Raw genomic sequence first — 121,363 nt, 5'->3', positions numbered from 1 at the left:
CCTTGGGGAGGAAACCCCAGTTGTCGTCTCCAGGGAGCCCCTTCCACGGGACTTGCGGTCCCTCTTTTTCAGGTGAGGAAGCTGTGGCTGGGGGTTTATGTAGGTTTCGTCTGGCTCCCTAGGGTGTTGGAGGTATCGGGCTGGGGGCAGCCCAGGCAGGGCTCTGGGACTGGTAGGGGTTCAGATTGAATTGATGCTCAGAGCGTGGACTCCAGAGTTGGATTGACTGTGGTTTCTCTGCTCACTCCAGATGTGACCCTGGGCAGTGCTTAAATGTCTGAGCCTCAATTTCCTCATCCACAGCATGTGGAGAAGCTGCTGGTGGTCGGGTTCCTTAGCGGGGAGGATTTAGCCTGGCGGTGGGGCTTCTGGCCTCTCCCAGGGGCTTTGCCTGCGCTCCATCCCTGTGGCGCGCCTCATGCACACCGGCTCTGGGGCTCCCCTGGGTGGTCTGGAGGGGTCCACAGTCTGTGCAGATGTTGGCCCTCAAGCCTTGTCCTTGAACACGAGGTGGTGATGCTGTGCGGGACACCCCTCCCTCTGCCTCTCCCTCCAGCCTGTCCCGTGACCATGAGAGCCGCACAGACCAGGGACAGTGCTCTAGGCTTCAGGGACTTGGTGGCGAGGTTGGAAGGTGGCACTCACAGGGCTCGGGCAGCGGCACTGCTAGACACAGAGGGCAGCCTGATGTGCCAGGTGATGGCAGCCTGGCTGGGCGGGTGGACGCCTGGGGCCCTCTGCCTCCCAACCCGCCCTCACAGGGCCTGCTCCTCAGGGCTGCCTCTGTGGCTCACAGATGCGGTCACTGTGGCCTGGGAGGTGAGTGGGGCAGCCCAGGCTGCCAGGCTCTGGACCTTCCCCGTGGCAAATGCCCTCCACCCCCCTTGAGAACAGGGTGGCTCCACCTGGCAGGGCCCGACTCCTTGAGGAAAGGGTCTTACCTCAGGGCCGTCTGGGGGCTCCGGCTTCGGTGCTGCCTGGTCTCGGTTCCCGTGATGGGCTAAGGAACGGTCCATCCCTGGGCCGCCTGGCCTGTGAGCCGACTGGAGAGAGGAGCCGGGCAGGGCGGGGCTCGCACACGCGGTCATTCTGGGAGTGCTCTGACTGATCATGTCACCAGGGCGCTGCCGTCTCTCTGTCCCGTTTCCCCGGGATCCCGGGGACAGGCTCCAAGCTTTGCAGGGCCAGAGCGTGACCCTTCCTTGCTCCTGGAGTGTCTGTTCATGTTGGTGGGAACCGAGGCTCAGAGAGGTTGAGACTTGCCCTTGGTCACACGTAGCGTGGCGCCTGAGCAGCGGTGGGGGTTGGACTATGCCTTGGGCCACTCAGGGGCAGCGCCTCTGGCAGGAAGGGCACCCCAACAGGGCCTGTGGCCCAGAGACGGCCTCTCTCAGCAGCGCCTCCTTCGCTGGCCCTCACCTTCCGTGGAGTGTGGAGAGGCCCGGGTTGGGATTCTGGCACATTCTCGCTGGAGGATGCCCTCTGTGGTCCTCCACCAGCACGGGTGGTAGACCTCTGCCTGCTGATTCCTAAGCGCGTCAGCTGCTGGCCCCCAGCGGTAATGATGAGCCCAGACCTGGCTCTCGGCCACTGTGCCCCTCCTGACCCTCCATGGCCTGTCGTCTGCAGCAGCTTCACAGTGCTGGGATTCCTGCTCCGTGCCCACACCAGGATGGAGGTGGAGAGTTAAATCTAGTCCTTCCTGAGGGACCCCGGCCCCATGTGGGGAGGAGACTGGTTGAATTTAAATCGGAATTTTTATTGTTCATCTCCTTGCAAACCTTGGGGTCTCTGAGCCTCCTTGACATTCCTGGTGTATCCGTACTACCTGGAGGCCATCCAGGAACTTCCGTCCTGTCTGACGGGCCCACAGAGCCGGCTGGTATCACTGGTGATGGGAAGACTGGCAGATTGAGAGAGGAGGTCACTGGGGACTCTACTCTTCCGACCTTGGGGTGGATGAGGTCACTCCTGCCTTCCCTTCCTACTTCAGACCCCTCTGAGGAGCTCAAAGGACTGTGGGGGACAGAACTTCAACCCCCCTGGAGACGGGAGGCTTTCCTGGCCCTGCTTCCCTGGTCAGACGGGTCCTGGAGGCCCAGGTGGCGGCCCAGGCTGGGATCTGAGCCATGGACGAAGCACTACCTCCTTTGTGCCTGTAGGGGGCAGCAGCATCCAGGCGTCTGCAGACCAGAAGGCTGTGGGGAGCTGGGGCTCCCGGGTCTAGGTCACCTGAGCTTCCCACAAGCCCTGGGACCTATGGTCAGGAAGAGGGGTGATGGGGGTCTTTGGGTCTAGACTCCCTGGTGGTGTCCATAACAGGTGGTGACCAGCAGCCTCAGTCACCCCCACCCCCAGGGCTGGCATCCTGAGCCCTCTGGGGGACAGAGACCTGGAAAACCATTGCTGGGCCTTCCCACTGACCCGGGTGCGCAGGGCTCAGACCGAGGTTTGATTTGGAGAAACAGTGCGGCACCCCTCAGCTCGGGCACGAAGCAGGCCACACCCCCAAGTTGACGGGGCTCTCATGCTGGGCAGGGAGCGGGTGAAAACTAGCACCTCCTTGTGCCGATGGGGAAACCGAGGCTCCGACGGTGACCCCCAAGGTGACGCTGTGGAGCAGCACAGGCAGGGAGGGAACACAGGGCCGTCACTGGGGCCATCGCCTGCTGTCTGTCCAGGGATTTCTGGGTCTTGGAGAAAGAAGCAGGGCCCTCTCTACCTGTTCCAGCTGAGCTGACCTGGCTCCAGCGATTACCGGATTAGCGACATCCTGGGGCTTGAGCTGGGTTTATCGGAGGCGCCACTCTGGGGCCTTGCGGGCGGCTTGGCACTCTCTACCTCCGGTTCTGACCGGGTGGCGGGAGAGCCGACTCCGTCCTGGCCCGCAGCCCACTCCTCTGCCGTGGGCCAGCCTGGGGTGGTCTGAGTGGCAGACAAGTGGCCAGCCTGTTCCCTGTGGACCTGGAGTCAGGTGGTGGGGGTGCCCAGGACTCACATCTGTGTGGACAAAGCCCTCCTTGGCAGGGCAGGCCCCCGGCCCCTGCAGGGCTGGGCAGGGCTCACTAAGGGACTTGGGGAGGGCGGGCCCTTGGGGCCTCTCCACCTTGTCTGCCCAGAGGGGCTTTCCAAGGGCATTGTGGACTGTATTGCTCCATCCAGAGACTGGGCCTTGCAGGGTGGGAGGGCTTGAGGGTGGAGGTGAAGGGACCGTGGTGACTGGAGGGAGCCCCATGGTCTGGGCAGGGCCTGAAGGCACCCAGCGGGCTTTCTTCACGTGAATCAAAAGACTTCTATTTACAGAGCACCTGCTGGACTCTGCGGCCATCTGTATGTGGTCATTGTGGGCTGTCTCGGCCACCCTGGGGAGGGGGGACACTTGTCCCCGGTCCAGCTATCAGTCACTCTCCTGCCCTCCAGCAGCCACTCCACGCTGGGTGTACTGGGATCTGCTGGGATCTGTCCTGGCTGTGGGAGGCCTGGGGGTCCAGGCTGGTCCCAGCTGCACCACGGTTTGCTGTGTGACCCTAGGACCCTGCTGCGTCTCCCCTGCCTGGTGTCTGTGGGGAAGCTCCCTCCCCACAGTGAGGCAGCAGTGGCTGGTGGGCACAGCAGGATCAGGTAATGTTTGTGGACCACGTGCCTGTCCACCCTAAGCATGAATGTGAGCCCTCAGGAGGGCAGGGGATGTGGACGGGTGAGCATGTGAGCGTCAAACTAGAACTCCCCTCGCAGAAAATGTCATCGAGGGTAACAACCCCATTTATAATCTCCCTAAAGTGCTAAAATATCCAGGCTCCAATCTGGCAAGAAAAGTGTGGAATTCATATGAAATAAGCAATGATTACTCTGCTGAAGAACATCAGAAACCTGAAGAAATAGATTCTAGTTTCAGGAAAAGAAGTGCCGATGTGGTTTAGAGATTTACCCTCCATCCTGAACTCATAAACCCAGTATAAGTACAGTGTTTTAAAAATAAAACCTGAGCTGGGCACAGTGGTGCATGCCTGTAGTTCCAGTGACTCTGGAGGTCAGCACAGGAGGATTGCAAATTTGAGGCCAGCCTCAGCAACTTAGTGAGGTCCTAAGCAACTTAGTGAGACCCTGTGTCAAAATGAAAAACAAAATGGGCTGGGGATGTTGCTCACATCTGAGTATCAAAAAACAAAACAAAAAACCTGACAAGTCAATTTTACATTTTGCCTGAAAAAGAGTGTATGAGAATCTCCAAGCAAGTGTTGGAAATGGGGTGCTTGCTAACATGCATACCAAGCCCATTGTAAGAACAGAGTGTCTGAAAGACAGTGGTGACAACACAGGACGAGGGCTCAATGAAGTGGGAGAAACTGGAGACATCATCACGCTGTTCCCAAGTAATGGGGAACGGAGGCGCTATTCCATAATGGTACCTTATTGTGGTCTCTGGAGAGTAATCAAGCAAAAAACTGAATTTGATCCCTACCTCACACCAGACACTAAAATATATTCCAGGAGCTTCAGTATTCATGTACCTTGTATGTTTATGCATGAAAGCAAATGATTGTGTAATAAAATTAGTGGAAGAAAATACAGGGGTATGTTTTTATGAACTGGAGGCTGGGAATGTCCTCCCTGATCATGCACTTAGAAGCTGTAAAGGAAAAGACCGATTGGATAATATTTTCCAAAATACCTGTTGAACAAAAGACATTCTAAACAAAGAGTAGCGGGGGAGGGAAGCTGGCGGTGATTTGGGGAAATGGGTGTCCACGGGTTTTCTTTTTATCAAATCTCAGTGTGATCTGGCTTCTCCAAAACAAGAATGGTTCACATAACTATCAACACGATGCCAGGCTGGACGTGTGTGGCGTCCAGGTCCACTGAGGTGACCTCCTGGAACTCCCTGGAGGGCTGGTCTGGGGGTCCCGGGGCTGGAGTGAGGCCTGGCAGATGGTCAGAGGGCCGGCTTCTGCAGCAGGGTGGCCTGTCATAGTCCCTCCCTGGAGACGCGTGTCTCTTGATACCGCTGCCTCTTTAATGCCCGGCTGGGCCCTTGCCAGTCTCTGCCTGCCTGGAATCCCCTCCCCTCCAGACCCCCATACTTGGTCCCATTCTGGTGTGGCTATCTCGCCCCACTCCGAGGCCCTGCTTAGGGGCCCCCCTGTGGACTGGACCTCCTGTTTCCTGCCTGGGTCAGAGGTTGGCCGTAACCTCTGCGTTCACCTCGGCGTTCTTTATCTAACACCTACTCTGCGTCATGCTGCGTGCTGGGAATTTCAGGAGAATCATGTAGACGCTGGCAGTAGACACCCTTTCTAGCGCTCATGCTCTTGAGGGAATACTAGAACAGGCGGCCTCAGCTCTGGCCAAGATTAGACAAATAGGAGGGGCCTAAGTTTGGGGACTAGGAACTTTTATACCTGGAAAATCGAAGGCCCAGAGAGGGTGTGTGTCTTGCTCAGTATCACACAGAAAATCATTCACAGGATGTTGAAACACTTGGCGAGGGGTGGGACCTCTCCTCTGCCACCTTACCTAACAGGCGTCCTCCTGTCTTTATTGCACAGACGGGGAGACTCAGGGTGGGATCCCGCTGAGGTCACGCAGAGGTCAGGGGCAGAGCTGGATTGCAACCAGGGAGATAAAGACAGAGACTGCCTGGGTTTGAATTCTGGCCGACAGAGACCTCCAGCAAGTCGCTTGGTTGCTCAGAGGCGTCCCTGTCCGGGGCTGTTGTGAATGTGCTGGGCGCCGGCGCGTGACCATGGACATTAAGAGCGAGGCCGCTCTGCCTCCGCAGGACCCAAGGACACGCAGTCTGGGGCTCGGGCTCAAGAATAAACTTTACTCTCTTGGGGCAGCAGTCCTAGGTGCTGGGCGGCTCTTTGGGCAGGGTCACAGAGCCGTGCACGCGTACTCGGTACAGGCAGGTGAAGCGCGGGTTCCCCCAGTTGCTTGAGATCTTCACCTTGACGGCACCAAAAGCCCGAGGCGGCTGGTTCTGGAAAACAGGATCAGACATGGGGCAGTTGCCCTCCCTGGCAGAGGGGCACTTGGGAGTGGAAAGAGACCCTCCCATATCTCAGGTGGTGAAAGCTAAGACCCAGAGAGGGGAAGGATCTATCCCAAGGCCACACAGCAAGTCAGTACTCAGGGGCCGGCACAGAAGGTGCTGAGACCAGAGCCACCGACCTATCTGCTCAGAACCCGACCTGTTTCCCTTCTGGAGATGGGAGCGGCGCTCGCTGTGCGCAGGATTGCTGGGCGCTGCGGTCTCGGGCTGCGGGCGCTCAGCAGCGCCCACACGGTGCTCTGGCAGAGGGGGAGCGTGCTTATCATGCTTCCTGCCCAGGCCAAGAGGGTTCAGTCTCAGGGAATTGTGGGGGGCGGAACGGAGGCCCAGGAGAGCCGGGGCGTCCTAAGACCACACAGCATTTGCGTCTGGGCTGAGATCTGGGCGGGTAGGCCCGCCGAGCCCCCTCCTGTTCTGCCCCCGTCCCCACACCCCTCCCCCCAGGCCTTCGTTTCCGGCCTGTGCTGGGGACAGGTGCTGATGGGGGGCTCCCAGGATGAGGACCCTAACGTTCGGAGCCAGCGACCCCCATCTGATGGGTCTGGGGGCCCTGGGAGGAGAGGCAGCGAGAGGGTCTGGGCGGGCCTGGCCTGCTGAGTGGGTCAGGAGGGATGGCAGACTTCAGGGGCTGTGGGGGTGCAGGCGGGGCCGGCGAAGCGCGGGGCACACAGCCGGTGCCCATGGGCGGCTCTCAGGCACCTGGAGGGGGAACATCTGGATGGTGTTTTCTGGCTGGAACTGGAAGGCGCCCAGGAACACCTCCTCCCGGGGCGAGCTCTCCATGCCCTGGGGACGAAGCCAGGTGTCAGGCCGGCAGGGCCCTCGGGTGCCTCCCACCCGCCCGAGGTGCACCCCTCCCGGGGTGACCGGGACCAGGCAGCCTGGGTGGCCTGGGGGCTCCCTGGCCCTTCGCTGGACCTCATTTGACTGAGAAGTTCCTGATAATTCTCTGGACCTTCTCAACAAAATGGGGGCACAGTGGTCTCAAGACGCTGGGGTCCTGAAGGCCCGGGGGACGAGGAGCCGGTCCCCCGCTCGGCCGGCTCCCTGCGGGGCACGCTCACGTAGATGACGAAGTCCTTGGGGGCCGTGTCCAGGCAGCCCGACAGCGAGATGGTTTTGGGGATGTGCTGCAGGGTGAGGTTGGACAGGTAGACCTTCTGGGCCAGCCGGATGGTCACCTGGCCACGGTCGCCTGCAAAGGCCCAGCAGTTGCCAGGTGTCATGTTGGGCTGGAAGAGGCAGGTGCAACGGCGGTGAGGCTGAGGGGGCGGCGGGGGCTCCCTGCGCTCCCCGGTCCTCCCGCAGGAGCCAGGCCCTCCTGTCACAAAGCTTGGCCGGAACAGTACCCCTTCCAGAGGCCCCTGCCCACTGGTGGCAAGGATGAGCCCGGGAAGGGAGGACTGGACCGGCTAGGGACCCCCGGCCTCCAGCCTGTGAGGAGGAGAATGTTAACTAAGCCACTCACTCCTCGGTCCTTCCCATCGGTCTTCCCGTGGTCTCACGGTCCCTCTTTAACTCAGGCCCCCTTACTGTCCTATTTTACAGACAAGGAAACCAAGCAACAGAGCAGGGACATGACCAGCCTAGAGCCCCGCAGAGCTGGAAGTGCCGCCTGGGCAATTTGACCCTGAACCACTTGCTTTTAACCTCTACAGTCTCCTGCCCAATAAAACGGAAACAGGCTCAGAGAGGGGGAGAGTTTCAGCCAAAATCACACAGCAAAGGCATTCATTCAGTGGCTTTTGAGCTTCTTGGTGACAGTGTGACCAACTCTGAGGTGGAGCAGCAGGTGCTGAGACGGGGGAGGACCAGGGGCTGGGGAGTCAGGGAAGGCCTCCTGGAGGAGCTGGGACCAAGGGGCACTGGGAGCGATCAGGGACAGCGAGTTGAGGGACAGCGGGAGAAAGACCCAAAGGCAAGTGGGCATCCCCGCTGGCCACAGACACGGACCGCAGTGAGCGGTCAGGCTGCAGAGGGAAGAGGGCCTTTCTCTAGCTCCCGGCCTGGTCTGCCCCCGCTGCCCTCCCCGGCAGGCCCTTGACCCCGGCTCTGCCTAGTGAACGCTGCTCCTCCTTGGTCACATCCTCCAGGGCGCCTCACTGTCCCCAGGCCCTGCCCCAGCCTGGCCTCAAGTGCTGACTCCTCTGGGCTCCTGGAGGGACCTGTGGACGAGTCGCCTGTGGCCTTGGCACCACCCAGGGCTGGCCACGGGGACGGGATGTCCAGCCGGGCGTTGCTAAGTGGAGGGGCACTTGCTCTGGGACCCAGCAAGGCCCCGTCCCCTCCCTGGCCCGAGCCTCCTCATCCAGGAGGGTGAGGGCCCCGTGTGGGTGCTGCCTCTGCCGCACTCAGTGACCGGCTGGGGCCCGGCAGCCTCGTGACTGGCTCCTGGAGCCTCGTGGCCTGCTTGGCTGCCCCCCGCTGTCCTTGGGGGTTCCCAGACCCTGCAGTCTCAAGGGCGGGCTGGGGGCCCCTCCAGTGCAAAGCAAGCCGTCCGGTCCCTGCTCCTACGCAGCCCCAGGCCCTGTTCTCTGCTCCTGCCTCCTGCCCAGCCTCACCACGCTGTCTCCTGCTCCTACCTCTAACCCCCGGTCCACTGCCCTGGCTGTCCCAGCCTCTGCTGCCAGCCTCTATCTGGGGACCCTGCCTCTGACCAAACCCGTCCCTCTCCGTGGTGGCCTGCCTCCAGAATCACGTCGGGGGGCTGCGCGTAGTTCCACAGCCGGATCCAGTTCCAGTAGGAGCGAGCCTTGTCGTAGTTGTAGGTGGCTGACGTTTGCTCGAAGTCAATGCTGGACCCTGTCGGACATGGGGGATCAGATTCTGCCTGGGGAGGGAACTCGCGCTGACTGGGCACTCCTGTGTGCCAGCAGCCCTTGGGCGGCCTCACAGCGCCCTCTCTGGACCTCCTCTGGGCAGTGTCTGACGGTAGCCATGACAGCAGTGAAGAGGCACCCACCCTAGGGCCGCTGTTACCGTTAATGTGCCAGGGTGGTTCCCCACCAGCGGTGGGGAGTGGGGCTCGCTGTGTCTGGCAGCCCTTTTGTGCTATTGTGGCTGGTTTTACACCCGTGGTATGGAGTAAAGAGAGGAAGTTCCAGCCCTGAGAGGGTGAGGGACCCAGGGTTGCTCAGGGGTCAGAGCAAATGCCTTTTGACCTCCACATTTCACCTGGAGGTGGCCCTTTGGCCTCTCGGACTCCTCACCGCCTCCCAGGAGACCCCTGGCTCGCTCTCACCAACCTCCCTCTTGGGGGCATCTTGGGAACATTTGTCCCCTTGGTCTGGAATGCTTTTCCGTCCTCACAGGTCACTGTACCCACCGGGGTCCCCGCTATCCCCGCTCCCTGCTGCGTCGCCCCTGAAGTCCTGACTCCTCACGGCCCACGCTGGTTTATTTCTGGTCCGTGTGCCCCCACCCCAGGGATGACTCTGTCCTGCAGACGCTGGGGCTGAGGGCGGGGCAGGAGTGGGGGCAGTGGCGTGGGAGGCCAGTGTCAAGGGCCGTGGACCCCAGCCCCACCCCTGCTCCTGGCTCCACTGGAGAAAATGGCATTCTAGCAAGAAAACCAGCTGGGAACAGAGGTCAGCTCTGAGGAGGACTGTCCGCAGGCAGAGGTGCGCCACACCAGAACTGGACTCCAGCCTCGGAAGCGCTCGGCGGCCCCTGAGGCGGGAGGAGGAGGCCACTCACCTATGGACTTGAGGGCGAAGTCGGGCTTCTCGATGTAATCGCCTTGGATCATCTTCATTATCTTCTGGGTCATTTTTTGCTGAGAAGGCAGAGAACACAGCTGGGCCCTGATGTTCCTTACAGATCACGAGCCCCAGGGACAAGTCCTCAGCAGGTCAGGGGAGCAGGAGACCCTCTCGTGGAGGCTCCGCTGGCCAGCACAGGACTGCCCGGTGGCCCCGCTGGCAGCTGTCCCAGCGCCACGGAGCCCCGCCCAGGGGTTGACGGGAGAGCCTGATTCTGCGTGACTCGTCTCACGGGCCGGAGTCTGAAGGAGGCCACGGCGCGGCTCGGGAATCGGCAGAACCTAGGTGCTGCGGGCCCTGGGCAACAGCGCACCCGAGTCTTGACTTCCACCTGTGAGAGGGGGGTGACGGCGACTCCTGCTCGGAGGGTCCGAGAGGTCTAGAGGGCCCCAGGGTGCGCCGGACGGGCCGGCCTCCTGTGCCTCCGTCACCCCCTGCAGCACTCTTGCCATTTCAAAGAGGAGAACGTGGAGGCAAAAGGGGTCGGTGTCCAGGCCACACCGCTGCCAAGGCAGAGCCCCTCTGGGTTCAGGAGTTCAGACTTTCACTGTCCCGGCACGAGGTCCTCGGGAAGGCCAGCTGTCCTGCCCGGCGGCTCCCACAGGTGTGGCCCCTCCTATTTTCCAACAGCCAGGTCTCCCTTGCCACACTCTTTTTCCATGGGACTTCTCCCGGTGAGAGGCACACAAGCTCCCTCGCCATCAGTCTGGGCTGGGGACCATGGCAGAATCGACGCTCAGTCCTAGGAGGTGCTAGGACACTGTCTGGCTGTCCCCAGTGCCCACTCTTGGAAGCTGCTGCCATGTTGTGAGGAAGCCCAGGCCACCCGAGGAGGCGCTTCAGTCAACACCTAACTTAGTTCCCAGCTGCCGGCCAGCATCAGCCTCCAGGCCCTCACCAGAGCCCCTGGGCTGAGTCACCCCAGCCTTCCAGGCTTCCCAGCTGAGGCCCCAGGTGTCGTGGAGCAGAAACCAACCGTCCTTGACCCATCCTGACCCGCAGACTCTCTGAGCATGAGACAGGGTTTACGCTGCTGTTCGTGGGATGCCTTGTGTCTGCCGCAGTGACTAGAGAATAGCCAGGGCGTACAGGGCAGGGGTTGTGAGTCTATCTTGTTGATGTGGAAACTGAGGCTGAGAGAGGTTGACCTGCCTTAGGTTGCACAACTCCAAAAAATAAAGTATCCCTCACTCTCGCCTTGTTTGCTGGGTAAATGCTCATTTATTCCTTCTCCAAACTGGGTCACCGACTTCAAGCAATTTTTCTGATGGTCCCTACCCTCTTCCTGCTCCAAGTCTGGTTAGGGGCTTCTCTGGGCTCCACAGGTTCTTGAAGGGAGGGATGGGATTTAGTTTATTACTATCCTTGAATCCCAAGCATAGGGCCAGGCACACAGTAGGTGCTTAATGATTATGTATCGATTGGTGTATGCTTTGGGCTTCTACCTTTGTTCAAAAGAAAGAAACATTTAAGGAGCACTTACCACATGACAGACATGATTCTAAGGATTACATGAATTACCATGTTTAATCCATACAACAACAATTTTTCTAGATGAGGAAACTGAGGCACAGAGAAGTTAAGTGAGGAGGGCAGAGTCACACAGCTTATAGATGGTAAACATGGGATTCAAATCCAAGTACTTGACTCCAGAGTCAGTGCTCCTAACCACTATGCTTACTGTCTGTCTGAGTCAGTGGTCTCTCTTCTAAAACCCCCCAGGTCACCCAACTCAGCCTCCACCCACAATGCAGAGGAAGCACCTGCAGAGGGCCTCATTCCTGAGAGAGGAAGAAGTGACTCATGGAGACACTCTCCCCTCTGGTTCCTGACCGAGGCTTAGGGGGAGAGGAGGGAACCCTGGAAACTGGGACTTTGAAACAACAAGAATAAAGACAAGTTTCAGAGAGCTTTGCTTAATTTCACACAACAAAATCCCCATCTCTGAGTTCTTGAAAACTCAGTTTCTAAAGGGAATGAGAACTCACTAGATGTTTTGGTAGATACAGCTCAGAATATTTTTTTTAGCTGTACAACAGAGAGGCAAAGGAGAACAGAGAATAGGAAAAAGCAGTAGAGGATTTGTTCAGGAGTTGACATCCAAATAATATAGAATAGAGCCGGGCATGGTGGCGTGTGCCTGTAATCCCAGCAGTTTGGGAGGCTGAGGCAGGAGAGTTGCAAATTCAAAGCCAGCCTCAGCAATTCAGTGAGCACCAAGCAACTTAGCAAGACCCTATTTCTAAATAAAATAAGATATTAAGAAAGGGCTGGGGTTGTGGCTCAGTGGCTGAGCACCCCTGGGTTTGATCCCCAATACCAAAGAAAAAGAAAGAGCAAACAAGAACAGGAAGGAGGTCACCAGTTTGCTCACATGATTAAAGAACATTTTGCAGGATAGAGGGAGGATGTGTGTTTGCAGCTGGAAGGTTCCTCAGGGTGTGTCAGGTAAGACACAGAGAGGTGCCGAGGACCAATGCTCACAACAGCAACAACAGAAAAAGTCAGACAGTTGAACAAATCATATTTTAAAGCCATCGTGAGCCAGGGAAGCAGCAAGGACCAGATGGACCAAGATTCTGGAGAGGGGAGAACCAGCCCAGTTTGGCTGACAATTTCATGTTAATCCCTGGGCTCGTTGGGTGATTCTGATCATGGACTGAGGATCAGGGCTTAGTCCAGACTATGAACTACCACCAACAAAAGAGAACAGCAAAGTTACAATGGTCACACGGGGCTAAGGTGATAAAATCGGGGACCCAAGGAAATGCACACTGGGCCAGTCCTCCCCACGAAGTGCTTCCTGGGGTCAAAGACCATAGGAGACTAGGAGCTTCTCCCAAGTCTCTGAAAGGCAATAAAACTCCATGTCCTCTAAAGCTTAGGAAGGAAAGTCTATCTGGAGCGAGGGAGCCACAAACAAAACAAGCAAGAGATTCAAGGCTTAGGACAATGGGGTTCTCAGGGGCACGCGCCCGAGTCCCCTGGGTTGGCTCCCAGCCTCAGACATCAGCTTCTGCAGGACCAGGTGGCACCTGTTCACCCGAATGTCTAACATTCCCCAGGTAACGCTGCAGGCTCGGGTGCCATCCTGTGAGATCCACGGGTCAACTCGGAGTGCCTGCTGCTAACTGCTCTTCACCTGGGCACCTAACTCTCCTAGGCACAATTAGAAGGTGAGGATTCAAGTACGCTCCTGGAAGAGGAGGTGCCATGGGGGCCAGAGATATTATATTGATTCAGGGCTAGAAGATAAAAGGAGAATTGAGAGCCCTCAAATATATGGTCAGTCTTTCCCATTAAACATTTGCCAAATTTTTGAAACTGCAGGGGCAGATTCCAAAGAGTTAACCTGAAAACATCCAAATAAGTTTATAAAATATGCCATTTGGGTCCATCTGAACCAGCTCAATCATGTCTAGAAAGAAAGTATCAGATCTTCCAAAGGAAAGGGGACTATTGGTAGAAGTTATAATTACTCGAAGTAATACTGTTCTTTTGTATACAATGTCCAGAAAACACTAAAAATATAAAAATGTATAAAAATTTTCACATATAAAAATAAATATTAAGAGGTTAGTCCTCTTAATGAGGTTATGGTCTTAAGAGGTTATGGTCTTACCTCTTAATATTTATTTTTATATATGAAAATTTTTATACATTTTTATATTTTTAGTGTTTTCTGGACATTGTATACAAAAGAACAGTATTACTTTGAGTAATTATAACTTCTTCAGAAAACAGAAGGAGGCCAAAGATAATTCAAGACATTGGAGTTAGCAAAGATATTAAAGATAACCATCACTAAAGCGTTAGATGAAATAAAGGAAAAGATGAACAACACAGATGGAACAATGGAGAATTTTACCATAGAATTAAAGTCTATAAAAAAGAATTACATGTGCACACTATAACTAAATAATGCAATATCCGAAATAATAATAGATTGCACAGGCAGAATACAGAATTATTAGTGAACCTGAAGAAAGTTCAAAAAACAATATCAAGGAGCTGGGGTTGTAGCTCAGTGGTAGAGAGCTTGTCTAGCACGTATGAGGCTCTGGGTTTGAACCTCAGCACTACATAAATAAATAAAGGGATTGTGTCCATCTACAACTAAATATATTTTTTAAAAAAATATCAAAACATGGAGAAAAATAATTTTAAAAAAGTGAAACAGGTAATAGTATAGGAATTGCACAAAACACACTCTAAAGGTCTAGCATAGTAATTAGAATTCAAGAGAGGAGAGATGAGGGGGAAGATCAATATTTTAAGAGATAAAGGCTACAAGTTTTCAAAAACTATTGAAAAAATCAATATAGATTCAGAAAGTACAGGAAACCTCCAAGCAGGTTATCTATAGAATATTAGACACAAAAAGAATATCTTATAAACTCCCAGAAGTAAAAAGCAGATTAGACCCAAAGGATCTATAATCAGAGTGGCATTATAATTCTCAATAGCAACAATATAAACTAGAATACAGTGGTAGAATTCCTTCAGGATTCTCAGGAGAAACTTTCCTTTCTAGAATTCTATACCCAGCCAAACTATCAATCAAGTGCAAGGTTAGAATAAAGATGTTTTTAAACATTCAAGTTCTAAGTTCTTTCACTCTTTTCTCAGTAGTTACTTGGGGATGTACTCCATTAAAATGAGGGACAAAGCCAAGAAAGGAGAAAAACTTAGGATATAAGAAACATGGCATCAAATAAAAAAGTTAGGTGCTCAGAGGCAGAATGAACAGCATCTCACCTCATCGGACATGGCCTGCATCTCTTGGAGTTTGGCAAGGAGCTGGTTCATGCTACCTCGGAGGTCCTGGATTTCCCCAGTGTGATGTCGAACCTTCTCCTGGTACATCCTTATCAGGAAGGAGTGAAACAAGAAGTGACTGCCTTGTAATGCTGCTATTGTGACCTCAAGTTCTACCTTTGTCAGTTAGCCCTCAAAGAACTAGTTTCACATTCTTCTACTCTCTTAGGCCCATTCCTGAGTCCGCCCAGAGGAATTTCTAAAACATTACTCATTCTCTTCTTTCTGCTTGGAATATGCTTAAGACCAGCTCATTCTTTCCAAATATTTCTGAATATTTTGTTTGCAATTAAGAATGCTGTTACCTGGTGGTGACTTGTTTGTTAAAATCTCTTAACTACCATTTACTGATCACTGACTGTGGACTAGGAACTGTTCACATTTTCCTTAATACCCATAATTACCCAGGATAAGGTGGAAAACTTGCCTCATCTCACAAATGAGGGGTTAAAAACTCAGAGAGAAGAAGTTTCTTTTGTATAAGGCCAGACAAATAGAATTTATGGGAGATAGGACTTCAGTCCAGATTTCTCTGACTGTGGAGCTTATATTTCCAGCCAATATACCCCAGATTCTTCTTATACCTGTATATTTTAGGTGATAGAACTTATCAGCAGACTCCTCTTACCTCAAGCTCTGCAGTGGACTGTTGATGCTGTCATCCTGGTGGAATTGAGGAAAGCAGAAATTCTCTTCAGATGGCCTAGTCTGACAGAGCTCCATCTATCCATTCTCCAAAACCATAGATCCATCCACTCATCCACATTCTCATTTACGCTTCCTTCCATTCACCCACCTACCATCTATCCAAAATCTAAATTCCAATTCACTCTTCTTTTTATCCATCACTCTCACCCAACCACCATTTCTCACCCATCTACTCTCCCATCTCCCAAGCTCCCTATCCATTCCCCTCCCATCCATCCACCCTACCCCATATATCCTCCTCTCAGCTATTCAGCCACCCATTCACCTATCTATCTGCCCTCTCAACCAACCATTCTCCCATTTATATATTCCTCTGTCACATCTCCTTTTCCCATCTCTACACCTCCATTACATCCAACATCCATCCATCCATCCCTCCTCGACCTTCCTATCCATTCTCCCTCTACTCAGACTCCCATCCGGTCATCCAGTCATTCAACATTGATAGTGGCAGCCCTTTGGCCTGGCACTGAGATGGAATTGCTTGGAGGTATCAGCCCTTTCTCCTTCCTTCAAGTTGCTGCCAGTAGAGTTGGGGAGACAGTCATGATTATAGAACATTGCGGGAGGAAAGAGGGCACTGGGACCACCTCTGGCTGGTTGCGTCTGGAGGAAATGACATTTTGGTGAAATCTTGGAGAATATGAAGGGGTTCATAAGGGAGAGGGGAGAAGAGAGGCCTCTTCAATCCCCATTCCCTGCAGACTTTGTAAGACTTGCTTGAAAAGGGAGTCCTAGTCATTTCCCCCTCTGCTTCCCTCCCCAGAAACCACAAAGCAAACGAGTCTCATCTCATTTAAGCAGAAAAGGACAAACTGTTGAGAAGAGAGAGAGATTTCTTCCCATCCCACTACCTCACTTTATTTGGGGACCTTGAGAAAGGAGAGATAGGTCATTAGGGGGTGAGCAACAGGAGAGCCATCCTGGTGGAAGGACTGTTGTGTATGGTCTTTGAAAGTCACATTTAGCAGGAGAGATGGGTCCTAGATGGGTGGCATGACCAAGGCAGATATTTGGTTCTGGAATAAATCAGGAACTTGACAGGGTCCAGATTTGGTAATAGCAAGAGGAGCCACGGCGGGACAATTTGCTGGTTGAGGTGAATCTAGTCAGCCATGAGTCCGAGAGGGTACACACTTACCTGCCAGACTTCCATTTTTGATGGTAAATGCATAGAAAACATCCAGAATCCTGTGGGGCCATAAGAACAAGAATGAGCCACTTAACACAGAAAGTTAAGAGCCTATGCTCTGGAGTTGAGGTATCCAGATTCAGATCCCAGCCCTGCCACTTGCTAGCATTGCCAATTTGGGGAGAAATGACTTAATTCTTCTATACCTCAGTTTCCTCCTCTGCAGAATGGGAATAATGTAATATCCCCTTCATGTTTAAATGATATCATATGCAATGTATGTCACATAAACTATATGATACTTGTCTCCTTCCACACTCCCATCCCATTATTAGTGCTGGAGATTAAACTTGGGGCCTCACAAACTTGGGGCCTCACACATACTAGGCAAATGCTCTACCTCTTGGTTACATTCCCAATCCCTAGAACTAATAATTGAGTTCAGCAGGGTTGTAGGATACAAGATCCACATAGACCATCAATGAACAATGAACAATATACCTGGAAATGAAACTGAGATAATAATTCCATTTACAGGGGCATCATAAAGAGCAAAGTACTTAGAAATAAAATTAACAAAAGAAGCGCAACACATATTGTAAAAACATTGTTGAAAGAAATTAAGAAAGACAGAGAGATTCAAAAGTACTGAAAAGAAAGCCCATGTTCATGGATAGGAAGACGATATTGGTAAGGTAATACCACTCCCTAAATTCATCTACAGATCAATACAATTCTTATCAAAATCTATTTGATATGTCTTGCAGAAATGAAAAGTTTGATTCTAAAATTCACAGGGAGATGTAAAGGATCCATAATAGAAAAAAAAAAAAAAACCTTGAAAGAGGACAAAGTTGAAGGACTTAACTTTCTGGATTACAAAATTTTCTACAAAGCAGTAGTCAGGGTCACAATGGCATACAGGTAGACACATAGATAAGTGTAATAGAATTGGATATTCAAAAATAAAGCCCTCACATTTATGGTCAATTGATTTTCAACAAGGGTGCCAAGACAATTCAGTGAGGCAAAAAAAATAGTCTTTTCAATACATGGTTCTAGAACAACTACATATCTGTATTCAAAAAGGATGACCCTGGACTACTACTTCACACAACATGCAAAAATAAACTAAAAAATGGATTGTGGGCTAAATGTAAGATCTAAAATTATAAAACTCTTAGAAGAAAACACAGGAGTGACTCTTCATGACCTTGAGTTAAACAATGGTTTCACATATAATATACCAAAAGCACAAAGAATGAAAGAAAACATAGATTACTTGGGCTTCATCCAAACTTAAAAATCTTGTGCTCTAGGGAACACTACCAAGAAAGTGAAGAGTTGATCCATCAAATGAGAGAAAATATTTGCAAGTCCTTTCTGATGAGGGACTCGTACCAGACTCTATAAAGGATTCTTACAATTCAACAATAGAAACCACCTGATTAAAAAAAGATCAAATACTATGAGTAGACCTTTCCCCAAATACACACACACACACACACACACACACCACACAAACGGCCACTGAACCCATGAAATGCTGTCCAACATCATTAGTCATTAGGAAAGCATGAACCAGGCCTCAGTGAGATACCACTTCAGGCCCCTTAGGATGGTCATTAAAAAAAAAAGAGACAATGACAAGTATTTGTGAGAATGTGGAGAAATTCAAACCCTCACAAATTGCTGGTGAAAAGGTAAGATGGCGTTGCCACTTTGTAAGCAGGTTAGGCAGATCCTCAAATATTTAAACCTAGTTGCCATGTGACCCAGCAATTCTGCTTCTAGGTATGAACCCAAGAGCACCGAAAAGTTAGGGCCACACAGAAACTATACATGGTCAGCAGTGGCTTAAAAGCAGAAGCAACCCTGGTATCTAACAACAGGAATGGATAAGCAACACACAGGCACACGAGCGCGCGCGCGCACACACACACACACACACACACATAAGCACACTGGAATATTTTTGTCCATAAAAGGGAATTAAGACCTGATCCATGCTACAACATGGAAGAATTTTGAAAGCCATTATGTTAAGAAAAAGAAGTAACAAAGATCACCCACTATTTCATGAATTTATATGAAATGTCCAGAAGAGGCAAATCTGAACACAGATTCTGTCTGTTCCATAGTCAGAACTAAGACATCACTGGTTTCCGAGGAGGAAGCTGGAAATGCTCACCAAGGGCTGCGGGGTTTCTTTTGGGATGGGAGAAATATTCTGGAATTCGATAGTGGTGACGGATGCTCAACCGCGTACATACACTAAGCCACGCAGTCTACGCTTTAAAAGGACGCACTCTGCAGGACACGAACCATATCTCCATAAGGCTGTTTTTTTTTTTAAGTCCTATGGTTGGTCTGAAGCAGGAGTGGTCGCGTGGCCCGTTTGTCTTCCCATGGGAAGAGTCTCACTCTGTCCCTGCTGCCACCCTCCCCGCGAGGCGGGGACACCTAAGTGGGGAGGCGGGGACGCCTCCGCTCAGGACCACCGCACAGGGCGCCAGGCGGCGGCCACCAGGGCATGGTCGGGACCCGGGAGGGCCTTACAGTCCTCAGGGCTCTTCTCGGCTTTCACACGATTTTCTTGGACATGGTTTCATTTACTCCTCACAGGAACACCCATCAGGCGGATGGGGACACTGAGTCACGCGGGGGAAGGTCGTGCGGGGTGACCCAGGCAGCGCCAGCGCCCTCGCTCCCTCCTCTCCCAGGACGGGCCGAGCCCGGGGCGCTCCCCGCGCACAGGCCCGAGGACGCACCGAACACGCAGAGGACCAGCACGCCCGTCTTCTCCATGAGCTTCTGGAAGAGCAGCCGGCACCTGGAGGCCAGAGAAGCCACGTCAAGGGGCCCTCACGCCCTTCCCACCTCCTCGCCGCTTGTCCCTGGCGAGGCTGTCCTCGGGGCTCAGCCAGTGCCCCCTGCTCCTGGGACCTCCGGGGTCCTCCGGGGTCCGCCGGGGTCCTCCAGCACTCCCCGCACAGCGCTGGTCTGTTTGTCACCAGGCCGGGAGCAGAGGAGACATAACCCTTAAGTGAATGACCGAGGCGGCCCCTCGGAGAGCAAGGACTCAGGAACCCACGGGGACCCAGGGGTGAGGGCGGCCTGGGCAGCACTGCCTGAGCAAAAGCAGGAGGCGGGAGGAGAGGCCTGTCCTGGGCACCAGAGTCCGCCTGGCTGGCCCCCGGTCTGGGGCGGACCGAGGAGGGGCAGGACCCAGGGGCAGCTGAGGAGGGAGGCGTGAGGAGCCACAGGGGTCGCTGCGGGGAGCCCAGGCCCGCTGCCTGCCCAGCCCCTCACCTGCAGGTGTTGAAGAGCACTTGCTGGGCCTGAGTCCTCAGGAAGAAGGCCAGGCAGCCGAACCAGGCTGCAGAGGAGACAGACCACTGAGTCCCTGCACCCTCCTCCCGTCCCCCTGCGTCCTGGGCTGGAGGCCCTCTTGACCTGCTGCTCAAGCCCAGGACAAGCCCTGGCTTGGCCTGTGGGCACTGCCCTAGGCGCCAGATCCTAACAGTGACCCTGGGGCCCCAAACTGGAAAGCACTGACTCCCACTGCCAGGGACGGGAGCTCGGAGGGGCCGGGCCTGGCCGGGCTCATCTCGGGTGCCCGGCAGTGGAGGTAGGCAGAAGTGGGGTGCAGAGGGGTGGGAAGGGAGCATCCATGGTGGACGGAGGACGGACGGGGCGTGGCAGCCCGGCTTGGAACTCCGATGAACGGGAAAGTGCATGAGAGGACCTGCCAACCCGGTGGAGACACGCGTCAGCAAATACAGGTGAGGGCGATGGTGGGCCACTCGGCAGGCGGGTGGAAGGCTGGCAGCGTGGCCAGGCTGGTGGCTGAGCAGGGGAGGGCGGACGGGCAACTCCTTCAAACGGCAAGTCTGCTTCCTCCTCCTGCCTTCAGCCACCAGAACCCCTGGCCGGATGCTCCCTGGCGGGAGACCTCCGAGCTCAGCCTGCAGCTCCCTACAAAGCCGGGCAAGCTCCACCCTCCCCACTTAGAGGAGGACCCTCCCCAGGGCCAAGGGTCCTGCAGAAGATACGCACACAGATATCCCAGCAGGAACTGCGTCAGGCTGATGGCCGGGGCATTCATGCGGACAGGCATGGAGAAGGCATCATCTGCAGAGAGCGTTGGACCGTCAGGTCCCTGCCAGCTTTGAGACGTGGGCTTGTGGAGCCCTGGGGGGCACTCGGGGCTCAGCTGAGCATCCCTGTCCCCTGGCCTCCACCTCTTGCTGTGTGACTGAACCTCAGCCCCTCACCCGCCCCCCTCCCACTCCCCTCTGCTCACTCCTGCTTGGCGAGGGGTCCTCGGCCATCCTGCTGGTGTTCCGGACCCGCAGGTTGTTCCTGGGGATGACAAGTTCACAGTCGCCATTTACCACTTACAAGTGCGAGATGTCACCGCATTCCAGATTGAGAGACTGAGTGACAGAGAAGTTGACCAAGACCACCAGGCGTGAACCAGGCACAGGTCGAGTCTGGCCAACCCCAAATGCAGGTCTCTTCTGAGGCAAGGACTGCGGTTGGTGTGGCTATTCCAGGTGATGGTCACCCCAGAGTCACCCATGCCCCTTGCTGGCAGAAGCCTGGTTTTGTGGAAGGTTTTCTTCTTGCTGAATCGAGACCACAGGAGGCAGCGCCCACGCTCCCTCCACCCTGGGCAGCCGTGAGCCTGGTCTGGAAGGCAGCTGGGCCTGCAGAACCCTGTGCTCCGCAGCCACCCACACCTCAGGACCTCTTGATAGATGAAATACAAACATTTCATCTCCTAAGGCAATGCTCTCTGGACACTTTTATTACATCCCCTTTGTATTTATATTTATTTATTAAGAAATGACACATATACCTGTCACAGTTCGGATGTTGAATGTCCCCCAAAGGCCCATGTGCTAAAGCTTTGGCACTATTGGGAATGGCTGGACCTTAAGGAGGCAGGGCCTCTTGGGAAATTCTTAGGTGGTGGTGGGGCGTGTCCTTGGAGGGGATTGTGAGACCCTAGTCTTCCTGTCTTTCCTTCCTGGCTTCTCAGTAAATGATTTTCTGCCCCCCACCCCGTGTACTCTCAGCATGATGTGCCATCCCACAAAACAGTGGGGCCATTTGATCATGGACTAGCATCTCCAAAACGATGAAATATAACTTTTTTCTTTATAACTTAATTATCTCAGGCATTTTGCTATAGTGATAAAACACCCAATTGTGCCAACTTATACTTACTCTTCCTAAATGTACAGATTCCTTTGTACATTCCTGGGGAATATATAGCACAGTAGGGTGATAAGCTTTTCAATAATTTACTATAGATCTCAAAATAACTAGGAGAGAGGAGTTTGAAACTTCCCAACACAAAGAAAAGCTCATTACCCTGATTTGATCATTATACATGATAACATTTTCTGAATTATCACATTGTACCCCAAAAATAGAGATAATTATTATGTGTTTGTTAACAAAAGGAAGATGAACTAAAAACACACATGGAGGCTGATCATTTCTTCCTTCACTTCAATGGCTTTTTTTGTATACCTGTTGGGATACATATACACCCTGCTGGGGTCCCAGTTAGGTATCATTTCTGTCACCTGCAACTAGAGGCCTCCTGGCAGATCAAGGGCAGAGATGTGTGTTTCCTGGTTCAGCATCTGTCTCCCTCACCAGACTAGCTCCATGAGAGCAGGGAGCCCCTGTGGTTGGTACAACGCTGTGCCCCAGTCCTCTGCACAGTACCCGGCACAGAGTAGGTGCTCAATAAACACATCCTGAAAGATGGCCACCTCTTGGCCAAGAGACTCTGGGAAAGCCACTGTCAACCTCTCAGACCTGCATCAACTGTAACACGGCTGATTGTGTCAGCTTACCTCCCAGGAGAGCTGGAGGGGCCGCCTTTGGTGAACTGTAAAGGGTTAAGCAAAGGGAGGGGCTTGTGTCCTCACCTCCTGGGCCGGACATTTTGGACCACCTCTTCAGGTAGAGAACTTAAGTCCCCAGTGTTCCTCGAGGACCGCGGCATCGATTTCCTCCTGTAGGGCTAAGGGATGGTGGTGGGAATCTCTGGGAGTTGAAGAGGAAGAACTGGCTGCTGCCACCACCTCTGAGTGTCCCCTGGAAGGTGCCATGTGGAACTTGCCAGGGTCAGGTAGAATTGTTGGCACTGTGACCTCACAGAGCAGGTGGGCAGGGAGGCCACCCAGTCTCCAGCTGGGCCCCAGAACCTGCCCTCAGAGGAAGCCATTGTGACCAAATTTCCATTAAAAAAAAAAAATATATATATATATGTAATACATATATGTATATGTATATATTATAGATAGTTGTAGATGGACATAATACCTTTATTTTCTTTCTTTATTTTTTACGTGATGCTGAGGATGGAACCCAGTGCCTCACACATGCCAGGCGAGCGCTCCACCACGGAGCCATAGCCCCAGCACCTCAATTTTCCATGTTCCATATTTAAGATGGGGAAGTAAGACAGTATGGATGTGGTAGTGCACATCTATGATCCTAGTGACTCAGGAGGCTGAGGCAGGAGGATGGCAAGTTTGAGGTCAGCCTGGGCAACTAAGTGAGACCTTGTCTCAAAATAAAATGAAAAGAGCTGGGGATATAGCTCAGTGGTAAAGCAGGCCTGGGTTCAACCCCGGTACCAAAAAAGGAAGAAAAAAAATACATTAAGGGACATGCATGGGCCTCAGGGGTTGGGGAGGGGTGAGTTGAGTCTCCAAAACTGGAACAGGTTTTCCTTGTTCCCAAATTCCTACCTGCCACAAATTTTCTGGATTTACCATTTTAGGTTGCCTGCAAATGTTTTTTGTATTGCTGAGCTTCTCACCAGTGGACATTTTGCATCACACAAAATAACATTATGTGGGTTGTTTATTTAATTAAGTTCTACTATTTACTGGGAAAAATAAAAGGAAACTCCCAGCTACACGTTTTTCTGTTCATTCTGTCTGTAGAGAACCTGACCATTTGAATTGACACTAAAAATGAACTCATTTTCTTTTGCCCCCTGGTGGCAAGTACTAAAAATTGCAGGTTAAGTAGTTAAGAAGTGGACCCTAAAGAGGTCCGCCTGCTAAAATCTGAATATATGAATATGTTAAGTTACATGGCACAGGGGAGTTAAAGATAGCAGACAGAATTAAAGTTCCTACTCAGATGACCTTGAGATGGGGAGAATATCCTAGATAATCCAGGTGACTCCAGTGCAATCATAAGGGTCCTTTATTGGTGGAAGAGGGAAACAGAGATACTCTCAGCTCAACGTCGCTGGCTTTGGCAATGGAGGAAGGAGCCAGGAACCGAGGAATAAGAACAGCCTCTAGAAGTTGGAAAAAGTCAGGAAACAGTTCTTTTCTGTAGTCTCCAGTTCTGCCTCCTTGATTTTAGCCCAGTGAGACTCACTTTGGACTTTTGACCTCTAGAACTATAAGATGATAAATCTGTATTTATCACTAAATGTGTGGTCGTTTGTTATCGCAGAAGCAGGAGGTTAACATAATACCTTTGAGAACATCCAGTGAAGGGGAAACTGACATTCTGTCACCAGTTGTCACAAGGGTCTTTAAGTTGTACATTCATTCAGTAAATTCGTGTCCAGGCACTGGATACAGGGCTGAGCAACACCAGTTTCTGTCCCTGGGCTTGAGGGGACACCTTGCCTGTAGCCAACGGCCTGCCAGTGCTGTAGGGAGATGGCTGGGCTCCAGGGATGAATTGGGGAGAATCCCTCCTTTGTGTCACCTGGATGTTCCAACATGTTGTCCCCTGTGCTAGCCGTGCAGAGGAAGAGGAAGTGTTCATGTCAAACACCGGGGATGGCTTTGGTCAATATTTGCGCTTCTGTCCATGGAGTTTGCTGTTTGCCTCAGCTGTGAGGAGACGGGAAGGGCTGGCATGGGCACTGTGGACAGGCGAGGCCAGGAGTGGGTGTGAGGGAGCCCGGAGCAGGCTCCTCTCCTTCCTTTTGCTCGGGAATTGGAGCCGTGGAGCATGGACTGGGAGGCAGAGCTAATCCAGGGCAGATCTGGGTCCCCACGGGAGGACTTGATGGTGTCCAGGTCCCTACCAGCTCTGCAGGCACTAATGGGAACCCAGGACAGGGTCACCTGAGCTCTGAGCTTGGTGCCTGGGCTGGCAAGGACTCAGTGGGAGCCACAGAGGATTCTGGAATGGGGGAAACCCTCTGGGCCCCTTGTGCCTCTGTCCCAGTTGAGCACGTGGAAGGATGGAAAGACCCTCCTTGAAGCCGGGCCCTCACCTCCTGGGCACAAGTGTGGGCACACACACACACACACACACACACACACCCCAAGGCAGGAAGCAGTCCATGCTACACACTTGCATCTAACACATACACACGGACCCACGGGCACTCGGTAGACCAAGCCCCGCATACGTATGTGTACACGTGACTTCACATCTGCACACATGCAATTTTGCAAATGGGTGAGTTGACAGGTGACATCGTGAACCGAGATGTCGGTGTGCCCGTCATATGGACACCCACACACGTTCTCCTCGGATGCAGAAGTGATGACCTTGTGCCTATGTGAACACGCAGCTCTGCCCACACGCCACACACGCCATGCATGCCATGCTCACAGCATGCAGGTGCCAGCATCATGTGCACACACTGTCCTTTGGTCCCACACAACCTCCATGGACTCTGGAGTCTGCAGTGGAGGGAGGTGATGGGCTAAGCCACATGCACGGGGTGCACGCTTGGAGGGGGATGGGTGTGAAGGGTGGGGACTGGGTCATCCACACATCGTCACCTGCTCCCTTTTGAGTGAAGGCTCATTGTGTGACCAGCATCAGGGCTCCATTGGTGACAGGGGTCAGAATTCAGCGTGTCACCAGAGGCAAAACTCAGAGTGTGACCAGGATCAGGGCTCAGCCAGTGGTGGGGATTGGGGCTCAGGTAGCCTCCTTCTCCTCTGAAAGGTCGTGTTGCTAGGAGAGTGTGGAGACACTGAGCTTGAGGGGTCGCTGGGGCCATCCCCCTGCCTCTGGGCACCCCATTTGTCCTGGGCCTTGGTCAGGCCCGACTAGGATGGTGAAGGACCACTCCTGGGGACAGCCATCCTTCCAGAGACCCCCTGGCCCCTGAGACCAGAGCCGTCCCACTCCAGGGTCTCAGCAGTTGGCATCCCGGCAGGGCGACGTGGCAGCCCATCACACATGACCGAAACGAGGCACTTGGCAAAGGCCGTGTTTGCAGGGAAAACACTCGCCACCACCCGTGAACCTCCTGCTGCCTGGTCCCTCCCAGTGCGCCCCGCACACAGGGAAGCCTCATAAAGCCACCTCCACACCTGTCCACCTCAGGCAGAAGCGGACTCGTCTGGGACTGAGTGTCCACCTGCCTCAAGAACTACCTGAGGTAGGAAGGCCGGGACCGGCGCTTCCCCTGCTCCAGGGGACAGGACCTCAGCTGCCTGTGCAGAAGACCATCGGTCCCTGGCTTTGCTGTGGGACTGTGGGCAGGGGCTGCCTTGCTGGGCCTCCGCGGGCCCCTCGGAGCTGTGGTCCCGCATTCCTGCGGCTGGGAAAGAGGCTGAACCCAGGTTCCATACAGAGCTGCGGACGCAGCTGGGCCAGGTGGGGAGGGCCGGGGTCGGGGGGACCCACTTGCAGGCCAGGCCATTCCTCACCTGGCCAGGGTGAGATGAAGGCAGGAGCCAGCTGGGTCCTCCCCTGGCTGGGTCTGCTCAGCTGGGCAGGGGGGCTGCCACACCAGGCTGGACTGCTGGCGACAGCCCTGGCCTTGGGATGGTGGTCAGGGCCCTCTTCCTGGGACAGGAAGCTGCCCTCCATCTCCCCACCTAGGAGTCTCACCGCCGGCCTCTGACACCATGTGGGTTTCGCAGGGCCCGCGTCTGCTGTGTGGCCTTGGGCAAAGCCATGTCTTCTCAGGGCTGTGGGAACCATTTCCACACCAGTTTCCCTCACGGTTCCTGATGAAGCAGACAGAGGAAGACATTATTCCCAAGGCAGAACGCGCCCGCTGGCCTCTGGGGTTCGGGCAGGGCTCTGAGCTCCACATGGGACTCGCGTCCTTCAGACCAGGCTGGGTTTGAGCAGCCCAAGGGTGGGCTGTGCTGGCTGACCCTTGTCCCTATTCCAACCCACAGATCCTGGGGCAGAGGCCAGTACAGCCATGGCTGGGGTACGTGGGCTGAGCCTGCTGCTGGCACTGTGGCTGCCTGTGGTCAGCGCCTCCGAGGCGGGCACTGTGATCCGAATCAACAAGGCAATCCTGAACTACGGTAAGAGCAGGCCGCGACCTGCATGGGGAGCCTCTGTCTGTACGTGTGTGCGTACTTGTGGACGTAAAGGGATTCTTTTTTAAAAAAATTAGGGCTGGGGATATAGCTCAGTTGGTAGAGTGCTTACCTTGTAAGCACAAGGCCCTGGGTTCAATCCCCAGCACCGCAAAAAAAAAAAAAAAAAAATTTGTTAGTTTTTTGGGGGTACTGGGAATTGAAGCCAGGGTTGCTTAACCACTGAGTCACATCCCCAGTCCTTTTTCAATTTTTAAATTTTGAGACAGGGTCTCACCAAGTTGATTAGGGCCTCGTTAAGTTGCTGAGCCTGGTTTTGAACTCGCGATGGTCCTGCCTCAGTTTTCCAAGTCGCTGGAATTATAGGCATGCACTATTGCACCTAGCTACACCTGAGTTTTCAATGCTTTATTTAGAGACAGGATCTTGCTAAATTGCTGAAGGCCTAAGTTGCTGAGGCTGGCTCTGAACTCAAGATCCTCCTGCCTCAGTCTCCAGAGCCACTGGGATTATATGTGTTCCTGGTCACAAAAGGATTCTCATCTGCTGCTGTGTCCCTGGCTCCCCGATAGTGCCTGAACCAGGGCTGCTCAATGAACATTTCTTAAAGGAGTTCGTGAGCAGGAATGTGTGTCATACGGTCAACGTGCAAACGTGCACATGTCTGTGTTCATGTGCACTAGGGGTTAGTTCCAGTGGTCATTTTTACAAGTGTATGTCTACTTATGAATTTGGATTTTTCTTTTTGGTACTGGGGATTGAACCCAGGGGTGAATAACCACTGAGCCACATCCCTGGCTAACTTATTTAGAGCTTCACTAAATTGCTGAGGCTGTCCTTGAACTTGAAATCCTCCTGTCTCAGCCTCCCAAGTCCTGGGATTCCTGGTGTGCACCTCCACGCCTGGCTGCATCTGGGAGTTCATGCAGATGTGCTCATGTGGATGCTTGAGTCCCACACATACCCGACTGTGTGTGCACAGGTGTGGCTGTGCTCCCTGGGTATACCTGTGCACGTGTGGCATCTGCACGCACGCATATTCTGGGAGAGAGGCATGTCAAGCGGTGCTGTAGGGAGCATCCTGAGATTAGATCCTTGCTGGGCTCAGTGGGAGAGGGCCAGTCTTGCTCTGGGCCCCTCTTGGCCAGGCCTCTGTCCTGTGACTTTGCTGCTAAATCCTTTTGAGAGCTGCCCTATCCCCTGGGGAAGGTACGATGACGAAACCAAGGCCCTGGAGGAACCACAGTTGCCAAGGTCCAGGACTCTGGCTCAGAAATCTATTTGCTACCCGCGGCCTCCCAGGGAGCTTCTGTGTCCCACCAAAGCTGGGTGAGGGTGAGAAATGGGCAGCAGTGTCCCCTGAGGCCAGATCCAACTCAGATTGAGGCTGAGCAGCCCAGCAGACAGCAGAAGGAACTTGCAATGGTCCAGGCCAAAAAGCACCGAGTCAGCGGGGTCCCCTCCCTCCCGCCCTCAGGGCGCACACAGCTTCACACTTGTGCAGGTCTCGCCTGGGCGCTGTGGGCGGGGCCGTGAGGCTGCCCGACCCCCGGGGTTCCGCCCCCTCCACCTGGGCTGCCTCCTCTGTCCCCAGGGATCCCGCCTTGGGCTCTGTGCCTGGGTCTGTTCTCCGCCTGGCCTGGCGCCTTCCAGGCCTTCCTGGGCGTCCAGCCCACCCTGACCAGAGCCCCAGACTGCAAGCCCCCGACACAGAGCTCCGGAGATGGGAGTGCGAGGCCTGGGCACTCCCAGTGGGAGTCTGGGCTCGGAGCGGTCAGGCTGGAGGAGCATCGCCGCCACCCTCCTGCACTGGCTCTGGGGAGACGGAGGCGGCGCCTCCTCCCTTCATCCGTGTTGGGCCGGCGGAGCTGGGGCTCTCCCCACCCAAGCCGACGCTCCTTCCTGCACCACTGTCCCTCCTTTGAATTCAGCTTGCCTTTAATTAGTACCAGGGCCCAGCAGCACCCGAGGGGCCCAGAGTCCACAGACTTGAGCCCACCGCGGTGGCCCGAGCCAGGTTCCCCTGACCAGGTGTCCTCACCTCCCTGTACCCTGGCATGGTAATCAGAGGAGAGAGCCCCAAGTAGAGCCCTGCTGCGAGGGACAGCCATGGTCACTACAGAGATCTGCAGCCGCCGTCATAGCTGGCTCTCATTTTGCACTGTCTCTGCAGTGGCCCTAAGTGATCGTACCATTATAATCATTGCAAATTTACCCATGAGGAAACAGAGGCATGGAGCTGCCCCCGGGCAGTGAGGGGCTGAGCTGGGACTTGCACGCAGAATCCGAGGACTCAGGAGTGCCCAGCCTCCTTGCTAGGGCTGCCTCCTCAGCCGCCAGCATGCCGGCAACCCACAGGCGCCTTGCGGGATGGGCTGAAACACACGGGGGTTTGAGGGGCAGGGGGCCTGGCGGGAGCCGTGGACCGCCTGGGGCAGTGGTCACCCCACATGCCCAGCCTGCCCAGAATCTGAGTCCCCTCCACTCGAGGTGCAGGGCAGATGGTGGGTGGCGTGTCCTTGCTGCTTGGTGACGACCAAGGGCAGCCTGACCTTGCTCTGTCCTGGCCCTCCAGTGTCGGAATTCGGGAAAGTCCCTTTCCAAGAGGCCCTAAAGATCAATGACGAGCATTTCCTGGACCAGAGTAGTGACGTGCTTCCGTCTGTCAGGTGAGTGCTCCCATCCTTCAGAGATGTGCCTGCGACACCAGATGGGGTGCTCCTGCCAGCCAGGTGCGTGCTCCAGCCCACCAGGAGGGGACACCCTGCCTGGGCTTTGCAGCAACGCTCCCCCGCCCCCTCCAGGGGCTCCCCCTCTGGCACAACACCCCAGACCATGGGACGAACACCCTCATCTATGGTTGAGTGCTCCCCTGTCCAGGTTAGAGCGCCCGTACCCTGGGCGAATGCTTGCAAGATGTCGGAGGTGGCCCAGGTGGAGACACGAGGGCCCCCCTCTGCATTCGTGAATTTCTGCCCTAGGGGCCAAGACTGTGGCTCCAGGGACCCTCAATGCTTCCTCCAAAAGCTAGACCAGAGTTTAGACACAGTCTGAGCATAACTCCTCTGTCCTTTAATGCGTAGATGCTCACACTCAGGCACCTGCAGAGTTTGGGCAAAGTGTCCCCTTTCATGTGACAAGGACTTGCTACTGCCAGGGGTCTGGGAATCCAGGAGAATCAATCTATCTATCTATCTATCTATCTACCTATCTATCTATATCTATCTATCTATCTATCTATCATCTATCTATCTCTACCTACCAATCTCTATCTGTATCTATCTCTATCATCTATCACTATCATCTATCTCTGGCTCTATCTCTATCTCTATCTCTAGCTCTATCTCTGTCTCTATCTCTAGCTCTATCTCTGTCTCTGTCTCTATCTCTATTTCTATCTCTATCTCTGTCTCTGTCTCTATCTCTGTCTCTATCTCTATCTCTAGCTCTGTCTCTGTCTCTGTCTCTAGCTCTAGCTCTGTCTCTGTCTCTATCTCTGTCTCTATCTCTAGCTCTATCTCTATCTCTGTCTCTGACTCTGTCTCTAGCTCTATCTCTGTCTCTGTCTCTATCTCTATTTCTATCTCTATCTCTGTCTCTGTCTCTATCTCTGTCTCTATCTCTATCTCTAGCTCTGTCTCTGTCTCTGTCTCTAGCTCTAGCTCTGTCTCTGTCTCTATCTCTGTATCTCTAGCTCTATCTCTATCTCTGTCTCTGTCTCTGTCTCTAGCTCTAGCTCTGTCTCTGTCTCTAGTTCTATCTCTGTCTCTGTCTCTGTCTCTAGCTCTATCTCTAGCTCTGTCTCTGTCTCTGTCTCTGTCTCTATCTCTGTCTCTATCTCTAGCTCTATCTCTATCTCTGTCTCTGTCTCTGTCTCTAGCTCTGTCTCTGTCTCTGTCTCTAGTTCTATCTCTGTCTCTGTCTCTGTCTCTAGCTCTATCTCTAGCTCTGTCTCTGTCTCTGTCTCTGTCTCTATCTCTGTCTCTATCTCTAGCTCTATCTCTATCTCTGTCTCTGTCTCTAGCTCTATCTCTGTCTCTGTCTCTGTCTCTAGTTCTATCTCTGTCTCTGTCTCTGTCTCTAGCTCTGTCTCTGTCTCTGTCTCTGTCTCTGTCTCTATCTCTGTCTCTATCTCTAGCTCTATCTCTATCTCTGTCTCTGTCTCTGTCTCTATCTCTATCTCTGTCTCTGTCTCTGTCTCTAGTTCTATCTCTGTCTCTGTCTCTGTCTCTAGCTCTATCTCTAGCTCTGTCTCTGTCTCTGTCTCTGTCTCTGTCTATCTATCACCTATCTGTACAGCCATCTACCCTCCCAGCCACCTACTTATCATCTATTCTTTTGAACGATGGCAACTAATGAAAATCTTAACTTAAGACCCTGGAACACTCATGGGTGAATAAAGAGCTGGCTCAGGGGCCGCCAGTTTGAGACCCCCAAGGTGGCGCTGGAACGTTGTTCGCGGCCTGTCGATAGTGGTGGAGAGCCGCGGAGACGCCCGCCCGCCAAGGATTCTGCAACATCTCCTGTGTGGCAGGCCAGGCGCGTCCCTCGGAAGGGCCCGCGTCCACAGGCGTGGAGGCACACCCAGGGTGGTTGCGCTCTAGAGTGGCCCGTGTGCCACGGGCTGTGGACCACATCACCTGAAGCCAATGGCGAGGGTGTCCGGTGGGCCTGGATGTGACCTTGACACCTCCTGCCATTTTATAGGGTCCGATCACCCCCACCTATTGTGCAGGGAAAGGGACTTTCACTTGGGGAAGCCGTCACGCTGTCGCTGAGCAGAGAGCTTGGCCCTCAGAATGGGCAGCCTGGAGGGGGCGTCTCCCCTTGCCTGAGGGCGGCCAGCCAGCGGTGGGCTGGAAAGCTCTGGAGGGATTTCCACCCTTGGCGGGGCCCGGGTCTGCCTTTCCCCACCTCCCTGACTCCCAGGCTGCCATCAGGAGCCCTCAGAACCCCGCGCGGCTTGTGACTCCGGCACTGGGGCCGCCGGGCCTTGGCTTGGCTGCCCGGCTGGCCAGAGAGCTCGCCACCGCCTCACCTCACCGTTGGAAGACCCTTCTTGAGCATCGACGGTGGGAGGGTGCTCAGGCCGCCTGCTGCAGCCTGGATTCCCTTGTCGCCCTGCTTGCTGCAGGATCCAGGTTTTGGAGGCCCACGTGTCCCGCCTCGGCCTGAAATTCCTCCCCGATTTTGGCATTCGCCTGTGGGCATCGGCCAATTTCACCGTCAAGGTGTCCTGGTGAGTGACTCTCCTTGTGGGGGCAGGAGGCGTTTCAGGGACCCCCCCAAGCAGCAGAGTAAGGCAGGGGGCTGGCAGCTCCTCCGGGCCTGTCCCGCTGAGCAGGACGAGGCAGTGAGAGAGTCTGCGACCGCAGCCCCTGCTCAGCAGCGGGTGACTGTGCTTCCCACCCCTCGGTTTCCCCTTCTGTGACGTGGGCTGAGACCAGCAGGGGGCTGTGCACAGATTCATCACTGGACTTATAATTACCGTCCTCTCTCTCATGGTGCAAGGCACATAGTAGGTGCTCAATAAACGTAGCTATCAGAATCAGTTCTGAGCCCCAGGCAGCTCTTGGGTGACTGCAGTCCATCTCGGGGCTGTGAGTCGGTGTCTGCGGGAGCCTTTGCTCCGCCCCTCTGCCGGGCACTGCCCTTTCCTGGTGCTCACGGGCAGGCTCAGGGCTGGGCGCTTGCACCTGGCGAGCTCACGGGAGACTCAGCACAGCCCTGTGGAATAAGTGTCACCCGTCTCAGGTCCACGTCACCGAAGAGGAGGCTCGGCCCAGGGTCTTGCTGTGGGGTTCAGCGAGTGGCAGGCCCAGGGTCTTGCTGTGGGGTTCAGAGAGCCAGAGTTCAGCGGCTGCAGCATCTAGGCCCCCAGGGGGCCCGGGGACTCTGGGCTGTGCCGGTGGAGCCCTCTCATGCTGAGCAGGGACCCGGCCTGTGACACGTGGGGGACAGGCTGCGTGGTGCCGCGGGGACTCAGGTCTGGCCTCCCTGCAGCATCCCAGAGTCCCTGGAGCTGTCGCTGCCCGTGAAGTTGCTGTCTGACTTACGTGTGACCCAGAGTTCCATTGGGACCCCCAAGATCAGCATCTCCACCTTCTTCCCATACTTCGGCCAAGCCACCGTTCTTGATGACAATAAAAAGTAGGTGTCTGCTAACAGGTAGGGAGCACGGGCCCTGGAGTCCCTGGTGCCAGGCTGTGGTGCCATTTCTTGAACTTCCCACTCAAATCTTTGTCCAAAACCCACAATGGACCTAAGAGACCCTCATCGTCATGACTGTTTAGTGATGGAGAACACTGAAGCTCAGAGAGGGGAAGAGACTTGCCTCAGGTCACACAGCCTGTGCCCGAGCCACTGCCCTGTGCCACTGCCAATAGGCACAGCCAGTAACAGGTGCCCTGTAGAGGGACTCTGCCCATCAAATTGACTGTCAGGAACCTCAGAGGTCAACCCTCCCAGCGGAGATGGGAGTCAGAAGCCAGCTTGCACTGTGTGGGGGGGGCGGCTCATGTTTGCACCCAAGGCTAATGCAGCACCGGCCTGAAAACATACTGTGTACTCCTGTGAGTAGGTGTCAGGGTTCCCTCCATTTTACAGAAGAACAAATGGAGCACAGAGAATCTGAGTGCCTAGCCAAAGGCCCAGCAGCTGAATTCAAGCACAGGCAGCCTGCTTGATCCCACTGTTCCTGAATCCCCCATATTATGTCCCTATCTTCCCAAACACGGGCAAGGGCTCACTCCAAGGTGGTTGAGCATTTTGGAGTCTTTAAAAAACACCACGTTTGCACGAAGACTGAACTTCTTTCCTGGGGAGGGTCCACGTACATACAATCACTCATGCTGTGTCCTGGGATCAGCACGTGTAACCCAGGGTCCCTGGCGGTGTCTGCAGGCAGGGGTCACTCCCGTTTGTTGAAGGGGAGGCTGGGACCCAGATGCTGTCCCCCCTGCTCCCGGGAGGTGGTTCAGTGAGTCCGGGCTGTGACGTGCATCAATATCTCAACAAACCGAGGGAGCCCAGGTTCCGAGGGACCACCACCGAGAATCACCAGCTTAGACCCCTCTCTCATTCAGAGGGGACACTGAGGTCCAGAGCTAGGAGGGGACCTCACTAGGCGGGTCACAGAGAACTGGAGCCAAAGCGGGAGGCCGGGCCCGGGTCCTGCCCCTCCATCCCGCCTACTTTGGGCTCTCAGTGGCCACGAAGCCACTTGGCGGACAGAAGAGCAGGCTGGCCGGCCTTTGCGACGTCTTCCGTCTCCCCTGAGCCTGACCTCAGGGGTCACCTTCTTGGCCACGTTGGGACAGATGATCCTCTTCTCCAAGACTCAGCTTCCTCCTCTGCAGGCCTGGGACAGTGATCCCAGCACCATGGGGCCCCTGGTGGGGTCTCGGGCAGGAGTCACTGGGCTCCTGGCCGGGGACGGAGACTTGCTGCCCAGCCTTGAGGCTTTGCTGAGAGAGGGGCCCTGAGCTCACGGACCCCCGCCTCTCCCGCAGCCTCTCGCCCGCGCTGCTGAGCATGGTGCAGAAGGACATCAAGGCCATCTTCAACAACAAGGTACGCGGCCCCCCACAGGCGGGCCCAGACGGCGGCTGCTCGTGTCTGAAGCAATGGTGGACGGACGGCGGGGTCTCGGCCCAGGGTGGCGGGAAGCGGGGTGGAGGGAGCATGTGTGTGGGGACAGGACAGAACCGGGGCCTGGCACAGGACGGCAGGGCTCCACCACTGAGCCGCACGCCCCGGGACGCTGGAAAGGCCCTTGGTGGGACACCTCCATCTTCCCAGGAGGGCAGGAAGGCCTGCCTGCGTTCCATGCGAGAGGGTGACAGAGCTGGCACAGGAACCAGGAGTGCCTGGGTTGGGTCCTGTCCCAGCCCTGGCCCAGCCGTGTCCAGCCATGTCCAGCTTGGCTCTGGGGAAAGGAGGGCCTGTCATCTCCCTCCTGGCCTTGCTACCTGGCTTCTCCAGCAGTCACCTGGCTGGGCTCTGAGTGCCCCGGCCTTGCGGTCTCTCCTCTGGCGCGCCACTGGCTGTCCACTGTGCCTGGGAGCACCTTCGGTCTCCCTGGACTGGCATCTGAAGCCTGGTTTGCTGTGGCTTGCTGGTCACTGTGGTCACTGCCCCCTCTACAACCGCCCTCCAGACCCGGGGCGGCAGGCTCCCTGCTTTGGTCCCCCACCCGGTGTGGCCACCTCGGCAGCCTGCACAGCCCCTGGTTCCACATGCCTCTGGCTGTGCTGCCCTGACCGGCCTCTGGGCACTTCTCCTGTTTCCTTAGTGCCCAGAGGAGGAGCCAGAGGTGCCCCTGGGTGGAAGGTTGGGATTCCAGGCTTGGCGTGAGGCAAGGGGAGCCTCCGGGCAGGGACCCAGGCCCCTCCTAGCCTGTGCCTCTAGCCGGAGTGGCCCCTCACCCGCTTCCCCCCCTGTCCTGCCACAGCTGAGCCTGAACGTCGCCAACCTGGTGGACGACATCAATATCAACATGGGCACCATCATCGGTAAGACCTGGGACCTCAGGGCGAGGGGAGGCCTGGGGCTGGGGGACCCCCAAGAACCTTCAAAGACTCCCTGCCTAGACCAGGGTCCCCGTCTGGGGGCCAGTCTTAGCAGGGCTGAACTGTGGGCTCCTCAAACCGCATAGTCCACGTAATCTGGGAGCCTCAGAATTCTAGAACCAAGTCTTTGATTCTAGAATCTGCAAATTTTAGCTCAAATCATCTGAGAAAAACAGAATAAAACCAAAGCTTTAAGTTACGGGTCTTAGTATTAGAGAATCTTAGAATCCAGACTCATCCACATTCCCGGGAATGTGGAATCTCAGCAAGCGGGTTCTCCCGGCCGGAACGGCCTGGGAGCTCTTTCTTTGTTGTGGTTGTGCCTCCTCTGGGATTTGCCGTTGGTATTTGTACACGTGGCAGCAGTCCTGAGGGGAGCCACGGGAGTCCTTCCGCACCACCCGGGAGGCAGGGTGTGGCAGAGGTGCCCGGGCCGGCCTCGGGGCCTGGGGCCCAGGCCTGGGCTGTCACGGTACTTTGTGTCCAGGATGCGACTTCTTCAACTGTGTGCGTTTTGAGGCCGTGTTGGAAGGGAGGTGTAAGCACCCGTCTGGCCACGTCGTGACTGTTAGTGCTGCTTTCTGGTTCTTGACAGTGAGGGGTTTCCCTTGGCAGTAGTTTAAGCAAAGCTATCACCGCGATCCAGGAGGACACTGCGTCCAGCCTGAGAGCAGCTTGCCCTGGAGCCGTCTGGCTGGGTTCCCGGCTGTGCGGCTGGGTGGGGTCAGTCAGGCCTCAGTGTCCTCCTCTGTAAAGTGGAGAACGGCCTTCATGAGGCCGAGGCGCAGGCCCCGGGGAGCCAGCTGGGTTATGTGACGAAGGCTGGACTTCGAGACGGCTTGACACAGATGGAACTCTTGAGGCAGCTCTAGGAAGGCGACGCGTGACCCAGGGTCCCATGTGTCCTCTTCCGTGTCCTTGGAGCCTTTGGGTGCCAGACTCAGGGCCGTGCACAGCCTGTGGGACCGAAGGCAGTGGCAGGAGGGAGCAGGAGAGCCCGGGATGGGGTGCAGACGGGGCTTGACCCCTGTGACTGCCTGGAGGGCCCCTCCTGCAGGACAGGTTTGGGGGCCTCCCCCCAGGTAGGGCCCGTGGTCCAGGCGCCCCCTCCACCTGTCAGCCTCGTTCCCAGGGCTGATGGGCAGCAGGAGCGGGCACCGTTCACAGCCAGTCAGGCCAGGGCAGCGGGACAGGTGCCAAAAGACCAAAGAGCACGCCCGGAGATGGCGTGGGAGGCACGAGGCGTGTTGGAGACTTCCGGCCAGGACGGTGGCGACGGGCTGTCCCCCCGGCACTCTGCCCCGCAGTGGCTCCTGGTGCCCCGTTGGCGCTGCGTCCCCTGGCGGCCTGCGGCTGCGCGCCCTCCTCTCCACGGGGCTCTGGTCTAGGCACAGGGAGGAGGGCTTACGGGCGAGGGCACCGAAGCAGCGACATCAGTGTCCTGCTTTGTCCCACGGAGTGGCCAGCACCCCGAGGAGGCAGTCTCCACAGAGCCACTGGAGGCCTGGTGCCGTGCGTCAGGGTGGGCATTCTGGAGGCCACTTCCAGGAGGTTCCGTGTGCTTCCTCAGAGGCCTTGCTGGTCTCTTTGGTCAGCTTGGTTCTGGCTACTCAAGGTAGTCAGGTGGTTTAGTTTCGATGGTCTAAAAACGCGCTTTTTCCTTCTCCGTCCTGATTTTGCGAAGGCCTCAACAACCTGAGTCCTGAGTCCCAAATCTGCTACTATGTGATGAGCGAGCCCAACATCACCAGTGATTCCATCTCCATGAATCTCAATGCAAGTTCCTTCTCTTCAGCCCAATGCTGGGGGCCGGCTGCCTCTGGGGTCCTTGGGGTTCTGGAAGATTCTTAAAAGTGGGGAGTGACAGGCAGCGGGGCTGGTGGGGCGCTTGGGAGGAGCGAGGCGAGAGGCCAGGGCAGCATGCAGCCTCCGGGTGGAGGCTGGCCACCTCCGCTGAGGCCCTTCTCCCGCCACCGCAGGCTGTTCTCTTCCTCCTGGGCAAACCGGTCATGCTGCCCCACGACGGCCCCCACTTGGAGCTGCCAGAGCCTGAGAACAACAAGGATGCGATGGCCACGCTGACCCTGTCTCAGAACCTGTTTGACGCCATCCTGATGCTGCTGCAGAAGGCCGGAGCCTTCAACATGGACATCACGGGGCAGCTGGTGAGCGAGGCCTGCAGCCCAGCGCGTGCAGGGGAGAGGCACCCGCGGCCCGACCCAGGGGACGCTGCGGAGGCCATGTTGTGGGCGGGGGCAGCCAGCATGGTGGCCGTGGGAGGGTGGCACGGGATCCCGGGGAGGGGCTCCTGTCCGGGAGGGCGCCTGGTGGGCTCGCCTGGGGACCGGCTGCCTTAGCACTGGTCCTGGGCTGGGGTCTGATTTCAGAAATCAGAGGACAACCCACTGAACACCTCAGCACTGAGCCAGTTCATCCCTGAGGTTGGTGACGTTTCTGGTCATTCCAGGTACTGGGGGTCCCCTGGGATGTGAGGTCTCTGCTGGCTCACAGCGGGGTCCCGAGTCCGGGGACCTGCGCCCCACACCTCGGGGGGCCGCTGGCTGAGACGCAGGCTCTGCTCTCCTCCCGCCCCCAGCCCTCCACCTGTGCCTCTTCTCTTCTTCCTGTCCCTCATTCACCTTCAAGGCGCGGCTCCGGGGTCCCCTCCTAGGAGGGCCGAGCCCCTTCTCTGGTCCCAGGGCCTGGGTGGGACACGCCCCGAGGTGGCCAGCACGCAAGGGTGACTGAGTGGGAACTGCACGCGGCCCTCACCCCACACGGCCTCCTCCCTCTTGCCCTCTCTGCTTCCCAGATGGCCGAGCAGTTCCCAGAGCCCAAGCCCGTGGTGCTCAGGGTGCGGATGACTGTCACGCCCGTGGCCGTGTTCCAGAACAACAGCATCACAGTGCGGCTGCAGCCCTTAGTGGAAGTCCTGGCCACGTCCTCCAACTCGGCCTTCCAGTCCCTCTTCTCCCTGAATGTGGTAAGGAAGCCAGCTAGGTGGGACTGGCCGGGCGGGGCGTCTCTCAAGATCTTGTGCTCCTCACTGGCTTTGTCCTGTGCACACTGTCTCCTTGCTGTCTCTTGAACTTGTCGGCACATCCTGCCTCAGGACCTTTGCACACACCGAGCCCCCTGCAGAGGGCTCTTCCCTAACGCGGCATGGCTAGCTTCTCTGCGTCTTTTGGTGCTCAGATGAAATGTTGCAGCCTTCCTCAGGGCACCTTTCCCACCCTGAGTAAGGGTTCCCTCCAGCCCTTTGTACCACCACGCATCCTCCGCTCCCTAAAAGGACCCCGTCTGGTTACTTCAGCTATTGCTTGCCTTCCCTGCTGGCCTGTGGCGGATTCCCGGGCAGGGACCTGGACAGCTTTGTTCACACGGTGTTGTCCCTGGTGCTCAGCGCAGGACCAGGCACCTGTGTGGCCCGTGAACGGGGCGGGGAGGGTGGGGAGGCGGCTCCCGCCTGGCCGTGCTCTGAGCCTGCTCCCCCTGCGCCCAGGTGGTGAACCTGAGCCTTCAGCTCTCCGTGTCCAGGGCGAAGCTCTACGCGACCACATCCGTGGTGGGGTAAGCGAGGCCTTCGACCCCAGCGGGCTCCGCCTGAGCTCCGTGCGATGGGCCGCGGCCGCTGGGCCACGGTGTCGGCCGGGTGCCGCAGGGCTGGGCTCCTCTGGAACCCTCCCGTTGTCTTGCAGGGACGTCTTCCTCGTGGTGGCCTCTTCCAACGTGGGCTCGGTCAACGTGAGTGGGGCGGGTCCCCGGAGCTCCCTGCGGGTGGGGCAGGCTGGCTGTGCCCCCGTGAGCAGGCCTCCGGGGACGCGCGGGCAGTGGTCGGCCCAGGCCTCCTGTGGGCCTGTCCCTGGGTGGGTCGCCTGGTGTCTGCTGGTCCTCTGGCTGGTCCACGTGGTCCCAGTGTGAGCAGGAGCCCGTCAGGGCCCGTCCCTCAGCCTCTGCTCGGGCAGCCTCGCTCTGTGCCTATTCCAGGAGGCTGACCTGGTTTGGGGGTGTGGCCGGGCTCCACCTGGACCCCAGATGTGGGGGACCTGCCTCTCCGCCTGTCCCCTGCCATGTGTCCGTTGGTCTGTCTGCTCACCTGTGCGCCTAATCGTCCCTCCCTCTCCGCCCCTCCCCGGGCCGCCTGGGCCCACCCCCTGCAGCTGGATCACATGCAAACGCTCATGAACACCGTGTTCCAGAAATCCCTGCTGGACCACATCAACGGTGAGTCCTGCCCACCGCCACACGGGGACTCTGGCCCCCTGCTGACCCCACACCCTGTCTGTGCTCTGCCCCAGCCTCCCTCCTACCTCCCAGGTCAGACAGTAAGAGGTGGCCTCCAGAATCCAGCGGTCCCGTGGGCATCTGGGTGCACACTGCATGGTGCTGTGTGACCTCCACTAAGTTCCCTTCCCTCTCGAGCCTCACATTTTCTTTCCGTAAAATGGGGTAATAATAATGGAGTCCATGCAAGGACTTCCACTCGGCCGACTCCCGGGGATGGCCCATTGCTGCCTCCGGCTGAACTTGACTTCTTTCCCGCCTGCAGCTCTCCTGGGCCATGGCATCTCCCTGCCCACGATGGTCAACCTCCACTATGTGAACACTGACGTCCAGATCCGTGAGGTGAGCGTCTTCGGGATGCGGGTGGCGGGGGTCCCCTCTCTCCCTCCCGCCCGCTGGTGCCCACAGTGGGGTCTTGGGACCAGCCAGGCCTGGGCTGCACCCGGTTCTGGCCAAAACCACACCACGAGGCTTAACTGTGAAAAGGTGGAAGATCAGCACACAGGAGCTTCAGGGGTGAGGCCTTCACGCGCCTTTAGTCCTCACCAAGCGTCACGCCAGGGCCCTTGAGCCTTCGACTGTCCCAGGATCCTGGATCCTGGGATGGACATGACCCCTTTGGTGTCTGGGGTGGACGCCGGGCTCCTTCCAGCCTGGAAGACGGCCTCTGCAGGCTGGGCGGGTGAATCCAGGAAACGCCAGAGCCTTCTCAAGTGCTGGTCCCTAGATCGGGACTCGCGGGCCCAGGGGGAGATTCACCCCCAACCGCCCGGGGCGACGTCCTCCAACTGCTTTCTGTTTCGCTTGGGAAATAAAGGGAAATTCCCTCAGCCAGGAGCCCACAGGACAGAGGGCCGAACCCAGGCCCCTCCACATGGGCCTCCATGCCACCCCCAGGGGAGCCCGCCATGTCCTTCCAGGAGGGAGGCCCTGGATCCTTGGGAACTGTTGTCCCAAGGTAGTGGGGCCATCCTCCCCCACAGGGAGGAGCGCAGTTCACAGAGGAGCAGGGCTCTTGGGGACACCTCCCCAACCCTCCCCAGTGACCGACCCACACTAGCCCTCCAGAGCCAGCCTCCTGGGCCAGAGGCCAAAGACCAGCACTCTCGGCAGAACTTTCTGAGGGAGATGGAAACCAGCAAGGTTCAAAGCAGCAGCCACCGGCCCTTGCAGCTACCGAGCACTTTGGGATGAGGCTAGTGCGACCGGAGGGCTGGATTTTATTTATTTTATTTTAATTATTTTTATGAGGCCATGCGAGCTAATGGCCACCGTACTGGACCATGTAGGCCTAGACCGTGAGCAGCTGCTGGGCAGCGACTGGGGTTGGCTGGTTCTTTGTTGAGTCCCCAGCACCTGCCGCAGGGCTTGGTGTGTAGTAGAAGCTCAGTGAAGGTTTGTTGAGTGACTGAATGACTAGTCCTCCGGAATGTCTGTGCAGTGTCGCGCAGACCACAGGGGAGGTACGGGGCCCCTACCTCTGCTTGGACCTGGACTTGGGGAGGGTGCCCGATGGTCCTGGACTCCCGGTCATGCAGCAGCAATGGCCCTGACCATGCAGAGCACACGTCCTGACCCGGCCCCCTGCCCAGCTCCTGCGTCCTCACCGTAGCCTTGGGTACTGTTACTCCCAAGTGACAGAGCAGGCAATGGAGGCCCAGAGGAGAAGGTCTCTGCCGAAGGGAACAGCAGGAGAGACAGGCCACGATCCCGGAGCCGGGGCGATGGGGCCCGCCTGCCGCCCTCGGCCTCTGACCGGCCGCGGTTTCCTCTGCCTTCAGCACTACGTGCAGATTTCCAGTGGACTCTCATACCACCCTTGAAGCAGGCGCGCCGGGCAGACTGGAGCCAGCCAGCCTCCCCACTCGGGGCCCGCACCCCTCAAGTCACTGCGGAAACGGAGGCAAAGCCACCTGGAGTCTTTGCCAGCAAGCCGGACTGCCCAACTGGGCTGTGAAACCGTCACGGAGACCCCGGGTCTCCCCCACCCCCCGCCCCGCCCCTGCTCTGCACCCCCTTCGGGGAAACAGCTGTTCCTCTGGGCTGGACAGATTGGCCTCCTCGTGCATTAAACTTCTCTTGAGTTGCAACTTTCACCAGGCCCCGTGATGTCTCTTTGTACCTGAGGTCTGCTCCCTCCATGCCTCCCCTGGGTCCTACCTGTCCCTAGAGCCACCAAAGGCCCGGGAGTTTATCAGCTTCTTGCCGAGGGAGCTCATATTTTGAAGAGGACCCTGGAGAGCAACGGGGATGAGCTAAAAGTTAGGAGCACCAAGTGGCTTTTGAGGCACTGTGCCGTATCTGGTGGCATGCCCCATCTTGGTACCAGAAGCTCACAGGACCTCTACCAGCCAGGATGGTGGGGCCTGGAGTTTCATTGTATGAACTGTGTCCTTCCCAGAATCCAGACATCAGATGTTTGGTTCCCTCTTCCTGTCACCAGCATCCCCACCTGGACTTTGTCCCCAAGTCACAAACTTCAGGTGACGGGGACTTCACCGAGGCAGTCTTCCTTCCTGCCTCTGTATCTGGGTTCATGTTCTATTTATGTTTCCTTGGGCGGATTCAGGTGTGTGGATTTCGACCACCAGTAAGCAATGCCACGGGTGCAGCGTGGCACAGGCTGCTGTCCCTGCAAGGGCCACAGATTCATCCCTGAAGTCTCAAGTGTGACTGCAGGAGGGAACTGGACTCTGCTCTGTCTTGCCGATGGAGGTGGAGATGGTCTGAGAGCGAAAGGGACAGACTGTGAAATCCAGGACTCTGCTCAGGAACGTGTGGCTTTTATTTCCTTTGGCTTAGTTAATTCATTCATCCTACTTTTATTGGGGCTTAATATAGGCTTAGTCTTAAGCGAGGTGGTCTGCAGTATGGAAGAGACAAAAAACCTAAGATTCATCCCTAAGCCATAAGGAAGTTGATAACGTGGAGAAAGAGCTCAATATGTAGGTTCCGAACAGTCAACCATCAGTCCAGTGATCTCTCCAACCATCCATCCATCATCCATCCATCTACCCAACCATCCGTCTGTCCATCATTCCGTCCATCTATCCACCCATCATTCATTCATCCATCTATCCATCCATCATTCATTCATCCATCTATCCATCCATCCATCCATTCACCCATCCTTCCATCCATCCACCCACCCACCCACTCATTTACCCATCCTTCCACCCATCCATCCACCCACCCACTCATTTACCCATCCTTCCATCCATACATCCACCCACCCATTCAACCTGACATCCGCCCACCCATCCATTCACCCATCCGCCCACCCATCCATTCACCCACCCATCCATCCATTCTAACACCCACCCACCCATCCACCCACCCACCCACCCATCCTGACATCCACCCGCGCCTCCTGACTTCCTGACATCTCCCCACTTACTGAGTCTTTGATTCCTACCTGGCCAGGCTTTGTTTTCATCCACGAGGTGTCCTGTTCTATACTACATGATCTTTTAAGAGGGTGATAAAGACCTGAGTCAAACTCCCTGTCAGAAGAAACCCATGACCTCCCCAGAGACTGGCCCCTCCCCAAGGGATGTCCTGCGGTCAGTCAGCTAGGTGCCTGCTGGGCATGGGCTGCTGAGAGGGACAGCCGAGTGTAGCAGTTTGGGTTCCATCAGGAGCGACAGCCTGTGGGGGGCTGCCCAGCTCTGCTGATACCTGGTCTCCTGTCTCCCATCCCATCCACGGTCTGGTGGCTTCCCCACCTCGCCACCCTCTGCAATGTGGCTCTGCAGTGTGACTTGCCTGGTTGCCCCGTGAGCCCCAGAAGCCCCCAGAGCAGGAACCCCAACTGCCTGTCCACCGAGGTCACCCCAGTGTCCTGCACGGTCCAGCACACAGTAGGCACTCAATAAATGTTTGTTGAAGGATGGATGTGTGCTTGCTGTGTGTCCAGCCTTGGTGCTGGGGTTGGGAGAAGGGACAGTGGGCGCCGAGGCTCCCTTGGGCCACCGTGGCCCGTCCCCAGCGCCACCCTTGTGCAGCCACGGGCTCCCGAGCCACCGTGTCTTCGAGGCTATTTATGTTGGAACGGACTGAAGCGTCACGTGGGCGCCCGGCTCCTGCTCTTGGGCCTCTAGATAATTATCTAGCCCTTAATTATCCAAGCAGCTAATCAGGCTGCCGAATATAAGGGCTTCCTGGCCTCAGGGTCAGAGGCAGGGGTCAGTCACCAGCAGGATTTCCCGGAGCTGGGCAAGGTAAGGACAGTCCCCACCGTGACTCCCCCGAGTGCCCCATCCAGCACCATCATTTCACAAATGAGGGACAGCCCAGCGAGGGGACGGGTGGCAGGGCCGGGGCTTGGGTCTGGACACGGCGACCTCAGGTGCGTGACTCGAACCGCAGACCCGGCGCCTCCTCGGACTCCCGGGGGGACATGAGGGAGGGAAAAGCCAGGCTCTGCCTTACAGGAGCCCAGAGCCACTCGGCGGGGGCTTCGAGGAGCAGGTGGCAGGCAGAGAAGGGACGGAGGGACTCTGGGTGGGGAACCCACACGCCCAGGCAGGCGGCCGGGCAGCAGGAGGTGGGGTGGGGCCCCCGCAAGGTCAGGCTCAAACTGTGACCTCTGAGGCCGGGGGTTGAAGGGAGGCCAGGGCTGGAGTCAGACCCTGAGGGACAGCAGGGGACAGAAGATGGCTGGGTATGGGGCAGGCACTCCACACGGTGGGGATGCCGGAGGCAAAGGCTCTGGAGCGAGAACCCGGGTGAACCATCTCCCATAACACCTGCAGGACCCTGGGGCCTAAGACACTCACCCTTCACCCTGCCCCGAGGGACCAGGACACCTGGCACAGGCCGGCAGGGGACTGGGTGGTGCTCAGTGTCCCTGTCTGTCAGCGGGAGCCGGCTCTGCCACCTGGCACAGAATTCCACAGCCCCAGGGATGGCTTCAGAGAGATCTGCCCTGAGAGCAGCCCAGCGCCTGCCCGTGCCCCGCAGGGAGCTGTCCCAGGGGCTGAGAAACTCCCAGGCCGATCGCTTTCAAGCCCAGATAGATATTTAAAAATTGATCAGGGCAAGGGAGAAACAGACCACTTTCCTCTAGTGATACTGAGGGTTGGGTCTTCATACTCCAGCTCCTTTCCAGCCTTCAGTTCTCAGCCTCAGAGAGTCCTTCCTGGCCGCTTTGTCCCCTCTCCCATTCCATTCCTTCTCCTCTGCCAGACATTAAGATTCGGGAGAGGCAGAAGGTGGGTATGATGGTACGTAATCCCAGCAATCAAGGAGGCTGAGGCAGGAGGATTGCGAGTTTGAGGCCAGCCTCAGTAACTTAGTGAGGAGACCCTGCCTCAAAACAAAATAAATTTTTAAAAAGGCATGGGGGTGCAGGGGAAGAGTACCCCGGTTCAGCCCCCAGCTTGGTGTAATCTGTCTGCCTGGCACGGAACAGGCACAGGAGAGGAGAGAATTGTGGACTGGGATGGCGGCTCTCAGTGGGAGCCTCTCTCTCCACACTCGTGGGTTAGGGGAGCCCCGTACCTCAACCTGCTGCCAGCCAGACTCCAGCTGGAAGCCTCTCTCTGGGCTGACCCAGGTCCAGCGACAGTGAGCCCCTCCGTGATGCCCTCCAGCGACGGCTCAAGCCTGAACTATAGGCGTGGCCTGGTCAGGGGAATTTCAGGTCCCGGGGGCAGAGGGAGGGATACCCTGGGGCAGGGACATTTTGGGGAGCCCTCAAGGGTCTAGGAGGGGGATGTCTATTTGGTTGGCTGTTCACCGACTTGAGACCTCGTGCCTGCCTCTGTTCCCCATTGAGAAGGCCGTGCCTCAGGGGACCTTAGGGGCTAATTAAGATTTTGGGGCTCCCGGGGGAGGCGGGGCCGAGCCGGGTAGGCGGGGCCGAGCTGGAGGAGTGGCACCTCCCTGGGGACTTGGAACGCCGCCGTGCCTGGTGCTGAGCTGCACTGGCCCTTAGCGACGTTGCCCCTGACCCTTCCCCTAGCCCATTGGCTCCGAGGGCGTGGTGCCCACTGGGAGCTGAGCTGGGGGAGAGGGGTCTGCCTGGGGGGACATGGAGGCCCTGGTTTAGTCTGGGTGCCCATCCCTTGGGCAGAGGCAGCCATGACGCTGGCCGAACTGGCTGCAGCCCAGAGGCTCCTGGGCCCCCAGTTGCTCCGGGGCCTGGGACAACCCCATGAGCACCAAGGCCCGGGCCGTCCCCAACTCAGGCCCTGGAAGCAGGAGGAGCCATGCTGCGGATCCTGTGCCTGGCGCTCTGTGGCCTGCTGACTGGCGCCGGAGCCGACCCTGGCGCGCGGCTGCGGCTGGGCATGGACATCTTGAACCACGGTGAGCTTGCAGGCCTGGGCGAGGGGCCAGGAGGTGGGCCGTGGGCACCTGCTTGGTGGTGAGACTCATGTTCGCAGGTCTGTGAGCATCCCGTGAGCATCCTGTGAGCATCCCGTGATCCTGGAATCAAACTCCTACGCAGTGCATTGTCATTATTCTCCCATTCTACAGAAGGGGAAATTGAGGCCCAGGGAAAATGAGATGACTTGCTCCTCCATCTTAGAGGCAGAGCTGGGAATCCTGCGCCCTTGAAGTCCCTCCTTGGCCCTGATGGCAGGGGTTGGTGGCAGCATGTGGGCTGTGGGGTTGACAGGCGTGGGTCAAATCCCAGCTCCGCCAAACAACTTGCTGTGTTACCTCAGGCAAGTCACTTGGCCTCTCTGTTGCTGTTCGCCCATCTGTATGTGTGAAGGAATGTCACATAGGGGGAACAAGTGAAATTGACCTCAAAATCCCTTAGGAGGGATCTTAGTAAAAGTTATTTTCCACCTCCACGCCTGGCTCCATGACCACGAGGCGAAAGGATTCAAGTTCAAGTGCAAAAGGCGAAAGGCAGTCCCAGCAGCTGAGTGGCCACCCCTTCTGGAGAATCAGCCTGTGTCATAATGAGGAGTTGCTGCAGGGTGTCATCCGGGGTCGGGCCTCCTCCCTGGGCAGTCGGGATCACGTGGCCTCGGCCTGGGTCCTACATTTTGGCAGGCTCCCAGAGGAGCCCTGGACCCCCAGTTTGAGACCCCCTGGTCCTCAGGGAAAGGGGACCCCAGCTGGGCGTCCCAGGCCTCAGGTCGTGCCCCTGCCGTCAGTTTGGTGCTGGGTCTCCGCGCTCCCTGCCACAGCAGATCTGCCTCTTCCAGCGTCCGGGCCCTGCCCACTGTCTCTGCTCTGCGCCCGCTGGTGTCCTCTGCCCTTCACCTCTGTGCTTCCTGGTTATGACTTCTAATCCTCCTCGAGGATCCACTGATACGTCACCTCCTCCAGGAAGCCTTCCCAGCTCTTCCCTTCCTCTCATGGTTCCTGTAGCTGCCTGCCCTCCTTCCATGGTGGCTCTTGTCACTTGTTACTGTCAAGGCTGGTCACTTCCCATTAGGGAAGGGCAGGGCTTGGGGGCACTACCCAGCACTGGGTCCTTGGCACTGCCCAGCCTGGAGTAGGACACAGTGGCTCTAAGTGGCCTGGGGTGCCCGAGAGGTTGGCGCAGGGCAGGGAAGCAGTAGGGGACCCCCTAAATGTCCCTCTGAACCCGTCCCCTTCAGAGGTGCAGAGCGCCATGGACGAGAGTCACATCCTGGAGAAGATGGCAGCAGAAGCAGGCAAGAAACGGCCGGGGATGAAGCCCATCAAGGGTATCACCAAGTAAGCAGGGGCCCGGACCCTGTGCCGTCCTGCTGCATGACCTTGGGCCAGTCACTGCTCCTACCTGGACCTGGGCCATCTACTGGGGACAATTCCTGCCCTGGTATGAGCTGCCCTTGTGAGGAGGACGTGAGGTTGAAAAATCCAACTCTAAGGAAGTGAAAAAAATCTCAAGTGCTGGAGCTGGACAGGTGTCAGCACTCATTTGATGACAGGAGGAAATGTGAAATCGGTGGCTCGGGGCTGCTGGGGGGCGGGCCCAGATTCCTTCTGGACTTAGCGGGAAATAGGACTGTGATCAATTAGTAATGTCTGCCAAAAGCTCAGGAGAGGCAGGTGGAGGTATGTGTGCTACATCTTTGTTACCTTGGATCTTGACTGCTGATTCTCAACCAGGGTTGATTGTGCCTCCAAGGGGACATTCTGTCATGTCTGGGGACATTTTTGGTTGTCACAACCTGCAGGGGAGTGCCGGAGGTGTTACTGGCATGTAGTGGGGTGAGGTCAGAGTTACTACTACACACTCTGCCCATGCACAGGACAGCCAGCCACACCTAAGGAGCTTCCTGCTTCAATCCCACAGCACCACCATTAAGAGGCCCTGCACACCTCCCCATTTGCTCCCCACAGAAGGGAGGAGAATGGTCTAATGTCACCGTCAGTCGTGCGTCTCTCCTCGCATACACCGAGTGCCTTCTGTGTGCAACTGGGTCACGTCCTGTTCTTTTCTTTACATTTCATGGTGGCCCCACAGGACAGGCTCATCCCTGTGACATGGGAGAGAAGGTTCCCCGAGGACTCCCAGCGAGGTGGACGAGGGGTGGAGGGCCTGGTCTTGCCTGCCCAGTCCTCATGGCCACTGTTCTTTCCCAGTATGAAGGTCAAGGACGTCCAGCTGCCAGTCATCACACTGAACTTCGTACCTGAAGTGGGCATCTTCCAGTGCGTGTCCACGGGCATGACCATCACTGGCAAGAGGTGTGTGTGTCAGGGGCTGGAGGGGACAGGACAGGGGGCAGGCCTTCCTGTCTCACTCCTACATGCACACTTATTGTGCGCCTACTGTGTGCCTCCTGGGTGCTGCCATCTGAGGTGATGCGGACTTGGTTCCTACTTTGATGGGAACCAGGCTGAGTACAACCACAGACCGACAGACTGTTCTAGAAGAGAGAAAGCACTGAGCGGGAGTGAGGAGGTCAGAAAGGGCTTTGGGAACATGGGCAGTTTTGAAGGATGTGTAGGAGTTCACCAGAGCAAGAGAGGAGGGTCCCGTCACCTCTCCTGTCCTGTGCCAAGGTCCCCTGCCCTCCTCCCTCAGAGCTGCTGAGATCGTGGGCAAAGAAGGCCCAGGGACGGAGGCCCTGGAGCTGGAGAGCCCATGATGCCCACTGCCCTCTCCTCCAGCTTCATGGGAGGGAACATGGAGATCATCGTGGTCCTGAACATCACAGCCACCAACCGGCTTCTGCGGGAGGAGGCGACGGGCCTGCCCGTGTTCAGGAGCGAGGGTTGTGAGGTCATTCTGGTCAGCGTGAAGACCAACCTGCCCAGCAAGTGAGGGGCTCTGCGGCGGGGGAGGCTGGTCCCATTGTGGCTGTCCCCTGCATCCCGCTTCCTGAGCACCGAGCTTCCTTAACCTTGTCCCTCATGTCCCGTGCCATCGGCCCGCGCTCCCGTGCTCCCGTCTAGCATGCTGCCCAAGATGGTCAACAAGTTCCTGGACAGCACCCTGCACAAGGTCCTCCCTGGCCTGGTGAGCAGCCCAGAGCCGCCTCCGCCTCCATCGCTGGACTGCTTAGGCTCAGCGGGGGTGCCGTGGTCGACTAGAGATGTCTGCCCCGAGCACGGGCGGAGGAGGCGATGGCCGCCCGGCAGCCCTGCTTAGATGACCAGCCCCGGGGAGGGGCCCTCACTGACTTTGCAGCTCTGCTCAGGGATCTGCGCTCTAGCCCAGACTCTGCCACTGACTTCCTGTGTGACCGGGGGCGTCAGTTTTCCCACAAGCCCTTGTACCATCAGGGTGCTTGGGGTTCCCCACAGAACACAGTGGAGCTTGAGGGCGAGGCCCCCCTGCAGGGACCCTCCCACCCAGGGCCTCCTCTGCTTCCAGCTGTGTCCAGCCATCGACGCCGTCCTGGTGTACGTGAACAGGAAGTGGGCCAACCTGAACGGTGAGTTCCCCAGCCACACCTCCCAGCCGTGCGGACATCGGGAAGGCTAGACCTCGATGCCCACTTCCTGTTCAAGTGGCTGCTTCTACTTGAACTCAGAGGAAGTCTGAGGCCTGGTGTCCATCCCCCTGACTGTCCAGGTGGGCCTCCTGAGTCCCAAGGGCCTCTGGGATCCGCCCTGCTCATTTCTCCATCCAGTATTCCACCCGGCACCCCAAGACCCCAAGGGCAGCAGCCACGCTGCCCCGGGCCACAGCCTGTGTCCTCAGGGTGTACCTGACTCTTTTTTGCCCAAGAGTATCCACTGGGGATCCACAGGGCTCCCCAGTATGAGAGAAAGGAAATCTATTCAATGGCTGGGACTGTCCCCAGCAGCGTGCCCTGGCGAAGTCACAAAGCCCCCGAGCCTGGCTCTGCCCATCTGTGAAGCATCTGGTAGAGCTACCCTGCCTATCGGCCGTGTGGCCCTGGGTGAGCCCCCAAGCCTGCTGCTGAAGCCACTGAGGCCCAGAGATGCTACCAGTTTGACTGGGGTCACACAGAGGGACAGGTTCTGCGAGCAGCTGGCCAGTGCCAAATTTTCTGGGTGCCCTGGGACCAGCGTCTCTCTGAGTGGAACCTCTTCTGCACAGACCCCATGCCTGTGGGCCAGATGGGCACCGTCAAATATGTCCTGATGTCCACACCGGCCACCACAGCCAGCCACATCCAGGTGGACTTCAGCGTGAGTACTGGGGCCACTGGGGGTGGGCTTGGGCTCACTGGCCCTTGGTGGCCCCTGACACGAGGGTCCTCTCTCTCTTTCTCTGCTCTAAACATGAGCCTTGAGCCCCCAGCTGGCTGTGGTGGCTGCTCATGTTGCTCCCCAGGCTGATGTGCAGACGGGACCACGGAGGCCGGGCGGGGGGCAGGGCTTGGCCAGGGTCCCACAGGCGTGGGAGGCAGAGTCTGGCCCTCACCCAGGCCTCCAGAGCCCCAGGCGTCCAGGTGAGATGCATCTTCCAGGATCAGAAGAAAACTCCCAAGAGGTCATCTCCTGGGGGTCCTTGTGGTTGGTCGCCTCCCTCTTTCTTCTGAGGACACAGCAGGAATGGCATTCTGCAGAGAGGAGGCCCTGACCTGCTGAGGTCCGAAGCTCTCCTGGGAGATCTCAGGGGTCCCGTGACAGTCCTTCTCCAGCTCAGGCCTCAGACTACCCACCGTGTGCCGGGGGCTCTAACACTGATGAGCTGGGGACTCAGGGTTTGGTCTGAGCCCTGTTTGTTCAGGGGACTGAGCCTCACCCCGGCCACCGCCTCTCCTGGCTGAGTGTCCCCCTCCTGGCCTTCCACAGCCCGAGGTGCAGCAGCCGAAGGGCAAAGCCATCAAGCTGGCAGAGGATGGGGGGCCCCTGGAGATCCCGGGAGGCTATGCTGAGGGCTCCTCGCAGCTGCTGCTCTCAGCCGCCCTCCTCACCGCCGAGCTGGCCCTTCTGCAGAAGTCCTTCGACGTGGACGTCCAGGCCAAGATGGTGAGCTGCGCAGCGCCGCCCTCGCTGGTCTCTGCCCCAGGAGGCATTCTGAGTGCCATCCGGGCGGCCAGGGCTGCCTTGGCTCTTACCAGCCTCCCCAGCATCCACCACCCATCTGCCGCCTGTCCCAGACCTCAGATCCCCACGGCACCAGCCACCGTTCTTCAGCCATTGCCGGCCAGCCCCCCTCTGCTGCTCCAGTGCCCAGCTCAGCCCCAGGGAGGCCACGTTCACGTCCTGGGTTCTGTCCTTACCCCTGGGATGCGGGGAGCAGGGCCGCAAGCTGTTGAATGAGGCAATCCGCGCACCTGCCCCTTCCCCCAAGCCCCGCCTCGCACCCCGCCCCAGCTCCACGCCCCGCCCCAGCTCCACGCCCCGCCCCAGTTCCACGCCCCGCCCCCACTCGCCCTCCACCCCCCTCGGTGTGACCTGAGACCCCTGTCAGTCCAGAGCAGAGCGTGCCTGAAGACAGGGCCTGGGGCCACACTGCTGGGTGGAGGGACGGTCCGCGGGACCTGGAACCCCAACTCTGACTTTTACTTTGCAGATTGGCGAGCTGCCCCCGCAAACCACAGAGACACTGGCTGGCTTCATCCCCGAAGTGAGCGCCCCCCCCCCCCCCCCCCCCCGTCCCCGCACCCTAGCAAAGGGCGGGGGGAGTTGGGAGGCAGCTTTTCAATGCCACAGCTCCCCGGTCATCGGACATCGTGGACACAGCCTGGCTCCTCCGCGGGGTGCGCTTTGGGCCCGGCAGAGAAACCGCTCCGCTTTTGTGTCCCACCTAGGAATAGCCGGGCCGGGGGTTTTGCCTCTTTCCTGTCCTAAGGAACTTCCCGGCCCTTGCCTGCCCGGCCTCCCGTGTCCAAGGTGGAGGGCACCTCTCCTGAGGGACGCTGCTTCCACCTGGAGCCCCGGCTAAGGCCCCGGTTCTGCAGGTGGCCGAGGCCTACCCCAAGCCCAAGCCCTTAGTGACCCAGATCAGGATGAGCAAGCCCCCCAAGGTCACCATGAAGACAGGCAAGAGTCTGCTGCACTTCCACGGCACCCTGGAGATGTTCGCTGCCCGGCGGCGGGGCAAGCACCCTGTGTCTCTCTTCCTTCTGGAGACCGTGAGTGGACTCGGTCCCCATCGGGTCCCCAGCCTTGTCGACGTTCAAGGGATTTTAGCTGAAAGCCAAGAAGGAAATGGAGGCGTTCTCTGTCAGCCTCAGGCGCATGGTCCTGACTCCCTGGCCCTGCCGCCTGGTGTCCCACCCCTGGCTCCGCCACTGAACCTCGGAGTGGCAAGGCCAGCAGATGCAGCTCCGTGGTGGGGTCTCCCCAGGCCCCTTGTCCCCTCCCTCCAACATCCAGTAGCAGCCACAGGGCAGTGACCGTCCACCCAGGGGACATGAGAGCCTAGAGAGACCCAGATTCAGAGGACTGCCCATAGGAGGTGGTGGCTGAGCTAGGTTTTGAAGCAGGAGCAGGAGCTGACCAGGGCAGGGGGATGGAGGACACCCCAGCCCGAGGCGGCAGGCGCTGTCCTGGCCAGGGAAGGAGCAGCAGGAACCTGGGGAGGGGAGGGCGGCTGCTGGGTCACGTTCCGGGGGCCTCACGGGCAGGGCCGACTCTGCCTTGTCTCCGCAATGGCAACGGTGGTGCTGATGGGGACCACTGCCTCCTCTCTGCTTCCTCCCCTGACGCCAGCACTTCAACCTGGAAATCCAGTACTCGGTGCAGGAGAACCGGCTGCAGATGACCACCTCTCTGGACAGGTGGGAGCCCGCTGCCCCATGCTGGCCCTGCTTGGGCGTTGCCAGCACCACTTGGCTTCCTGCTGCAGGTTCTCCCCCCAGTCCACCCACACTGCCAGGCTGCTCTGTCACTGCCCCTGCTCTAGACTCCTCAGTGGCTCCCACCGTCTGCATGGTCTTTTCTTATTCTTAGCTTGGCACTTAGGCTTTCTTGAGTTCTCCTCCTACCCTCACTTTCCCACTGGGCTTTTGCAGAGTCTGGTTATGGGCCCATGTCCCCTTTATCATTCAAAGGTGCCCCTGCCACCCAAATGCCACCAGAGTCAGGACCTTGTGAGGCACTGGCTGCATATGTTACATTCATCATTCCCCTTCAGTTTGGAGGAGAGCGTATTGACTTCCTAGATTTACGTTCAGTCACTCATTGATTCTTATATTCACCTAAATAATTAATGACTCATACTATTTTGGGATTCTTTCAGTTGAAAGAGACAGAATTCCAACTTCAACTGCTTTAAGCCCCAGAGGGAATCTTTTGGCTCATATAACTGAAAACTCTAGGGATAGGTGTGCTTTCAGGCATGGTTGGATCCAGGCACACTAAGTCCTCAAGAATCTGACTCCCTCCTCCCCTTGGGTTTACTATCCATTCTGTGGGCTAAATTCTCAAGCAGCCTCTCCCCTCCGGGTGGCAGAGTGACCCTCACATCAAGAAAAACTTCTTGTCCAGTAGTTCCAATAAAATTACCAGGGCTTGGATCCAGTTTGGGTCACATGACCCCCTCCATGCCAATCATAGGACGGATTGCTCTGATGACTTGGTCTGGACTGTACGCTGCCCCTGGGTTCAGCCGACCTGAGGACTTGGAATAAGAATGGAGATAGAGGCTAGACAGGCAGAGTCACCAGGTGGCCTTCCCCGCGTGCTACGGGGAGCTGTGCTGGGCCAGGGCTCCTACCCTGTGTCCAGCAGGGACGTGAGCTTGACCAGCCTGGCTGTGAACCTTTGTATGGCTGGCCCTGGGCAGGAGAAAGACGTGTCTGGGGGTCCCAGCCGGCAGAGCAGGACCAGCAGGAGGACGTACAGGAGCACTTGGGGTTTGAATTGTGGGGACAGAATGAATAGTACAGACAGGAGGTCCCGTCCCGTCACCGGTGACAGGGAAGCAGAGACTCAGGGAGGGGGTGGGGGTGGCAGGGGTCCCCTTCTCCAGGGCCAGGCCCGTGGCTCCGACTTCCCCCTCCCCACAGATTGCTGAGCCTGTCCAGGGGGTCCTCATCGATTGGTGCCTTCAACGTAAGTGTCCCCAGTGCTTCTGTCTGGTCTGGTTGTGAGGGCAAGACTGAGCCATTCTCCTTTGGGACCACAGGGAAGAAGTCTCCGAACCCTGTCAGAGTCAAGAGAGCAAGGCCATTGGGAGATTTGGGACTCCTGATCTACTGTGTGACCTCAGGGCAGTTTCTTAACCTCTCTGAGTCCCTGTTTTCTCTTCTAGATAGAATCTGGATATCTCCCGGGATTGACTTTCAAAACATTGCCGCGGGCAGTGGCAGTCTGGGCTGTTTTTTGTTGACCAAGCTGTTGATTTTATCAGTTTCTGAAGCCCCAGGACCCGACACAGTTCCTGACTCTGGCAGTGCTCAGGAGAACAACAGAGGCCCATCCCCCGTCCACACTGCGCCCTGGTTTAACGCTCGCTTAGCCCAGGAGGAGGCCCGTGGCCTCTCACTTTCCTAGGCACAGCGAGGTGGTGGCCAATGGCGGGTCAGAGCTGCCATTTCTGTAGGGGCAGAAGCAGGGTCCACAGAGCCACGCTCTGTCTCCTGAATTTCCCCACTCCTGCACGGTGACTGGGCCCATGCGTCACCTGAACAGGCGCTAAGCGGAGGAGAAGGACAGAGGCCTACAGTCTCCCAGACCCAGGGCAAGGCCCAGGTGTTCTTTTTGGTACCAGAGATTGAACCAGGAGCTCAATGAGCCACACCCCCAGGCCTGTTTTGTATTTTATGTAGAGACAGGGTCTCACTGAGTTGCTCAGGGCCTCGCTAAGTTGCTGAGACTGGCTTTGAGCTTGCGATCCTCCTGCCTCAGCCTCCTGAGCTGCTGGGATCACAGGTGTGCGCCATCGTGCCTGGCGAGGCCCAGCTTTGATGCGAGCTGGACAAACTGCTTGATGTCCCTAATGCTCATGGCCGTAGTCTCCAGGCCTGGCCGGAGTGAGGCCAGGAAATGTGTTGAACTGGGTTGGGTTGGGTGGTGTTGACTGATGGTGGACGTGCTCTCTCTCCCAGGAGAAGGAGCTGACCACCTTCATCACCGATTATCTCCAGGAAGCCTACGTCCCGGTGGTCAACGGTGAGGCCAGCCACAGGCTTCCATTTTACTGGTGCCGAGAAGCCCCTAGAAGGGAGGCTGCTCACCTGATCTCAAAACCCCATCACTGGCTCCAGATGGGGAAGCTAACGGGTGGGGGATGGCCATGCTGAATCTTTGAGACCCATGTTGACTTAATACCACCTGCCTGGGGACAAAGGCCCGTCCTGCAATTTGGGAGTGACCCTTGACCTCATGTCATGAGTGAGACCTGGAGCTGAACCCCAAATACTGCGCATGGCAGACATGCCTCATCGAGCCTGGCACTATTGCCCGGACTCTGCTCCAGGCAGCCGCTCCTTCAACGCCTGCCTAGCGGCCAGGCTGAGGTGGGCTTCCTGGGTTTCTCAGGCGTGCTCCAGGGCGGGTTCCCACTCCCGGACGTTCTGGCCATCAACTACGACCTGGCGGAGCTGCACCTAGTGGAGGTGAGGGAGGGGCTGCGGAGGCCACGCCCATCGACCCTTTTAGCCAATGGGCGATAAGCGGAAGCCCGTCTCTCAGACTGGAGGGAGTGGGGCTGGGGAGGGTAGGTGGCCATCACTATGATCCTGGCAATCGCGTGAGCAAGACCTGCCCCTCGGAACCCCCAGAAGAATACTCGAGCGCTGCAGCTCTCGTCCTCTGCCACCAAATCACGTGTCCTCTCTGTGCCTGCGTCTCCTGTGCTTAAAATGGGGCTCGCAGAGCTGTTGTTAGGCTTCTCTGAGATGATTCACCTCAAGGTATACAGGAAGCGCTCAATCTATTACAAGCATCTCATTGGCGGCCAGGCTCTGGGCCTGGAAGGTGAAGTGCTTGCTTTTCTCACTTCCCTCTCTCCACTCTGCAGCTGGGGTGCTTGTGCCCATTTGGCAGTACTGAGGCCCAGAGAGGTGAGGGGGCCTCCCAGGTCACAAGGCAGGTCCACCCGACCTTTGCTTACACAGTGCCCTGCTTCCCATTTCCTGGTCAGGGGCCCAGCTCCGGCCACCCCGGGCTGTTGGCCCCCGGTCATTGCTCCCTGCTCTCTCTCCACCCTGGTCCCCTTTCTCCTGCCAGGGTGCTCTGTTGCTGGATCTGAAGTTGGACTGACGGCACCCTGACCGCCACCCGCCCTGCGGAGGTGCCCGCCTGGTCCGAATGGAGCCGGGGCAGCCCCTACCAGCGGGGGCTGCTCTCTTTGAGGAGGAGTGAGGGGAGAGCCCGGGCCTGGCAATAAACAGGAGAAAGGCCTTTACGCTCTGGTCTCTTTTTTAAAAATAGCAAATCCACGTGTGGCTTCTCCTCCCCTTGGTGGGGGCTGGGGGCTGAGATCAGCCTGGATCTGAGGACAGTGGGCCGCAGCCTTGGGGCGGGGGCTTGAGCACCTGCTGACGACCTTGATCAGGGCTTTTCTTGTGTCCATGACCACGTGGGGGAGGGCAGGCACTGTGTTCCCCACTTTACGGATGGGGACGTGGACACTCGGGCTAGCTGACTCCCCTTGTTCGAGGTCATTCTGTTCAGTGAGTGGCAAAGTTCTTCTCATCTCAACTTGGTGTCCCCAAATCTTGGTGACTCGAGGGTGGTTCTACTCATGGGGAGCCTGTGCCCCAGGAGCTTGCCTGTGTCCTACAACCACTGTCCCCATTTCACAGATGAGGAGACTGAGGCTCAGGGAGGCGGGAGAAGTGGCCCCAGACCCCCTGCTAGCTGAGGTGCAGAGCCGGGACTGGGCTCAGGCTCTGGGTTTGAATCTCAGCTCTGCCTCTTGACCGCGTGTGTCCTGAGCAAGACGTTCTGCCGACAGGTGCCTCGGTTTCTCCATCTGTTAAGTGGGATGCTGTCAGCACCAAGCAGGGGTGATGGGACTGGGCAAGCTGAATCCCAAAGTGCGTAGGGCGGTGCCCGACCTGGCGCGTCCCACAGATACCAGCCGCAGGTGGTTTCTGAGGTCAAGAGGGCTGCCAACGGCCGTCTTCAGGCTGCAGGTCGGGTGTGACCCCGCGCCAGCAAGCGCAGGGACGCGGGGACGTGCCTGTGTGTAGCCGGCTGCCGCAGGCTGCCTGCGGGTCTGTGTGCCAAAGGCTCGGGGGACCCTCTGTGTGTGCCCGTGTCCCCGCCCTGGAGACGGAGCTGAGGGTGCCTCCCTGGCTCCACTGGGTAAGGTCACTCCTGGTGCCTCCGAAGTGCCCCCAACAGTTAATTCATCTTTGTCCACCTGGGGACGGGACCAGGGCCTTGTGATGGGCACGCACTGGACCACTAAGCACAGCCCCGCCCGGTCATCCTCAGATGGCCCTTTACACCGACGACTCTTGACCTACAACTGAGCTAACATGTTTTCTCTGTAGACCCTGAAAACCAGTTTTATTTGCTAGAATGTTAAAAAAAAAAATCTGTAACACTGAAAAAGAGCGCGCCCGGGAGCCTGGCGTGGCAGGGGAGGAGCCTCCGCGGGAGTCGTCGCTGGGGCTGTCCCTGCGTCTGTGTCCACACCTCGGTGCGACTGTCGGGGTGGGCTGTGGGCGTGGTGAGTCCACCTCTGGGCACTCACGTGTCTGGGGGGTGACCAGAGGCCTGGTCGAGGCCAGTGCGCCCCAAGCGCATGAGGTCCCGGCAGGTGGACTGTGTCCCAGTTTGGCACCAATCCATGCACCGAGGAGGGCGGCCCGGATGCCAGGCCGTCCCCTGTCCCTCAGCCTCAGCCCTAATCTCATGGCCCGCCATCTCTCCAGTTCTGGGACAATGGCAGCCTTGAGACACTCTGGCAGGTACAAACGCCTGGCTAATCCACGGGTAGTTGGCACTGGGCTCTGGGAGTGCCCAGCTCTTCAATGGCAACTCAGGGCCACCTGGAGCCCTGCCGCCTCCTCCCCGGGCCCAGAGCGCAAGCCAAGCACGGGGCTGCTGAGTCGGAAGACCGGCTCCCACCCCAGCCTGCACCCGCGTGGCCACCTCCCTGGACCTCAGTTTCCCCATCTGCACAATGGGGAAGCGTTGACCGCTCTGACCTCTGATCTGATTTCTACTGCCTTCGAGGGGTCAGTGATCTGGATTCACCTGGGCAGAAGACGGTCCACACAGGGAGCCTGTGGGCAGTGTAGAGGTCCTGTCCCCAAGCACTGCTCCCGCTGGACTCCCCTTCCCCTACCTGAGGACAGGGGCTCAGAGAGATGAAGCCACCTGCCCAAGGGCACACAGCACAGGTGGGACTGGACTGGACCCCTGTTTCCTCCTGGCTCCACACCGCACTCAGGGAGGGAGGCGATGGCATCCTTGACAGAGCGCGAGGCGGGGGGTAGCTAAGTGGGTAGAGCGCCACCCTGGGTTCCATGCCCAGAACAGGGGGGAAAGAAGGAAGGAGAAAGAGAGGGACGGAGGCACAGTTCACAGGGCGAGGAGAGCCCCGCGTCTGCTCCCGAGCCCGCAGCTTCCACCCCGGGCCTGCCAGGCTGCTGCCCCGGGCCAGCCAACCCGACAGAGTGGGGAGTCGAACCCAGGACTTGAGGCTCCAGACTCCGCCAGGAGCTGATCGCTGCTGGACTGTTTCTCCTTCCTGAGGATCCCTTCTGGCTGCCCCTCACCACGCTGCACCTCGCGCTGCCCCTGCCGACTTCTCACCAGTGTGGGGCCAGAGTCTTGCCCTGGGCGGGCCCAGTCCCTGACCTGGCTCTGGTACACGAAGGGGAAGGGAGTGTCTGGGGAGCTGGTGGGGTTTGGGGTCCCCCGTGGGGTCTGGAAGGAAGAGGGAGAAGGAAGAGGCAGGCCAGAAACTCAGTAGCATTTTCTTCTTTCCAGAGGCTGGGCTGGGCGGTGGCCAGGAGGACAGAGTTCTGGCTGGACTGCTGTGCGGCCCCGGGCAAGTTGCTTTCCCTTGCTGAGCCCCCACTGTTGGAGGGCAAGACAGGAAATGAGAATAGCACCGACCTCCCGGGTCAACTAGATGTGTGCATACCCATCAGATGCGGGGTACGCGGTCTGCGCTCAGTAAACGCTAGGCATCCGCTTGCTTTCCTCCTCCTTTGAATACGTGTCTTCATGCGTTGGTGGCACCGGGTGCTGGCAAGGCCGAGGAGCCGTGGCTGCCACCCTTGCAGACCCCGGCGGGGCGAGCCATGGCTTGGCCCAGCCACCGGGAGACCCGTGGCCACATCCAGGAGAGCCAAACACACAGGTGCCGCTGTGGTCCAGCAGTCCCGCTCCAGGGTGACCCGAGAGACAGGAAAGTAAAACAGGCACCCAGAGACGTGGGGGGGACATGCCGGCACGTCCCTCACCAGAGCGGCCACGGGAAGGCCAGGCACCTCTGGACAGGAGAACACAGGGACAACCCCAGCGTCCACCCACGAGTGGCCCTCGTGGGAAGCCGTTGTCCCAGGTGGACACCAGGGTGCAGGAAGCACGGGTCATGGGGCATTGCGGGGTTAGGGGTTCAGAGGTCACAGAGGCTGACAAGGCACTGCCTTGCCACCCCCCTCCCCCGGCAGGGGCTCAGGGCCCTGCAGGGGACACCGGCTGGCCTGTCAGGGGACCCAGGGGACTCAGAGGGGCGCCTCCTCCAGCTGGGGCTCAGGGGGCTTGTGGGGCGGGAGACCCCGCAGGCCCCTGCAGAACGGCAAGCGGAAGCCCCGCACTGGGCCCCAAGCCCTCAGGGCCTGCGCTGCGTCCCTCCCGGGCACCCCCGGCCCTCGGCCTCTCCTCCTGCAGTCAGACCACCACTCTGAGCCCTGTCCCTCACCCCCGGGTCCTCCTGCTTTGTCCCGCTCTGGCGGCTACCTCCTGGCTGCTTGGTCCAGGGCTGAGTGTCCGCCGTGACGGCCACGCAAGGAGGCGGCTTGAACTGTGGCGAGTCCGACTTGGAGGGCGGTCGGCAGATCTGAAAATCTTAGGAGGAGCCGAAGGAAGGGAGCCCGCGCGAAAGATGGACGTCGCGCATGCGCGACGTGAGGGAGGCCCTCGGGTCCACCAGGTTAGAGAAGGACGCCCTCGGGGTCCAGTCCACCTTCGCCTGCGTCCTCCAGCCTTCTTTAAAAGTAACGTGGCCCTGCATTTCTCCCGGCCAGCTCCCCCCAGCCAGGGCCTTGTCTCTTGTTTACAGGGATCTCCCCCCGCATCTGGCAAACAGTAGGCGCCCCATAAATGCCTGCTGTCGAATGAGCAAATGAAGGAGGGAATCCCTCATCACTGTCATCTGGACCCACCCCAGGAGGGGACCAAGCTGCCTGCTCTGGCGTCCTGCGGATACTGGGCCTTAGGAGGGGGTAGAGCTGGTGTCCCCCCAAATCTGCCCAGAGTCCCCCCTCCAGGCCCATGGCCATCTCCACACCAGGCCCCAGCCTGGTAGAGAGGGTCAGAAGGCCCAGTGGCCTTAAGCCACCACTATCCCCCTGAGGTCTTGTGGAGGGGTGGGGGAGGCATGGAAGATTCTGGGCCCTTGGGGTGGCTTTGGGGAACCTGGAGGGCGCGCGACAGGGAGTCGTTGGTGGCAGGGCCCCCGGCCCAGCTCTGGGGAGGAGGCAGCCTCTGCAGCCCACGCCCCTCTCCCGCCCCTGGGCACCGACCCCAACCCTCTCCCCTCTCTGCAGAAGGAAGGCTTAGCCTGGGCCCTCGGGGAAAACCGCAATTTGCTCCTGACATGACGAGTTGACGGGTTTCTGGCGGCTTTGCCCCCTTTGTGTCCCCAGGGCTGCTGTGGGCATATAAGGGCTGTCCCTGGGCTCCCTGGGTGGAGGAACCCACAGGAGGCCAGGCGCCCCCACCCACCCGTGGAGCCACAGGAGCAGCGGGTAAGGCAGCCCGAGCAGCCCTGGCCCCGTCCTGATCCCCAGCCTTGGACTCCATGGTCTTCCACGGTCCCATCTGAGTAATGGGCACAGAAAGGATTCACCCCAGGGGGCCTGGGAGTGCCTGGGGTGGCAGGAGGAGAAAATCTCGTTTGAGAGATCCGGGAACCAGAGAGGCCACAGGCTTACACAGGCCCTCAGGTGCAGGCAGGCTGGGGACAGAATCGTCCTACGATCCAAAGGGTGCTCATTGCCTCTAAGTCACGGAACCTGGCTGGCTTCCCGTCATGGGGGTGTTTTCTTCTATGAGAGACCCCAGTGGTCACAGGGCCACTCTGGGATGAAGCAAGGCGCACGTAGCCAAGACTTCTGCTGGGTCACATGGCTCTACGTGGTCCCTTGGCGCCAGGGAAGGAAAGGGGCCTTCTCCGGGTAGACCCCGAACACACAGGGCTTGTGGCTGGTGAGTGACAAGCTGCTGGACTTTCACCCCTGCCCCTGGCAGGCACCCCTCCAGCACACAGCCATTCATGGTGGCCCGAGACACAGTCCTGGCCCCTGCAGGAGAACAGAGATGGCACACGAGGACACGAACACCTACTGTGTACCTGCAAATTGTGATAAATGCCTTAAAATAAATATTCTGGGTGGTGTTCAGTGACAGGCAGTTTTCTTTAGACTAAGTAAAGGGGAGAGGCCTCCCCCAGGAGATGGTGAGTGTTTAGGGCCTGAAAGATAAGGAAGGAGCTGTGCCATGACCCAGGGAAAAGCCTTCCTTGCAAAATGAAGAGCATGTGCAAAGGCCCCGAGGTGGCCAATGGCAGGAGCCTGGGTTTTATTCCAAGGGCAGTGGGGATCCACTACAGGGTTTCAGCAGGGGTGACAGGAGAGGAGAGATGGATAGATGGATGGGTGGGCAACGTGGAACTCCATGAGGAAAAGCCCATGGTGTGGAACTGGTAATTAGCCACGTTCCCACTTTCCACCCCGTTTTCCTTTTCAATACATTTGGAGTGGAGCTGGGGACAGAGAGAGGGAGGACCCATTCAGCACACCTTCTGAAAGTGGCCCATGAGCCAGGGCCCGTCCTGCTGTCCTGGAGGGGCGCCTCCGAGCCTCTCTCCAGGGCCACCAGGGCCACCCAGGGCCACCAGGATCACACAAAGGCTTCGAAGTCACACGGACTCAGGCCGCATTCTGGCCCTGCCACTGCTGAGCTCCGGGGCCTCCGTCAAGCCCCCTCCAAAGCTCCCGACCTCTGTTTTCCAATCTGTGAAATGGGGTCCCATGAGGGGAGGCTTGGGAGGGACCTCCGAGGCCAGCGGGTGGCCGGGCTGCACGGCGCGGTGCTGAGTCCTCCCCCGCGGGTGAGGCTGCCCTGGGCCGCACCAGGTGGACGGAGGCCCGGTCCGTGGTGGGAAGGGGAAGAGAGAAGGCCTGGGTGGAGGGTCGCCTGAGTCCTGCTCCACCCCGACAGGCACGTGGCGGAGGATGCTGGGTGTGTGGCCTCTGCTTCTGCTCCTGGGCCTGGTCGCTCCAGGCCACGGGCTGCTGGAGACGGTGGGCACGCTCGCCCGGATCGACAGGGATGAACTCGGCAAAGGTGAGCCCGAGGCGGGCGGTGGGGGCCCAGCGGCCTGGGGGCCGAGGATCCTCGAGGCCGTGATCCTCCCGCTGGGGGGGGTCCCCCGGGACCCAGAGGGGAGCCTGTTCCGGGGCCCAGCTTTGCTGGCAGGCTCGAGTGGGCGACCGGCCAGGTCTGGGCGTCGGGCTGAGGCCGTGGGGGCTGCCGGGGGCTGGGGCCGAGGAGTTGAGCGGGGCTCGGCCGGGCACGCCTCTGCCGTGGACCGGGAGCGAGACCTGCAGGGCCTTTGGTCCCACGGCCCGTGGTGACAGCCTCAGGGACGGAGCAGAAGAGGGGCAAACAGGACCCTCTGGGTCACCTGGCCTGTGGCACCCCCAGGGTGCCTTCCCCTTCTCAGTCTGCACAGGGCCTGGCCTGGGTTCCGGGGAGCGCCAGCGTGGCCTCCTCCGCTGGCTCCAGGCCCCTCTCCTGAGGTTCCGCCTCACCTTCGGGCAGCCAGGATCCAGAGCCCGAGTCGTACCACTGGCCCCAAAGCTGCTTTTCTGCTCGATCCTGTGCGCGTCTCTGCCTTTCTCTGGGCCTTCGTTTACCCATCTGTAAAGTGAGGCTGGTCGTGGGATTCAGTGTCCCAGGCAGAGGGTTGTCCCCAGCCCTGTGGCAGGAGTAGGAGACCGGTGGCCTCCACCCCTGGAGGGTGACCTCCAGCTCAATTCTGGTTTAAAAACAGTGTCCCTGCCTCTCGGAGGAGAGGTGGGAGTGTGGCCCTGGGGCTGGGGCGGGTTCTAGCATCTTCCTGCTCTGGCCTCTCCGCAGCCATCCAGAACTCCCTGGTGGGGGGGCCCATTCTGCAGAATGTGCTGGGGACGGTGACCTCTGTGAACCAGGGCCTCCTGGGCTCCGGAGGGCTGCTTGGAGGCGGCGGCCTGCTGAGCTACGGAGGGATTTTTGGTGTCGTGGAGGAGCTGTCCGGGTGAGTCCCTGCGGGGGCCTTGGGATGCCCACCTGCTCTGTACGGTACAGGAAGTCCCTCATCTCTGCTTCAGGAAATGGAGGGGAGATGGTCTCTTCAATCGATGTGAGAGTGGAGCAGGAAGGACAGAGCAAATAGCTACTGGACTGCGTGCCTGGCAGGACGAGAAGGGCCGCAGGCCGCTGTGATTGAGGCTCCATGCTGGGGTGGATTCTGGGCACCCGCTGTGTGACCCAGGGCAAGTTGTTGGCCTCTCTGGGCTAATCCATGTATCTGCATGGCTCCCTCATTACCCTTCGGGGATCTGCTCAAAAGATCCCTGTCCTGGCTATCCCTACCAGGACACATGTCACTTTCCCTTACACCATACATTTTATTGGTTTGGGTTTTTTTCTCTCCTGGGAGATTATAAACTCCATCTGGGGTCGGTAGGATTTTTATCTGGACAGTTCACTGCTGTGTCCCCATCTCATAAATAGGGCTTGACACATAATGCTTCCCACATACTTTCGAATGAATGATATCACATAATAGTTAATATCTGTAATTTAGTGGCCGCCCGTCCGGGGTTTCTGTGTGTCCGGCACTGTGCCAGCATTGCAAATGAATTGTCCTGCCGAATCTAGAGGCAGGGCAATTGTCAACTGCGCTTAGGACGTGAGGACACTGAAGTCCCGGCACGCTCCCCCACCTGGGGCGGAGGGGACGGTGTCCATTTGATCGCAGGCCATGCAGCCTGGCCAAGGCCTGTGGAGACCAGTCTGCCCAAGACAGGCCCCAGAAGGCCGAAGCCCAGAGCCAGGCTGTCAGGAGGACTCCGTGCGGAGGGCAGTGAGGGGAGGGAAGCCCGCCTCCCCCAACGGCCGGCGCCTCTGCGACGGGCTGGTGCGGCCGCCGTGGCTGGGCTTGGCTGCGTGACGCTCCGTGGCAGGGTCATCAGCACTGTTAGCAGCCACTGGCGGCGTCATTGCCAGGGCCCTGAGCTAACCTGTGTCGGGCACTGAGATGCCACCTGGGGCAGTGAGCCCTCAACCCACGCTCTCCTGTTAGATTAAATGTCCCCGCTGGAGAATCCCCTGCACAGGAGGCTGGGGACCGAGGCGCGAACCTGACGCTGTCCTTGCCTCAGAGAGCCACTGACAATCCCGTGGTTCAGACAGTGGTGGAGGGGCCCAGGCAGAGGGCGGAGCCACCCCGAGGGCGTCGAGTAAGGCAGGCTTCCTGGAGGAGGGGACTCAAAGCTGAAAGCTGAGCGCCAGGAGGACCAGGCCACCTGAGGGGGGCTGCAGAGTGGAGTTAGGTAATTACCTGGGCAGAGACCTGGAGGACAGAGAGGGTAATGGCCCAAGACCAGCCGGGTCTGAGGGGCCACTTGGGTTGTGTGTGTGTGTGCCTGGGGTGCAGGTGGGGACGATGTCAAGGTCAGAGGCCGAGCCAGGGCTGAGGCTGTGGGAACAGGGCGGGGAGCACCTGAATTCACTGAGCCTCGGTGGTGAGAGGGTGGTGGAGGTCTGGCACACACTGTACCGAGTCTGCACCCCCTCGTCCACCCCAGCTAGTGCCACCCCACTTTACAGATGAGGACACTGAGGCCCAGGGGGTGCCCTGTGGGTTCTGTGGCAAGGAGACCTGCCCAGGAGAGACTCTGGCCCTGCCTAGTCCAGGGCGGTCCAGGCCCCCAGTGGGGCCAGGGAGAGGGGTCGGGCCTGAGCAGTCCTTTCCTCCCCCCACCCCAGGCTGAAGATTGAGGAACTCACGCTGCCCAAGGTGTCCCTGAGGCTGCTGCCAGGTTTTGGGGTGCAGCTGAGCCTGCACACCAAAGTGGGCCTGCATGGCTCCGGGTGAGTTGCCCTGGGGTCTCCAGCCTCCTGCACTCTTGGGGTGCAGCTCCCTACCGTTCCCTGGCCTCCAGATCCACTTCCTGTCAAGGGACTCCCACCCTCCTGCCCCCATCCTACGCATCACCCCTCCCCAGAGACCTCCTCCCCATGGACCCCACACACTCCCATCTTGCTCTCTGCAGACCCCTGTGCCTGGAGCTCACCGGAGCGGGTGGGAAAAGCGAGGGAGGGACGTGTAGACCAGACATGGAGTCAGGGCAGAGACGAGGGCAGGCGACTAGACCCGCAGCCGGCCCGCTCGCCCCTTCTCAGGGCCTGTCAGTAACCGAGTGGGCGTGGCCGGGGCGTGGCCGGCGGGTGGGGTCCGGCAGCCTGGCCACGCCCCAGCGCCCTGTCTCGCAGCCCCCTGGGGGGCCTCCTGCAGCTCGGGGTCGAGGTGAACGTGTCGTCACGGGTGGCGCTGGGCGTAAGCCCGCGGGGGACGCCCATCCTCATCCTCAAGCGCTGCAGCACCCTCCTGGGCCACATCAGCTTGATGTCGGGGTGAGTCGCCCCTGCAGCCCTGTCCCCACTGCGACCCCACCGCTCTGGGGCAGCCACCTCAGACATCTGGGTCCCCCAGGACAGAGGCTGCTGCCCAACCCAAAGCTCCTGCCAACCACCCTCTCCTGGCCCTCCTCCTCCTCCAGTCCCCTGGATCCTGAGGTCCCCTCTCCCCAGACAGAGCTGGCCAGGGGGGCCGTTCTGGATCTCTCCATCTGTTCCAACCTCTGTCCCTGCTCTGGCACCTCAGAGACAGGGCTCTGCCCCTGACTTGCTGTGTGACCCCTTGTCTGGGCTCAGTGTCCCAGTCTGCATAACAGGCAGGACTGGACTCTGGAAAACACTTCCCCTCTTCCTGTGGGGCCATCAAGGATGGGTGGGCTTCCCTACCCTGTGTGAATGTCCTTCCCATGGGACACTGGAGGCCCAGTGAGGGCGAGGCACTCGCCTGAGGTCATACACACAGATGGAGGCTGAGGTGGAGAGGAGCTGGTCTCTGCCGAGGTCCAGGCTTCCGCAGTGCCCTACGCCCACGTCCAGTGGCGCCAGGCCCCGCTCCTTCTGGTGTCTCCCATTAGTTTCTGCCTTCCAGGCTCAGGGCCAGCACTGTCCGCCGGGAGTCAGCAAACGGCTTTGTGCTGGCTCCCAGGAGTGGGGTGGACCTGGTGCTCCTGGGTGCTCCTGTCTCCGGACACCTGAGCAAGGACACGCCAGGCCGGTGGAGTCTCTTAGCTTCCCCGGCTCCACCTGCTTCTCTGGGCTCTGCGGGCTTGTGGAGAGGGGTGGGAGGGGAGTTGGCGCCCTGGCCGTGGCCCTGCGGGGTGTGACCCTGCACCCCGGGCGTCCAGACAGGCCTGAGCCCGCCAAGGCACTCAGGGCCGCAGCCTGCCCACTCATTCATCAAGGACAGGTACGGAACCCCCACGCCGCCCCCAAGTGGCTCTAGGCCCACGGGTCCTTGTCTGCAAGGGGCACGGGGACAGACGTCGAACACGGTGGCAGATGAGGCGCCTCTGCTGTCATTCAGTCGGGGCAGCAGCAATGGGGTAGAGCAGGCCATGTCCAGAGGGGGGACCTAAAGCCAGTCCCCAGTCCCCTGCAATAGGGCAAGGTTGACACCCAGGTCCTCCAAGCCCCGGCCACCCCACCAAGCCAGGAGACGCTGCAGACCCGCAGTGCCCACCCGCCCTGACCCCGCGTGGCCCTGTCCCCTCCGCCAGGCTGCTGCCCGCACCACTCTTCGGGGTCGTGGAGCAAACGCTGTGCAAGGTGCTGCCGGGAATGGTGAGTGGCCCTGGGCCGCGCCCTCCCTAGCTGGGGTGAAGCCGCTCGGGCACTTCCCCACCCTCCGGCAACCCGCCCTGGCCTGCTGGCACAGCCTCCCCAGACCTCCAGGTGGGGAGCGACCCCGCCCCAAATCTGCCTCTTCTTCCACCACTCTGTCTTTGCCACCTGTATCATCGTCATTATTGTTATCACGTTGACTTGGATTTTCTTTAGAGGACCTTTACATTAAAATCCGTCACCTGTTGTAAGCCGAGCGGTGCCGGCAATCACGTCTAGAAAGTCCCTCACGTGTACATCCTTCCACACGATGATTAATCTGCCGGGGGTGTGTGTCCGTGGCCAGCCACAGCCCGGTCTCCATCAGAGGGGACAAAGGCACCTGGCTTGGCCCAGGCTCCATCTCACTGAGGTTGGGGCAGCGATGCGCCGGGGTCACACGGAGAGCAAAGGCCGGGCCTCCCGCCCGCTCAGCGGGACCAGCCCGCGCCCCCCGTGGGTCCTGGCTGGTGGTGGGAAACGGGGCCTGGGGTCGGCAACGCTGCTGCCCTGGGCTTGAAGAGGAGGCCACGCCAGGGCGAGGGTCCCCGCCAGGCCCGGCAGGGGACTTCCACAGGGCACGTGGCTGCCCTGCGGCCCCTAGGGGGTCTTGCCCTCTTCGGAGACCAGCGATTTCTCTTCACGGTCGGGTTCCAGGCTTCCCCTGCAGGCAGCACCCTGGCTGCCCGGCACTCCCGCAGGGCCACCCGGCCCTCCGGCCCTCCCGCGTCCCCTCGCGTCCGGGACTGGCCTGGCATCGGAGCAGGGCCTGCAGCAGCGCCCTCCGCGTGCAGACCGCGGGCGCCTTCCTTCTGACCCCGCTGCCGGCCGCTGGCCTCGGAAATGTCTCCCCTGGTCCCCCAGCGACCTTGGGGGCTCCTAACGGGGCTTGCGCTTGCGTAGCAGAGGGAATGGGCGGGGCCCCTCTCCGCCCCTCCCTGCCGCCCTGGTGGGTCCCCACCAGTCCCCACGTTCTGCCTTCCCCTGGGGCCAGAACCGCAGAGCAAGTCACCTAGAGAGAGCGCAGCTGTCTCCTGCACCGGGGCTCCGGCTCATGGCCCTGTAACTCCTGCCTCCACAGCTGTGCCCCGTGGTGGACAGCGTGCTGGGCGTGGTCAATGAGCTCCTGGGGGCCACGCTGGGTAAGCTGGGTCCCGCCTCCTCGCGCTGGGCTCCCTCCCGTCAGTCACCCAGGGGAGCGGGCTCGGGGAGGCACGCAGGGCCAGGGTCCTGGGACCTTGCACTTTCCCTTCCGATTGAGGAGGCTGTGGCTGGGAGGGCTGGGAGGAGCTGGGCGGAGGCCTGTCTGGCGGGGTGTGGAGGCTCACGGCCTCCACCGCAGACCAACGTCTGCTGAGCCCTGTGGTCAGACGCAGGAGGACAGTCTTCTGTCAGACAAGGAGGCGGAGGCCCAGGCCCCAGAGCCACAGCAGCCCCCAGGCTCCCTGCTCCTTGGGAGACTCGGGGCCTTTTGTGCTCACTTGGGGTCTTTGGAGAAGGTCACAGACATGGCCAGCAGGAGGAAGGAACCTGGGGCAGGCGTCTCTGCACGACTTGGGCTGGCGACCTCCTTGCCTGAGCCTCAGGCTCCTCCTCTGTGACATGGTGGTGCTGTAGACCCCAACTGAGCACTCGGGAGCCCTAGGCCTGCGGCAGGTGCTGGTGAACGCAGGCTCCGGTAAACGCAGGCACCCACCGCTGTGGGGACTAGGCTCAGGGTCCCTCTGCCTCTCCTCCCCGCACAGGCCTGGTGCCCCTGGGGGCTCTGGGGTCCGTGGAGTTCACGCTGGCCACTCTGCCGCTCATCTCCAACCAGTACATAGAGCTGGACGTCAATGTGAGTGCGGCCGGGTGCGTGGGTGGGGACACGGGTCAAGGCCAGGCGGTGAGCCGCCAGAGACCCTCCCATGCTGCTTCTTGCCCCTGCAGCCCATCGTGAGGAGCGTAGCTGGTGATGTCATAGACTTCCCCAAACCCCACGTCCCGGTCCAGGCGCCCCCCAAAGAGGACCACACGTCCCAGGTGACCGTGCCGCTGTACCTCTTCAACACTGTGTTCGGACTCCTGCAGACCAATGGCGCCCTGGACATAGACCTCGCCCCTGAGCTGGTGAGTGCCTCCCGGGGAGCCCTGGCCATGCCGGGCACACCTGTCTCACTGAGCAGCCCTTCGGACCAGGAGTCGGACAGGTTCCTGGCGTGTGCCCCGTCTTGTGCTCGGGGAGGACCTTGCTGAGCTGGAGGGAGACCTCTGAACCTTCTCAGTCAGCACTCTAGGAATCACCTTCAATTGGCCCAAACAGGTAGAGGCAATGAAGCCGACCTTCTGTCCTGGCACCATGAGTCCTTCCTGAGTCCAAGCTCATTTTATACTAAAGTGTGAGTGGCTAACATTTCCACTACTCTCTCCAGAGCAGATTGGAGATGGAGAAAAGTTAGCCTGGGTTGAGTTATGCTAGAAGTCGCTGGCACTCTTGTTCTGAAGCCTCTGGGAGTTCCCTGCTTCCATTCTGGCTCCTCATAACCCTGGGGTCGGAAGGCCCAGCCCACAGAGCCCCCACCCAGAGGCATTTCCGTGGTCCCAGCCTTGGTCAGAGGCGGTGAGCTCCGAGCTACTTGGGCTCCCCAGCTGGAGCTCAGGCCCAGGGGAAGAGGCGGGCCTCTTCGTTTCTGCAGGTGGAGTCCGGAGACAACAGCAGTGGGGAGCAGGTGTCTTCCAGCCGGGGATGGGCGCCGTGGTAGCCGGGCAGGAGTCTGAGGGTGGAGGGGGAGTCGGGCACCCTGCATGCACGGGTGTGGGCACCTGAGTTCCGTGGCAAGGGAGAGGCGCCTCAGAGGCCACGCCCCGGGCCCCTGCCCCACAGGTGTGTTGGGTGGGTCTGGGGTCCTCCTGCCCATCCCTGTCTGTGCGACCACCGGTGTGCAGAGCTCTGGTCTGAGAAGCCAGCTCAGGTAGCTGGTGGGGTCTCCGCCACCAGGGCCCAGGAGCAGGGCCACATGGACTAGCCACCCATAGGACAGCACTCAGCAGCCCCAAGGGACGGTCCAGCCTCAGTGTGACCATCTTTTCCAACTTTTCAGGCAGAAACGAAAGTTTATGTAAAACCCCCTGGTTTGTAAACGTGGGGGAAATTCATATTTTTGAGCCCACTATTTGGATCAAAGGCAACAGTGTCTGAGGCCTTCAGATCATGAGCAGTTCAAGGCCTCTGGAACCAGCCTTCCGGTTCAGTGGTGGCCCTGGGCAGGAGCCTTGGGGTCCCCATCTGGAAATGGGGCCAGTGGAGCCCCCACCCTCGGAGCCCGTGTCCCGGGGAGGCGTGAGCAGCTCTGACAGAGCGCCTGGCTGGCGGCAGGTGCCAGGAATCGCTAGCTCACAGAAGCAGCTGAGTGTTTGTCATGGTGTGTGCGTCGGCCAGGCCGTGGGGAGCGCGGACAAAGCTGGTCCGTGTGCACTGAGGATCCTCGTTCCGTTTCTGTGTTCGCCACCAACTCTCTCTCCTATTTGTCTCTGGCCCAGGTTCCCAGCAATGTCCCTCTGTCAACTACAGACCTGGCAGCTTTGGTCCCTGAGGTGAGTGGCCCTCTCATGGGCTTTGATCACAGTAGCTCTTTCCCCTAGAGGCTGAATGGACTCCAGACTCTTTCTCAATATAGCTTTCCAGGCAACGGTGATGGATGTTGAATCCAAATTCATACTGAAGTGTGAAAGACTGATACCATGTCCTTTCCTGATAGCAGATTTTGCTTAGAGAGGAAAGGACCAGGGTTTGACTGCGCCAGGAAGCCAACTGGGCATTTGTCCTGTGGCCACTGCTGCTCTACCAGGCAGAGCACAGGAGCTCCTTCCCAGGTTGCTGAGCCCCTTTCCTCCAACTTCATCTTGATCTTAGTCTCCTCTTTCCCCAGTGAGAAGATGCAGGGCACTGGTTGAGAGGGAGGAAAGGGAGGCTGGCCTAGAGGCATTAACACACGATCCCAGCCTTCCTATTCACCCAGCCGAGACTGGAGCAGCCACTTTACAACTGTGAGGATCTGAATTCATACTAAAGTAGAAATGACTACCACAGGGTCCTTATGTAAAAGCAGATTCTGACAGAAGTTGGAAAGAGGCCCAGAGAGCCTGGGCATTCACCAAGGGGATGCAGGTGGCAGCTGCGTTTGGGGGTGCAGAGAATCAACTCTGTGAGCCCTTGACAGTGGTGATCGAAAGCAGCCTTGGGGAATAAGGTTGGGGTTGCCATTTCTCAGAGTCCCCTGGCTAAAGGGCATGGGAGTCTTAAGGAAAGAGTGGGACTAGGGTTAGACATTCAGAAGAACTTCCTGAGGGCTGGAGTTGTAAGATGATGGAGAGGCCTTGGGGCAGGCAGAGGCGGCTAGGGCAGGGATCTGTGGGTGCAGCCAGCTGGGCTGGGTCCCCCTCAGGAGCAGGGAGGCTGGGCTCCTCTCTGGAGCCTGAAGCCTTGGTGACCACTCTCTGGCTGCAGCTCTGCCTCTGGTTTTATGGCTTCAGATTCCGTGGAGCCGTCAGGGTGGGATCTGGAGATTCCTTGCCTTGTTGATTCAGGTCCTCGGGGAGCCTGGGCGTGAGACTCTGCTCCCCACATTCCAGCTGGGGAGTGTCCAGGGCTGTGCCCTCTGTCCCAAGTTCCCGTGATTCCAGTGTCTGTCCCTTCCACAAGGCCACGACCACAAGACCCGAATCCCCTGACTGATGATGCAGTTAGCTGTTCAACTACTGCCTCCCGAGCCCCTCCTGGGTCCCGGGCCCTGTGCTGGTGCAGGGATGGCCTGCATTGAGGCTACGAAAGGGGAAAACGGTGAAGAGCGGGTAGAAGCCCTGGCGACCGCGAGCAGAGCTGCAAGGCGGAAGGAAACGGGGACGGGACGTGGTGTCGGGCCTGGGGTGGTACTCTTTAGGCAGGGTGCTCTGCGAAGCCGCGCTGAGGAGGCATTTAAGCAGCAGGTGAAAGTGGGGAGGGGGAATCCATACCGCCGGCTGGGAAGACATTCCCAGGCAGAGGCAGCAGCGGGTGCAAAGGCCCTGAGGCAGGAGCAGGGTGGCAGGTTGGAGGGATGACCCATGGCCAGTGAGTGGAGGGGGAGGATCTGCCAGCAGCAGGAAGGAGAAGTGAGGGGGCGGGAGGCAGGGGTGCATTCTACCAGGCCCCTGGACCTGGGGGAGGGTCTCATCTCTGCAGGAAGCACGAGTCAGCCTTGGTGGCTCCGGGTCTGTCTCCTCGCCTGCGCGTCGGCTGTAACCTCTGCTGGGCACAGTGCCGGGCCCAGCAGCTGCTCCAAGCATTTGCTGACTGGCAGGTGGGTTCTGGTCTGGGCAGCTAAACTGCCCACCCACCCCTGCACTGCTGGCCTCTCCCTAGGCCCTGGGGACGCTGCCGCCCGGCCAGCACCTCCTGCTCTTTCTGCGGGTGAAGGACGCCCCCGGCGTCACGCTCCAGAGCAAGAAGGCCACGGTCTCCATCCCAGCCAGCATCCGTGTGCTGTTCTCTGTCCCTGGAGGGACCCCCGAACCCCTCTGCCAGCTGAACGCGGTGAGTGCCTGGGCGGAGGGTCCTGGCCCCGGGGCCCTGCACGGCCCCTGCCCTCCCCTGACGGCAGGCGGGAGGCCCGACTTGGTCACCGCTGGGCCCGCAGGCCGGCCTGGACACCTGGGGCTCTCGCTGCGCCTGACCCGGCCGGCCGGTCCCCTCTGTTCTCTGGGGACCTCAGGAGTCGCCCCGCCCCTCCGCCTCCTGCTGGGCTCTCCCCACGGGCCTCGCTCTGCGCTCCCCCCCAGTGGGCCCTGCAGCCTCTCCCTGGTGGCCCCGTGGCCCAGGCTAAGGCCTGTCCCCTGCTCACGCCTCGTCCTCTGAGGTTCAGCCCTGGCGCCCCAGTGGAGGGGGCCTCCCCTCACCCCGCAGGCTGGGCCTCCAGGACCCCGCAGCCCCAATCCCGGCACACAGTAGGGCCTCAGCAGGGTCCCCCATCTGCTTGCGTCCCCCGTAGGTTCTGACCCTCGACGCACAGCTGGCTCCCTCGGCCACCAAGCTGCACGTCACCCTGTCCCTGGAACGGTAAGGGGGCCCTGGGGCAGGACTGTCCTGAGTGTAGGCACAGCGTCAGGGGTGACCAGGGGCAGGGGCCGCCTGCTGAGTGTGGAGACTGGCTTCATGTCCCCCAGCTCCAGGGCTGCCGGGAGGGGCAGTGTGGCCACGCTAGGAGGGCAGAGGGGCTCTCGGGCCGACGGGTGGGTAAGGCTGCCTTAGGCCAGTCCAGAGCCCTGCGGGGTCAGCCCCAAGGCCGGCCGTAGGGACGTGGTCCCAGGCTGTTGTCAAAAGCGTCACCTCTTCTTTGAACCTGTTCTTTCTCTAATCTCCTGCCTCGGGGGTGACCAGGCGTCACGACGGTCGTGACTTGAGGCGTCCGGCTCGGTGACGACCCTCACACACACACAGCACCTTACAGTCTGCAGAGCCCTCTGCGCCAGGCTCCGTAGTGAGGTCCCGGGGTCCTGGAGCAGTGTGCAGCCTGGCCTCCCCTCTCGGGCGGTCAGGAGGTGGGCACATGGGTGTAGGCTCTGGCCCCGACCTGCCCTGGGCCAGGTGCTATCCCTCAGCCGGTCACTGCCTTTAGTGAGCACCTGCTGTATGGGGGCTCTGTGTCCAGTGCTCAGTCTGGGGAGGGCCACTCACTCACCCAGGGTCGGTTCCAAGGCCGTGGGGTCAGAGGTGGTGGTTGGGACGTCCTGGAAGAGAGGCTAGATCCCTCTAGTCCATTCCGCAGGTAGGAAAACTGAGGCTCTGGGGCGAGGCTAGCGGGAGGCCAGCTGGGCCAGTCGTCCGTCCCCGATCCTGGAGAGCCGCCTGGGCCGGCTGGGGTGGGCAGGGCCGCTCCCGCCTCAGCCCCTCTCTCCTCTCCGCCAGGCTCAGCGTCAAGCTGGTCTCCTCCACGACCAGCACCTTCGATGTAAGTTCCTGGGACAGAGAAGCTTGGTGGTCAGGCCCTCAGATGGGAGGGGAAGGGGCTGGCACGGGCCACGGGCCTGTCTGAGCTGGCCTCAGCCGGCCTCTGCCCCAGCAGGCGGGGCGGGCGCCTAGGAGGGCGCGTAGGAGGGCGCCTGTGTGCGCACCTGGGTCGGTGCTCGGCTCAGGAAGGTGGATCTCGCCACTTCCCGAGGTCCCGGATCCTCACGAGGTCCCGGATCCTCATGAGGTCCCAGACCCTAGGACCTCGCGAGGACCCGAAATAGCGAGGTCCCCGACCCAGGAAGTGCCAGCACTCCACGCAGAGCCCGCGGTTCCTGCCTCTCACAGAGTTCTGAGGCTCTGGGATCTTGGGACGGTCTCAAGTTCTAGAACATTCCCCAGGGGCCTGAACTGACGGGCATCTGGGATCAGACCCCAGTCTCTCCGGAGCCAGGGGCGCCTCCTCTTTCTCAGGCACTGCACGCCCCACACGCCCAGCCCAGGCCCCACAGACTCTCCCAGGAGGACAGCTAGATCCGGGTGGAGGGCGGAGCCAGACCCACTCCCGGGCCCGTAGGGTCAGTGGGGGGCAGCCCGCGCCAGGAGCTGTGTCCTCAGGCTTGGGGGAGGCTCAGCGGGGCCTCGGGGTTGCCTCCCTGGGAGCCACGTCCCTCTGCGTGCTCTTTGCAGGCGTCCCGTCTGGAGGAATGGCTCCGCGACGTGCTCCGGGCCACCTACATGCCCATGCTCAACGGTACGGCCGCCCTCGCTGCCTCTTGGACAGCAGCATGTCTGAATTTGAGATGGTCTGAGCCGTGGCCTCTCCCATGGCTCTGACGGGCCCTGAAGCCAGAGCGGGGTCCATCCCCCATTTATAAGATGCAGGAACCAAGGTGCCAACGTCTCCATCCACACACCACCGATCAGCACCTGCATCGCCCCAGGCCCCAGGCCTCGAGAACCCAGCTGACCCGGTCCTGCCAGAAGCAGCCAGGAGCCAGTGGGAAATAATTGTATAAACACACAATTCAAACATGGGACCCCAGAGCGTGCAAGGGATGGACGGAGCCTCTGGGAGGCTTTGCTGAGGGGAGCCACTGACACAATGCAGAAAAGGGACTGTTTTGTTTGGGTGTAGGAGGTTGAATAGGAGTTTGCCAATAGGAAGCTGAGTCCGCAAGAAGAAAAATAACTGGCTCAAGGAAAATTGTGGAATGAGGTCAGCAGGATCCAAGGGTCTGTAGGCTCTGAGAAAATATATATATTTTTTTCAACTTTTCCTTCTTCACAGAGGACTTGGAGGTTGGAATTCCCTTGCCTAAGATTCTCAATGTCAATTTTGCCAATTCGGTTCTACAGATCATTGAGGTGAGTTTCCCAAGCAGAGGGGCCTTAAGCTCGTGTCTGGAAAGCCCTGTTTGACACTCAAGAGGGCGATGCTCCACCTCACCCTCTGGGCTCTCCTTCCATCATTTTCTGAATTTCTCAGAGAATTACAAATTGCTTAGCTCAGGAACGGTAACTACATGGCAGACGTGCTACTGCTTCTTCCTTACTTGCCCTGGCAGACATTGTCAATCGATCACAGAAGTCTTTTCTGTTGGATTCAAATATCTCTACCCAGTAGAATGGAAGCTTAGATTTACTCATGGAATCTGTTCTGCTGGACCAAGGGTAGCTGGTCCTGTGCTGTTTCTCCCTTATCCTGTGACTGTGGCAGACATGACTAGTAGATTGTGACACTTTTTCTTGCTGAAGATTGATGCAACCTCACAATCCTGATCAAACCAGCACAACTTTGATTCTTGGAACAGCTCTGGGAGGTGGGCTGAACAGGGGGTTCCCATTTTCCAGATGAGGCTGAGGGAGGTCAAATTGGGGCCCAAGGTCACCCAGCATTGTGGCAGACATGGCACTTGGACTTGGGTCTCTTAAGTTGGCAACCTGTCCCGCACAGGGAGGTCACTCATCCACCATTTCCGCATCAGTCCACGCAGTCATTCCATGAGCCCACCATGTTCCAGGCCCAGTGCTGGCCACAGGTGGAGGTGGGGATGATGCAGGCGGCCTAGGCATGGGCCAAGGCAGGGACGTGGGACACAAGATCCCAGAGGGCCTAACCGAGGACTCTTGCTCCTTGCAGAATGCCGTTGTACTGACGGTGGCGTCCTGAGACGGAGGTGGCCTCCACCCGCCGTGGACCATCAGAGCCTGTCCACCTGCCCACTCTGCCGCAGCTTCCCTCCCAGTCTCTCCTCTGTGTCGGGGACAGTATAAGTGCCCCGATCACCCAGGTCCACCTCGCCCTCTGGCCCTGCGGCTTGGCCTCAGCCTGGGCTGGGACTGCTGGGTCAGCCGCAGGACTGTGTCAGAGAGTGCCCTGGGGCCTCAGCCAGGGTCCCACCCCTTCAATAAACCGCTCCTCCATCTCGCTGCCTCCCGGCTGGTTCGTCCCCAGTGGCTCAGGGGCACCTCGGCTCGCCTTGGCCTCCAGTGCCCTCCCCAGCTGCAGGCAGAAGCTCCTGGCTGGCCTGGGCAGCCTTCCTCCCGTCCCCTCTCCTCCCCTCCTCCTCCCTCTTTCTCCCCCTCCCCTCCCCCTCCCCCTTTCTCTTCCTCCCCTCCCCTCCTCCTCCCCCTCCCCCTTTCTCCCCCTCCCCTCCCCCTCCCCCTTTCTCTTCCTCCCCTCCCCTCCTCCTCCCCCTCCCCCTTTCTCTTCCTCCCCTCCCCCTCCCCCTTTCTCTCCCTCCCCTCCCCCTCCCCCTTTCTCTCCCTCCCCTCCTCCTCCCCCTCCCCCTTTCTCCCCCTCCCCTCCCCCTCCCCCTTTCTCTCCTCCCCTCCCCTCCCCCTCCCCCTTTCTCCCCCTCCCCTCCCCCTCCCCCTTTCTCTCCCTCCCCTCCCCTCCCCCTCCCCGTTTCTCTCCCTCCCCTCCCCTCCCCCTTTCTCCCCCTCCCCTCCCCCTCCCCCTTTCTCTCCCTCCCCCCCCCTCCCCCTCCCCCTTTCTCTCCCTCCCCTCCCCCCCCCCTCCCTCTCTCCACCTTTGGCTCTGTGTCTCTGAGTGCATCTGAGCCTGTATCTCTCTGACCCTGACTTGGGGACCCTTCTCAGAAGGACCTCTGAGCTGGATTTTGAAGGGTGGCTGGGAGCCTCCAGGGAGAAGAGGAGCCAGCCCTCCAGGAGGCTGGCCCTGCCTGGAGGCCCCGTTGGCTGGACAACAACAGGGACACCTCCCTGGGAAGAGTCATGCACCTGCCCCTGGGGCAGCCGGGCAGCCGCGGCCCAAGCAGTGCACGGAGGCAGCGTGGGAAGAGAGGCAGGACTCCGGTCCTCTGCTCAGGATGGGCCTCCTCGGTGAGGGGGGGCCCTTGTTGGCCCTCGGGGGTGGGCTTGAGTGAAGAGATAGAGTGAAGAGCCTTGGTGACAGGCTCAGAGGATTTCGGCTGGGGACAGGAAGAGAAGGGCTAGGGCCCATCTGAAGGTCTGCCCACCAAGAGGAGTGACCCTGAGGTCCCTCCCTCCCTCCTCCGTCCATCCTCCCTCCTCTGTCCGTCCTCCCTCCCGCGGTATGGCGGGCACCTAGCCTGCGCCGGGGCTGCCCAGCGGCCTGTTGGAGGTAACCTTCGACTCCTTTTCCCCGTGTCTGCTGATTCCCGCGTGGCTCACTGAGCGCTTGTGCTAGCCACCAGGGTCCAAACCCCATCCTGGCTGCTGGGGCTCTTCACCAGTCACTGAGGATGACGCAGGCATGGGGTCCTGAGGATTAAACCAGCACCCAGGAAGGCGCCTCATCAGCAAGAGCACCAGTTCCCGCTGGCCGCTGTCACGGATGCACCCTGTCACCTCCCCAGGCCCCCCCGCCAGTTCCCTCCTCCACCCCAGCCCCAGCACACCTCCTCACCCTCCCGGGTCTCCCACTCTGCCAGCCCACCCTCCTCCCACTCATGCTTGCCCTCACGTGACAGTCTCTGGTCCGCTGACAGCCCTCGGCAACAGGATCCTCAGTGCTAACCGGAAGTCGTCCAAGTCCCCAGGTTAGGGATTCAAGGCCACCTGTAACCCGGCCCCCTTGTGGTCAAGGAGGGGGGCAGAACTGCCTCTGCGCCTCAGGCTCTGTCTTAGCCAGTTTTGTGCTACTATAACAGAATGCCTGAGACTGGGTTATTTATAATGAAAAGAAGTTTATTGGCTCACAGTTCAGGAGGCCTGGAAGACCAAGATTGGGGGACCAGCATCTAGCAAGGTCTTTCTTGAGCTGTGTCATCACATGGCAGAAGGCAGAAGGGTAAAAGGGAGGAGAGGAGGAGGGGGACCAACTTGGCCTTTATAAGAAACCCACATTGATGAACCTGCTCCGCCATAACCACCTTAAACCAGAGTGGAGCCCTGTGAGCCAGGCCCGTCCATCTCACGGCCACTGCCCTGCCTCATTCCCCCACTTGACCCAGAGTTCCTCAGTGTCAGGGACAGCGTCTGCTGTGCCCTGGTGAGTCCTGTGGCTGCACAGAGAGGTGGTGAGAGCAGCTGATGTTATTGAGCACCTACTGTATACCAGACACTATATGAGATGCTTAACCTCCTCTTTTACATGTAAGGAAACGGAGGCTCTGAGAAGCAGGATTGGAGAGCTCCGAAGCAGCAGAAGCAGGATTCTGAGAGAGATTTCTGATCCTGATTTCAAAGCCCAGGGCTCTTACCTGCTCCAAAAGCACCTTCCTGCACTTACTATGCACCCACAGATGCTTCCACCAGCTTTAAATGCATTATGTTCTCAACTCCTCAAATTAGTCCCACTTTCTAAGAACTGTTTTTACCTCACCCTGTAGTTGAGGAAACTGAGGCACAGAGAGGGTCAGTGCTGCACCAAGGCCGCACAGCCCGGCAGCGACAAGGTTGAGACTTGAACTCATCTCCCCCAACACTCAGCTCCGGAGCCGGGTTCTGAACCTCCACCCTGGGGTGGGGTAACACAAGACAAGAAGCGTGCCCCTTTCACGAGAGGGTGAGGGCTGAGGGAGGGGTTGGAGGTGCATACGGGTCTGTTTCCGGATCCCAGCAGCCCCCATGTGACCTGCACACGCAGGCTTGGCCCCCTGCAGGGTTGAGTCACCTTCAAGGTGAGTCACCTCCCAGGGAGTCTGGAAGTCCTTGTCCAGCCCCACAGGTTCCCCAGCTCCAGACAAAGGGCCTTTGGACGCAGAGCCGGGCGATCTCCCTGGCGCCAAGGCTGCACTAATCCTCTCAGGATGGCCAGGCGAGCCTAGGGGACAGGTCAGCCGATGGCCACTGGGGCCTGGCAGGCCTCAGGGCCAAGGGGGGGCAGAGCCTTGGTGACTGCCAGCCTGTGTGTGGACGCTGCCCCTGCCTTTTGCAGTGCCCCTGGGTCCCTGCTCCCTCGGGTGGGCAGCTCTGCACGTCACTTGAATTTTCGAGGTGTCCTGTGTGCTCAGCTGGTTTATGTCACACCAAGGGCCAGGCATGGGGAGCACAGGGCTTAGACAAGGCCCAGGGCCTCAGACGCGTCCCGGCAGAGGTGCCCGCCCTTCTCCTGCTTGGCGGGGGGCACTGAGGTGCCCAGAAGACGCTGACGGCACAGGTGAAGCTCGGAGCAGCCCGGGCAGAACCTGTCCCTGGTGGAAGCGGCTTCGCGGAGGGGCTAAGAGGGGGCTACCGTTTACCGAGGCTTAGGGACATTCCAGACCTTTCCTACCTGACCCTAAACCTGCTGGAAAGGGTGACGCAGGTGGCCTGTGCGACCTTTGGAGGTGCCCACCCCCAAGCCCTTCGAGCGCCCACAGGAGACAGTGGGGCAGCTGGGCCCCCGAGTCCCCCCTGAGCTGCTGCCACATGGAGCTGGCAGGGACCCGAGGAGCAGGCCACCTACTGAGCCCCGGGGCGCTGGGCCTGTTCCCAGAGCTCCGCAGGCCAGGGCGGTTCCAGACTCGATCTCGCGACCCTGAAAGCAGAGACGTGATGAGAGTGTGTGAAGCCCGCAGCCCTCACGCACCCACCAGTGGGAGCCCCAAGGCGAGGCCGCCCTGAGGCGCAGACGAAGCTGGCGGTGACCTCAGCGGAGTGGCCCGCGGAGACCCTCCACCGCAGGGAGCGGCCGGCAAGGACACTCGGGACTCGGGCCCAGCTCGAGAGTTGGCCTTGGCGGGGACAGAGCACACGCCCCGCCTCTCAGAACTGGCAGGCGGTGGGCCGGGGGCCGGGGAGAGGTGGCATCCTCCGAATACGGGCACGGGACCGGGGAGCAGGGTGCCTGGAGGACTCCGCCGGCCGTTCACCCCCACCTGCCGCTGCGTCTGGGCCAGGAGCAGGCACACACCTGGTTGGCAGGAGCTCTGGGGATCCCCGTGGTCCAGGGAGAAGGAGCAGCTCTGGGAAGCTTCGTGCATTGACTAGTGGAACCTGGAGGAGGACGTCCCAGATGGCAGGATTGCAGGGACCTGGAGGCCAGAGGCAGGGAGGCCAGGGAGACCAGAAGCGGGCGGGAGGACAAGTGGGAGAGGCGAGAGGAGGGGGCGGGCAGTGGGGTGGACAGCCCCCAACGCCAGGGAAGAGCCCGGCCGGGGCCCCGCAGTGAACAACTCCAGGGGAGCAGGGACGGGCGCACCAGGAAGTAGGGCGCTCTCTGGGGTGATGGAGATGCTCTCTGTGGTGACAGGGGTGTGGGTGACGTGGTGGCATAGAATTGTCAGAACTCTGCAAATGGCCACTTAGGGTTTCCATGCTTCCCAGTCTGGGCACTTTACCTGGGGAGGAAAGACTCCTCACCAGCGTGCTGAGGTGGTTGAGGGGCGCCCAGCGATGCTGGCACCTGACCTTGAAATGCATGAAAAATAAAATGCAAAACTAAAAGGTGAACTAGTGGATGGACAACCACGAGAGCGAGCGGACACAACAGTGTACGTGGCAGCTGTGGTCAGAGGGTATGACTGACAGGCACGTGTGACCATTACCTGATGAAGTGTTTGGGGAAAATCTAGATCCTAGAAAAATCTAGATCCTGGAAAAATCTAGATCCTGGAAAAATCTAGATCGTGGAAAACCAGCCCTAAGTGTGAGGAGTTGGATCCGTATCCATCTCCCTCGGTCCTCAAAGCAGCCCCGTAAAGCAGGAGTTACAGCCACTTAACAGGCGGAAACAATGTCAGCCCCCGAGGAGGGAGTGGACCCCCCAGGGCCACGCTTGAGTCTGGGCTGAGCAGGGTTTGAACCTGGGTCCTCTGACGCTGAGTGCAGCCCTGGGGCAGCTCCAGCCCGTCCTCAGACCACCTGGAATGGGCAGTGCCTGTCTTGGGGTGAGAATCCATCTGGGGCCTCCCCAGGATTTTCCGAAGTGGGTCCAGAGCAGGAGCTATCATGATAAACCCCAGCTCACATGACGCCATCCGGGGTGACACCTCTTGGAATTAGCCACAAACCACAAACCCTTGTGGCTTTGGGGCTCAGCGCTCAACTTGCAGAGAAAAATCTGAATTCCGGTCTCTTGTAATTCTGATCTCTCATAATTACATGGTGGGCCCCCTCTGGGTCCAGCTGGCTGCTATATAAGGGTTGCCCTGTGGACAGATTGAAAGCAGAGGGCCTGGTGAGCAGGACCTCAGGACGGAGCTGCCGGGACTCCTGGGGTAAGGAGGAGTCCCTTCCCTTTTCTGTGTCCAGGCCAGCAGGGGAGTGAGGCCTGGGGAGGTGACAAGGAGAATGTCCCAGACCGGAGACCTGCCCGGGTGAGCCCTCCGAGCTTGGGCATCTGGCCTGCACCATGGGCCTCCTCAAGAGACCCCAAAAGCACCAGCCAGAAGGCCTGAGTCATGCCAGTGTGTGCGTGAGCAAAGCTGGCAGGTCCTCCCGGGGACGCCGACCTCCCGGGACATTGCTACCTCCCGGACACTCCTCAGCGGCTGCTTGGTGCTGGGTATTCCTGCACGGTGCCCATCTTTTCCACTGTGTTTTGAACACAGGTTCTCGAGGCGGTAGGGGTAGATGAGGCGAGGAAGTGGGAAAAAAACAAATTCCTGGACATATCAGCCCTTCATATCATAGTATAAATGAGCATCTCCCGAACTTTCCTGGGAGCAGATGGAAGCGGGAGCTTGGGGACTGTATGGAACTCAAACAAAAGGAAACAAGGAGAAGAGGCGGGAATGTATAGTGGAGGGACTGAAAGCAACGACTTCAGTTTGGTTCAGACTCTGTCTCCAAGGCTGGTGACTGTAGCCTGGGGAGAAGGAGCAGGAGAGGCGGGCACTAGGCAGCAACGCAGAGCTCCCTGGAGGCTCGCCAGCCCACCTCGAAGTGCACGCGTGACCCCTCCAGGCTCATAACACTCCCTGCCCACTTCTCGAGGATCAACTGCAATGACTGCAGTTGACTGAATGTGTACTGTGTACTCCATACAATGTGCTGGTCACTAGGAAGCAGAGGCTCAAAAGGGAAAGCCTTTTGCTTACGGGTTTAACCATGTGGTGTAGAACTGAGTTCTCCATGGAGGCCAAGGGGGGTGTTTGCTGGCTGGCAGGAGGTATAGAAGGTGGATGTGTGGATGAGTGGATGGATGGGCGGATGAATGGGTGGATGGGTGAGTGGATGGGTGGATGAATGGGTGGGTGGGTGGGTGGATGGGTGGATGGGTGGGCAGATAAACAGATGGGCAGATGGATGGATGGATGGATGGGTGGATGGGTGGATGGATGGGCAGATAAACAGATGGGCAGATGGATGGATGGATGGATGGGTGGATGGGTGGATGGATGGGCAGATAAACAGATGGGCAGATGGATGGATGGGTGGATGGGTGGGTAAGTGGGTGTATGGATGGATGGATGGGTAGATGGGTGCGTGGGTGGGTGCATGGGTGCATGGGTGGGTGGATGGGTGGATGGTTGGGTGGATGGGTGGATGGATGGGCAGATAAACAGATGGGCAGATGGATGGATGGGTGGATGGGTGGGTGGATGTGTAGATGGATGGATGGGTGGATAGATGGATGGATGGGTGGGTGAATGGGTGGATGGGTGGATGGATGGTTATATGACTGTCTTGTTTAGATGATAACTAGATGTGAAGGTGGATTGATGGGCAGAAGGGTGAGAATGAGATGAGCAGATGGGTGGGTGAATAGATGGGTAAACGGTGGACAGATTTCCCCAGAGCCTGTCTGTTACCAGTTTGCTATTTTCCTTGCAATTCCCATTGCCCCTCTGCCTGCAACTCAATCTGTGAATTCCATCTTGGGAGACAATCAGACGTGCATGCTCCAGGACAGTTTAGTTAATGGGGCTGTTTTGTGTCACCAGCTTCATTTCAGTTGGAAAAGTTAAAAGGTGGTGTGGGGAATTCTGGAGCCTGCTCTGCTATGCTAACTTCCTCTGGTTGGTTTCCCCTGTCCTGAGTCTCAGGGTTTGACCCCAGTCTTGGCTGAGGGTGCCTAGCTCTGCCTGCTGGCCAGGGTGATGGTACTGCTGGGCCACCGCCATGGGATGCACTGTCTCTTTGGCAGGAAGCAGTGCCAGCATGTGGATGGCATGGTATGTGGCTGCCCTGCTGGTGACAGCTGTGAGTGGCCTCAGCCAAGAGACAAACACAGTCCTCAGGGTTACCAAAGACGTGCTGAGTAATGGTGAGTCCAGCCCAAAGGGGGCTGGGTAGCACAGGGGGGGCAGGGCGGGCTCAGGTACCCAAGGACCCTTCCTGACTGGCAGATTCCACATCAGGTGGCAGGTGACTTCTCTTTGGCCCCTAGTTTCCCCTTTTATCTTTCGGCTACCATTTCCTGGGTACCTACGTGTGCCAGGAGCAAAGCTGGGTCTTGATGCTCACTGTCTTGAGGCAGTAGAGAGGGGTGATCAAGAACCTGGGTTCCCTTCCTGGGATTCAAATTCTGGTGATGTGATCTTAAATCCATGACATGAGTTCTCTGAGCCTCAGTTTCCTCATCTGAAAAGTGGGTGTGGGTAGCCCTATCTCCAAAGACTGAGAGGGAGTCTGTGAGTTGGCGTCTTGGTGCACCTCTGTGAGTTTGGCCTTTTGGTGTAGGGCTGTGACTTTCCTGCCTCCAGGGCTTAGGTCTTTATTTTGTCATCTGGCATGTGAGGACACCCTCCCTGTCCAGCTCCTGCCCAGGGCTATCATGAGAATTAAAATGAGAGGATCTCTATGCGAGTGGCCTCCGAGACCCTCACCGTCTCAGCGTGACTTCAGGCAGTTATTCAGGCCTTGACTACTTCCCAGGAACGGATCACACATGAGGAAGTAGACGTCTTAAAGTTGTGGACCACCTGGAAGGGAGGGCGTCAAAGGGAAGCCATCAAGGTTTGGCAGAAGGGTGTCAAAATCTAGGGAAGGCAGACCAGGCACACCAGCAGGCAGGGAGCCCACGGCTGCGGAGCAGAGAGCAGGCGGGGCTGGGGCGGGCGAGGAGCCCCGCTGACGGCCGGGCCTCTCCACAGCCATCTCCGGCACACTGCAGCAGAGCGACGCCCTCCGCTCAGCCCTGAGAGAGGTGCCCATGGGTAAAGCCGGTGGTGACGGTGGTGGGCCTTTGTTGGGGGGGCTGCTTGGTGGAAGCGGAAGTGGAGGTGGTGGGGGAGGTGGTCTTCTGGGTGGCCTGCTTGGTGGTGGGGGTGGAGGGGAAAGTGGTGACCTGCTGGGAGGAGGCTTATTGGGTGGTGGAAGCAGTGGTGGGGGCCTGCTGGGGGGCAGTGGTGGGGGGCTTCTGGGTGGTGGTGGTGGTAGCCATGGTGGGGGCCTGCTGGGGGGCAGTGGTGGGGGGCTTCTGGGTGGTGGTGGCCATGGTGGGGGCCTGCTGGGGGGCAGTGGTGGGGGGCTTCTGGGTGGTGGTGGTGGTGGCCATGGTGGGGGCCTGCTGGGGGGCAGTGGTGGGGGGCTTCTGGGTGGTGGTGGTGGTGGCCATGGTGGGGGCCTGCTGGGGGGCAGTGGTGGGGGCCTGCTGGGCGGTGGTAGTGGTCTCTTGGGTGGTGGCCGCCACCATTACGATGACTACAGGAGCGCTGGATTCCCCCGAGGTGTTGGTGGTGTTCCTTACAATGACTTCCATGTCCGAGAGCCTCCCCCCAAATACACCAATGGCAAACAGCTTGGTGGCAATTACAAATACGGTCACATTGAGACCAACGACAACACTGCTCAACTGGGGGGCAAGTACCGATACGGGGAGATCCTAGAGCCAGATGGCAGCATCAGGGACCTCCGGAACCAGGACTATCGAAGCACCGAGAATGCATATGGCAGATACAGGAACCAGGGGCTGCAATACAGGTCCGCAGAAGGCGCAGCAACCATGGACAGGCGTCACCGGCGAGAGCTGAGGCCCGGGGAGATCCCAGCTGGGGTGGCCACTGGGGCCCTGGGCCCTGGGGGTCTGCTGGGCACCGGGGGCATGCTGGCAACCAACGGCATCCTGTCAGGCCAAGGAGGCCTGCTGGGCGGAGGTGGTCTCCTTGGTGACGGAGGACTTCTCGGAGGAGGCGGTGTCCTGGGTGTGCTCGGCGAGGGCGGGATCCTCAGCACAGTTCAAGGCATCACGGGGTAAGGAGCTCTCCCTGTGGACCCCCAGTGAGCATGCAAACGAGAGCTGGAGGGCGTGGTGTCCAGAATGTGGTCTTAGGGCTGGACATCTTCAGGGTCCCAAGCCTCATGGTTTGGGAACTTGGTATGGAAGAGTTGAAGATCTGGACCCAGCTCTACCTGTGTCTTCCTGTGTCATGTTGAGTCTCTTTTAGTCTCTCTGAAACTCGGTTTCCTCATCTGTAGGAAGGTCATAGAAATGAAGCCTAAATGGTAAAAACCCAAGGGTTTCAGATCAACACACGTATCTAGGACATTACATGTTTTCATTTCATACATGTTATCATCTCAACCATGCCCAGGCTCCTCCTCACAGTCATTTAATTCAACAAATATGTAGAGCTCCTACCAGGTGAGGGACATGGAGTTGACATTGGGACCAGACCCAGTGGTTAGCCAGAATCGACACAAACCCGTGCCCACGGAGCTTGCAGGTTGGTGGGGTATCGGATTGGGTAAAAAAGCCTGGAGGCAGTGGTCCAATCACACATGAGTGGGAGGAGCAGGAGTCAGCGGTCCAATCACACACGAGTGGAAGGAGCAGGAGAAATGGTCCAATCACACACCAGTGGGAGGAGCAGGAGGCAGTGGTTCAATCACACACGAGTGGGAGGAGCAGGAGTCAGCGGTCCAATCACACACGAGTGGGAGGAGCAGGAGAAATGGTCCAATCACACACGAGTGGGAGGAGCAGGAGTCAGCGGTCCAATCACACACCAGTGGGAGGAGCAGGAGGCAGTGGTTCAATCACATACGAGTGAGAGGAGCAGGAGACAGTGGTTCAATCACACATGAGCAGGAGGAGCAGGAGAAATGGTCCAATCACACATGAGCAGGAGGAGCTGGAGTGGGAGATCAGGGGAGGCTTCCTGGAGGTGGAGTACTTTGGCCCAAGGCTGAAGAACAGGAGGGAAGTGGGAAGAGGGGTGGGGACACGCAGAAGGAATGGCATCTTGGTATGGAAAAAACGTTTGCAGGAAGTGCATGGAGAGGCCAACCGTGGGCCTGGGCCTGGGGCTGGCTGCGCGGCATTCCCTGTCCTGACGTCTCTGAGTTGCACGTTCTGTCCGAGAACCCCAGGCCTCCTTCGAGTCAGGAGGGATGGATGGGGAGCAGAGAAGGGGTGTGAGGGCGGGCGGCCTCCTCACCACTCTCCACCCCTGCAGGCTGCGCATCGTGGAGCTGACCCTCCCTCGGGTGTCCGTGAGGCTCCTGCCTGGGGTGGGCGTCTACCTGAGCCTGTATACCCGTGTGGCCATCAACGGGAAGAGGTGTGTGCCCTCGGCCCTGGAGGGGTCCCTGCTGGGAGGGCGAGGTGCTGCCCTCTCTCCTGGTCTCTGTATCCATAATGCAGGACCAGGGAGCCCCAGTTTTGGGACTTGGGTCACTCTGTGGTCCTTGCCAGCAGCAGGGATGGCCTGGCACCATGGTTGAGGTCTGGGAGGTTGGAGTCGGGGGTGGCCCGGGCTCCATTGTAACTCTTACAAAGCTGTGTGACCTTGGATGGGTCTCTTGGTGTCACTGAGCCTTAGTGTCAGCACCCGCCCTGGAATAGGAAGGCCACCTCCTTTTCCAGGGGGCAGTGGTCTTAGGCAGGTGCCTGCCACACAGTAGGTGCTTATTGGGGGCCTTCAGAAGTAGACTTTTGCATTCATTATCCCCTCGAGATGAGGTCGTGTCTACAGCTAGGGGACTGGATGGTTACCTTGGAAACCAGAATTTATACTGACCCCTGTTCCCAGCCTTCCAAGCTTAGGCTGAGGGGACAGAGACTCGTTTGGGGATGCCTTGAGGGATCCTAATGTCGATAAGAACAGGAAGGGACATGGCAGATAACAGGAAGGGCCAGGACTAAAGGCTGGGGGAGAGGTGCCACAGGCCACGTGAGTGAGCCCCCTGGTGGCCAGAGTGTGACTCCGCGTCCTTGGGGGCTGCAGTCTCATTGGTTTCCTGGACATCGCGGTGGAGGTGAACATCACCGCCAAGGTGCGGCTGACCATGGACCGCACAGGCTATCCACGGCTGGTCATCGAGCGGTGTGACACCCTGCTGGGGGGCATCAAGGTCAAGCTGCTGCGGGGGTGAGTACCAACGGGCACCTTGCGTCTTGGGGATGCTGCCACCTCTATGGCAAAGGAAATGGCACCACATGCTTGCATGTGTCCTTGGGGGGTGGCGGTGATGTCACAGAGCAGTGACAAGTCACATTGGACCGTCCACACTCTGCCTCTAGCCCTGGTCTGGCACCAGCTTCGAGGGTTGTGCCTGGAACCCAGAACGTGGGGCATAATCACCACACACAGGTCAGGCTTTGAAAGGCGTGATCCACGGGACAGGAGCCCTCCTGGGGCTCAAATCTCAGCAACAATCTTCCTTGCTGTGTGACTGCGGGCAACTCTGTTGCCCTCTCTGAGCTTGTTCCTTCATCTGTGAATGGGGGTGAATTCTTTTTCCCTTGGGAACTGAGATGGTGAGAGTAAGTGCAGAATCTGGCATGTTTTAGGAGTGTATGAATATGTCTAACAGGAGTTACGGGCCCGCCAATGTCCCAGCCGTAGAGAAATTCCTCAACTGGTCCTCTTTAGTGTCTCTCTGGACAGGGAGTGGGGTGTTTGCTTTTTGTTTGTTTGTTTTCCTATTTTACCTTCTCCACAAAGTGTCCACAACCCCACTCTCTGTCCAGAGGTTTTCAGGTGTCTGTGTATTGGCCAGCACCTGTCCCCAGGTGGAGGTCTTGGATGAGGGCGTACTGAGGACAGTGGGGAGCCAACTTCCTCTCTCACCGGCCTCACGGTGGAGAGCCTTCTGCAGCCTGCCTCTGGGGCTCCATCCCCCTTCCTCCGTCTCACCAATCCCTTGGCCAGCGCCCCAGCCCCATCTCACCCTGACTCAGGGTCAGAGACGGTCACTGAACAGCTGGAGCTCAGACTTCCAGTTCACGTGGGCTTCTCTGGGCCTTTGTTTCTGCTTCGGGGTGGAACAGGGCAGAGGAAGCAGGGCACTGGGCTCCAGAACATAGAAACCTCACAGACTTTTAAACTCGTATTTTCCTAAGAAAAGTATCTGATAATACACAGTTCAAAAGTATAAAATGACAGAAAGGCAGGTTGACTTGGTTCCCTCCTGCCCCACCTCCTCTGTCCCTCCCACCAACCTCACCGAAGTTGTTCTGTTCTTAATCCTCCTTCCAATTTCTTTGTTTAAATGAAGCAAACATGTTCGTACTTTCTTATTTGCCACTGGTTTTCTGGTAAACCTGCTGTAAACACTGGTTTCATTTACTCCATCAGGAGAATTTTCTGTATCCAAACATGGAGCATGTCCCTGTTACTTCACATTATACAGCTGCATACTATTCCATCAACTGGATGAACCATTTATTTGCCTAGTCCCCCAACACTAGGCATTTCAATTTGTCCAAACGGCTGCTATGACAACGAATTACCTTTCACAGATGTCATTGCACAAGTGACCCGATATATCTGTTGGGTAACTTCCCAGAAGGAGAAAAGGGTCTGTGCCCTGAACACACATAGATTCATGGCAAACTGTCCCCGGAAACACATGCATGCACATAACCGCCCCTGCGTGTCCCCGCACATGCGTTCTCAAGGGCGCATCATCAAGGGGAGCGAACCCGGGAATCGTCTCCCAAAGGTGGATCCACTTGAGAGGGGACCGAAGTACAGGGGCAGCTTTGGGGGAACATTCTGATTGAGGCTACCTGAGGACACTCTGTCACCTCGGCTCAGCCTGGACAGCCAGCTGTGCCCTTGGGCATCCTTCCGTGTGAACCCAGGAGCACGTTTGACTGGCTGGTATTTCTTCTTCTGTCCTTTCCACAAATATTCACTGAGCCCCTGGTGTGTTCTAGGTACTGCGTTCTGTGCTTTGATAAAGCAGCGGGCTCACTGACCTCGGCAGGCGACAGCCCCGTCCAGGGCCCAGGACCCCGGGGTGGGGGCGGGGCAGGACATTTGCAGCTGAGAATCAGGGGCACCTGGCCCAGGCACGGGAGCCGGGGCAGCTTCTGTTTTGATGAGTGGATGGGTGAGTGAGAGCCACGCTCTCTGCTGGGAGCCTGTTCCGCCAGGTCCAGGGTGACCAGAGTCTCTTCTGGCACAATCGCCCAGCTGGAGGGGTCCCTCTGCCCAGAGGCGCCCCGGGCAGACCGTCTGGGGGGCCCCTCTGTGGCGGCGCCTGGTCTTCACCCTGCCCCGTCTCCTTAGGCTTCTTCCCAACCTGGTGGACAACCTAGTGAACCGGGTCCTGGCCAACGTCCTCCCTGACTTGGTAAGCCTGGGGCGGGAAGGACCAAGGGCCACGGTCCAGCCTCCATCCCGAGGACACGGAGGTGACCCGGAGAGGTGGAGGGAACCCGGAGCTCAGACAGGTTCTCGGGTTGGAAGGACCCGAGGGTCGAGGGGCAGAGCAGAGGGATGAGGAGGATCCGCCTGAGCGTGGCCCAGCTCTGGGTTCCCGCCAGCTCGCTCCTGGCTTGTGACCAGGCGGGCCACCTCCCTGGACCTCGGAGGTGGCAGTTCTGAGCGAGCCTCCCCCGGGGCGGGGGAGCACAGTGCCTGGCTGGGAACAAGCAGGCGGTCGCCTCAGCCATGGGCATCTTGGGCGAGTCCCTCCGCAGCCCCCTGATGTCACCGGCCCCCTGACGTTTCTCCCTGCAGCTCTGCCCCATTGTGGACGTGGTCCTGGGTCTTGTCAACGACCAGCTGGGGCTTGTGGACTGTGAGTTCTTTCTGCCTTGCTGCGTTTGGCCGCTGCCTGCGAGTGGCAGCTCAGGGCAGGACCCCAGGGACGTGGCCACATCTGGGAGGAGGGCTCGTGACCTGGCCTTTCCTCTTGTCCCCAAACATCCTGCTGGGCTGTTTGCTCTCTCTTTGTGCCGGGCCTGGAGCCTGGGCTGCACCCGCAGCCGCCCGTGACCTTGGCTTTTGCCCGCAGCGCTGATCCCGCTGGGGATCTTGGGGAGTGTCCAGTACACCTTCTCCAGCCTCCCGCTGGTGACCGGAGAGTTCCTGGAGTTGGACCTCAATGTGAGTGCTGGCTTCCGGCCCAGGGGGTGGCCTTCCGCCCAGAGGTGGGGACGTCGAGGCCGCTGGGCTCCCGCTGGGCGCCTGGGGAGCAGGATCTGAACGGGACCCTATTCCAGTTCAACGGGACCTTCTAGGAGCCAGCACTTCTGCAGAGCCCAGCTGTGACCAGACGCATTGCAGTGCCGCTTGCAGATAAATCCATCTATCCTCACGGCAGCCACAGGCAGGGGGCACGCTGATTGAGAACACACAGGCACAGAGAGGTTGAGCCACCGGCTCAGGGCCACACAGCTAATAAATGTGGACCCGGGTCTGAGCCCAGGCAGGCCGGCTCCCTGACGCTAGCGCTGCTGCTGGGAGCCTGGTGTGGCTCCGACCAGTGAGGCATGTAAGCACTTAGCCACGGGCTCACCACGATGAAAAATGTCCTCAGGCGCAGTATTTGCTGACATCGAAGGTATAGACATTCCCACCAGGGCCAGTTTCAAGCCACCCGCAGGACATGACTGAAAGTGAAGCTGGAAGCGTGTGAAATTGTGTCCCGTACAGCGAGCGTGGCCCGATCTGACCCGGATGGGGCTCAGGCAGGCGCACTTCTGTGGCTGCTCCAGGACCACAGACCGGGAGGCTCCCGCACCCTCTAGCAGTTCAGAGAGGCAGGTGCACACCGTGCTCCTGAGCCCATGGGCACACATGTGCTCCTGATGTGTTCACCAACACACGCCCATTCATTAGTTACCTGCTGTGTCCAAGGACCTGGTCAGGTGCTGGAGGTGCAGCAGCGAGCAAGACACAGTCTCCTCCCTGAGGGAACTTATGCCCTGTGGGAGGGGACGGGTCAAACAGGCATGTGCAGTGGTGCACATCTGACATCCCTGTGATCTGGGAGGCCAAGGCAGGAGGATCACGAGTTTGAGGCCAGCCTCAGCAACTTAGCGAGACTCCCACCTCAAAATAAAATGTATAAAAATAAAGGATAGGGATGTGGCTCAGTGGTTCAGAGGTGCTGGGTTCAATCCCCAGGGCTAGAATAAAGAAAAAGGGGGGGGGGAGAGAGAAATAATCACTCAGATATGCAGTTATTGATCCAGTGCTGTAGTAGAGCCCAATTTGGGGGATGTGACCCAGGAGGGCTTCCTGGAGGAGGAGATCTTGAACTCATATGATCAAGACACAAGGAGGAGTGTGGGGGAGGTCAAAAGGGAGGGCCCATGGGGGGTGGTGCCTGAGGACAGGCGAGGCCTTGGTGGCTGCCCGGCAGAGGGACAGAGGGACGGAGGGACGGAGGGACGGTGCTGGTAGGGTGGCTGGAGGTGAGGCCCCAGCTGGCGGATCCCACCGAGAGAGCAGGGCGGGCCTGGAGAGGCCTCTCTGCGGGAGGGGGCGCGCCGGCGCGCTGTGCAGCTGCGGCAGGGCGGAGGTGGGAGAGGACATACGGAGGTGGGAGAGGACATGCAGAGCAGTCTTCCGTCCAGGCGCTGCTCGAGGGTCCATTCCGTCGCCCGCTGGAGAAGACTCGGTGGCCCAGGGTTTGGCGCGGGGGCCTGGGGTCGCGCAGAGCGGGCTGCAGCCCTCAGCCTCCCCTTCCTCTCCGCTGCCCCAGACGCTGGTCGGCGAGGCCGGCGGGGAGCTCATCGACTACCCGCTGGGGCGGCCGGCCGTGTCTCCCAGGCAAGGGATGCCGCAGTTGCCGCCCATGGGCGACAACACCAACTCCCAGCTGGCCATCTCTGCCAACTTCCTGGGCTCGGTGCTGACCCTGCTGCAGAAGCAAGGGGCGCTGGACATCGACATCACCGACGGCATGGTGAGTGAGCGCCGGGGCTGGGCTCCCGACCCCTGCCCGCGGGAGAACCGGGCAGACCACCTGGACCGGCCCGCCCACCGCGTGCGTCCTCTGCGCGTCCCCGGGGCAGGACCTGGGGCGGGTCACAGGGGACAGCCGCCTGTTTAATATTCCGCCCTTTCTTTAAAAGAAGCACCCTATGGTCACGCGTAGGTCTCCCGTTACAAACGTGCAGCATCCCTTCGCTTGGTAAATGTGACACCTGAGGAGCTAAGTCACATCAGAACAAAACGTCCGTCCGAAGTGGGTGCCGCGGCCATTTCCTCTCCAAACTTTCACTTGAAAAATTTCAGACCCTAAGATGTAGGCTCGCCAGTGACCACATCTGCATCCTATCCACCCATCCCCCACTCTCTTTCTGCCCCCTGTGCTCACCCACCCATCATCTGCCCCTCCACCCATCCATCTATCCATTGTCCATCAGATATCTATTCATCCACCTCTCCATCCATCCACCATCCACTCATCTATCTGTCCATCCATCCATCCATCCATTTTCTATCAGATATCTATCTATCCACCCATCCATCTATCCACCCACCCTTCCATCCATCCATTGTCTATCAGATAGCTATTCATCCATCCATCCATCATCCACCCACCTATCTCTATCATCCATTATCCACCAGATCTCTATCATCCACCCACCCATCCATCATCCACTCATCTACCTGTCCATCCATCCATCCATCCATTTTCTATCAGATATCTATCTATCCACCCATCCACCTATCCATCCATCATCCACCCACCTATCTGTCCATCCTTCCATCCATCATCCACCCATCTATCTGTCTATCCATCCATCCATTATCCACCAGATCTCTACCTATCCATCCATCCATTCATCCGTTCATCATCCACCCATCTATCTGTCCATCTATCTGTCCATCCATCCATCCACCCGTCCTGCTGAACAACTGGGATTTCTTGAGTCATCATGGAGTTTGCTCCACAAACAACCTCACTGTCCCCCTAAGAACAAGTTGTTCTCAACACGACGACCAGAAGCCCATAGGAATATGCCAAGGTTCGATCCCACCGGGAGGGCGGTCTCCGTTAGTGGTGTTCGGACTGGCCCCCTCGCAGTTTAATTAAGAGAAAGCGGGTGCCGTGGCCAGAGCCCCTCGCCCGGCTGGGGCAGGGGTGGCGGCCCCGCTTCATTCCAGGGTGCCGGCTTCATGGCTGCCGTCTTTCCGTCAAGTGGTGCTGGCCTTCCCTGTTTGAGTGTCTGAGGTCCTAAAAGGCGAGTTGATCTGAGAAGACGTGAAGTCAACAGCAGTGTCAGGAGGTGGCAGAAGTCGTGGGCCAGGGACCCTGGGGGATGCAAGGGACTTGCCAGCGCTCACCTTGCTTTAAAATCATGTTTAGAGAAGAGGATTCGGGTCTCGGCTCTGCTCCCCAGGTCGCGTCTGTGGTGAGCGTGGTCCACCCGGTGGCCACTGCTGGACAGGTGGCCTCCCCAGGGGCCATCCAGGGAAAGGAGACAGTTGTCTGGCCGCCATGTTGGCAGTGCCTGTCCTCTGGACTCACGTGACCTTGTCCTTGTCCTACAGTTTGAAGAGCTTCCTCCGCTCACCACGTCCACGCTGGGAGCCCTGATTCCCAAGGTAGGTAAGGCAGGCCAAAGCCACTGTCCTCACTGTCTGTCCCGCTGTCCCAGGCACCGGGCTGCAGGGAAGGTGCCCACTAGGCTCTGCTGCCTTCCTGGAGCAAAAGGCAGAGGCGCAGAGGCCAGGCCCCGTGAGGGGCACGTGGAGGAAGGAGGGGGACGGATCCTGAGCTCTGATGCAGACCAGCTTGTGAACTGAATCCTGGCCATCCACTCCTTCACTGTGTGACTTTGGACAAAAGTCTCAACCTCTCTGAGCCCTTTTCCCTCATCTGTCAAAAAATGCCTGCCGACACCTCCTCCACGGGTTCGGGTGTCTGGGGGAGGAGAAGGGATATGGCACAACAAGGTGGCGACACAGCGCCAGGCATGTGTGAATTGTGAGAGCTTAGAGGGTCGAGCCAGATCCTTGGAGATGGCAGACCCGGCTCGGCACAGCCCAGCCGCGTTGCTGTGGGCAAATGACCTCATCTCTCTGAGCCTTAGCTTTTCTCATCCAGAAAATGGGGATAACTGTGCAGCCTGCAGGGTGACCCTGGACTGGAATCTGGAGCCCAGACACAGAGCAGACCTTTGGTCAATGTCGACTAGTATCATAGGTTTTCATCACAATTTATTATTAATTAATTAATTGATTGATTTTTAAGAGCAGATGAACTCTTGTCAGGCTGGGGATCCCATCTCTGGTTACGGGCGCATTAGCCTGCTCCTGGCAGCAGTGACCTCTGTACATGGCCACAGCCCTTTCAGGCATTTCCCAGCCGACCACCCTGTCTCGTTCTGGGTGGGTTCAAAGGAGGCAGGAGAGCAACCTCCAACCAGGAGAGAGATCAAACTCCACAGACGGTCGCTATCGCCCCCGTGTGGTTGAAAGTGGAACGGCAGGGGTACCGTCCAACGCCTGAAGCCGCAGGGGCCCCAGGGGGCTGGTGGTCCCTCCATCCCTGGGCCTCTTACTTATTGAACCACTTCCCAGGCACACTGCATTTTCCAGCTTATGAAGATGTCTTAGAACCCATGCTTTTATTTGGTTCTGATTACCCGCCTCCCATGCAGCCAAAATGGACAAGCACCCGATTTTAAGGTGGGAAAAGAGCCCAGAGAGTTTACACAGTAGGGCCGCAGCAGAGCTGTCCTCAGGCCTCAAAATAGCTGCAGGTCTGTGACAGCAGGGTTCAGGCCCGACGTAGGGGCACGAGTCCTGGAGACCGAGCTGGGGTGGAGTCACGGGGAGGCGTGGTCAGCGCCGAGGCGGGCGTCCCCACGCCCTGATGCTGTGTGCATACAGTTCAAGGTGACTTGGGGTCTCGGTGAAGGAGGCATTGCTAGTTCTTGGGGACTCTGCGTGTTCCAGTCTGGGTGGTCAGGACACCAGGCCAATTCCAGGAAGGCCCCCGAAAATCCCCCTGCAAGAAGCCAGTTAGTGAGGCAGGGATTTGTTGAAAGCCGGTCTGTCCGGGTGAACTCGGGCACTGGTCGAATGGCCGTCTTGCACGAATTGGAGAAATGAATAGACTCTTTTTAGGACGCGGACCTGCGCCGTAGCATTGCACACGGCAGTTTCCAAGGGAACAGCTTCTTTCTACTCTTTTAAAAAGTAACTTTCTGGGTTTGCACACTGATCTGTGCCCAGTTAATATATTTAGGAAAAATGACCTTAAAACGGTGATTTTTTTTTGTCAACAAGCTACTTAGTAAGTGTGATAAACGGGTCATTTGGTGACTTGTCCCTTCAGCAAGGCAGCTTTGGGGCACTTACTCTGCAGCTCAGGTCTCTCCTGAGTGAGACCCAGGGAGTCCGGTGGGAGGGCGGCCTGTGCTTTGCTTTGGGACTCACAGGACGCCCTGGGCGGGGACTCCCGTTCCAGGAAGGGTGGCGGGCAGGGCAGCTGGGGCTGGGGGCGGCTCCCCCGCTGGCCTGGGACGTGCCCACATTTCCCTCTGGACCTAAGTTTTTAAGTCTGTGACCCGGAGAACAGAACCCCACAGGGCAGTGATGACCGAATGAAATTAAGACGGTCACAGCCCCTGGCCAGCACCCTCGGAGACCCCACTTCACCGGGTCCCACCGCAGCCTGGTGAGAGGCCGGGACAGGGCAGCTGCCACGCGGGCGGGGGCTTCGCGGGGTTTGTCGGGTTCTGGTCTGAACATGCGCGGTGGGTCTGGAAGGTGGCTGGCCACCCCCTGGCACCCCCAGACCTAGCGCCTCGCCCCCAGGTGTTCCAGCAGTACCCCGAGTCCCGCCCGCTCACCATCAGGATCCAGGTGCCCAACCCTCCCACAGTGACGCTGCAGAAGGACAAGGCTCTGGTGCAGGTGTTCGCCACCTCCGAGGTCATGGTCTCCCAGCCCAACGACGTGGAGACCACCATCTGCCTCATCGACGTGGTGAGTGCCGCAAGCCAGAGCCTCGGGATCTCCTGAGAAACCTGGAACCCTTCCAATCCCCATAGTCCCTGCCAGAGGACCGCCTGCCCAGCTCTGGGGCCAGAGGGTCTGATTCACATCCAGTCTTCACCACACCCAGCTGTGTGACCTTGAGCAAGTCACTCCCTGTCTCTGGGCCCACTTCCCCCTCTACTAAATGAGGTGGCAACAGGGCATTAATAAGATGCTCGGGCAGTTCCTGAGGTACCACAGAGCTCCCTAAGTGTGGGCTGTGATTTCTGCAGGTCCTCCCTGGACCACAGGCCCTGGTCACTCATGCGGCAATGTTTATTCAGCACCTACTATGTGTTCTGTTCCTTCCACTTGATGCCAGGAAAGGAGAAGCAAGACAGATGGCATCTGCTCTCTTGTCCCTGGTACCTGGCAGGGCACAGATACAAATACACCAATCTCCACAATTATTTCATAGAGAAGAACCCTCTTTCTTTACAACTTAATTGATACATCATAACTGTACGGAGCTGCTGGATACAGAGGGGCATACCTGTAATACCAGCAGTTTGGGAAGCTGAGGCAGGAGAATCACAAGTTTGAGGCCAGCCTCAGCAACTTAGTGAGACCCTGTCTTAAAATAAAAAAACTAGAAGGACTGGGGTTGTGGCTCAGTAGTAAAGCATGCCTGGGTCAAATCCTCAGTAATAATAATAATAATAATAATAATAATAATAATAGATTCCATCACCTGAATTTGTTGAGGGTTTACTTTTATTTTCATAAGGGCAACTTTCATTTGATCTTATTTATTAGGATGAGGGTCAAGGGAGCAAAGAGGGATTTTCCTACAGCAAAGTTTACACTTGAAGAGGAAGATGAATCTGGACCTTTTATGCCCTATCCTGGGGGGCGGGGCAGTTATGATTGGCAGCAGTGATGCCCAATCCCATCTATAATGGCTTGCCTAAAACAAGTTTCATGGCTTTCAAGCCACTCTCTCGGAGCATCCCAGAGAAACTTGGTCAGCATTCCCAGTGTCAATCATGGGGATTCTGTGTCATTTGTCTTTCTGAGCAATATTCACTCAGCAAACTTGCAGACAGTTGTTAATGTTGGTTATTATTATTCCCAACTCCTTCCTTCCAGAGGAAGGGAATCTCCTATATGGTGAGTGCTATTGGGAACTTTCCTCCTAAGTGGAGCTTGGCCAGGGCCTCGGGAACAAGACACAGGGATGCTCCGGGCCAGTGAGGCTCCCAGCCAGTGCCCCACAATAGCCCGTGAGCTGGTGGTGATGTTCCCCCTCTTCCTCCTTCCCTCCAGGACACAGACCTCTTGGCGTCATTTTCTGTGGACGGGGATAAGCTCATGATCGATGCCAAGCTGGACAAGTAAGGGGTTTGCTCCCCTGGGTTCCTCTCCTCAGGGAGCCATCTTTGGTGGTGCAGTAGCTAGGGGGGTTCTCGGGGGGAACTAGAGGTTTCCTGTGTGACCGTCAGGATGGGTCAATCCAAGAGGCTTCTGAGGCAAAAGTGGCCCATGTCTGCCAAGACCACCACCCAGGGACCAGCCTGGCCAGTGTGGTGTAGCATGAGCCAAACAGAAAACTGTCAACAGCAACGGTATCAATAATCAAGACGCTGGCAATGCTGACGTGCCAGGCTCTGCTACGGGCCCTTTACCCAGGTGCCTTGCACCCTCCCGATGCACCTGGGAAGTCAGGGCTATGATTCTCCTTTTTTAAAGATAAGAAAACTAGGGCTCAGAGAGGTGGATTTACCTACTCAGGGCCACACAGCAAGTACAGAAAAGAGCTGAGAATCAAGCCAGGTGTGTGTGACCTGCTGCATTGAGTAGTTCAAAGTGCTGGTTTTGGAGTTCCACAATATGGGTTCAAATCCTGATGTGACCACTGACTGATTGCATGACAACAACCAAGCGACTTCCCTTCCGAGGCTCAGTTTTCTCATCTGAAAATGGAGGCTAGTCCCTCCCTTATAAGATTCCTAAAGATAATAGCTACTATTCATTGGATGCCTTCCACGTGCCAGGCACTGAGTCAGGTCCTGGAAGCGTCTTCTTTCTTTCTGGCACCAGCCTACGGAAATCGGTTCTGTCATTCTCACTTTGAGATGAATGAGATCATATGTCAAATTTTCAGCTGGCATGAGGTCATCGCAAGGTTTTCTTTTTACGGCAGTTTGTGAGGTCCCACAGTGGGGTACTCATAAGCCGTACCCAGCGGCCGTCCGTGAGTTCTAAGGTGGCCACATTCAGCTGGGGCCCAGATGGGGAGGAGGCCAGCCGTGGGAAGGCCCGGGGTTTCCGGCAGGGAGAGCGCCACGCGCAGACTTGGCGGAGAGGCGCAGAGCAGGCCAGCGAGGGCTGGCCTGGGAGTCAGCAGGAGTCCCCCGCGTCCAGAGCAGAGGGTTCGCTCTCCTGGGAAGGTCCAAGCAGATCCTCTAAACAGCCCCCGTGATTTCTCACGCACGCGCGAGTTGGCCTGGCCTTTTTTGGGTGGACCCAGGCCTCCTCCTCAGCACAGCACAGCTGCTGAGCACGCGGGCACAGGGTGTGAGTCCCCGGCCCTCCCTCCCTGGCTCTGTGGCCATGCAAGTCACCCTGAAGCCCCAGGTCACCCTGTTGTGGTCACCATGAGGATGAGGTGACGGGGAGATGATCTCTCTTCATGCAGGGCACAGCATGAATGTCACATGTGACTCTCTCACTTAGCCCTAGCAGCCCTGCAATCTGTAGAGGGGCACAGAGAGGTGAAGGGCCTTGGCTAAGGTCACACAGCCAATGGGTTGCAGAGCCACAACCAGAGCCACGTGTCTGGCATGTGGTTACTGCTCTGTCCTTGGAACCCATGTGATTCCTGGCAACTTCCCCAGGACCAGAGTCCCCCAGAGTCGTTGGTGGAGGGCTTCAGAAAATTGTGGAAAGGCAAGCGCCTCAGGATTCTCAGACAAGACCACTTGTAACGGGCTATTTTTATTATCCGCAGGACCAACCTCAACCTCAGAACCTCGAATGTGGGTAACTTTGATGTAAGTACCCCCTCAGGGCCCAGGGTGAGCTTGTCTCGGGAATGGGGAAACTTCTGGGAATGGCCTCGCTGTGAGGTGGGAGAGGCTGTGGATCCCAGCAGGCCGCCAGTGGCATGGCCGGCCCTCCTCATCCAGACGCGGACATGGAGAGACAGGCCCTCCTGCTCCAGCCGTTCCTGCTGCTCTGCCTTAAAGGGTGCCCCTTAGCCCAGATCCGTGGGCACAGCCATGTCCTGAGGGAGTTAGGAGGCCCCTGACTCCTGCGTGACTTGAGCATGACCAGCCCACTCTGAGCCTCGGTCTCCTTCTCTGAAATAAAGAGGTTGGATTTATTTTTCACCTCCCTTCTTAGCCTGGGTTCTGGAACTCCGCTTTTCCAGGGTCCCTGAATCCGAGACACTCAAGCTCTAGGGCTGGGTCCTATTCCGTTCTCTGTTCTTGGGTCCCTGGCCTCACCTAAGGCCTCAGAAAATCTCTCTCTCTCTCTCTCTCTCTCTCTCTCTCTCTCTCTCAAAACTTGACAACTGAGCACACGTCTGCTTGTCTGCTTCCTGGGAGAAGCTGGGTGGCCTTTCTGCGGGTGCAGGGACAGGCAGATCCATCTATTTTGTTACTTGTTTGTGTTTTTCTAACGCAAAAATCTGCAGCCTGTGAAATTGGTGTCCCCAGTTCATTTTTAGAAGGAGAAACTGTCCCCGGCTTCACAGCTGGTTGGGCAGAGTGGGAACTGGAAATAAAACTTCTGCTGTCCGGGTGGAGAAGGGCCACCTCGCATGGCACTAAGCAGCATTCCTGAGGAGGCGCAATGCAGCTCAGCGGGAAACCCAGCCCTTTATTCCCTTTTAATACGCTCTTCTCATTTAGTCCTCCCTACAGTCTTAGGATTCGGGCAATCCGTTAGTAACCCCCACTTTCCCAATAAGGAACCTGATGTCAGGGAAGTTAGGCGACTTGCCCGAGGTGACAGAGTCCTAGGAAGTCACGGAGGGAGTGGACCCACGCTGAGCACCCTGCGGATCTCCCTGGGTAGCTGATGTAACGGAACTCAAGTTCGATTCTCACGACCAGCGGAAGGGTTAGGGTCGGTCACTCTTGTCCTCAGGCTTGGAAGCCAAGGTTTAGAGACACTAAGGGAGGCGACACAGCCGCCCCTGGGCATCCACGGGGGGATGAGTTCAGGATCCCCTGGGATACCAAGAGCCCTGGATGCGCGAGTCCCGTCTGTGAAGTGGCGCGGGGTTGGCGCAGACCCTGGTACACGCTCCCCACCCTTTAAGTCACCCCGGGGACTGCCGTCCTGCCGCGTATGTGAACGCTGTGGAAATCGCTCACCAGCCTCCTAGGGCGTCCCAGCCAGTGCCGGACCCGCAGGCTGTGCTGGTCTCGGAGGGTAAATGGCCTAGTGGCGTGGAACCATCTTGGTTCAGGAAACCCTCCGCGATGCTCACAATGGCTGAGGTGCCTAGTGACACACTCGCAAGAGGTGCCCCACTGTTAAGGGACAGGTGACCGATCGTTATGCTGCACCGCGTGGGGAGTAAAGAGAAGATAATCCGAACATGTCCAGGGCAGGTGCAAGTCCGTTTTCAGATATCTGGGATCTGCAGATGCGGCATCTGCGGATAACCGGGTGACTCAGTGGTGCTGGAGGCCGGGCCTTCTGTGCACCTCCGCCAAGTCCTCACTGTGGCCTGCGGGCTGACCCCAGGGAGCCTGAGGGTCAGAAGTGAAGGGGGCCGAGCTGGGACGAAGTCCTGGGGTGCTGGCCGCAGGGTCCACGGGCCTTCCAAGGGTATCTCAGGGCTGGCCACCTCCACCCCAGGACCCGAGCCTCCAGGGGAGGAGCTCAGCCTCCCTTGGCTGGGCCTCCAGGGCTCAGGGACCCGCCAGCCTCCGCCTCCCACCTGCACAGCGAGTAGCCGGCCAGGTGACCAATAGGCTGTCCACTGGGTGGCTCTGTGGCCAGAACAGAATGTCCCAGAGCAGCTCTGGGTCTCCATCTTGGGCACAGGCCCAGGTCCCCGGGGCCTCCAGAGCCAGGAGACCCTGCCTGGGCTCAGTCCTCTGTCCCCACAGGTGGGCCTCATGGAGGTGCTGGTTGAGAAGATCTTCGACCTGGCGTTCATGCCCGCCATGAACGGTGAGCACGGGGCTGGGGACCTCGGCAGCTGGTGCCTGGCGTGCGGGACGCGCAGACGTTCCGACTCCATGGCCTTTCTCAGGGCTTGTTGGAAGCGCGTCGATAGAAGCTTCTGAATGCAAATAATTTTGGGGTTTTGCTTTTGTTTTTGTTTTTCGTTTTGCGGTGCCAGGGATCGAACCCAGGGCCTTGTGCTTGCGAGGCGAGCACGCTACCAACTGAGCCATCTCCCCAGCCCCTAGTTTTTGTTTTTTTAAAATTAATTTGTACATTTTTCTTTTTATTAACAAATAATAATCATGTGTATTTGTGGGGCGTAGGGATGTTGCCCTCAGACCCATCGGCTTTCTGACTGCTTTCTTGTTGGACCGATCACCTTGTTTTTCTGATCACCTGTGAAACTAAATGTGTACAAAATGAAATCATGGAACAATATTTTTGTAGAGTCTCACCTCCCAGCGGCAGTTACCTGAACACCTGGGTATATTTCCTTCTAAACTCTTTTTCTGAATTTTTCATAGGGTCAAGATGTCACCTGCTTTCTTTTTAGACATGAATTTCTTAATTACACAGGGACTGCACGAATAATACCTTCTTATTCTAAAAATTTTAATCAGTGCAGAGAGAGCTGAAGTTACCCTGACCAGTGTCCCCAACCTCCTAACCCAGCATCTGACCCCACCCGGGAAGCCACATTGTCGGGGGAGGATTTTCCTACCCTCTCCAAGGGTGCACTAGACCAAGGGTGGGACTGGGAAGCTCTTCGTGGACCCGCGGGGTCCCTGGAGGCTGGGACAGCTGGGTGACCCCACTACCATGGGGAACCTCAGCCCCAGCCTGCTTCTTCCCGCTTGGTGAGGAGAGACAAGCTGGGCCCAGCCGATGTCACCTGTCCTGCCAGCCCGGGTTCATTTGGAGACTCTGGTGTCTAACAGCTCATGCTGCGACCCCTGGCCAGGGAAGGCTGAGTCTCCAGACAGAGAAAGAGCAGGTCACAAAGCCCGTGCAGGAGAGCAGGGCGTCAGGAGGCGGCCGTGACCCGAGGGCTCGAGCCGGGGCTCTAGGCCTCCTGGTCACTGAGAGGAGGTGTGCACTTGGGCACGTCCTTGTCTCACTGAAATGCAGTCTGTCACTTTTCAAAAGTGAGAAATTGCACTAGATCCTTGATTCTTAGATTCTTCCAGTGGATTCCATAAAACGTGAGCCCCGCCAGATACCCAAGGAGAGGGCCCCTGGGCCAGGCAGGCTGGGAGAGGGTGGCCGTGCCTCTGCAGGGTGGAGTCACAAGGCCCTTGGCTTCGAAAAGCCCTGCCGGGTCACGTAATGCCCATCTCCCGCTTCCCTCTCCCCTTCTCTCCTTCTAGAACATGGTCAGTAGGTCCACTTAGTTCTGATGGCCTGAAACCCAGGACCAAAGTCCGTGGCTGTCATTTGCTGGGAACCCACGTGCAGCCCCTTCCTTACCCAGCAAAGTGTCCCTCCTCCATGCTGAGTCAGGTGGTGGTGCTGGGGACACGTCCTGCCTGCAGGGCACCCAGTGCCGCGGGGCGGCAGTTATCAGCTTGCCGCCTCTGCTGGAGGACCTCTGGTGTGCGGTGGCCCTGGGGTCAGGGGAGCCTCGCCCAGGATGTGACAGCAGGACAGTCTCGGGGAAGGCCCTCCACCCCGGGGAGGCGGGCGAGTTGCTCAGCCCAGGAGGGACTGCAAGGACGGGCTCAGGCTGGAGGCCAACGCCGGCTCAGGTGGGCTGAGGCCTCTGGCCACGCTGACCACACCTGACCATCTCGCTGCTGTGGTTGCTTTTCAGCCGTGCTGGGTTCCGGGGTCCCTCTCCCCAAAATCCTCAACATCGACTTCAGCAACGCCGACATCGACGTCTTGGAGGTAAGGGGAACAGAGCTCTGTTCTGTGGCCCTCTACCCTCGATCGTCACCTCTGGTCACGGCGGAAGGTCAGACCAGTAACTGGGAGAAGGAAGAGAAGGGGAGGCCCTGGGCCTCTCCCTCCAACATATGAGAAGGCGGGAACAAGACAAGGGCAACCCCCGCATCCACCATCCCACCCAGAGCTGCCCCCATCCTCCAGGTGGAAAGCTGAGGCTCATCAGTCCTGGGTTCCCCCAAGCGAAGGGTGATGGCGTTCACTGGAAAAGCTTTTACTGAGCACCTACTATATCCAGGCACTTTGCTAGGGTCTGGGATGCAGTAGTGAACAAGTACCAGCCTTCCAAAGCTTCCCAGCCCAGTAGACACAGGACTTTGGGCAACTTTCCTGAAGACATTGACTGATTATAGATGGCAGGTGTCTTGAAGTTTAGAAGAAGGGACTCTTGCTGCCACTACAAAAGCCATATGTGCTCAGCAACATCTGAGATTTGGAAAATATAGGAACATTAAACACACACACACACGTGTGTGTGCATCCTCAATGTACATACAGTCCAGGAATTCTCCTTAGAATGTTTGGCAGCTTTTCATTCCAATCTTTCTGAAGTTTCATTTATTTATTTTTCTTTGTGGAGTTTGACTTTCTTTCTTTCTTTTTTTTTTTTAAAGAACATTAATATATTTAAAACATAGCAAGGTAGATATATTTTACTGTATTGGATTTTTTTAACAAAACTTTTCTCACATCTATATTGTTTTGGTTTTAAGGCATACATCTAAATATGTTTTTTAAAGACATTTTTACACGCATAAATTAGTAATGCTTAATTTGAAACCCAGTCCCAAATGCCAGATATTTCTCTATTCAATTTATAATTTTACCTTTTATTCACCTTCACACGCCTGAGACTAATTGGCAGTACACGTAAGTATATTTCTCCACTAGCAAATCATTTTAATGCCAAATTCTGCCACCTTAATCTATACCAGTAATGTTAGATCTAACTTTTTAGGCTGTATTTCTTTCTTAAATTTTTTCTGAGTTTTTATTGACTTTTTTTTATTGTAAACAAATGGGATACATGTTGTTTCTCTATTTGTACATGGAGTCAAGGCATACCATTTGTGTAATCATAAATTTACATAGGGTAATGTTGTTTGATTCATTCTGTTATTTTTTCCCTTCCCCCCAACCCCTCCCACCCCTCTTTTCCCTCTATACAGTCCTTCCTTCCTCCATTCTTACCACCTTCCTTATCCCTAACCCTAAACCTAACCCTAACCCTAACGCTAACCCCTCCCACCCCCCATTATATGTCCTCATCCACTTATCAGCGAGATCATTCATCCGTTAGTTTTTTGAGATTGGCTTATCTCACTTAGCATGATATTCTCCAATTTCATCCATTTGCCTGCAAATGCCATAATTTTATCATTCTTCATGGCAGAGTAATATTCCATTATATATATATATGCCACAGTTTCTTTATCCATTCATCAACTGAAGGGCATCTAGGTTGGTTCTACAATCTGGCTGTGGTGAATTGAGCAGCAATGAACATTGATGTGGCTGTATCTCTGTAGTATGCTGATTTTAAGTCCTTTGGGTATAGGCTAAGGAGTGGGATAGCTGGGTCAAATGGTGGTTCCATTCCAAGCTTTCTGAGGAATCTCCATACTGCTTTCCAGAGTGGCTGCACTAATTTGCAACCCCACCAGCAACATATGAGTGTACCTTTTTCCCCACATCCTCTCCAACACCTATTGTTGCTTGTGTTCTTGATAATTGCCATTCTAATTGGGGTGACATGGAATCTTAGAGTAGTTTTGATTTGCATTTCTCTTATTACTAGAGATGTTGAACATTTTTTCATATATCTGTTGATTGCTTGTAGATCTTCTTCTGTGAAGTGTCTGTTCATTTCCTTAGCCCATTTGTTGATTGGATTATTTGTATTCTTGGTATAGAGTTTTTTGAGTTCTTTATAGATGCTGGAAATTAGCGCTCTATCTGAAGTATGAGTGGCAAAGATATTCTCCCATTCTGTAGGCTCTCTCTTCACGGAGTTTGACTTTCAAACGTGGCTTTGACCAGGGCATCAGCAGAGCCCTCAGGCCAAAGAATAGGGCGTGGAGTCCTACAGCCTGGGTTCAAATCCTGACTCTGCCAGTTGCCAGCTGGGTGACTCTGGGTGGACTAATTAACTTCTCTGAGCCTCAGTTTTCTCCTCTATTGAAAAAAAAAAATAGTTAATTGCAATCCCAACCACAGAACTGCTTTTGGGGCAAAATGAGACTGTGCCTGTAAAGCAGCAGCTCAGCCCTGACGCGTGTAAGCGCTGGGGATCATCTCCGCCATCGGTATAGCCTTGAGGGTGGCTGCCTGAGCTTCTCGGTGCCCCAGGCGGTTTCTGGGTTCAGGATTCAGTCCTTGGGACTCCCAAAAACGGAACGAAAGGGCCTCCACGTGGTTTGGCGATTTCCAAAACACAGCACCGCCTGCCGCTGCCTTTCCCCCCCTGCGACCTTGACCGCCCACCGGCCTGTGGGGTGGGAGGGGCTCCCATCTGGATTTGAGTGACGTGAGGTTATGTCTTTGGGGCGAGGACATCGCAGGAGTGGAGCTGTGTGCTTGCCCAAGCTCCCTGTCAGGGACGCCAAGTCAGTGACAGGTTGGTTTTGTCCCTGGCTTGAGGTGGTGCCTGCCAGGTCCCTCTCACTGAAAAGCTATTGTTTTCCTCTTTGTCACTGTGAGAAGACTCTTGGAGACTATGCAGATGTCCCTACCTCCTCCTCCTCCTCCTCCTCCTCCTCCTTCTTCTTTTTTTATTTTTAGTTCTAATTCAAAAAGCTGTTTTAGTTGGATTGGTGCATTATGATGACTGTGGTGGTGACAGTGGACCCCCCTCCTCCCCGCCAGGTGGCGCTGGCTCACGCCCCGACTGCCCGTCATCACTTCTATTTGCCTGATGGTGATTCTGTCTCTGAAGCTTTTCTTACACATCTTAGTTGGAGCTCTTCATTTATTCATTTATTATGAGTCACGTCAGTTTGGACTCCTGGTTGTTTATTTGGTCCCTTGGGTTTTAGTTCACTACTTTTGTTATTTATTCTGTCGTGCAACGTTTTTGTTTCGTCGGAAGACTTCAGAGAGGGGCTCAGGCCTACTTTGATTATGTAGGAAAGGAGATGAGCGTCCAGGAGGGACGTGTCTTGCCCAAGGTCCTCCGGACAGGGCAAAATAAGGCCCCAGCCAGGTAATCCCCAGGCCCACGTCACCCCTTCATCGTGGCCCTTCAGAGTCTCTGTTCCCTGAAACCGGCTGGCCCCGCCCAAAGGCAGGCAGGCGAGTCCGGCCGAGGCTGGAGCCAGAGCCCCCACCTGCTCACCTGGTTCTCTGTTCTGCCCTCCAAGGACCTTCTGGTGCTCAGCGCGTGAGTGACGGAGGCGGAGACTTTGTTGGAAGAAGCCAGAATCAGCCATTGAGGCCCAAGCCTCCAATCCTCTTCTCCACCTGCCTCCACCTGACAAAGGACCCAGCCACTGCCCCGTTGGCAACAGTGCGGTGCACGTCAGCCCCAGGGCCACTCAGGGGAGGGAGGTGGCCTTGAGGCCTGGGCTCGGGACTGGATCTGCCTCGTGAGTCATCTTATGCTTTCAATAAAAGCTTCCGTTCCCTGCACCGGGCCAGTCTCCGCGACGCCCTGCGGGTCTGTGCGTCCTCTCCCGGGCCGCCCCGGGCGCCTGGCAGCTGGAGCTGCGTCTGGCTGGAGGATTGTTCAGTGTGTGAATGAAAAATACCGGACACTCCCGGGGACCAGGGCGGAGCAGCAGGGGCCTTGATCGGGCTCCCGGCCTTGGGTCTGCGCTCACCCTGGCAGAGCCTTCTTGCCTCGGTTTCCCGCCCCACACCTCGGCCAGGACTCAGAAACGACAAGCTCGGGGCACCAGACACCTTGCTGCCAGAGGGGGGGTGTGACTCCCGCGTGCGGTGACGACGAGGGCCCCTGTCCCCTTCCGCTCCTGTCGCCCAGCTGGGACGCTCCTGGGTCCAGAGGAGAGAGTAAGGATCCCTCCGCCGCCGCGCCTGCTGAGCGCCGGCTCGTGGCCTGTGCTGAGACCCTGCCCCCATCTCGCTGAGCCGCCGCAGGGGCCACACAAGGGGCCCCTGGTTTCATCAACGGGGAAACTGAGGCACGAGAAAGGCGGTGACTGGTCCGAGGTCCCACGGCTAAGGGGCGCTCCTCGTGGCTTAGCCCCGGGACCCACGTCCTAAGCACTCCCTGCTGCCTCGGGTCACAAGTTGCAGGGGCCTCCCAAGGCTGAACTTGGCCCCGAAGTCCTACAGTTCCCAGAGGAGAGAGGGGGGCCGGCCAACCCCACAGCAACCCTGATGTGGTTCCGTTGGAAGAGACGCACGTCAGTCTCCAGACCGGCCTGACCTGCCCAGGCGGGGGAGGGGGACGGGACACAGGGGTGGCCACAGCGAGTCTTCCACACACCCCCTGTTCTCCTGGGTAAGAGGAGTCCAGGGTAGTGACTGGCGGGGGACATGGCTCCTGTCACCATACAGATTTTGCAAAAGTACAAGGTACTTCATCTTTTGCCACCCAAACCAGTGAAGCACCAACAGTCACAGCCCAGAAAATGGCCAGGATGCTCCACATCAGTCCTCCCAGAGCTCATCCTCGGCTTCTAGACGTGAAACCCGACGGCTAGACATTCAAGGAAAACTAGACCCTGGCCACATCACTGTCCCCACAGAGTAACACCCCCCAAGGCTTCTGGAAGCCCCACCTGCCAGATGGTGAGGCAAGTGGAGGGAAGCAGCAGTTTCTTCCTATTAGAAACAGCCAGGGCTGGGCGTGGTGGCGCACGCCCATAATCCCAGCGACTCAGGAGGCTGAGGCAGGAGGATTGCAGGTTGGAGGCCAGCCTCAGCAACTTAGTGAGGCCGTAAGCCCCTAAGCAACTTAGTGAGCCTCTGTCTCAAAATAGAAAATAAAGGTGGCTGGGGACGGGGCTCAGTGGTTGAGCGCCCCTGGGTTCAATCCCTGGTTCCAAAAACAAAAACAGCCAGGCAGCATCCTACAGAGGATCCCCTGCCGACAGGATGGCCTTGCATTTACCCGTCTCAATGGTGGCATTATGAGGTCCTTAAGGAGCAAGAATCTGGGAGTCAGGAGGATGGGGTTGAAATCCCATTGCCGTCACTTGGTTCTGTGACTTAGTGAGACCTTTAGTCTTTCTGAACCTCAGTTTTTGCACCCATAAAAAGGACGATAATACTTCTGCTCTAAGAGGGTGTGAGGATATTATATAGGAGCATTCTTTCTGATGCGCTTAGCCCTGAGGCTGGCACACAGTAGGTGCTCAATATGTGCTCACTGTGACTAGCAACACAGTGGGCAGACTCCTAAAGCAGGAGCTTTTGGAACCCTTGCTTCTGAGCAGAACTAAACTGAGAATGAAGGATGGGGTGAGGGGACACTTGGCATGTCCCTCGGACACGGTAGTGCCCACCCTGCTGTGGTCACAGATGTGGATGTTCCTTCTGCACAATTAAGGTGCTTTCAAGCTGGGGGTGCAGCTCCGCGGTAGGGGGTCTGCCTGGCTCGCAGGCTTTGCCCAGGCCCCGGGTCGAATCCCTGGCACTGGGGGAAAAAAGATAGTTTTTTCCTCCTGGTGATTGTTTCTAAAGACTCTTAAACAAAGTATTGTTTTCCACCACCTAAGTCCCCGGAAGCTGGACGCAGGGCTGTCTGAGTCCGTCTGACCCCTGGCTCCCTCCGTCTGTCGTCCACCAGTCCACTCACTGAGTGCCACCATGTTCCAGTGCTGGGCGCTCTCTTGACGGGAGAGATGGGTCTGCCCTGGGGACGGGACTCCAGTTCACAGGACGGATCTTGAGTGACGAAGTCTAAGTGAAGAGCGGTCTCGAGTGGGGTGTGACCAGGGAGGGAGGAGGGAGCAAGAGTGGCCGCGGTGGCCAGGGAAGGCCTCTCTGAGGAGCAAATGCATCGAGACCTCTCAGTGACCTCGCATTCCATCCCTATCCCCTCCCCAGGACCCTGGGCCTTGGTCCCTGAGAGTGGGAGGAGCTAAGCGAGGGAGGGCGGGACTTCCTCTCCAAACTGCCAGGGAAGGGCCAGCAGGAAGTCGCCTGAGAGGGACATGCCTGGGGAGGGCGCCCTCTGCTGACTCCCCTCTGCCTTCCCCGGTGTCAGGCCACCTCCTGGGGCCTCGCCACCTCCTGCTTTTGCTCCTGCCTCTGCTCTGCCCTGGCCCCAGCCGGGCACCTCCCTGTGGACCACCTCTCAGCCTCTGGCGGCCCCGCTGGCTCCAGGTCTCCACCCTCCACCAGCCCAAGAGGTGCACGGTCACCTCCGCCCCTGCTTTGAGCCCGTCCATGGCCTTTCATGGTGCCCAGAGCCAGGTCCAGACCCCTCGCCACCTCCCACAGGCCCAGCGGGGTCTGGCCCCACCTTCCTCCGCCAGGGCCCTCTTGTCCCTGGTTCCACCCTGGACCTGGAGGAGGGGCAGCCCGGCCTCCTCGGACCCTCCCACCCTTTCCTCTCCCCGAGGCCCTGCACCAAGTTAGGTCGCCCCTGTCTAAGGGCTTGTGTATCCTTCCATGAGTTGAATGTGTTCCGTTACTAAGTATTTGAGAGGGTTTTTGAAATTTTTAATAAGCATTTTGGGTTGTAAGTAACTCCTTTAATTTCCCATTGCCCATGATTTCTTAAAAGTGAAAGGTCATCTCAGGCATTCTTACAAAGAGAAATTGAAGGATTTGGGAGCGTGAGGAAGGAGGAAGAGATTGGGTCGGGCCAGGTTAGAACTTGAGCAGAACTTGGGTCGCCCTGATGCTGAGGATGGCCTCGGTTTCCTCGTCTGCAAGGCTGATGTCGCAGGGTCGTTGTGAGGATTCCGCCAGAGCCTGGCGTAGAGTAGGTGCTCAGCTAATGAGGGCTTTCCGCCTCTCCCAGCACGGACACTTCCCGGCCTCCTTCATCAGTGGCTGATGGAAGGTTTTCTGTCTCACATGGATCCAGTTGTCCCCCAGGGTCTCTTTGGTGTCAAACATCTTTTTCCAAGGGTGCCAAAAGCAGAATAAAATCCTGGTGCCCCAGAAAATCCAGCTGGCACCAAATCCATGCCTTGATCACTGTGACTAAAGCCGTGTTACGGGATAGCCCACTCCACAGTGGCCAGTGTTACAGCGGGGTTCCTGAGATAGCCCACTCCCCAGGGATTCGTCTAACAGTGGGGTTCTGGGACTATCCATCCATGTTAAGGAGAAATTCCAAGAAAAGTTCAGTCCTTGGTGATTAGTGCCTTAGAGGGATTCCTGGGTTATCTTACCTAGAGTTACCAGGGTTTCTAAGGTTGTGGGATATCCTCCACCGTGGGAGGTTCCTGAGATAGCCCACTTCTTAGTGATCACTGTTATGGTGAAATTCTAAGGCTATCCTATACCATGGTGACTCTTGTTATAGAGGGGTTTCTGGAGTAGTGCATTCCATAGTGATCAGTGTTAGAGTGGGGTTCTTGGGATAGCCCACTCTATAGTTAGTAGTGGTAGGGTGGGACTCCTGAGCTAACCCGCTCCATAACAAAGGGTTTCTTCATGATCTTCCTGTGGTCAGTCTCCTTACAATGGCTAGTCTTCTAGTGACATTGCTGACAGTTTACACTCCACAATAATCAGTGTTGTGGGATTCCTACCTCATGGGGAAGACAGCTGTAGTGGAATTCCTAGAACATTTCACTGTTGTAGTCCGTTTGGGGAATATCTCACTCCCTAGTAAAGATCCTTACCATTGGGTTTCTGGGCCAGCCGGTTCCCTTGGTGTTAAAGGGAACCCTATGGTAAGTGTCTGGGCTCTCCCACTCTAGGGTGCACAGCACCCTGGGGACATGCCTGGGATACTACTCTTCTGTGAAATGTCTCGCAGGAGGGCCAACTGGTTTCTGAGTCTAGAGGAATTTCTAAACACTACTCTTCTCAGTTCCATTTCCCAAGTCCCTCCCTCCTGCGAGGTCCCCCTGGATATGGTGACAACCAGGAACAGAGAAAAGCAGGCCCCAGGCTAGGTGTCCTGAGCCCTGGGTTCAAATCCCGGGTCAGCCGCCGACTCTGAGGGGACCTCCAGCAGGTCCCTCCTCTAGGGTCCCCTTCCCCACCATGCATGACAGCTTCTAACACCCGATGCCTCTCCTCTTTATCCTCTGATCTTCTGATATCTCTTTGCCATCAGCTGCCGCCTCACAAGCGCTTGGGTCTGGACATGGTGGAGGCTGATGGAGAGGGTGGAGAGGGAGCCCCTGCCCGGGCGGGTATTTCAGGCTGGGCTGAGGCAGGGCCACTCTGAGAACAAACCTGAGGCCTGCGGCTTCCTCAGGGCCCCCTCAGGCAGCTGGCGGCTGTAGTCTGTCCTGGGAGCTGTTGGCCCAGCAGGATGTGGGCCTCCCGCAAGATGCAGAGCTGCTTCTCTGTGCTGGCCGCCCTCTCTGAAGTGCTCGGAGCTGCTTTCTCTAGGGACAAGGTTCCCCTCAGGATCTGCCTGCGGAAGTGGAAGAAGGCCAAGACGACGCGCATGTAGGATCCCAGAAGTCGGAGTCCTGGCCCCTCAGGCCTTGGAAAGCCCCAGAACTGCGCAATGGGTGGTGATGATCAGGAAGGCTGGCCTGCTGATCCCCTGGGCCCTTCATTTGCATGCAAGTGTCACAAGTTGTGCCTTCTGGGAAGGAGGTGGCTCCTGTTGCAGCTCCTTGGTGGATAGTGAAGAGAACTATCCTGGCTCTAGAGTCAGGGAGACCTGAGTTGAAATTCCACCCTTCCACTGACTCTCAGAACCTCAGTTTCTTCTTTGGCAAAGGGGAGCCATCTTAGAATGGCTGGGGGCGGGGGCAGGAAAGCAAGAAGAAATTCCAAGCACAGAACCTAAGGCCAGGGCACAAACTGCCCCACTGCTGGGTGGTCCCAAGCCACCAGGCCGGGGCGACAGCTCGGGCAAAGGTGTAGGGGCGGAGGTGTGGGGGCGGAGAACCTCAAGAGGCAGTCGAAGTCCCCTTTGCCCTTGCTCCCCACATACAAGCCCTGCATGGTCACAGAGCCTGGAAACTTCAGCTGCCCTCCTCTGCTCCCTACGATGGCGAGGGGCGTTCAAGAACATCCCCTGCACCAGGACTGGGGGGGATCCTGGGGGTGCTTGGTGTGAGAGAACAGGTGCAGTTCCAAGACTGGACACCAGGAGGCGCTATGACACCGCCCACCTGGCTTCTCCCGCCCACCTCGCTTCTCCCGCCTTGGCCACGAGGATATGCCCGTAAAGTAGTTGTGACTTTTTGCTTGTTTTTGTTTTGTTTTGGCACCGGACACGGAACTCAGGGTCACTTAACCACTGAGCCACATCCCCAGCCCTTTTCTGCAGTAGTGGTTTTTCTGTAGGGCACTAGGCCGGGCACCTGGCTTTCATGAGCTCCTTTAATTTTCAGTCATCTCTCAAAATCAGCAGTGTGGGTCTCTCTCCTCCAAAGACGAGGAGACGGAGGCTCAGAGTGGCGGTCTGACTCAACTTGGGCTGGGGAGACAGAATTCTTGGGTTGGAGTCCCGTTCTATGGTGGCCTAGGACACAGCCTCACTGTGCCTCAGTCTTTCTGTCCAAAAACAATAAGAATAGCGACCATTTGTGCATTTTCAGTCTGTCCATCCACGGGCCATTTCACGGGGACCTCACGCCTGCCCCAGCGGGTGGCTCTTAGTGTCCCTGTCTGACAGATGAGGAAACCGAGGCACAGCGAGGTGAACGGCCCGCCCACTTGCACACAGCTAGAAGGACTCAGAGCCGAACCTCAGACCCTGCTCTGTGGCAGGAGGCGGGAGCTGCAAGAGCCGGTGTTGGGGCCTGGGGCTCCCCGCTGGCCCTGTGGACCCCAGCTCTGGCCTCGGCTTCCCCGCTGGCACTGCAAGGGGTGGCGTTGTACAGTGGGGCTCCTGCAGCTCCCCCTGGCTCTCGGACAGACCTGGGAAGCAGTGTCACCCAGGAGGCCACTGCCTGGACGCAGCCGGGGCTGGGACTCGGGCCTTGAAGGAGAGGACATGCTCGGTCCCCTCTGGCTCTGAGCCCAGCGACCCGGGCCTGTGGCCAGTGACACACAGGACGGCCTTTGCTTTCTCAGCCTCTTTTTGTGGGGACTGTCTTTGTAACATCCTGTGGGCCCCTGCAGGCCTGGGGACGGAGAGGTGAGCGGAGCTGGCCTTGGTGTCCTCCCCAGAGTCTCTGAGGACCCAGCAGCAGGCAGGGAAGGAGGCTGCGGCCTCCCACAACCAAAGGGCTCGCTGCGGGAGGCCCCGGAGAGTCACTGCACCGTGACGCGCATTCTTTCTGGCCATGAGCGCAGCCAGGTCACATCTGATGGGAATCTGGCTTGCGCAGACCCGATACCGTGTCCTGCTAAACACCGAGGGCGTTTCACCCCCTGAACAGAAAGTTAAATAAAACCTCCCCCACCTCTGCCACCATGTTTTCCATTGCTCCGGCCTCCTTGCTCGGAGGGTGAACAGTCCAGCCTCCAGCGCCTCCCTCCGCCTCTCCTGCCAGCGTCCCCTGGAGCTGTGCTTCTCAATGGTACACGCAGGTCCAAGGGCAGAGGACCTGGGCTGGGAGGCCGGCAAGGCCAAGGCGGCTGGTGCTCTGGCCAGCCTCCGAGCAGCAGGCTTGCTTCCGACATGCCCCCTGCCACTTGTCCCCTTTCCTGTTGACCCCCAAACCAACCTCAGCAGGTCCTCGTGGAGCACCTGGAGGAAGTCAGTGGGCCCTGGTCAGCCTCCTCGGCCCCTTTCTTTTCTTTCTTTTTTTTTTTTTTTTTCTTTTTGGCACCAGGGATTGAACCCAGGGGCACTTAACTACTGAGCCACATCCCCAGCCCTTTTTTATATTTTATTTAAAGACAGGGTCTTGCTGAGTTGCTCAGGGTCTTGCTAAGTTGCTGAGGCTGGCTTTGAACTTGCGATCCTCCTGCCTCAGCCTCCGCGAGCCACTGTGTCCAGCAGCCTCATCTTTTTTGACAAGAGCACAGACTCTACCCCTCCTCCCTGAAAACAGTTCTCTCCCCGCGACCTTGCTCCCTGGCCCCCCTCCCAGCCCTCTGACCACCCTGCCCCTGCCTGCTCTGCAGGGATAATGTTTTTAGATTGGACAAGGGTCTTCCTTCACCCTGGCCACTGTGATTAACTTCAAGCTCAGTGTGTAACCTCAGCAGGATCAATGGAAATCAGTTCAAGGACTTTTGAAGAGATGCTAGGAACAGGGGTGGGCCTGGAGCTGTGGATGGCCTTCTCTGCCATCTCTTGAAGCTGAGCTGGTTTGAGAATGAAGCCAGCACAGAAGAAAGCAGAGCCAAGTCATGGAGAGGAACATAGTCCTGATGAGTTCCTCCAGACTCCTGGATTCAGCCGTGCCTGAAACCCACAGACCTTCGAGTTATGCCAGCCCAATAATTCCCTTTCACACTTAAGACAGTTGGGGTTGTATTTTCGACTCCAATTAAACCCAGAGGATTTTGACAAATGCAATTGACAAACACGTTTCAGTTCCTTCTCTGTAAGCCATGATGGGACATAAGCGATGAAGCCCAACAGAGCTTAGCCACCAGAGTCAGCAACCGTGATGTGTGTGTGTGTGTGTGTGTGTGTGTGTGTGTGCGTGTGTGTGCATGCAAGGAGGGCAGGCCAGGTGAGTTAACGGAGGCTTCACAGAAGGTGCTCTGAAGGACAGGGAGAAACTGCAGCCACGTCACCTCTCCGGGCCTGGCTGTTGGTGTCAGGAAGATTCTATGCAAACAAAGTTTGGAGACCAGACAGGAGGCTGTGGGGGTGACCAGCAGAGACAGGGAGTCCAGGACTTGAGATCCACAATGAGTCCTGCGAGGACCCCACAGGGAAAGACGGAGGCTGGGGTTTTCTCCGGGGGCCTTTCTTCCCCCTCTTAATTGAGTGGCCCCCACAGTATGTTCCAGAAGTCTTCTCATTGCTCCTCTTCGATGCAGCCACAGTCCCTCCTGGCCAGGAGGGGCACTGATTTTAGAGAGGAGGAGAGAGCAGATCAGAGAGGTGATTTGCCTTGTCCAGAATCACACAGCCGGTGAGTGGCAGGGCCTGCACATAGGTCCGGCCCTGTTGCCCGCCCTCCATCCTGCCCGGCCAGGTGCTGCTGAGAGCTCACCCAGAGCACGCCCGCTATGCCAGGCACTGGGCTGCCCTCTCCAGCCAGCTTCCACAGGGGGGGCTCTCCTGGTGGCTGCTTACAAATGAGGAAAAGGAGGCTCAGAGAAGCCATGTGACTTGCCCAGAGTGACACAGCTAAACAGCCTTTAAATCCTGATTACAAAACCTCCAGCAAGACAAATACATCAGTTGCTCCCAGGTTCAGGATTCTGCCAACGTCTGTCCTGGGAGTGATCTGCCTCTCCCAGCCCCACGAGCCCAGCTTCTCAGTTCAGCCCAGTTCAGTGCTGACCAAGGGCCTCATCAAGGCTGGGCTCTGTGTTAGAGCAGCAAGAGAGGAAGTTCCACAGGACGTGGTGGCCCACGCCTGTAATCCCAGCAGCTCGGGAGGCTGAGGCAGGAGGATAGAGAGTTCAAAGCCAACCTCAGCAAAAGTGAGGCCCTAAGCAGCTCAGTGAGACCCTGACTCTAAATAAAATACAAAATTGGACTGGGGATGTGACTCAGTGACCGAGTGCCCTTGGGTTCAATAATAGTGCCGGGGGACAGGAAGAAGGAGACCACAGCCTGGAGTGGGCACGACCCCCTGCCCACGGGTCTGTGGGAGGCCACGCCCCATTTTCTAGGGACAAGATCTGAGGGCGATATCTCAGTGCTGAGATAAAACTTGTCACCTCCAAAAAAGAAGAGGGCCGAACACCGAGGGAACTGCTGGAAACTTAATTAAAGTCTTCAGATGCTGACCGCACCACAGTCAGACCGATAGTCCTGTTGGTCGTTGTGTAAATGCAGGGTTTTGAACACACGTGTTATTTTCTTATATGCAAAGATTCCCTCGTGGTTGGGTCAAGTGTGAGAAGCTAGGACTTACTGTAAGCTGGATGATTTTTGTACCTGACTGATTTCAAAAGCAGACAATGACAAGACTTTGGTTTTTTGTTTGTTTATTTGTTTTTTTAATAACAAAAAAAGAAATTTCATTTGCTGTGTAGGATGGGGTGCAGGTTTGTGTCTGCTACCAGATGGGGAAGGGCTGGGTGGTTTCTGTCCTCTGGAAGAAGGGAAATCTGAGGGCCAGAGCCTCAGAGCTACAGTCAGCAGCCCTGAGCCTCAGCCCAACCCAGCCCCAATTCCTGTGTGGCCTCGGCCCCATGACTCACCCTCTCTGGTCTCAATGGTCTGGATGACTTCCTAGTCCCTTTCTAGCCATGCAGCTGAGCCGCGTTTCAAAAAAAGATACCAGTTATTTAAAGGCTGGGTCAGTGAGTGGGACCAGGAAGCTGCCGGGCTGGGGATTAGCGTCACACCAGGGGGTAGGATGTCCTAGGCCAGGACAGCTAATCCTTAATGCCTCATTGGAGATTTTCAAACAGAAATTCATCCCAGGACCCCCATGGGGCTGGGGCCTTTGTCCCTGAGAGACAGGCACCTTCCATGCGAGGAGACTTCCTGTCCTGGGAGGGGCAGGGAGGAGGGGCCTGCAGGGACCTGTCCCCGCGGCTCTCTCTGGGATGATCAGGCCAGCTGGCCTGGGCTCAGAGGCCCTGGCCCCGCTCCCGACCCTACCGAGCGCCCCTCTGCTGACGCCATCACAACTCCATCACCACCGTCCTCCGGGTACCGAGCAGGCACCCAGCCAGGCTTCAGGGTGACACAGGCAGAAACCGGCGAGGGAGGATTCGAACCCTGGCCTGCCCCAACCAGGGCCAGGCGCTGACCAGCCCCCTCGGGGCCCCCAGGCTCCGCTCTGTCCACGACGCCACTGAGATCCCCTAGCAGGGCGCTTTCACCCCACTTTACAGATGAGGCAACTGAGACCCGGAGCCAGGTAGTCAGGGGAGCACTCTAAGGATGGGCGTGGCTCCGGTGGGCTCTTGCCCACCGCCTGCTCAGTGTCCAGTGTGCAGCCACGGTCAGCTCCAGGAAATCTAGCTAGAGCCTTTGCCTCCTTTGGCCTGGTCACGTGCAGACGGAGGACAGGCCCACAGGCCCTTGCTGAGGTGCAGGGGGTGAGCAGAGGGGCGGGGGCCCTGAGACCCTGAGCTCTGGGCCAGTCCTGCCCAGCCTGAGGTCAAGTGGGCCCCATCTGAGTTTCCTGTGCTGTTCCCGTTGACACGGGCCCAGAGCACCGGGCAGCACGACCAAGTCAAATAACAGCAGCCAAGGCCAAAACAGGATCTTCAAGCTTCAGGTTCTGCCGCCCTGCCAGCTGGCCTCCGCCTGGGTGGGTGGAAGATCCTCCCTCAGGCCCGGATGCCTCGTTTCTGCCCTTGGGAGGCCTTGGCGCGCCACCTCCCCCTCTGAACCTCAGTTTCCTCAGCTGGAAAACAAGACTCTGCAATCCTGCCTCAGAGTCACCGTGCGAACTGGCCAGCAAAGGCGCAGCTACGGCGTCAAGCACAGTGTCAGGCACAAAACAGCTGCCAGGCACCGGCCTGCACACCCCGGGGACAGAAGAAGGCGACAGTGCTGCCCCCAGGAGTCCGCACGCTGGAACAGCGATTCTCACCTTGAAGTGGGCGCAGACCTCGCTTCACTCCCCAGCCCCCGCCTTCCCGGTCTGAGGCCTGAGCAAGCCCCCTCCCCACTGAGCCTCATCCTCCTCAGCAACAAAATAGGGGCCATAATACCCGCTGCCAGGGTGCCCAGGGGTGAGACCAGTGGAGCAGGAAAAGCACCTGGGGACAAATAAACGGCAGCTGTCCTTATCGCCTGTCCCCTCGGGTGGGTCTGAGCTTCCACAGGCCACGCAGTACAGGCCTGCGGCCCTGAGCCCTGGCGCCGAGGGGCGGCTCCGGCTGAGCCGGGGTTGGAGGCTGGTGGGGTCCACGCACGGCACTCGGGGCCGAAGCACCTGCGAGTCCTGGGCCCAGCTGCTGCCATCCCTGGTCACCTGCCCTGGGGCAGCCTGGACACGGGCTCCAGCCCAGAGCCCCCCGCCAAGTTATCTAGGCATGCGACCCTCACTTCTGAACTTGAAACCTTTCTCCTAAGTGATTTCGTTTCACCCGTTTTGGGGGTTTTGCTCACTTGTGTGTTTAGGGCATTGTCCAGAGTAGAAAATCCCAGCAAAACTAAAAGTAATAATAAGAAGCAGCAGGAGCAGCGAAAGGAGGAAGTAATCAGGTTCAAGGTCACCGTGCAGTCCTGTGAGTCCTTCTCCCGCCAGGGACACAGGCTTCCGCACCTCCCAGCAAGGAGGTGACATGCTAAGCCCCCACACCTCGGTTTCTGCCACGGTTCCAGGGTGGCCGTGTGACCCACACATGGCCTTTGGCAGGCAGGAGGCCCATGTGGGTCCACGGGTGGGGCTGCCGTGGCTTCAGAGGCTGCCGTCCCACACACAGGTTCAAGACTACGAAGGAGCCAGGAGGAATTTTATTGGAGCTGAAAATTCTGGCAGTTAAACGTGGCTTCAGGCATTGCTGGGTCCAGGCTCTCAAATCATATGTATTATTCCATCCTCCCCTCAAAAATAAATGTCCCATCTCCTTAGCATCAACCTTACGCTCTGGGGGGCTTTGCCGGTTCTATCTGAAGCCTTTAAGGATGAAACCGAACCCAGGTTTTCCCTGGAGACCCCAGGTTCCCTTTGTGAGTGGAGAGGTCTTCTATTTGTACCGGTCAGGCGCAGTGCGACACACCCGGATCGCAGTGCAGAGGGGCCCCTGCTCTCTCCACGGGAATCGAGGCTGCGCTGTCGATTTCGCAGACTCTCGGGCGTGTGAACGAGAATGTGTAAGCACGGTGAGTTCCAGAATTCCACAGACGCTCAGCTGTAGGATCCAGAGGAAGAGGGGTCTGGCCTCTCCGCACTCTGGCAGGCCTTGCATGGTGTGGGCCGGGCTTGGGAGACCCTCGCGCTCCAGCAGAAGGGGCCCTGACGGGGCCTGGCCGAGCCCTGTCCCCATGTCCCTGGGGCCAGGGGTGCTGTGTGACCTGGAGAGTGTGGCTCCTTGGGAAGCGGCCATCCAGCTTCCTGGGAGGCACTAGGGTCCTTGGCCTGCTTTACCACCTCTGTACCTCTGTGCCACCTGCTGGGGCCAGCACCCAAGGGGACCAGAGCTTTAGTTAGTGTCCCTCAGAGCTCGGTCGGTGGGTGGCTAAGGCCCGTGGGAGACTCTGGCTTTGTGCTGGGTGGTCTGTGTGAGAAACGGCTCCCAGCCCTGCTCTCGGGAGGTGGAGAGGGTGAGAAAGGCAAAGGACGGGCGGCCTGGGGGCAGGAGAGCAGAGGCAGGAAGAATGGCGGGTTCCCTGCGCCCCAGAGCTCAGGGTCCGGCCTCGCAGTGCAGGGCTGTCCAGCAGCACGGGATCCAGCAGCCCCTCCACGCTGCTCAACACTGCGGGGGACGCGGCTCGGCCCTCCCCAGCACGGGGCTGGCTCGAAGGCTGCCCCAGGGAGAGACCCCGAGGATTCCAGGGAACAGGCCGGCACCCCAGACCCTGTAGGCAGGGGAGCCCCGGGCGCAGGGGCTGCCCCAAGCTGGAAAAGCCTCCTGTGGCCAGCTCTGCAGGAAGCCAGCCGGGCCCAGGTGGGCATGGCGGGAAGGGTCACCTCAGCTAGGCAGGCAGGGAGGCGTCTGAGGAGATGAGCCCGGGAGCCAGAGAGAGCTGGGCGGGAGCAGGGGAGAGGTCACCAGGAGGGAGGACAGCCAGTGCCAAGAGCCCAGGAGGGAGAGGCGGACGTCTTCCCGGAACAGCGAAGGGCTGCGGGGGATGGGGGGAGGAGGGAGAGCAAGGGCCTGGACAGGCAGGGGCGGGACACGGGCCCAGAGCCACGGCCAGGGCCTCGGGCTTGAGGCCCTCTGGCTGTTGCATTGGTAGCAGGACCAAGGGACACCAGCCACAAGGCTGGGGGCTCCTCCTGAGTGGCCAGGCAGCCTCCGCAAGGCACTTGACCTTACTGACCCTTGCTGATGGCCACACCTGGGGGGAACACGTTCACTCTCAGGAAGAATGTTCTAGTGTCCAGAGGGAGCAAGCCGGCTACGGGGCAGGGTGGTGGTGGTGAACTGCCCGTCCCGCCAACGTTCACGCTGAGCTTGGTTCAGCCTCAAGAGAGGCCGCAGGGTCTGGGAGGCAGGGGACCAGGCTTCCCCGCTCTGAGCCCCGGTTTCCACACGAAGGCAGAGGCAGGCTGTGGGCCCCAGGGGTCCTCCTCCCGGCCCCGCCACACCTGCTGCCTCCTTGGCAGCCTCCGTCCTCCGTGAAGACCTGGTCTTGGACTTGGCAGCAGCTTCCCCGGGTCCCTCACTGCAACTCAAGCATCCTGAGTGACCTTTGCGTTGCAGCGTCTTGGCTCCTCCTGGGTTATTTTCTTTGGAGTTTCCCTGGATGGGCCCGGAACCAGGGCTCGCTTCCTACCCTGGCATCCCTATATAAGGTCCACCACTGGCCGGCAGGATCCCGGAGACCGTGCAGGGGAGTGAGCTTCGTGAGCATCCTCCTCCACACCTGTGAGTGGCGGGCCTCCCCCCAGTGACTCTCCCCCTGGGCATCTTCAGCCGGTGTT

The 121,363-nt window shown here is 58.0% G+C and overlaps 6 protein-coding genes across 6 annotated transcripts in view; 5 read left to right on the top strand and 1 right to left on the bottom strand.

Annotated features, from left to right (window-relative positions):
• Positions 1–5,845: 5,845 nt before the first annotated feature.
• Positions 5,846–22,499, bottom strand: Sun5 (Sad1 and UNC84 domain containing 5). Its single transcript, XM_047539227.1, has 13 exons — positions 22,423–22,499; positions 20,778–20,836; positions 20,531–20,605; positions 19,784–19,850; positions 19,243–19,304; positions 16,481–16,530; positions 15,260–15,294; positions 14,572–14,680; positions 9,749–9,827; positions 8,739–8,854; positions 7,117–7,284; positions 6,752–6,838; positions 5,846–5,980 (listed from the first exon to the last, which is right to left on the bottom strand). Exons 1-13 carry the CDS (start codon positions 22,497–22,499, stop codon positions 5,846–5,848), a joined length of 1,119 nt encoding a protein of 372 aa, XP_047395183.1.
• A 4,155-nt stretch (positions 22,500–26,654) lies between these two features.
• Positions 26,655–41,455, top strand: Bpifb2 (BPI fold containing family B member 2). Its single transcript, XM_047539226.1, has 17 exons — positions 26,655–26,763; positions 29,354–29,447; positions 31,486–31,629; positions 31,719–31,822; positions 31,867–32,017; positions 32,782–32,928; positions 34,290–34,350; positions 35,231–35,291; positions 37,033–37,124; positions 37,328–37,513; positions 37,736–37,789; positions 38,161–38,331; positions 38,851–38,918; positions 39,047–39,092; positions 39,509–39,572; positions 39,898–39,974; positions 41,414–41,455. Exons 1-17 carry the CDS (start codon positions 26,655–26,657, stop codon positions 41,453–41,455), a joined length of 1,671 nt encoding a protein of 556 aa, XP_047395182.1.
• A 4,389-nt stretch (positions 41,456–45,844) lies between these two features.
• Positions 45,845–56,162, top strand: Bpifb6 (BPI fold containing family B member 6). The gene is made up of 15 exons (XM_047542075.1): positions 45,845–45,944; positions 47,198–47,297; positions 48,171–48,275; positions 48,702–48,851; positions 48,987–49,050; positions 49,408–49,468; positions 50,101–50,192; positions 50,802–50,978; positions 51,526–51,579; positions 51,914–52,087; positions 52,668–52,735; positions 53,966–54,011; positions 55,007–55,070; positions 55,440–55,516; positions 56,130–56,162. Exons 1-15 carry the CDS (start codon positions 45,845–45,847, stop codon positions 56,160–56,162), a joined length of 1,365 nt encoding a protein of 454 aa, XP_047398031.1.
• Positions 56,163–62,326: 6,164 nt separating this feature from the next.
• Bpifb3 (BPI fold containing family B member 3) lies at positions 62,327–76,234 on the top strand. The gene is made up of 15 exons (XM_047542133.1): positions 62,327–62,438; positions 63,234–63,390; positions 65,127–65,231; positions 65,634–65,774; positions 66,995–67,058; positions 68,179–68,239; positions 68,843–68,934; positions 69,027–69,206; positions 70,617–70,670; positions 72,478–72,648; positions 73,103–73,170; positions 74,020–74,062; positions 74,752–74,815; positions 75,353–75,429; positions 76,205–76,234. Exons 1-15 carry the CDS (start codon positions 62,327–62,329, stop codon positions 76,232–76,234), a joined length of 1,419 nt encoding a protein of 472 aa, XP_047398089.1.
• Positions 76,235–83,577: 7,343 nt separating this feature from the next.
• Positions 83,578–107,158, top strand: Bpifb4 (BPI fold containing family B member 4). The gene is made up of 16 exons (XM_047541831.1): positions 83,578–83,683; positions 84,513–84,575; positions 85,089–85,611; positions 86,817–86,921; positions 87,588–87,731; positions 89,880–89,943; positions 90,333–90,393; positions 90,610–90,701; positions 92,305–92,508; positions 94,104–94,157; positions 96,378–96,548; positions 97,866–97,933; positions 99,550–99,592; positions 101,669–101,732; positions 103,540–103,616; positions 107,033–107,158. Exons 1-16 carry the CDS (start codon positions 83,578–83,580, stop codon positions 107,054–107,056), a joined length of 1,863 nt encoding a protein of 620 aa, XP_047397787.1. The 3' UTR covers positions 107,057–107,158.
• A 14,036-nt stretch (positions 107,159–121,194) lies between these two features.
• Bpifa2 (BPI fold containing family A member 2) overlaps positions 121,195–121,363 on the top strand; it is an 8,630-nt gene continuing 8,461 nt past the window's right edge. Inside the window, exon 1 of the mRNA XM_047539225.1 lies at positions 121,195–121,307. The gene's annotated coding sequence lies outside the window, so the exon portion shown is untranslated. The remainder of the gene's footprint in view (positions 121,308–121,363) is intronic.

Source organism: Sciurus carolinensis, chromosome 2 (assembly GCF_902686445.1).
Source record: "Sciurus carolinensis chromosome 2, mSciCar1.2, whole genome shotgun sequence".
In the NCBI taxonomy this organism is placed as follows: domain Eukaryota; kingdom Metazoa; phylum Chordata; class Mammalia; order Rodentia; family Sciuridae; genus Sciurus; species Sciurus carolinensis.
The sequence above is the reverse complement of the archived record's forward strand: the minus strand, read 5'-3'. Positions and strand labels throughout refer to the sequence as shown.

Bases quoted from the DNA above. Each gene is read 5' to 3' on its own strand.
- Sun5 (XM_047539227.1), bottom strand. From the start codon at position 22,499: ATGCCGCGGTCCTCGAGGAACACTGGGGACTTAAGTTCTCTACCTGAA. The intron at 16,531-19,242 runs GTGCGTCCTCGG...ATGGCCCCACAG, and splicing joins GCTGGTCCTCTGCGTGTTCG to GATTCTGGATGTTTTCTATG. The intron at 6,839-7,116 runs GTGAGCGTGCCC...CTTCGTCCCCAG, and splicing joins CCAAGGACTTCGTCATCTAC to GGCATGGAGAGCTCGCCCCG.
- Bpifb2 (XM_047539226.1), top strand. From the start codon at position 26,655: ATGGCTGGGGTACGTGGGCTGAGCCTGCTGCTGGCACTGTGGCTGCCT. The intron at 38,919-39,046 runs GTAAGCGAGGCC...GTTGTCTTGCAG, and splicing joins GCGACCACATCCGTGGTGGG to GGACGTCTTCCTCGTGGTGG. The intron at 39,093-39,508 runs GTGAGTGGGGCG...CACCCCCTGCAG, and splicing joins CCAACGTGGGCTCGGTCAAC to CTGGATCACATGCAAACGCT.
- Bpifb6 (XM_047542075.1), top strand. From the start codon at position 45,845: ATGCTGCGGATCCTGTGCCTGGCGCTCTGTGGCCTGCTGACTGGCGCC. The intron at 49,469-50,100 runs GTGAGTTCCCCA...TCTTCTGCACAG, and splicing joins GAAGTGGGCCAACCTGAACG to ACCCCATGCCTGTGGGCCAG. The intron at 51,580-51,913 runs GTGAGCGCCCCC...CCGGTTCTGCAG, and splicing joins TGGCTGGCTTCATCCCCGAA to GTGGCCGAGGCCTACCCCAA.
- Bpifb3 (XM_047542133.1), top strand. From the start codon at position 62,327: ATGCTGGGTGTGTGGCCTCTGCTTCTGCTCCTGGGCCTGGTCGCTCCA. The intron at 69,207-70,616 runs GTGAGTGCCTCC...TCTCTGGCCCAG, and splicing joins TAGACCTCGCCCCTGAGCTG to GTTCCCAGCAATGTCCCTCT. The intron at 74,816-75,352 runs GTACGGCCGCCC...CCTTCTTCACAG, and splicing joins CTACATGCCCATGCTCAACG to AGGACTTGGAGGTTGGAATT.
- Bpifb4 (XM_047541831.1), top strand. From the start codon at position 83,578: ATGTGGATGGCATGGTATGTGGCTGCCCTGCTGGTGACAGCTGTGAGT. The intron at 85,612-86,816 runs GTAAGGAGCTCT...CCACCCCTGCAG, and splicing joins ACAGTTCAAGGCATCACGGG to GCTGCGCATCGTGGAGCTGA. The intron at 96,549-97,865 runs GTGAGTGCCGCA...CCTTCCCTCCAG, and splicing joins CCATCTGCCTCATCGACGTG to GACACAGACCTCTTGGCGTC.